Source organism: Salvelinus alpinus, chromosome 14 (genome assembly GCF_045679555.1).
Source record: "Salvelinus alpinus chromosome 14, SLU_Salpinus.1, whole genome shotgun sequence".
NCBI classification, from domain to species: domain Eukaryota; kingdom Metazoa; phylum Chordata; class Actinopteri; order Salmoniformes; family Salmonidae; genus Salvelinus; species Salvelinus alpinus.
In genome coordinates, this window is record NC_092099.1 from 15,132,866 (window position 1) to 15,254,761 (window position 121,896).

At 44.2% G+C, this 121,896-nt stretch overlaps 3 protein-coding genes, 1 long non-coding RNA gene and 1 other non-coding gene across 13 annotated transcripts; 4 read left to right on the plus strand and 1 right to left on the minus strand.

Moving 5' to 3' along the window:
• The first annotated feature begins 9,427 nt into the window (after nucleotides 1-9,427).
• On the plus strand, nucleotides 9,428-73,369 carry LOC139538495 (rap guanine nucleotide exchange factor 4-like). Of its 4 annotated transcripts, XM_071340604.1 has the most exons (31): nucleotides 9,428-9,551; nucleotides 12,613-12,755; nucleotides 12,850-12,938; nucleotides 15,466-15,612; nucleotides 54,377-54,452; nucleotides 54,960-55,024; nucleotides 57,350-57,400; nucleotides 57,493-57,599; nucleotides 59,570-59,691; nucleotides 60,240-60,423; nucleotides 60,637-60,721; nucleotides 61,167-61,227; nucleotides 61,470-61,546; nucleotides 61,745-61,891; nucleotides 63,650-63,771; nucleotides 64,774-64,859; nucleotides 65,297-65,375; nucleotides 65,640-65,790; nucleotides 66,055-66,143; nucleotides 66,238-66,268; nucleotides 66,372-66,450; nucleotides 66,681-66,827; nucleotides 68,431-68,528; nucleotides 68,845-68,970; nucleotides 69,196-69,374; nucleotides 70,851-70,941; nucleotides 71,128-71,178; nucleotides 71,402-71,489; nucleotides 72,018-72,082; nucleotides 72,294-72,348; nucleotides 72,446-73,369. In XM_071340604.1, the coding sequence occupies exons 1-31, from the start codon at nucleotides 9,469-9,471 to the stop codon at nucleotides 72,571-72,573; spliced, it is 3,102 nt and encodes a 1,033-aa protein (XP_071196705.1). In that variant the 5' UTR covers nucleotides 9,428-9,468; the 3' UTR covers nucleotides 72,574-73,369. The 4 variants fall into 4 exon arrangements, with proteins under 4 accessions (XP_071196705.1, XP_071196706.1, XP_071196707.1 ...); XM_071340605.1 differs by lacking the exon at nucleotides 57,350-57,400; XM_071340606.1 differs by lacking the exons at nucleotides 9,428-9,551; nucleotides 12,613-12,755; nucleotides 12,850-12,938; nucleotides 15,466-15,612 and adding exons at nucleotides 27,276-27,529; nucleotides 27,660-27,819.
• Nucleotides 31,641-31,695, plus strand: LOC139539228 (U7 small nuclear RNA). Its single transcript, XR_011667887.1, has one exon. It is a non-coding gene; the product is annotated as a U7 small nuclear RNA (small nuclear RNA).
• LOC139538498 (uncharacterized) lies at nucleotides 56,928-61,816 on the minus strand. Its single transcript, XR_011667745.1, has 2 exons — nucleotides 61,693-61,816; nucleotides 56,928-60,412 (listed from the first exon to the last, which is right to left on the minus strand). It is a non-coding gene; the product is annotated as an uncharacterized lncRNA (long non-coding RNA).
• Nucleotides 73,370-73,473: 104 nt separating the features above from the next.
• Nucleotides 73,474-117,310, plus strand: LOC139538496 (mitogen-activated protein kinase kinase kinase 20-like). 5 transcript variants are annotated; one of them, XM_071340610.1, is made up of 20 exons: nucleotides 73,474-73,864; nucleotides 85,928-86,137; nucleotides 86,661-86,748; nucleotides 90,437-90,538; nucleotides 90,913-90,978; nucleotides 91,148-91,176; nucleotides 91,292-91,429; nucleotides 94,207-94,293; nucleotides 94,701-94,775; nucleotides 95,628-95,734; nucleotides 106,523-106,658; nucleotides 111,543-111,587; nucleotides 111,695-111,725; nucleotides 111,838-111,977; nucleotides 112,112-112,174; nucleotides 112,261-112,353; nucleotides 114,492-114,608; nucleotides 114,870-114,944; nucleotides 115,645-115,798; nucleotides 115,937-117,310. In XM_071340610.1, the coding sequence occupies exons 2-20, from the start codon at nucleotides 85,979-85,981 to the stop codon at nucleotides 116,647-116,649; spliced, it is 2,418 nt and encodes an 805-aa protein (XP_071196711.1). In that variant the 5' UTR covers nucleotides 73,474-73,864; nucleotides 85,928-85,978; the 3' UTR covers nucleotides 116,650-117,310. The 5 variants fall into 5 exon arrangements, with proteins under 5 accessions (XP_071196711.1, XP_071196710.1, XP_071196713.1 ...); XM_071340609.1 differs by lacking the exon at nucleotides 73,474-73,864 and adding an exon at nucleotides 83,487-83,694; XM_071340611.1 differs by lacking the exon at nucleotides 73,474-73,864 and having other exon boundaries at nucleotides 85,652-86,137.
• Nucleotides 117,311-117,434: 124 nt separating this feature from the next.
• Nucleotides 117,435-121,233, plus strand: LOC139538497 (cell division cycle-associated protein 7-like). Of its 2 annotated transcripts, none has more exons than XM_071340614.1 (10): nucleotides 117,435-117,574; nucleotides 118,360-118,503; nucleotides 118,620-118,730; nucleotides 118,850-119,074; nucleotides 119,168-119,242; nucleotides 119,377-119,547; nucleotides 119,708-119,842; nucleotides 119,962-120,111; nucleotides 120,224-120,360; nucleotides 120,463-121,233. In XM_071340614.1, the coding sequence occupies exons 1-10, from the start codon at nucleotides 117,554-117,556 to the stop codon at nucleotides 120,491-120,493; spliced, it is 1,200 nt and encodes a 399-aa protein (XP_071196715.1). In that variant the 5' UTR covers nucleotides 117,435-117,553; the 3' UTR covers nucleotides 120,494-121,233. The 2 variants fall into 2 exon arrangements, with proteins under 2 accessions (XP_071196715.1, XP_071196716.1); XM_071340615.1 differs by having other exon boundaries at nucleotides 119,711-119,842.
• Nucleotides 121,234-121,896: the final 663 nt, after the last annotated feature.

Consider the following 121,896-nt stretch of genomic DNA (forward strand, 5'->3'; position numbering starts at 1 on the left):
GATAGATTTCAAATTTGGTCACCCATAGGAATTGGTTGTGGGTTCAACAAGGTGAAGGTTGAAAGGTCTTGATTATCTAAATTATGAAGCAGATTGATGATGGCGCTGACTTGATTTCCCTTGACGTTTAGCATTTAGCTTTCAGTCATAACTCATGTCTAGATCCACGGTGTGTGGAACCTTGAATTTTTTTTCTGTGTGAAAATAACTATACTATTGCCTTTTTCAGTAGTGGGTAACATGGACACTTATCTACTACATACCAGCTGCAACAAACAGCTTCCTGAATGCTTGTCAGCATTGGAAATGATGCTGTGTGTGCACATGAGGTCTGCATGTGTGTGTTTACTATTACGAGCTCGCTGGATTATCTCCTAGCAACGGTGGGCCATTGGGCCCTGAAAGCTTCCCTCCCAGGGGTAAAATCGCAGCAGGCCATTGTCAAGCCCATGGTCCCCATGACAACATCTCAAACGATGTTTGAACGTACCAGTATCTTCAAATCAAGGGAAAACAGGACATTGTACAGGCAACAAAGCACTCTACATGATATCATGAAGATGTTCAGCCCTCTGAAGGGCCAGAAATCACGTTTTAATAATAGCCATTTTTCATTAGGCCTATATACAGTTGAAGTCGGAAGTTAACATACACTTAGGTTGGAGTCATTAAAACTCGTTTTTCAACCACTCCACAAATTTCTTGTTAACAAACTATAGTTTTGGCAAGTCGGTTAGGACATCTACTTTGTGCATGACACAAGTAATCTTTCCAACAATTGTTTACAGACAGATTATTTCACTTATAATTCACTGTATCACAATTCCAGTGGGTCAGAAGTTTACATACAATAAGTTGACTGTGCCTTTAAACAGCTTGGAAAATTCCAGAAAATGTCATGGCTTTAGAAGCTAATGATAGTCTATTTGACATAATTTGAATCAATTGGAGGTGTACCTGTGGATGTATTTCAAGGCCTACCTTCAAACTCAGTGCCTCTTGCTTGACATCATAGGAAAATCAAAAGAAATATGCCAAGACCTCAGAAAAAAAATTGTAGACCTCGACAAGTCTGGTTCATCTTTGGGAGCAATTTCCAAACGCCTGAAGGTACCACGTTCATCTGTACAAACAATAGTACGCAAGTATGAACACCATGTAACCACGCAGCTGTCATACCGCTTAGGAAGGAGATGCGTTCTGTCTCCTAGAGATGAACGTACTTTGGTGGGAAAAGTGCAAATCAATCCCAGAACAGCAAAGCACCTTGTGAAGATGCTGGAGGAAACAGGTACAAAAATATCTATATCCACAGTAAAACGAGTTCTATATCGACATAACCTGAAAGGCCTCTCAGCAAGGAAGAAGCCACTGCTCCAAAACCGCCATAAAAAAGCCAGACTACGGTTTGCAACTGCACATGGGGACAAAGATTGTACTTTTTGGAGAAATGTCCTCTGGTCTCATGAAACAAAAATAGAACTGTTTGGCCATAATGACCATCGTTATGTTTGGAGGAAAAAGGGGGAGGCTTGCAAGCCGAAGAACACCATCCCAACCGTGAAGCACGGGGGTGGCAGCATCATGTTGTGGGGGTGCTTTTCTGCAAGAGGGACTGGTGCACTTCACAAAATAGATGGCACCATGAGGAGGGGAAATTATGTGGATATATTGAAGCAACATCTCAAGACATCAATCAGGAAGTTAAAGGTTGGTCGCAAATGGGTCTTCCAAATGGACAATGACCCCAAGCATACTTCCAAAGTTGTGGCAAAATGGCTTAAGGACAACAAAGTCAAGGTATTGGAGTGGCCATCACAAAGCCCTGTACTCAATCCCATTGAAAATTTGTGAACAACTGAAAAAGCGTGTGTGAGCAAGGAGGCCTACAAAGCTGACTCAGTTACACCAGCTCTGTCAGGAGGAATGGGCCAAAATTCACCCAACTTATTGTGGGAAGCTTGTGGAAGGCTACCTGAAACGTTTGACCCAAGTTAAACAATTTAAAGGCAAAGCTACCAAACAGTAATTGAGTGTATGTAAACTTCTGACCCACTGGGTATGTGATGAAAGAAGTAAAAGCTGAAATAAATAATTCTCTCTACTATTATTCTGACATTTCACATTCTTAAAATAAAGTGGTGATCCTAACTGACCTAAGACAAGGATTTTTTACCAGGATTAAATGTCAGGAATTGTGAAAACTGAGTTGAAATGTATTTGGCTACGGTGTATGTAAACTTCTGACTTCAACTGTATGTAGATCCTTCTGTCGGTTTTGCTGGCAGCCTCCCCTTTACGGCCAGAGAACTCATGAAATAGAGCCATGAATCCGGAAACAAAGGTTAGTTGTGTTTCCTCTCAGAACACCTTTCACTCTCTGTTGTAAATCTCAGGTGTACTATTAGCTGCATTAGTCCATTGACTTGAGAGGTTACAGTAAAATGGCAAGTGACTAGATCCTAAAGTAATTAAATTAATTCAGATACACAAATCAGATAATTAATGTACAGTCTTTTGGCAAAAAAAAACCTTATGCCTCAACCCTCCACATGTGGACAAAGGCCCTCTGGAGCGAACTACTTTCCATTCCAGCAGCACAGATTATTATTTTTTTCTGTTGGAAACTTCTTAGTCATGTCATACAAATCTACGAGTTCTTCACAGATCAAATCTCTGAAGTGTTTACTGATTATTTTCCTCAATGTTTCAGACTCTGCCAGAAGTTACATTACTAAAATTGCATCAGTAAAACTTCAGACTACGTTCAGATTTCCACTCTTGGCTTCTTGACTGGAAATATGTAGCATATGTTGTATGATCCTTTAATGTTCAATTACATTAAGCAAATCATACTCCATTCTAAACAAAATGCTCTCAACAGTTCCCTGTGGTTAACATTTTCACTGTGTTATCCATGGGTTGTTGATGAGCCTTGGAAGATTATAAACTTCTTAAAGCCCTTTTACATGATGTAGTCTATATCTTAAGCATATTATATAACAATGTGGTTGACTGTTTAATTGAAAATAAAAACTTGGCGACAGTGATCACTAATTCTAGCCTATAGGCAGTGTGGCGTAGCGTTAATTGGCAGGGTGTATGTCATGCGGTTGCATGGTGCAGCTGCCATGCACTGCATGCCCAAGCCTGCACAGAAACTGCTCACATGACCCCATCCCCCTGACCAACTCACAAATTCCACCTTAGATGAGGAGTAACTTTGATGATGGCAGTAAACTTTCCCTTCAGTTGATGGCAATTACCGTTCTGAAACACAAACTGTGGTTTGTCGCCATCACACAACAGATAGACCGAATCTACAACAGTAGATCAGACTTGACAGTTGTATGTGGGTATGTGAGTTGTGGTTTACCATCGAGAAGAAACAGTCAATGCTGCCATCTTCTGAGAGAAAATGAAATTGCTGGGAACAAATCAAATGTTATTTGTCACATGTGCTAAAGACAACAGCAGTAGACCTTACCGTGAAATGCTTACTTACAAGCTCTTTGTCACGGCCGTTGGAAAAAGAGGACCAAGGTGCACCGTGGTTAGCGTACATTTTCTCTTTATTGATAAAAATGACGCCGAACAAAACAACAAACACTACAAAAACTAACCGTGAAGCTACAGGCTATGTGCCCTAAACAAAAGTCAACTTCCCACAAAGACAGGTGGAAAAAAGGGCTACCTAAGTATGGTTCTCAATCAAAGACAACGATAGATAGCTGCCTCTGATTGAGAACCACACCCGGCCAAACACAAAGAAATAGAAAACATAGAAATAAAGAAACTAGAATGCCCACCCTAGTCACACCCTGGCCTAACCAAAATAGAGAATAAAAACCTCTATGGCCAGGGCGTGACAGTACCCCCCCCAAAGGTGCAGACTCCGGCCGCAAAACCTGACTCTAAAGGGGAGGGTCCGGGTGGGCTTCCTTTACGGCGGCGGCTCTGGTGCGGGACGTAGACCCCCCTCCGCCTCTGGCTCCCCCCACTTTGGTGGCGCCTCTGATGCGGGGACCCTCGCCGCCGACCCCGGACTGGGGACCCTCGTAGCGGGCCCCGGACTGGGGACCCTCGGCAGCCCTCGCCGCTGTAGGCTCCGGACTGGTGGCCGTCGCCGCTGGAGGCTCCGGACTGGTGGCCGTCGCCGCTGGAGGCTCCGGACTGGTGGCCGTCGCCGCTGGAGGCTCCGGACTGGTGGCCGTCGCCGCTGGAGGCTCCGGACTGGTGGCCGTCGCCGCTGGAGGCTCCGGACTAGTGGCCGTCGCCGCTGGAGGCTCCGGACTGGTGGCCGTCGCCGCTGGAGGCTCCGGATTGGGGATCGTCGCTGGAGGCTCCGGATTGGGGATCGTCGCTGGAGGCTCCGGATTGGGGATCGTCGCTGGAGACTCCGGACTGGGGACCGTCGCTGGAGACTCCGGACTGGGGACCGTCGCTGGAGACTCCGGACTGGCCCGTGGAGCAGGCACCGGACTCACCAGGCTGGGGAGACCTACTGGAGGCCTGGTCCGTGGAGGAGGCACAGGATGAACCAGGCTGTGGGGGAGCACTGGAGATCTGGTGCATAGCCTTGGCACCACTCTTCCAGGCTGAATGCCCACTCTAGCCCGGCACCTCCAGAGCGCAGGCACAGGTCGAACCGGGCTGTGGGGGAGCACTGGAGCTCTGGTGCTTAGTACTTGCACCGCTCCTCTTGGCTGCATGCCCACTTTAGCCCGGCACGTGCGGGGAGCTGGAACAGGCCGCACTGGGTTCTCCTGGCAAACTGGGGAAACCGTGCGTAGAGCCGGCGCAGGACCCCCCGGGCTGTGGAGGCGCACTGGAGGTCTGGAGCGCCAAGCTGGCACAAGACGTGCAGGGCTGGGGAAGCGCACAGGAGGCTTAGTGCGTGGGGCTGGCACAGTCTTCACCAGACGGCTAGCACGCACCTCAGGACGAGTATGGAGAGCTGACTCAGGTGACATCAACCCGAGGACACGCTCCGTAGGGCTAATGTCGTGCCTCATGCACCAACACAGCAGCTCTCTCCTCCAATCTCCCCATCAACTCCTTCACTGTCTCTGCTTCACTACCTTCACTCCCCTCCAAGTTCACCCCGACTGGCTCTGGTTCCATCCTCGGCTCCGCCGACCGTTCCTTGTGCCACCCCCCAAAGGGCTGCCTCTCCTGGCCACGCTGCTTGGTCCTTTGTTGGTGGGAGGTTCTGTCACGGATGTTGACAGAAGAGGACCAAGGTGCAGCATGGTTAGCGTACATTTTCTCTTTATTGATAAAAATGACGCCGAACAAACAAACACTACAAACACTACAAACACTACAAACACTACAAACACTACAAACACTACAAACACTACAAACACTAACCGTGAAGCTACATGCTATGTGCCCTAAACAAAAGTCAACTTCCCACAAAGACAGGTGGAAAAAAGGGCTACCTAAGTATGGTTCTCAATCAGAGACAACGATAGACAGCTGCCTCTGATTGAGAACCACACCCGGCCAAACACAAAGAAATAGAAAACATAGAAATAAAGAAACTAGAATGCCCACCCTAGTCACACCCTGGCCTAACCAAATTAGAGAATAAAAACCTCTCTACGGCCAGGGCGTGACACTCTTTATTAACCAACAATTCAGTTTAAAAAAAATAGAGACAAGAAAATATTGACTAAATAAACGTAAGTAAAAAATAAAATAAAATAAAAAAAAGTAACACAATAAAGAACAATAACAAGGCTATACAGGGGGTACCGGTACCGAGTTAATGTGCGGGGGTACAAGTTAGTCTAGGTCATTTGTACATGTAGGGGTAAGGTGTGTGTGGGGGGGCGGGTGTCAATACAAATAGTCCGGGTGGCCATTTGATTAATTATTCAGCAGACTTATGGCTTGGGGTTAGAAGCTTTTAAGGAGCCTTTTGTACCTAGACTTGGTGCTCCAGTACTGCTTGCCATGCAGTAGCAGAGAGAACAGTCTATGACTTGGGTGACTGGAGTCTTTGACAATTTTTTGATCCTTCCTCTGACACCGCCTAGTATATAGGTCCTGGATGGCAGTGATGTACTGGGCTGTACGCACTACCCTCTGTAGCGCCTTACGGTTGAATGCCGAGCAGTTGCCATGCCAGGCGGTGATGGTCAGGATGTCTCAATGGTGCAGCTTTATACCTTTTTGAGGATCTGGGGACCCATGCCAAATCTTTTCAATATCCTGAGGGGGAAAAGGTGTCATGCCCTCTTCACGACTGTCTTGGTGTGTTTGGACCATGATAGTTTGTTGGTGATGTGGACACCAAGGAACTTGAAACTCTTTACCCACTGCACTACAGCGCCGTCAATGTGAACGGGGGCGTGTCCTTTGTCTTGCTCACGTTGAGGGAGAGGTTGTTGTCCTGGCACCACACTGCCAGGTCTCTGACCTCCTCCATGGGTGAGATAGATCAGAAATGCTCCTAAATCATATCAGTAGTATGATGATGGCAATGATGATGATGACAGTGATAATGTCATGTCAAAATAATAACTTTAAAAATAATCTATACTGTGTAAGTGCTCTCGTTAATTAATATAATACCACACATAGTTTTTATTCCCAGTTCAGTGAGGACATTTTGGACTAAAAACTGTAATCAGATGGAACTTTCAAAGACAAATTACAGTCTAGCTAACAAACACATAGAGGATTTAAAAAAAAATACTGCCACATCTAATGAGGCAAGATAACAACATAGCCATTACTTTCACATTTCCAAGGCAACGGTTAAGGGAAGGACAAGAAACAACTTAACATTGTAATAATGAATGTTTATGAATTCTATTTTTCTCTTCTCCATAGTCACAGGCACAGCTCCAACGGTGCATAAATGAGATTAGCATACTGTTTTCAGGAGAGAAAATGCTGTGCAATGTGAATAAAAATGCATTCTACAGTCATTATAGCAGCCAAAGTATACTGTAGAGCAGACATAAGCAAATGTTATTCCCTGTCTGTTCTAGCTTCCTGTTACTTGACTTCATCGGACCCTTCCTGTACGATCCTCCAAATATCACACTATACGTCTGCCTGCCTGCATGGCATACTAATACCCTTTAGCACTGAATTCCCCTGGCCATTTAAATCCTGCTGTTTGGCACATCTGTCTTCAGCAGCTGCTGCCACTTGATTCCCTGGGTATAGCACACACACCGTCTGGACATCGGATATTGTATATGGGATACATCTGCAGGATGTGGAACTGTCCCCTCCTGCCAATCCAAAGAGCCCATTGGGCTTGGGTTGCTTTTTTGGTGTTGTGGTGGTCAGTGTGTGTTGCAGTGGAATGAGAGTGGCAGAGCCTGCAGCCAGCTACCTTAGGGCTCCTATGGTTCCTTTTCATCTGAATGTCTGAGCACAGAGTGCAAGAAGTTCTCCAAATCAATCAGAGAGATGGTTGGAAGCCAGAGTGATTTGAGTGAATCAGTGTGATGTTAATTACATATTTTTGCAAAACCACAAAACACAGGAATCTCTCTCAGGTTGCCAAATGTAAAGCAGACATTAGCCTACATGAATGTGAAATTTGCACTTTTATTGTCCCGTTATCCACAGCGGACCAGTGTGTCATTCCAATATTGACTATTCATGACCTGCCATGGGCTGCCTGCAGGTTCCTCCTTACAGTGGAAATAAAAGCATTTAACTGTTTCCCTCTATATCCTCCCACTCATTTTGCTGCAGTGCTGTCACCGTGGTGACTGGCCTTCACAGCTATTGTGTTTTTTATTGCTTGCCTGCTTTGCTTTGTCATCCCATCAACTCAGTAGCATCTCTCTGGTGGCCGTGCCTTTACTGTGTTTGTATAATCTACTGCAATCGAACCACCATAGTCATAATGGCTTTGTATCCACAAAGTCTGAACATAATTATTCCAAGCCACAGTAGCTTCCTTTCCGGAGGAAATAGCTGGCTTGTTTTATTCATCATCACTAAGGTGACAACCCAGCACATTACCTGTTACATTCACCCCTACATTCAAGCTCCTTTGACCACCTCCTCCTCTCCGCAGCAACCCCGGCAGCTAACTAATATCAGCTCTCTGGAGATACGAGTCACGGCACCACTGTAACCGATTTCCATCAAACCTTGGCTGTCAGGCTGCCACTGTTTTAGGTCCCAGGCAAGGTTGTAAACACTGAGCTATTGCAAAGCCTGTCTTTAAAAGGGGCAATCTGCAATGCAAACAACAAAAAAGCAGCCACCCACCACTGTTTTGGTAAACAGCTGAGGGATGGGTATGTAGACATGTAAACACTCTCAAATGCATATACAGAGCTTCGGATTGAAGGACTGAGCATCTATCATCCAAATTGTAGTTTGAACCTGTCACGCCCTGATCTGTTTCACCTGTCCTTGTGCTTGTCTCCACCCCCCAGGTGTCGCTCATCATCCCCGGTGTAAATACCTATGTTTTCTGTCTCTCTGTGCCAGTTCGTCTTGTTTTCAAAGTCAACCAGAGTTTATCTCCTAGCTTCTATTTTTCCCAATCTCTGTTTTTCCTAGTATTCCTGGTTTTGACCCTTGCCTGTCCTGACACCGACCCCGCCTGCCTGACAATTCTTCCTGCCCTGACCTCGAGCCTGCCTAACGCCTTGTACTGTTTGGACTCGAACCTGGTTACTGAACCCCTGCCTGTCCTGACCTCGAGACTGTTTAACGGCTTGTACTGTTAGGACTCTGATCTGGTTTATGAACTCTCGCCTGTATCCGACCTGCCTTTTTGCCTACCCCTTGTGTTATAATAAATATCGGAGCTCAACCATCTGCCTTCTGTGTCTGCATATGGGTCTCGCCTTGTGCCCTTATAGAACCATGTTTTGATGCTATACAATGTTTGTTTACAATTACATTGCTTACAAACAATGAAATAAAACAAGCTCATATTTTGGGTTCTAATGGGGTATGTACGGGGTATGTAAGCTCATTTATAAGTTATATGCTTCAAGAATCAATGGATGTATATCATTCATTTAAAAGTCCAACATTGGACATTGGAAATCACAGATTTCCTCATTAATGACTTTGAACCTTACTTGCTTCACATGTTGTCCCACAGTCTATTGTTTTTGTATTGTAGTAGGTATTTTTTGTGTAAAGTGTAAACTGGTCTGGAGAGCTGAAGTCTGGCAAAAGCTCCCATGTCTGTATTGTTTTTGGAAACTTGCCAACTGTACAGTTGTGACTCGTAGGCTAAAAATGATCCTATAAATATTTTGTTTTCAGAATATAATCCCCCGTCTCCCAACCATCAATTTTTTTCATTTACAAAAAGTATTATTTTTAACGTTCCACTCAAGTAACCTATTGCGTGAAAAGGATCACAAAAAAGGCGTCAAATTCAACGATGCATTTGAAGAGCAGGAGGGATAAGGGAATAGACCAATAAAAAGAGCTGCTGATGCAAGTCTTCCTTTCACCGGGTCTATGATCTCTACGAAAATGGTAGCAGCGCACACCTCTGGCCATTCCTCTGCGTCTGCAGATTGGATTATTTGCCTTGATAAAAGGTAATTCAAATTTTTTTTACATGTATTTTGAAACCAACTTCATACTTTTCACACTACGCTGTGTATTAGTCTGAATATGAGGATGACTACTACGTTTTAGGCATTTCCTTCCAATGGGACCAGTGTAGCCTGTTTACTTGCCTCAGGTTATCCTCCGCAATGCACTCTTTTTAGGCTACCATATGTTGTCTAACGGGCGAATTTGATACAGTGAATATCGCTAGGTTTATGCCTTTATAATATGTCTTCATAAATATGCCATACGAAACACTGCTCTAGCCTACGTATGTTTATATTCTAGATACAGACCATTTCGAAACACGATATGAACTGATTCAGAGCGTGGATGTGCCTTCATTCCTAATGAACATATAATACTACTAACTGACGATTCTGAAAGTAATAGTAGGTTACGCTCTTTAATTAGGAGATCGTTTACGTCAAATGTCACGAGGAGATGGACAAGAACCAGTGATGTATTTACAAACACATACTGCTATGGTCCCCCACTGTGGGTGCACCCCATGCGGTCTATTGAGTGACTAGGGTGTACCACTGTGTAAATTATTAGATGGAAATATCAGTCATTGAGTGTTGAATGTTCATCATCTATTTATGACTGACAGATACATAACTCCCCATGATGGTCACGAGTTGGAAACCAAGGGATGATCCTTCTAGAAATCAATGTTGCTCTATTCCTACTTCTACTGCACTACTCTTCATGCAGAATATAACCTTAGGTCAGAAATACTGTACATTGACTTATTTGATTCTTATTGTCCAGTGAGAATTGTAAACGTAAGTGAATACTCCTTGGATTATATGTGCTTCCGAACAGCATTTCAAATAGAAAGGGCATGTGTTGAATCACCAAAGACATCTATTAGGTGATACAGGTGGGAGGTTGTGGTTGTTTCACTGTTGATTGCTCCAGTCTAGAGCTTTAAACGTGCCATTCTAGCTTTGCCCAGAGTAGCATGACGCAACGTTACCTGTCTGGAAAATGACTTGTAACACAGGGAGGAGATGATACGCGGGGCTGACATGGTTTATTCTTGGGGGTTCTCCGGGCCCTCTGCTCTAAATACTGAGCTGTGGATAAGGCTGCAGGAGAGAGCAAGGAAAGAGGCCCCAACGCTCCAGAAAACCTCCTTTTCTACAGTCTCGCCATTCTGCACCATCACCTCCATGAGAGAGAGAGAGAGAGAGAGAGAGAGAGAGAGAGAGAGAGAGAGAGAGAGAGAGAGAGAGAGAGAGAGAGAGAGAGAGAGAGATACACAACCATTCTGAGAGCAGGTTCAAAGTGCATTAGCGGCTATCACGGCTTGCCAGATGTGTTTACACAATACATGTCCCTTTGTCACTCTAGCGAGTACTAGGCACTTTAGGCAGTGCAGCTTAAATGAGTTGCTTTTGGTGTGGCTCATTATCACCTGCCGGCAAACATGACTCACCATATGATGTAGACATTTGACATTTACAGTACAGACTTTTGATTTGACTTTGGTTGGTTGTGTCACTTTCCCCACCAAATGTAAGTGCAAATACAATGTGAATGGCTAAATATAGAATTTCATATGTGCATTGTTATACTCTGTCTTGCATTAAACACAACAGGTATCAACGGGCCTATACCAACTACCAAGACAGTTGGTAGTCTCTCAAATACGTATGATCCCATAGTCGGCTAGTAAGGTACAGACAAGCAGCTATAAAATGTCATGAGGAAAATGTTTAACTTACATGATGCAATTTGGGGCTTAAAATATTGCCGGTGTGTAGGAAGGGAACGACAGGAAATAGGAATAGCTGAATATGCAGCTGTATCCCTCACATTTAGGAAGTATCTTCTGCATCCAGTCATGTTGTTACACTTTATCAATATTGGGAAGTTATCTCACCGCTAGGGAGTTGCGCACTTTACCCCCAGGCTATAGGTCAGTGAAATATGTTCTATTTTATATATATACATTACCTGTGGCAAGTAATTCCACAGAGTAATGTGAAAGCAAGATAGTGGATCCAACACGGTCTTGTGAGGGGGTGCGAAGAATCAGGTGAAAAATTGTGGTATTTATTTACAAGGGCAGAAGGTGAGCTGGAACCATGAATATTTATAAGATGTTGACAAACACTGACAAATAGACAGAGAATTTAAAAATAACACATAATTTACTGGATTCTAAGGCAGAGCGCCTATAATTTTGACAGTCAATAATTTCTTACACCACTGAGGCTGAGAGCCCTGGGACCACATGTCACTCCAGCCCAAGCTCTCCTGAAATGCCCAACCCCTAACACTGGAAAGTGGTATTCAGAGTCGGGGTCGCAACCCCTAGTGGGGTCGCCAAAATGTAAACAAATTATTTTAAGGAGCAAAATATTAAGACTACAGATTATTGTATGGGACAATATACAAACGTTTTTGAGAAAGATCATTTATAAGATACAATTTTATTGAGTAAATGTATTTATTGGTTTCTTGAAAATGCAATGAGGTTATTTGTTGATGTAAAAATCTAAATTTACCGATTTTAAGGTTGTTAAATTTGGAGTGGGATCGCAAGAAATTCTGGGGGGGAAAAATAGGGTCCTCCGAAATTCTGGGGGGAAAAAATAGGATCCCCAGAAATTATGTCGGAAAAAATGGGGTCCCCGCTGAAAAGGTTTGAATGCCACTGCCATTCTTTCTGGATAACTCTGCGGTCTGGGTCGGCATGTGCTCTCCAAATCAGTACACAAACAATCCGCTGTGGTGAGTAAGCTACAAGTCGTCGATTTTATGTAACTTTAAAGTTTAAATTCGAAAAAACAACGTTAACAACTTTTGTATAAAACTGTTTGACATGTTAAGCGATAGAAGTAAGTTTGAAAACGTAACATAAACAGCCATTTTGCAAACATTTTCAATCAGTTTTTGGCTCTAATCGAGGGGATATGAATGGAGCTGAATGTCTGACGGGTGCTCTCCAGGGAGAATTGTCACACACAATTATTTTCCTAATTCTCTAAAGTTGTGCTGAATGACTGACCAATAGGATATGTCCTCTCCATCTAGACCTGCTGAACGCTCTGGGGAAGATGTGGACATCATCCTGGCCAGGCTGAAATGTGTGAAGGCCTTTGAGCGGTTCCACCCTAGTCTTCTACAGCAGATATGCCTGTGTGGATTCTACGAATGTCTAGAGAAGGGTATCACATGTAAGTTTTGGCTTCATGTTCAAAAGACCTGTATGTTAAAACAAGGCTCTAGAATATGAGAATATGTTCTCACCTCATGTATTTTCCTTTACAGTATACCGTCAAGGAGATATTGGTACCAGCTGGTATGCTGTCATCTCTGGCTCACTTGATGTCAAAGTGTCAGAGACAGCAAATCATCAGGTATATTGGGAGGGGGTTATGGGGGAGTGCAAACCAGATGGTGCATTACCGCCACCTTCTGGATTGGGGTATGGTGGAGACTGGAACTAGGTTCTTGTTGTTTATATTCTAGACTTGAAACCACAGGTGGTTAGGAATAATATTAAAGATGCACTACGCAGAAATCGCTTTGCCAATTCCTTGCAAAAAATTTGAATAGTTCACCTCATTTCTGTTTATTTGACAAAACAAGCATGTGTAGCGTAGATTATCATTGTATCTAAACCGCTGTGAAATACAATAGATTTTACATAACCCCAAATCTTATATTTTCAGCTGTTTGAAGCTGGTGTATAAAACCAAAAATAAAAGACGCAAAAACAAAACTTATGAATGGGACCCATAGAAATAGTGCACATAGAACAGATCTACCGCATCTTAGACTTTCTTTCAATGAGAATGACAGATCTAGAGCTCACATTTTTATGTGCATTTGGTCGGGTCGCCCAAAAAGTTACATATTACTGCTTTAGAGCTTTGAGGATATCCTCGTCAGACTGTTGGGAGGAGGTGTTGATAGAGTAGCACGGTATGAGTCATAACACCCTAGGTGTCAAACAGGGAAATTGTTCCAATCGTTTTCCCACCATACATTTTTCCCATTTCCCTCCCAAAATGAAATGCTAATTGGCTGCTAATGTAGCTATCATAAAGAACTACAAATGTCATGATGATCTGGGTGAGACTGCCGAATCAAGGCAAAGGCACAAATTTTGGATTAACTATCTAATGTTAGCTAAATGTAGTTGCAAATAAATTGGCTACATTTATTTGTGAACTGTCTTGTGCAAGTTTTAAATTGACACAATACCGTGTAGCAAAGGGGTTAGCTAGCGATGACGTGCAGGAGCTTGCAGGGATTTGTAGTTTTGTATGATGTCTACATTGATGCTAATTAGCATTTTCGAATCGGAGAGTAAATAGAGCCAAATATATTGATAAAAGTCAACTTTTCTGAGAGAGATTTACATGGTTATCAAAACTTTATGCCAGGATAAGCCTACACGAAACACAGCCCTTATTTCCTTGTTTGACCTGTATGTTTTATGGGTATTATGACACTTCCAATATGGGGCTCTATTGCTCTTTGCCGAGGGGGTGACCACCGGGTCACTTCTGGTCACTTTTTAAAAAGATATTCTACTCCAAAATGCATGAAACTGTAATTATGTTGACACCATCGGAAATATAACTGATGTGCGCAACAGCACTATAGGTGGCTGTGCACTCGTGTCTCTCATTCGTGCCACTGGTCGCTCTGTTTGCTACAAATATAAGTTTTGATCTTCACTCTGATCTTAAAGGGACAGTGGGAGATTTTGACTTACCCAGAGTCAGTGCAGTTTGAAGGAAGATGAAGGTAGTTTCGCAAGCCATTGACTGGAATTCTACAGGAACAGCTAGCATGCTGCTTCTAAGTTAATAAAGGGGGAAACACTGCCTTTAATGAAAAGCGATATACTTTATTGAGTAGATGCTATAAACAGTAGATTGCATGAAAAATAGCAAATGAACAAGATTGCAAAATGAAACGGCAGATCGAAATTACCTCCCTTACTGTGAATTACTTTTCTGTGTAATATAAATCACTACCCTGTATTGTATTCAATCCATTCCTTGGTTCCAAAATAAATTGTACTATAGCTACAGTTAATATTTATTCATACAATCATTAAATACCAAATGAGATATATCAGAGGTGTGTCCACTTTCCTACAATAAATAAATAATTAATATTCCTTATGGTTTGCCTGTAGTGTTGCAAAATTCCTTGAACTTTCAATAAATTCTCAGGTTTTCCCGAATTCCCGGTTGGAGGATTCCCGGAATCAGAAGTTAAAAAACAGGAAATACGGAATCCTCCAAACAGGATTTCTGGGAAACCAGGGAATTTAATGAAAGTTCCCAGAATTTTGCAACCCTAATTGCCTGACATGGGAGAAAATCTTTTCAACACCTTCGATTCTATTAGTTAGTTGGTCTCCTCTCACGTCATAAAGGATGAACTGCACTGTAACATGTGCATGAGGAGATCAAGATGCACATTAACCCTGGAGCTCATCTGAAGAGCCAACTAGAAAGGGCACTCTACTTCACAGTGATTTGTGTCTTCTGAGATTGGTAACCTTGGGGACACCAGGAGTCTTTTCCTATAATTACCAGCGCCCCATGTGCTCTAGTCTGCCTGGCGGCCCTCTGTTGATTGGAGTGATTTTAGAAACCCTCTGTCTAATGCAAGTGTTCAGATCTGCTAGATTGCGTCCCACCTATGGGAGTGATCTGATCACTGCCAAAGCCAGCATTTTGAGTCCAATTTTTAAGGCAAGGCCCATGTTTAAGGCAAGGCCCATGTTTAAGGCAAGGCCCATGTTTAAGGTGATTCAAAACATTTGATTAGCATAGTCCCCCTACCTCCTCCCTGTCTCTTCCTTTTTTGAAAATGACGAGGAACCATCCAAGCAGAGATCATTTTCAGTGTCTCTTGTAGGATGCTGTCACAATCTGCACTCTGGGTATTGGAACAGCATTTGGGGAGTCGATCCTGGATAACACCCCACGGCACGCCACCATTGTCACCCGGGAATTCAGTGAACTCCTCCGCATCGACCAGAGGGAGTTCAAGTCTCTGTGGGAGGTAAGCACCTCAGCATTACGCCTTACCTTTGTGGATTCAGCTTTCAATACACCATCCAGTATGACTCACCTCAGATAGTGGCTGTAGCAAAGGAGGCTGCTGAGGGGAGGACAGCTCATAATAATGGCCGGAACGGAGCGAATGGAATGGCATCAAACACATGGTACCATTCCACTTATTCCACTACAGCCATTACCACGAGCCTGTCATCCCCAATTATGGTGCCACCAACCTCCTGTGGCCTGTAACTATCTGGTAACTATCTGTATCAGTGGACTGATGATACCCACACTGGAAATAATGAGGCTTTGTGGGAGTTCTTGGATTTTCTTTGATATCTGCAAAATAAGCGTGCAGGCCTGTTGATTTAATGCTGTTAACATTCTTTGAGGTGTGTCACTGAGGCAGTGGATTTAAGTTGTGTTAATACAACGTGTTTACATCACGTGAGGAGGACATGAAAGCGCAAAGCAGGTTATATATGCCACAAGAAATAGCCTTTTTTTATATATTAATTGGGATGGTATTTCTCTTCTTGAAACATCTGTTTGAAGTTCCAATGTGAGGCAGTAGCATTTAGACATTTTGACCACTAGGGGGAAGTGCAGTGCTATAGAGAATCGGTGCACTTCCTGTTGTGTGTGGGCTCACTGATCTCCATGAAACGTTTTACAATTGTGGTTAGACCGCTGGCGTTAATATCATCATTTAAGCGGTCATCTAGAGCCATTCTTCCCTTGAATAATTAGTGTAGGAATAATAGTTTACCGCTGGGTAGATTTTTCTCCCCATATCTATGACAGATGGATCCTTGTGCTCAGGTCACAAGTATTCCGTGGGGATTTGTTTTGGAAGAGCAATATTGATGTTTGTATGTCTGTCAGTGTCACCCATGTTGGTTTAAGACTAAAGGAGTAGAGCTTGTCATTAGCAGGTTAGAGAATTATATCTCTTGCCAAATTGTCCCTTCCTGCTGCCCTGAGGAGCTCCTCTCTCCCCTATCCCTCCACCCCCTCAGCCGTACAGGAAGGCACGAGTGAGCGAGTTGGTCAGGATAGGAGGTGCCACACTGTCCAAAGGCCCCTGTCTGTCCTGTTGGAGCCACTACACTGGCTTCCTGAGTGAGAGAACTGGTTTCCTCTGAGAGCAGAGGGCAGGCAGGGGGGTTGTTAGTTTTAAAGCTATAGACTCTACGTCACTCACTGGTCCTTCACAATGGAACTGGAGTCTGAGCACAGTTTGAATGTATGCTATGATGTGGACAACCACGTGGAAATACTACACGTCTCTATTCAGAGGATAAGCTCTTCTGAGAGGTCGGTCTGAGGTGAGCCGCTCTCGGGGAAAAAAAGGCTTTTAGCTGCCAGACAGGAACACCATCACTGTACATTTGCTCATGCTTCATTGATGGAACATGTGCTTGTCCTGTCTTAAGATAATACTTTCTGCCCACGGTCGTGGTTAGCTTTTTAGAGCGGAGATAAGAGGAGTACTGAGTGATATAATGGCCTTCTATATTGTGGCTTTCAGTTGGATTTGTTGATGGGTTTCAGCTCGGAACTCTGGATGATCGTGTAGTTATGTCCAGCGACTTATTTTCAAACGGTTCAACAGTAACAATTCAACAATAACATACATTAGTGTCTAGAGAAGTGTCTGCATCTCCCTCGCTATGAAGTAAATGTTTAGCGCTTCATTGACTTGTTCCTATTTCATTACTAACACAGCCAAGTCATTGGAGAGACTAGCAATTCACAGCCCATCGCTTAATTGCTGTCAATAGTGCTCAGTGAAAGCAATCTCTTTTGCCCCAGCCGCTCTAGGCAAGGCCCATGACAGCCATTTGGTTCTGCGAAACATCACTCCATTGTGGCGTTGTTGCTTGACGTGCTGAGTTAGCTATGTCACACAAGCTGTGAGTAACTGAACTGCTATCAAAAGTGAACACTGTGAACTTGCCCGTCAACAAGCTTTAAATGAATGATGTCGTTAGCGTGTCTCGATTGTGACTTTGGGTTGTATACTGGGCATGCCGTCACTCAGTGTTTTGCTCATGATCACCGGATTTCGTTGATCCCTTTCAATTCTTTTGAGAATCTCCTCTTTGCTCAGCATCAAGGTGCTAGACACAACGTGCGATAGGAATATTTAGCCATGCTTGTGCTCACCTGTGGAGCCTTGGTTTGAGACGGTCCAGGGGTGCCCATTTATTTCTGTCAGACATGCCGCAATGCAGAAAGTGCTCCTGATATCCTGTTACTAGCAGCACAGGTCTTTGTGCATTTTCTCAAATGTTTATTCCCTGCCTGTTTACGATACATCACTTGTATTGTGCTGTAATTGATTGTAAATGCAGCCTAACTCCCTGCGGCATAGACAACGCGACTTCACCTTGTGTTTTTTCTGATTGAGTCAAACGCAAAGCTAATTAAAGGCAAATGATCTCCCTCAGGCCATGACTACAGTAGTATTCAACCATGTATGAGTTGTATATCATTATTTGTCTGAAGAATCAAAGAGTAGTAGTTGCCGTAGGAGCTCCTTTGGGAGTTGATTGAGTACAGACCGATCTGTGAGAGAGAGGTCACGTTGAGGTGATGCTGACCGGAGTTGTCCGAGCCCCAGGTACATCCCCTGAGGAAGAAGATTTTTAGGTCGAGGGAGACCTTGATACACGTGAGCGCGCACACACACACACACACACACACACACACACACACACACACACACACACACACACACACACACACACACACACACACACACACACACACACACACACACACACACACACACCACATACCTCCACCCACACAGATCTGAGAAGTGGGCAGAAAGCCTTTGGCTCAACACTCCTTCAGAGTGGTGGCAGACTGAGACCAGCTCAACACTCCTTCAGAATGGTGGCAGACTGAGAACAGCTCAACACTCCTTCAGAGTGGTGGCAGACTGAGAACAGCTCAACACTCCTACAGAGTGGTGGCAGACTGAGAACAGCTCAACACTCCTTCAGAATGGTGGCAGACTGAGAACAGCTCAACACTCCTTCAGAGTGGTGGCAGACTGAGAACAGCTCAACACTCCTACAGAGTGGTGGCAGACTGAGAACAGATCAACACTCCTACAGTGGTGGCAGGCTGAGAACAGATCAACACTCCTACAGAGTGGTGGCAGACTGAGAACAGATCAACACTCCTTCAGAATGGTGGCAGGCTGAGAACAGATCAACACTCCTACAGAGTGGTGGCAGGCTGAGAACAGATCAACACTCCTACAGAGTGGTGGCAGGCTGAGAACAGATCAACACTCCTACAGAGTGGTGGCAGACTGAGAACAGCTCAACACTCCTTCAGAATGGTGGCAGACTGAGAACAGCTCAACACTCCTTCAGAGTGGTGGCAGACTGAGAACAGCTCAACACTCCTACAGAGTGGTGGCAGACTGAGAACAGATCAACACTCCTACAGAGTGGTGGCAGGCTGAGAACAGATCAACACTCCTACAGAGTGGTGGCAGACTGAGAACAGATCAACACTCCTACAGAGTGGTGGCAGGCTGAGAACAGCTCAACACTCCTACAGAGTGGTGGCAGACTGAGAACAGCTCAACACTCCTTCAGAGTGGTGGCAGACTGAGAACAGCTCAACACTCCTACAGAGTGGTGGCAGGCTGAGAACAGATCAACACTCCTACAGAGTGGTGGCAGGCTGAGAACAGATCAACACTCCTACAGAGTGGTGGCAGACTGAGAACAGCTCAACACTCCTACAGAGTGGTGGCAGACTGAGAACAGCTCAACACTCCTACAGAGTGGTGGCAGACTGAGAACAGCTCAACACTCCTACAGAGTGGTGGCAGACTGAGAACAGCTCAACACTCCTACAGAATGGTGGCAGGCTGAGAACAGATCAACACTCCTACAGAGTGGTGGCAGGCTGAGAACAGCTCAACACTCCTACAGAGTGGTGGCAGACTGAGAACAGCTCAACACTCCTACAGAATGGTGGCAGGCTGAGAACAGATCAACACTCCTACAGAGTGGTGGCAGACTGAGAACAGCTCAACACTCCTACAGAATGGTGGCAGGCTGAGAACAGATCAACACTCCTACAGAGTGGTGGCAGGCTGAGAACAGCTCAACACTCCTACAGAGTGGTGGCAGACTGAGAACAGCTCAACACTCCTACAGAGTGGTGGCAGACTGAGAACAGCTCAACACTCCTACAGAGTGGTGGCAGACTGAGAACAGCTCAACACTCCTACAGAATGGTGGCAGGCTGAGAACAGATCAACACTCCTACAGAGTGGTGGCAGGCTGAGAACAGCTCAACACTCCTACAGAGTGGTGGCAGACTGAGAACAGCTCAACACTCCTACAGAGTGGTGGCAGACTGAGAACAGCTCAACACTCCTACAGAATGGTGGCAGGCTGAGAACAGATCAACACTCCTACAGAGTGGTGGCAGACTGAGAACAGCTCAACACTCCTACAGAATGGTGGCAGACTGAGAACAGCTCAACACTCCTACAGAGTGGTGGCAGACTGAGAACAGCTCAACACTCCTACAGAGTGGTGGCAGACTGAGAACAGCTCAACACTCCTACAGAGTGGTGGCAGACTGAGAACAGATCAACACTCCTACAGAATGGTGGCAGACTGAGAACAGATCAACACTCCTACAGAGTGGTGGCAGACTGAGAACAGCTCAACACTCCTTCAGAGTGGTGGCAGACTGAGAACAGCTCAACACTCCTACAGGGTGGTGGCAGACTGAGAACAGCACTGCCTGTATGAACTGGGTATTATTCTTTATTAATGGATGCCATGTTAAGTGTTCAGAACATATTCTTCATCCAGTCTCAGCCTTCTCACTTCAAAGCATCATGAAAAAAACAAATGTCCAGACAGTACGTGTATATTCACTGATGGTCTTTGCTCCACGTTTGCTCCCAGTTTTGTGGCTTGCTGAAGTGAATGGGACACAATGTCACGCCCTGACCTTAGAGATCCTTTTTATGTCTCTATTTTGCTTGGTCAGGGCGTGAGTTGGGGTGGGCATTCTCTGTTTTGTTCTGTGTGTTGTATTTCTATGTGTTTGGCCTGGTATGGTTCCCAATCAGAGGCAGCTGTCAATCGTTGTCTCTGATTGAGAACCATGGTGGGTGGTTGTTTTCTGTTTTGTGTATTGCATCTTGCAGAACTGTTCGTTTGTCGTTTTGTTGTTTTTTGTTCAAGTATTCGTATTTATTAAAAGTATTATGAATACTTACCACGCTGCACCTTGGTCTTCTCCTTCTCCCGACGACGTTCGTTACACACAAACTGTTTGTGATTATGGTGTGATATACTGTCGCACTCAGCTTGACATTGACTGTGGTGGAGTCACAGAAATATCTCTGGAACATGCCATGTTCATTGTTCTCTATTCCCCTGACCCCGCCTTCAACAACAATATCAACTGTCACGTCTACACTCTTAGAAAAATGGCTTCCAAAAGGGTTCTTCGGCTGTCCCAATAGGAGAACCCATTTTGGTTCCAGGTAGAACTCTTTTGGGTTCGATGTAGAATCCTCTGTGTAAAAGGTTCTACATGGAACTAAAAAGGGTTCTACCTGGAACCAACATTTTTTTTCAAAGGGTTCTCCTATGGAGACAGGTTCTAGATTGCAATTTTTTTTCTAAGAGTGTATCGGGCATGGCTCCCGCTCTGCACATGTCAGAGTCTGCTTATGTTATTGGGAGAGGCAGGCGTGTGCTTGTTTGTTTAACAGAGAAGACATGGGCTGGGCTCTTCACACACAGGAAAACTGGCTGTGGCTCCAATGACCTGATCATCAATTTCCCATACACTTTTCCTGCCTCCGCCGGCCTCCGAGATTGGAACAACACAATTGTGATTGTGCTTTACTTTTCCCCACTCTTCTTCTTTTCTTGCACGACAGCACAATCTGTATCGGTAGCTTATAGCCAGTCTATCGCTGTCTGTTCCATGTCCTTGATGCACATAGGAATGATTTTCATACCCAGGATTTTATTTGAGCCAACTATTACTCTAATCTTGCAGTGGTCACCCCTCAGTGTAATGATGGGGCGGTGAGTTGGAAGCAGGTGAAACGTTTTAATAAAACAAAACCAAGAACACAACACTAAACAAGGCAGTACGTCGATAAACAAGAACAATATCAACTGGTGAGTGAACATGGGAGAGTGACATATAAAGGGGAGGAACTTGTGAAGGTAATGGAGTCCAGGTGATTCACAGGTTCGCGTAATGATGAATCCCAGGACCGGTGGTTAGTATTCTGGCGACGTCGTACGCCGGAGCGGAGGAGCAGACGTGACAGTATCCCCTCTCTGACGTGCGGCTCCAGTCGCAGGATGACGTCGACCAGGGGGACGACCCCAAGGACGAGGAGCGGGTAAGTCCGTGCGGCGAAGGTGGAAATCACGGATGATGTTGGGGTCTGGAATGTCCTCCACCGGAACCCAACACCGCTCCTCCGGGCAATACCCCTCCCAGTCCACTAGATACTGGAGCCGACCCTCACAACGTCGGAAGTCCAGTAGGGATCTGACAACGTACGACGGGCCCCCCCCTCAATGTCTGGGGGGTGGTGGTGTGTCGTGGGGGACAGCATCAGCTAGGGGACCAAGAATCACCGGCCTGAGAAGGGAGACATGAAGAGGGTGCGATACGGTAGTGACTGGGTAATCGTAATCTGTATGTCACCTCATTGACCCTCCGGAGAACCTTGAACGGCCCCACAAACTGGGGGCTCAGGTTCTTGCAGGGCAGGCGGAGTGGGAGGTTCCTGGTAGAGAGCCAGACGCGATCCCCAGGATGGAACACAGGGGTCTCACTGCGGTGACGGTCTGCCTGCTCCTTCTGACAATGGACGGCGCACTGGAGTCTCACGTGCGCATTGTTCCACACCTCCTCCGCGCGCCGGAACCACTCATCTATCACAGGAGCCACGGTCTGGCCCGGGGTCCACGGGGCCAGGGCCGGCTGGAAACCCAAATCACACTGGAAGGGGTCAACCCAGTGGAGGAGTGACATAGAAAGTTCTGGGCGTACTCTGCCCAAGGAAGAAAACGTGCCCACTCACCCTGCCGGTCCTGACAGTGACTCCTCAGGAACCTCCCCAGCTCCTGATTCATCCTCTCCACCTGCCCGTTAGACTGAGGCCAATACCCGGATGTGAGGCTAACCGTGACACCTAGCTTCTCCAAGAAGGCCCTCCATACTGGGGATATGAATTGGGGGCCACAGTCCGAGACGATGTCCTCTAGAAGGCCATAATACCAGAAGACCTGTTGGAAGAATGCCTCAGCGACCTGGAGAGCAGTGGGAAGACCAGGAAGAGGGATTTATTGACATGTCTTGGATAATCTATCCACTACCACCAGAATGGTGGTCAAACCACCAGAAGGGGAAGATCAGTAACAAAGTCAATGGATAGATGGGACCAAGGTCGCTGAGGAACGGGAAGCGGCAGGAACTTCCCTGCTGGAGCATTCCCGGGGGGACTTGGTTCGAGCACACACAGAACAGGACTTGACATACCACATAACATCCTGCACCAAGGTGGGCTACCAGTATTTCTCAGTGATGGAATGGATGGTGTGAGAAATACCTGGATGGCCTGCGACAACAGCTGTGTGTGTCCAGTTCAGCAGCCGATCCCTTATCCCTGTGGGAACGTAGATGTGCGTGTGAGGACAATTCTGGGGTGCGGGCTCCCTCTCTAGAGCCTGGAGGATGTCCACATCTACGTCCCAAACCACTGGACCCATGACTCGGGAGGATGGGATTATGGGTGCCCTCTGGGCAGGAGCCTCTCCCGAATTGTAGATATGGGACAGGGCATTGGCCTTGATGTTCTTAGAACCTGGGTGATAGTTGAACCTGGTGAAAAAGAGGATTCAGTCTCCTCGCTGTCCATATGTACTCAAAGTTCCGATGGTCGGTGAGGATGACGAATAGTTCCTTGGCGCCATCCAGCCAGTGTCTCCACTCCTCTAATGCCAACTTCACCTCCAAGAGCTCTCGATTGCCGACGTCGCAATTTCTCTCTGCGGTGGATATTTTCTTGGACAAGAAAGCACAAGGATACAATTTTAGCGTGTCCCCCTGTCTTTGTGACAAAACTGCCCCCACATCCACCTCCTGACAGGATGTCATCAATTTACACAATGACCTGACGTCCGAGCATGTCCCTGAACACCTTTTTGACAAATGCCTGGAACACTGACAGAGCATTGGCTAAGCCAAAGGGCATAACCAAATACTCATAGTGACCAGACATCGTGCTGAACACCGCCTTCCACTCATCCCCCTCCCAGAAGCAAATGAGATTGTAGGCACTCTGGGGGCGATGAGGAGGGAGCACGGGTCTTGGAGAATACCTCCCTTAGATCCTGATATTCCTCCGGGATGTTGGGCTGGAGGGCAACCACAGGACTCTCAACCGACGTGGAACCACAGGGGACAGGAAAGCAGGTCTTCCGGCATTCAGGTGACCAGTCGGTGATTCTCAGACCATGAGATGGTAGGGTTATAGCGCTGAAGCCAAGGTAGGCCGAGGGTGATCTTGTGAACTGGTGCACTGCTGATGAAGGCAATGTTTTCCTGGTGATTGGGCTCCACAGTGAGGGTGAGCGGTTGGGTGATGTGTGTGATGGTTCCGGATCCTAGAGGCCGACAGTTGAGACCTTGAACCGTAAATGGAGAGGAGAACAGGTAGATAGTAATTTTGAGAGAGGCGGCAAGGGTCTGATCCATAAAGTTCCATGCGGCGCCGGAATCCACTAAAGCTGTAGTCACAGGGCATGAGGGACAGTCAGCCAGAGTGATGGGTACTAAAAAAAGTCTAACAGGAAGAGCAGTAGATGGAATACTAACTCCTTTTCCAGGGGATGTAACATCATGCGACTGTCCCTCTGCTCTAGTGTATCCCAGATTCTGAAGTAACAGAATGTCTGTCTGCGTCATTCCGCCACGGGAAGGCGTGTGACCCCTACCTCCATGAGTTCAGGCTCTGATCCCGAACACTCGCCGAAGGAGGGAGAGAAGCGATGGAGATGCCGACGCGCCCAGAGGAGGTTATCCAGACGGATGGCCATAGCAATGAGTGAGGTTGTCATCTCGGCAGGGCAGTTCCGTCTGGACCTCCTCGCGCAGACCTCTTCTAAATAACGTGCTCAGCGCCGGCTCATTCCAGCCACTGGAAGCTGCTACTGTCCGGAAGGTAAGCACATACTCAGCAGCCGTCTGATTCCCCTGATGGAGCTGAAGCAGACACTTATCTCCCTCTCTGCCCTCTGCGGGATAGATTGAAAATACATTTAAAACAGAGCCTTGAACCCCTCATAAGACTCAAGCTCCTCCTCTCCTCTCGCCCAGACGGCCCATTCCCATGCCCAGTCAGCAGAGAAATAACCGTGGCAACCTTAGTCCTCTCGGTGGTGGGGGCTCCCATCTGATGTGTGAAATAGAGGGAGCACTGAAGGAGGAAGCCACGGCATTTGGATGGTGTCCCGTCATATTTCTCCAGGAGGGATAGACGGGCATCGCTGACCTGAGTGGGTTGCTGAATGGGCTGGTGTGCTGACTCGTTGGGTAGACTGGCTCTAGAATATCCTCTGCTGTTGAGACGTTGTAGACTGCGGAGAACATCTTCCATGGCCGTCCCCAGTTGAGCCAGCTGATTATGGTGTTGACGAAGAAGGTCACCTTGTTCATTGATTGTCTGGGAGATGTCCGGTTGTCTTCCTACTTCCATATTTTGAGTTGGTATTCTGTAATGATGTGGCGGTGAGTCAGAAGCAGGTGAAACATTTTAATAAAATAACAAAACCCAGAACACGACACTAACATAAGGCAGTACGCCGATAAACAAGAACAATACCAACCTGGTGAGTGAACATGTGGGAGTGACATATAAAGGGGAGTAATTTATAAAGGTAATGGAGTCCAGGTGTGAATCATAATGATTCACAGGTGCACGTAATCATGAGTGCCAGGTGTGCGTAATGATGAATCCCAGGACCTGTGGTTCGTATACTGGCGACGTCGTACGCTGGAGGGGAGGAGCAGGAGCAGACGTGACAGATTGTAAATATGTTACTACCTAACAATATTGTCAAAAACACTTATTGGATGCCGTGTGGCTGTTGGTTAGAAGGTCAGAACATAGATAAAAGCTGCAGACCTGTGTGGCTGTAATCAGTAGGAAGGTCAAAGATAAGATTCCATCTGCCCACTGTCCTTGATGTAATGCAGAGAGGCTAAGTAATAGAACCAGGGGTACTGAATGTACGGAACATTTCGGGGTCAGAACTCGAAATAAAGGAGAAAGGATTCAGGGCCTCAAATAATGCTACTTGTATGCCACCCTGCCACCCCTGGATAATAGGAGAACAAGAGCGATTCCTGAGTCCAAAAAGCTATTACTGCGGTTGGCTTTCTGCTTTGCTCTGGATGTAATGTCACTTAATATCCTGCTGTAGGCCCAGTGTGCCTGGACAATACCATACTGTCAGATCAGTTTAGTTTCAACTGTAGGTTTGAACATGCAATTTGGAATAATTAATTAATTTCATGAATGCCCTGCGTGCGAAATGGCAAGTTGGGTGCTGTAAATGTAATATGCCTTCATTAACCATTGGTACGTTTGAATTTAGAAGTCACTCTCAACAAGAGAGATGTACAGTTGGTGCATACAAAGTGGATGAACCACAGCATATAAAACAACAATTCCAACGTGAATATGAAATAATGAAATCCTCAAGTTTTGATTAGGTGTCAAATTGAAGGATAACTGCATAAAAGGTACTATGATGAGTGTTCTCCCAAATCATTGTTCCAGTCTTATGTATTCACTTTTCAAGACTAGATGGCACTTATGGTACACATCTGTATTTTCTGTGTAAACACGACTTAATCGGTTAAATAATCGAGTAAAGCTCCCGTTGTAACGACATTCTACGTCGTCCTCCTCCTCAGACGAGGAGAGGAGAGAGGGATCAGATGACCAATGTGCAGCGAGGTATGTAGACATGAATGAATTTATTAGACACGACGAACACTGACACGAACTATACTTGAATATTTACAAAATAACAAACAAACAACGTAGACTAACCTGAACATGCAAACTACATATAACGAAGCACGCATGAACAGGAACGAACGAACGAACGAACGAGACGAGACAGTACTGTGTGGTGCAAATAAACACAGACACAGCGACAATCACCCACAAACAAACAGTGAGTACAGCCTACCTTAAATATGGTTCTCAATCAGAGGAACGTCAAACACCTGCCTCTAATTGAGAACCATATCAGGCACATTAAACCCAACATAGAAACACATAACATAGAAATGCCCACCCACACTCACGCCCTGACCGACTAACACATACAAAACAACAGAAAACAGGTCAGGAACGTGACACCCGTTTGTCGCTGCCTTTTGGGACCACGTGAGCAAGTTACAGTACAACAGTGTCTGCGCTGCGTGTGCGTAGTGTACTGTAGCTGTATGGCACTGCGATGGAGTGAGCGTCCACTCATGAGCGCATGATGATTGGAGGAGTAGAGTAATCGCCTAGCAACTGCTGCGTGGGGGAAGTAAGCTGGCGGGCAGGGAGGCAGGGAGGGAGGCACTCTGCTGGGCAAAGGCAGGCTGGGCTCAACTCACTCTGCTCTGAGAGAGGGATGGAGGCTGGAGCACCAGGACTGGACCACACTAACAACCAGGGGATGTGGGGGGGTTTAGACCAGTTACTGACACAGGGACTTTGAAAGGTGGAGTCTACTACTGGGACTGTGGAAGAAGGGAGTCACATCTTATTAAGATAACTAGACAGTAACAGTTGTCTGCACATGGGACAGTGTGAACACTTTTAGGTGAGTCTTGCTTTAACAAGCATCTGTGTAATGCTAATGTGGAGCTATAAAATGGGATGATCTTCTATACATTAACACATTGTAATACATAATTTGACAACATTTTAATTATGTCTTATCATTTGTACAGAAACGTATCACAAGGATAATGTGCATAACTATAATGTTTTGGATACTTGAAATGTCTCTGTTTGGTGAGAACCTAAAGCTGAAGAACTGAACTGAAACTCTTGGGAGGGGCTTCCCCGAATTGTTTTCCAAGCAGCCTGAAGTCTGCCAGTCAGTAGAAGGTATGTACTAGTTCATAAAACGTCTTGAGAGCAGGCAGCAGTTTGTATTATGCATGTTATGTAATCTGAGGTGAATTATTCAACATACAAGTGTGCATCCATGCATAATGATGCGCAGAGTGCCAAATGTACTCATGACCTGAGAATTTAGTAATGTGACATGCTATATTTTTGTGTTTCTAGACTTTGATTTTAAGATCCACTATTGGATCCATAGCGTTCATTTAGAAATGATTCTGTATAATTTGAACAAATACATAGTTATTTTTGAAGCATTTTAGTATTTTAAAGCATGTATTTATAGAAAAATTAACATAGACAATCCATAAGGGTTGGAGAGGTGGAGTGGATCATGTGTGTGTGTGTGTTTGTGAGTGCGCATCAGTGTGTCAGAGTGGATGTGGCAGATCAGATAGTAGTTGCCCAGACCCCCCACTTCTCCCCCCAGAGGGAAAGCGCATGAGAATGGACACATCTGTCATTGCAGACTCCATTGATAAAGCCTTTGTTTGTATGGAGGGTTAAGTGATGGTTATGATGAGTCACAGAGCTATAGTTGCACTCCTCTTATGAGTGTATTATCACATAGATATGGGCCTTTTTGAGTCTGTGTTTATACTTGACATGTCACTATTTAATTGCATAGAATAGTTTTTGCACAATATGATACGGTAGTCATTTATTTTCTGTAATCTGGGTTTGTGGGTTGGATTCACTCCTCCACAGTAATTCGCGTTCCCTTCTCCCGGACTCAAATCCCAGGTAACTACCTGATCTGGTTTGATCATGTCCTCCTATTCAGAGAACAGCTGTGTTATTTCCTGTGTATGCCTTTAATTCCTTTCATTAACTCAAAGTAAATCCACTCGAACAATGTTTCTAATCATAACCTCCTAAGCTTACTGCTATGATGGGATCACAAACTGTTTCATTATTTGGAGGAAGACTAAGATTAGTTTGTCTGAGTTAAATCAGGCAAAGAGCATTTTGACTATTAAACCATGGTTTTGGCTGTTGCCTTGCTGTAAAACGGTCTTTAAGGATTTCTGGACAGGGATTGCATTTACTTTGAATGGTGACCGCCAATCCTGTTGACTGCTTTGCTGGAGGTTAAACCGGATTCTGGATTAGACATCAGTGACTGACCCTTCTATAGTTCGACTACAGGATTATCTGAACGAACAACGGAGACGGAATGCAATATGGAATTTTATTAAATAGTTTGGGGTATGGCCTCGTCTCCAATGAATGCTCCTCAGAGCCAGATGCTGATGACAGGTAGCCCTTTGCTGTGCAGCTGGCATCAAAACCCCACGCTGGGGGAAAGGAGTCCCAATGACTGGGTTTAAGGTTATTATAGCTGGTGGATGGTTGTCAACAACTGCTGCTAACAAACAGCAAGAGAGAGAACAAGGGTATGTTGACATATAAATACATCCCAAGCCCATTGGTTGAGAGGAAGGTGATAATTGCAAGAGTGAGCCCATACAGTAGATTGAACAGCAAGCATGAGGAATGTGCATTATTGTGCCGTGCTTAGAGGTCCATAAGGCAAATAGATGAATGACCTTCCACACATGGCGAATAGGAAAGAAGAGAAGAAGCAAGATGCTATGCTGATGATACGTTGGTATTCATTCCCACTATGCCCATATAATAGGAAACGAAGTGATTGATGCTGTGCTTACTTGATGAAGTTAAACGAGCGTTCAGAGTGGCCTTCCTGATTTGAGCTTTCGTAAACTACATTACCCCAATATGACAGTCCTATTTACATCTGACTAAAGTAATATTTAACGTGAAAACCATTTCGCATCTTGAAATTCTTATCTTCTGAACGATCATCTGCGGAACCTTGCACCTCGTGTCTGACACTGTGGGAGGAGGGATGGATAGGTTTTGCATGAGATTCATGCAAACCTTTGACCCCTATCTCCTTTATCTGATCTAGCCTAAATACAGTACTGCTCCTAATGTACAGCAGAAAGCCTCTTTCGGTGAAGTGATACAGTAGGGCTGGCTAGGTAATCTGACACGGTGATTAGGACACTTCCTTTGATGCCGTGGTAGGTGTGTCAGCCAGGCCGTCAATGAAGCTCTGTTGGCCTGTCATGTCCTGTTGCATCAAATCTTTGATGGTTGGCTTGTTGTGTAGTGGCACACACTTTCATATGAATAATGTGGTTTATCTATCTGGTGTGAATGAGGCTTGCGGTTATGACCGGGATAATGTAATGTTGAAAGGTGCACAACTTTACCAGTAGTTCAGTTGTTTTGAACTGGAAGAGTCTTGTTTAAATGGACCAACCATTATGTGAAACCATTACCCGCAACAGACAGAGCTGATCATAGTGTTTTTCCAACCCTGATCATTCTGCAGTAGTTGGTATGTGAAAAATGAATTGATACTGTACATGTGAGTTGAAATAATGGAGGCTAATTTGAGAGATGATTCTAATGGATATTGCAGTTGTGAAGTGCTCTTTGTAATTACAGAGCTGAATCTCTGCTAATGGGATTTGGGCTAACTAATAAAATGAAGGGGTTAGAGTGTCAAGAAAATAGGGAAATGGGCGAGAGTCAATTGCATTGTTGTGAACAGTCTATTTTTCAGTTGGTCCACAACTCCTACTGTATTACTGTAAGATGAGCTGAGATAGAGTGTCTAAAGGCTTCCGCATGCTTCGGTTCGGCTGGCGCCTAGCCAAACTTGGCTAGGACAACAGATAGAGCGTGCTCGCTGACTCCCTTAAAAGACATTCGCTTGAAAAACGAGAAGAAAAAAAGCGACAATAGTTTTGTTTGTCCACGGTAGCCACTTCCTCACAATAGTCAGAACCAATCTAAGATAACTCAAGAAAGTTAGCATTACTTTTGACTATTTTTGCCGAGGAGATCTTAGCCGCAAAAGTGTACATCTAAGTAAGATGTTGGATGCAGTAATTCTCAAGTGAAAAGATGTGCATGAAAATGAGTCGCTGAATGACAACAAACACTTTATTGAAGAATCACTACTGTTGACCAATGACCGATGTAGAGGTGTAGACTTCGGCTACCGAAATTCGGCCTGCCTCGTAAACAATGTGTGTGCACGAACAGCTGAAAAAACCCTTGCCGAACACCAAAACGATCAAAATGTTGTCATTTTACAGTATATGCTCAAACTGTAACGAACTGTTTCGGATGGGAAGCATGCAGATGCCTTTAGTGAGCTGATGAATACATTTTCTACCCACTGTTTTCACAGATGAAGAACAATCAAATATACCGTACATTATATTTGATGTTGTATCTATATTCCTTTTGTCAGGAGAGCATATTTTAAGGCTAACCTGGCAAAATAAATAATTGATCATGTATTTGATTGTTCCTCATCTGTATAGCTAAACGCTTCCTATAGAAGCAAGTGCAGTAGGTCACAGGGGGAGAGTGTCGCTTTGTGTAAATGTAGTGTTTTCTGACACGCCTCCCACATAACAATTACTACAGTTTACTATAGAATACAACAGTTCTTACTATAGAATTCTGTAGTAAACTGTAGTATACTATACTACACACTGTAGTATCCCTCATTCATGTGTAGTATTTTGTAAATACATTACAGTCCGCAAAACACTTTTTTTAAACTATAGTAAATACTACAGTATTTAATTTGTATATACACCCTGCCCATTGCCCTCCTCCATATGCCAATTTGTGCCACCCGTAAGTGAGAAACCTACATGCGGAGTATAGACCATATATTGTGTTCCCTATGGTTATAGAAAATAGCGGAAGCTCTGAACTCTCTGTTCAGAACCCAGTCCTACCTACAAGTTATGGAAAATTTGCTCTTTTAGTATTTCTCCAGTAGGTTTTCTCACGGAGAAAGCCCCCCACTTCTATGTCAAATACAATAAAACAAAAATACATTAATAAATACTACAGTAATGTCCCAAAAAACACTACAGTAAATACTACATTGTAAATTGGGTGGTTTGAGCCCAGAATGTTGGTTGGCTGAAAGCCGTGGTATATCAGACCGTATACCAAGGGTATGACAAACTATTTATTTTTACTGCTCTAATAAAGTTGGTAACCAGTTTATAATAGCAATAAGGTACTTCTCTGGTTTGTGGTATATGGCCAGTATACCATGGCTAAGGGCTGCATCTGTCGCGCATAAGAACAGCCCTTAGCCATGGTATATTGACCATATACCACAAGCCCTCGTGCCTTATAAGTATACCTCACTACAGTCCGCAAAAACACTATAGTAAATACTACAGTATAATACAGTCTGCAAAAACACTGCAGTAATTACTATAGTATATACTCTTTTTTTTACTACAGTATTTATACTATAGTAAACTGTAAATACTACAGTATACTAAAGTATATTACAGTAAATTATTCAGTATTCACTGTAGTGTTTTTGAGAACTTAGTATCCCTACCATAGTATACACTATAGTATTTTTTTAATGTGGGCGCTAATCCCCATCTAAAATAACACCCCCACCCACCCTCCAACACCCCGCCCTTTCTCCATCAGCCAGTACCTCAGGGGAGAGACTTATTGGTCCAGTAGGGTAATTTAAGTGTTGGAGGCATCTCATGTGCACTGAATGCTTATTTGTTGCTCAGTTTAAGTGCTGCTCTCAAGCCCTAGCCCTTTCATTTTCAACAAAGAAAGATGGGCATGTTTACAGTAACTGATCCTGGAGCCTTTTTTTCTATGCCACTAATACTAATTCATTTACATTGAATAATTTATCGAAAAAGCATGCTGTTATATGCTTTTTCAGACAAATGTGATGATTAGGTCAGTTCTAAGATGGAATACATGCTGATATACAATGTAAGTCTCATGGTTTATGATAACATTTTTGCTCATGTCTTGGTAACTCTCAAAGAGCATAGAGTTTTGGATTACATTAAGGGAAATGCTTTTAAAATCGGAAGTCATTGAGACATTTTCAAAAGGCTTCTTAATTGGGGGGAAAAGCTGTTTGCCTCTGAGGGGGTCTTAAAGTGATTAGCTCTGGGTAGAATTGAATTTAGAATTGGACCTCTGGGAGCAAACTGACATCTGGTAACACATTACTCTGTTGGTTTGGCTTTCATTAGGTCTGTAGTGACCAAAAATATAAAGGATGGCAGGCAGCATTAATATGTTGGTAAATGCTCCTTAACCAGCTTTTACGTTGTCCCACAGTTCATTTAGGCGCTTAGCCCATTGTATTATGCTAGTGTCCATTGACCTGTTGTTGGAAGCCCTTTACCACATGTTGTTATAGGGTATTGATTTGACAGTAATCCATTCCAGGAATACTAATGCCCCACAATAGTATATGCATTGGTTGAAGCTCAATGTGAAATTCAAATCTCTCTACCATCATATCTAAGCCAATATGACACTAATGATGATGAAAATTTGCAAATCAACTTGATTGGAGGTACATAACACACTCCCCTCCTCTCGACACGGGCGTTACTGAGAACCACATACCGCATTTTTAACAGGGTCATTAGCATTAGTAAAAAAAATGCAATTTCTTGCCCGACCTAGCTCAATATTTAGGCGTCAGTTAAGAACGAGACTATAGCGTCTATAAAGTGACCATTTGCCACCTTTCGGGATCAATAAGTTTGTAGGGACAACAGGTTTGATTACATTTTTAATTTGTCACTCATGTGCTCATTTCTGTCCATTAAGAACCAGAGATGTGCTACCTTTTTGTAGCATTTCTGACAATGCTAACATCTTTTCAGCCAAATCCCATTTCTGACAATGCTAACATCTTTTCAGCCAAATCCCATTTCTGACAATGCTAACATCTTTTCAACCGGACCAAAGCAGTTGGGTTGCGCAGCAACAGTGCTAGTTAACTAGTTAACACCAGTCGGATGAGAGGCAAGCTACAAGCAAAGGAAGCTGGCAATATTTAGCTTTGGAAGGTTTTCACATGGCTGAAGTCATCTGTGTAAACTGTTGGCCTTGACAGTTGCGTGTAATCAGAGCACAGACAAATAAGATAGCAAACACCCTTGGCTGCTAAGTTAACCAGCAACGTTAGCTAGCTACAAGCTAACAAGGCTGTAACATGAACGGACAGATCGCAATGCACCAGCACAACTTAATCTTTTTTTCTCTCTTTCTTTTTGAACCTTTATTTAACTAGGCAAGTCAGTTAAGAACAAATTATTATTTACAATGACGGCCTAGGAACAGTGGGTTAACTGCTTTGTTCATGGGCAGAATGACAGATTTTGACCTTGTCAGCTAAGGGATTCGATCTGGCAACCTTTCGGTTACTGGCCCAACGCTCCAACCACTAGCCTACTTGCCACCCCAAATATCAATACAAATACAATATCTCCCACAAAGCACAGCTAGCTAGCTAGTAAGTAAAGTTAGTCAACATCAAACTTTAGGAAACTGCCATACTGCTAATGTATAATAGAAGCAATGGGCATTGCTCATCTAACGCTACTCATTACACTAGTCAATCTGGCTTGCATAGCAATGTAGCGAGCTAACATTACAGCCCTTACTTTATGCATTGATTCAGTACTCTCCCTTTTCTGTCAATGCAATTTTCTTGTTATTATAATCCAAATTTGCGCTGACTGATTGACAAAGTGTCAAGTTGCTTTTCAATGCACTGAATCCAAGATCGCGTAGCAGTCAGACGTCTTTGTCCTGTCGTGTCTCTTGTATATATCTTTTTACATCTTTTTCTTTGCATATCTTTTTTAAATATTTTCCTAACCTCAACTTCTAAATACTCTCCTGCAACCCGCCTCACCCAATGTGGCGTGGATCTGCTTTTTTCTAAAGTATTTCTATTTACTTTGGATCTGAAATCCCTCAACTGAAGCTAGCCAGCTAACTACCTACCAGCTATCAGTTAGCAAACCATTGCTAGCGGTCATCAGCTAACCTTTAGCTCGGAAAGCTCTCGCCAGTTCGAACAACGTGACTCAAACCAGAGCATAACGGACCTATTTCTCTCCATATCCCCGGATTCCTACCGCAAACTCTGAACATTTTCATCTGGATCTTCGCAACTAGCTAACCGCAATCCTGGGTGACCACTCCTGGCTGGAGCGTTTCCATCCCGGAGCAAGCACCAATTAGCCTGAAGCTAGCCCATCCAGGGCTCCTGTGCTACCACCGAAGTCCACTTCTGGGCTACAATATCCGGACCCCTTCTACTGCTGGTACGGGGCACGGAACCCCGCCGATCCTCTACGACTGGAATACCGACATAATCTGCCCGAGGACTCCAACAGGCCCCTCAGGCGCGACGCCAGCTGAAGGCCAATTCTGCTAACCTGCTAGGCCTGCTAGCTACCTAGATCTGTCTCCCAAGGTGGCTTAGCAGTTCAGACGTCTTTTTCTGTTCCGTATTGTCGTGTCCTGTATATATATATATTTACACCTTTCTTCGCATATCTTTTATTTATTTTATTATCCAAGAACTCAACTACAAAAGCTTTCCTGCAAAAGCTTTCCTGCAACCCGCTCCACCAATTACAAAAAAGTATTATTTACCTCAATCTGAAAATCCATCGTGGAAGCTAGCCAGGGGCTAATTCAGAAGCTAGCCTGAAAGCTAACCAGAAGCTACTCCGATAGCTAGCCAGAAGCTAATCTGTAGCTGCCCCGAAATTAGCCGGTTTGCTGGCTAGCGTTGGTGTTTCAGCTGCCCACGTTTTGTGGTCATCAGCTATTCCTTTAGCTCGATAATCTACCGGCACTTTTGTGCAACGCGACTCGGACCGGAGCATTCCGGGACTTTTTTTTCTCTCAGTTTCCCCGGATTCCAGCCGCAGGCTCTGGACACTTGCACCTTGATCTCGCAGCTAGCTAGCTGCAAACCGTGTGACTATTGGCTTACGTCGACCCCGGAGCAAACTCAAATCATTCTGGAGCTAGCCAGCTGAGGAGTTCCATCAGCCATTCCTGGGTACAGTCACCTATCCGGACCCGTTTCTTTTGTTGTTGCTGCAGATACGGAGCCCCTCCGGGCCTTCACGACTGACTGCCGCGACTGACTGCCGACGTTATCTGCCCGAGGGATTTATCCAACTGGCACCTCCGTCCCGACGTTACCTGAACGCTCATCTGGGGCCCGCTAATCGTTAGCTGTCTTATCGGCTGCTATCTGAATAAGTATATCGGACAACTATTATTATTATTATTATTTATTTATTTTATTTTTTTCCTTGGGTCACTATATCTATTTTGCCAATTTGGATTGATCCCCTCTACCACACGGAACCCCACTAACCTACCGACGGAAACGCACGAGGTATCTACAAACAGACCTCCATCCTATGCTGCTACCGATAGCCATATACCCGGCCAGCTGTCTGGATCGCCACGACCCCAACCAACCTCTACTCACTGGACCCTTATTGATCACTCGATTAAGCATGCCTCTCCTTAATGTAAATATGCCTTGTCCATTGCTGTTCTGGCTAGTGTTTATTGGCTTATTTCACTGTAGAGATTCTAGCCCTGCTCACTATACCATATCCAACCTCTCAGTTCCACCACCCACATATGCGATGACATCACCTGGTTTCAATGATGTTTCTAGAGACAATATCTCTCTCATCATCACTCAATACCTAGGTTTACCTCCACTGTATTCACATCCTACCATACCTTTGTCTGTACATTATTCCTTTAAACTATTTTATCGCCCCCAGAAACTTCCTTTTACTCTCTGCTCTAGTAGCTCTAGGCGACCAATTCTCATAGCTTTTAGCCGTACCCTTATCCTACTCCTCCTCTGTTCCTCTGGTGATGTAGAGGTGAATCCAGGCCCTGCAGTACCTAGCTCCACTCCTATTCCCCAGGCGCTCTCTTTTGATGACTTCTGTAACCGTAATAGCCTTGGCTTCATGCATGTTAACATTAGAAGCCTCCTCCCTAAGTTTGTTTTGTTCACTGCTTTAGCACACTCTGCCAACCCGGATGTTTTAGCCGTGTCTGAATCCTGGCTTAGAAAGACCACCAAAAATTCAGACATTTTCATCCCCAATTACAAGATTTTCAGACAAGATAGAACGGCCAAAGGGGGCGGTGTTGCAATCTACTGCAAAGACTGCCTGCAGAGTTCTGTTTTACTATCCAGGTCTGTTCCCAAACAATTTGAACTTCTACTTTTAAAAATCCACCTCTCTAAAAACAAGTCTCTCACCGTTGCCGCCTGCTATAGACCACCCTCTGCCCCCAGCTGTGCTCTGGACACTATATGTGAACTGATTGCCCCCCATCTATCTTCAGAGCTCGTGCTGCTAGGCGACCTAAATTTGAACATGCTCAACACCCCAGCCACCCTACAATCTAAGCTTGATGCCCTCAATCTCACACAAATTATCAATGAACCTACCAGGTACCACCCCAATTCCGTAAACACGGGTACCCTCATAGATATCATCCTAACAAACTTGCCCTCCAAATACACCTCTGCTGTTTTCAACCAAGATCTCAGCGATCACTGCCTCATTGCCTGCATCCGTAATGGGTCAGCGGTCAAACGACCTCCACTCATCACTGTCAAACGCTCCCTGAAACACTTCAGCGAGCAGGCCTTTCTAATCGACCTGGCCGGGGTATCCTGGAAGGATATTGATCTCATCCCGTCAGTAGAGGATGCCTGGTCATTTTTTTAAAATGCCTTCCTCCCCATCTTGAATAAGCATGCCCCATTCAAGAAATTTAGAACCAGGAACAGATATAGCCCTTGGTTCTCTCCTGACCTGACTGCCCTTAACCAACAGAAAAACATCCTATGGCGTTCTGCATTAGCATCGAACAGCCCCCGTGATATGCAACTTTTCAGGGAAGCCAGAAACCATTATACACAGGCAGTTAGAACAGCCAAGGCTAGCTTTTTCAAGCAGAAATTTGCTTCCTGCAACACAAATTCAAAAAAGTTCTGGGACACCGTAAAGTCCATGGAGAATAAGAACACCTCCTCCCAGCTTCCAACCGCTCTGAAGATAGGAAACACTGTCACCACCGACAAATCCACTATAATTGAGAATTTCAATAAGCATTTTTCTACGGCTGGCCATGCTTTCCACCTGGCTACCCCTACCCCGGACAACAGCACTGCCCTCCCCTCTGCTACTCGCCCAAGCCTTCCCCATTTCTCTTTCTCCCAAATACAGTCAGCTGATGTTCTAAATGAGCTGCAAAATCTGGACCCTTACAAATCAGCCGGGCTAGATAATCTGGACCCTTTCTTTCTAAAACTATCTGCTGAAATTGTTGCCACCCCTATTACTAGCCTCTTCAACCTCTCTTTCGTGTCGTCTGAGATCCCCAAAGATTGGAAAGCAGCTGCGGTTATCCCCCTCTTCAAAGGGGGGGACACTCTTGACCCTAACTGCTACAGACCTATATCTATCCTACCCTGCCTTTCTAAGGTCTTCGAAAGCCAAGTCAACAAACAGATTACCGACCATTTCGAATCCCACCACACCTTCTCCGCTATGCAATCTGGTTTCAGAGCTGGTCATGGGTGCACCTCAGCCACGCTCAAGGTCATAAACGATATCGTAACCGCCATCGATAGGAAACAATACTGTGCAGCCGTATTCATTGACCTGGCCAAGGCTTTTGACTCTGTCAATCACCACATCCTCATCGGCAGACTCGACAGCCTTGGTTTCTCTAATGATTGCCTCGCCTGGTTCACCAACTACTTCTCTGATCGAGTTCAGTGTGTCAAATCGGAGGGTCTGTTGTCCGGGCCTCTGGCAGTCTCTATGGGGGTGCCACAGGGTTCAATTCTTGGACCGACTCTCTTCTCTGTATACATCAATGATGTCGCTCTTGCTGCTGGTGATTCTCTGATCCACCTCTACGCAGACGACACTATTCTGTATACTTCTGGCCCTTCTTTTGACACTGTGTTAACAACCCTCCAGGCGAGCTTCAATGCCATACAACTCTCCTTCCGTGGCCTCCAACTGCTCTTAAATACAAGTAAAACTAAATGCATGCTCTTCAACCGATCGCTGCCTGCTCCTGCCCGCCTGTCCAACATCACTACTTTGGACGGCTCTGACTTAGAATATGTGGACAACTACAAATACCTAGGTGTCTGGTTAGACTGTAAACTCTCCTTCCAGACTCACATCAAACATCTCCAATCCAAAGTCAAATCTAGAATTGGCTTCCTATTCCGCAACAAAGCATCCTTTACTCATGCTGCCAAACATACCCTTGTAAAACTGACCATCCTACCAATCCTCGACTTCGGTGATGTCATTTACAAAATAGCCTCCAAAACCCTACTCAATAAATTGGATGCAGTCTATCACAGTGCCATCCGTTTTGTCACCAAAGCCCCATATACTACCCACCACTGCGACCTGTACACTCTCGTTGGCTGGCCCTCGCTTCATACTCGTCGCCAAACCCACTGGTTCCAGGTCATCTACAAGACCCTGCTAGGTAAAGTCCCCCCTTATCTCAGCTCGCTGGTCACCATAGCAGCACCTACCTGTAGCACGCGCTCCAGCAGGTATATCTCTCTAGTCACCCCCAAAACCAATTCTTCCTTTGGACGCCTCTCCTTCCAGTTCTCTGCTGCCAATGACTGGAACGAACTACAAAAATCTCTGAAACTGGAAACACTTATCTCCCTCACTAGCTTTAAGCACCAGCTGTCAGAGCAGCTCATAGATTACTGCACCTGTACATAACCCATCTACAATTTAGCCCAAACAACTACCTCTTTACCTACTGTATTTATTAATTTATTTATTTTGCTCCTTTGCACCCCATCATCTCTGTCTCTACTTTGCACTTTCTTCCACTGCAAACCAACCATTCCAGTGTTTTTTAGTTTTTATTTTACTTGCTGTGTTGTATTCACTTCGCCTCCATGGCCTTTTTATATTTTTATTTATTTATACATATATTTGTTTGCCTTCACCTCCCTTATCTCACCTCACTTGCTCTCATTGTATATAGACTTATTTTTTTCACTGTATTATTGACTATATGTTTGTCTTACTCCATGTGTAACTATGTGTTGTTGTATGTGTCGAACTGCTTTGCTTTATCTTGGCCAGGTCGCAATTGTAAATGAGAACGTGTTCTCAATTTGCCTACCTGGTTAAATAAAGGTTAAATAAATAAAAATAAAATAAAATCTACCTGGAACCCTACTAATTCCACGACTGGTCTATCGACGTCACCGCACGAAGAGGCAAAAACAGACTTACCCCCATCGCGACGTCCCCCAAAGGTTAACTTGCTAGCCCCGGTCTGCTAACTGCTAGCTTGCCTGCCCCGGTCTGCTAACTGCTAGCTTGCCAGCCCCGGTCTGCTAACTGCTAGCTTGTTTAGCCCCGGCCTACTAACTGTTAGCTTGTTAGCATCGGCCTGCTAACTGTCTGAATCGCCGTGTCCCCAGTCAGCCCAACCACTCACTGGACCCATACAGTGAGGGAAAAAAGTATTTGATCCCCTGCTGATTTTGTACGTTTGCCCACTGACAAAGAAATTATCAGTCTATAATTTTAATGGTAGGTTTATTTGAACAGTGAGAGACAGAATAACAACAAAAATATCCAGAAAAATGCATGTCAAAAATGTTATAAATTGATTTGCATTTTAATGAGGGAAATAAGTATTTGACCCCTTCTCAATCAAAAAGATTTCTGGCTCCCAGGTGTCTTTCATACAGGTAACGAACGGAGATTAGGAGCACACTCTTAAAGGGAGTGCTCCTAATCTCAGTTTCTTACCTGTATAAAAGATACCTGTCCACAGAAGCAATCAATCAATCAGATTCCAAACTCTCCACCATGGCCAAGACCAAAGAGCTCTCCAAGGATGTCAGGGACAAGATTGTAGACCTACACAAGGCTGGAATGGGCTACAAGACCATCGCCAAGCAGCTTGGTGAGAAGGTGACAACAGTTTCTGTGATTATTCGCAAATGGGAGAAACACAAAAGAACTGTCAATCTCCCTCAGCCTGGGGCTCCATGCAAGATCTCACCTCGTGGAGTTGCAATGATCATGAGAACGGTGAGGAATCAGCCCAGAACTACACAGGAGGATCTTGTCAATGATCTCAAGGCAGCTGGGACCATAGTCATCAAGAAAACAATTGGTAACACACTATGCCGTGAAGGACTGAAATCCTGCAGCGCCCGCAAGGTCCCCCTGCTCAAGAAAGCACATATACATGCCCGTCTGAAGTTTGCCAATGAACATCTGAATGATTCAGAGGACAACTGGGTGAACGTGTTGTGGTCAGATGAGACCAAAATTGAGTTCTTTGGCATCAACCCAACTTGCCGTGTTTGGAGGAGGAGGAATGCTGCCTATGACCCCAAGAAACCATCCCCACCGTCAAACATGGAGGTGGAAACATTATGCTTTGGGGGTGTTTTTCTGCCAAAGGGACAGGACAACTTCACCGCATCAAAGGGACGATGGACGGGGCCATGTACCGTCAAATCTTGGGTGAAAACCTCCTTCCCTCAGCCAGGGTATTGAAAATGGGTCGTGGATGGGTATTCCAGCATGACAATGACCCAAAACACACAGCCAAGGCAACAAAGGAGTGGCTCAAGAAGAAGCACATTAAGGTCCTGGAGTGGCCTAGCCAGTCTCCAGACCTTAATCCCATAGAAAATCTGTGGAGGGAGCTGAAGGTTCGAGTTGCCAAACGTCAGCCTCGAAACCTTAATGACTTGAAGAAGATCTGCAAAGAGGAGTGGGACAAAATCCCTCCTGAGATGTGTGCAAACCTGGTGGCCAACTACAAGAAACGTCTGACCTCTGTGATTGCCAACAAGGGTTTTGCCACCAAGTACTAAGTCATGTTTTGCAGAGGGGTCAAATACTTATTTCCCTCATTAAAATGCAAATCAATTCATAAAATTTTTGACATGCGTTTTTCTGGATTTTTTTGTTGATATTCTGTCTCTCACTGTTCAAATAAACCTACCATTAAAATTATAGACTGATCATTTCTTTGTCAGTGGGCAAACGTACAAAATCAGCAGGGGATCAAATACTTTTTTCCCTCACTGTATGTTCACTTGGCTACGCATGCCTCTCTCTAATATCAATATGCATTACTGTCCTCGTTAGTGATTACTGTCTTATTTCACTGTAGAGCCTCTTGCCCTGCTCAATATGCCTTAACCAACCATGTTGTTCCACCTCCTACATATGCGATGACATCACCTGGTTTAAACATCTCTAGAGACTATATCTCTCTCATCATTACTCAATGCCTAGGTTTACCTCCAATGTACTCACATACTACCTTACCTTTGTCTGTACACTATGCCTTGAATCTATGCTATCGAGCCCAGAAACCTGCTCCTTTTACTCTCTGTTCCGAACGTGCTAGACTGCCAGTTCGTATAGCCTTTAGCCGTACCCTTATCCTAACTTCTCCTCTGTTCCTCTGGTGATGTAGAGGTTAATCCAGGTCATGCAGTGCCTAGCCCCACTCCTACTCCCCAGGAGCTCTCATTTGTTGACTTCTGTAACCGTAAAAGCCTTGGTTTCATGCATGTTAACATTAGAAGCCTACTCCCTAAGTTTGTTTTACTCACTGCTTTAGCACACTCTGCCAACCCGGATGTCTTAGCCGTGTCTGAATCCTGGCTTAGGAAAACCACCAAAAACCATGAAATCTCCATCGCTAACTATAAAATTTTCCGCCAAAATAGAACTGCCAAAGAGAGCGGTGTTGCGATCTACTGCAAAGATAGCCTGCAGAGTTCTGTATTACTATCCAAGTCTGTACCCAAACAATTTGAGTTTCTACTTCTAAAAATTCACCTTTCCAGAAACAAGTCTCTCACTGTTGCCGCTTGCTATAGACCTCCCTCTGCCCCCAGCTGTGCCCTCGATACCATATGTGAATTGATTGCCCCCCATCTATCTTCTGAGCTCGTGCTACTAGGTGACCTAAACTGGGACATGCATAACACCCCGGCCATCCTACAATCTAAGCTTGATGCCCTCAATCTCACACAAATTATCAATGAACCTACCAGGTACAACTCCAAATCCGTAAACACGGGCACCCTCATAGATGTCATCCTAACTAACTCGCCCTCCAAATACACCTCTGCTGTTTTCAATCAAGATCTCAGCGATCACTGCCTCATTGCCTGCATCCGTAATGGGTCTGCGACCAAACGACCACCCCTCATCACTGTCAAACGCTCCCTAAAACACTTCTGCGAGCAGGCCTTTCTAATCGACCTGGCCGGGGTATCCTGGAATGACATTGACCTCATCCCGTCAGTAGATGATGCCTGGCTATTCTTTAAAAGTGCCTTCCTCACCATCTTAAATAAGCATGCCCCATTCAAAAAATGTAGAACTAGGAATAGACATAATCCTTGGTTCACTCCAGACCTGTCTGCCCTTGACCAGCACAAAAACATCCTGTGGCGTTCTGCATTAGCATCGAATAGCCCCCGTGATATGCAACTTTCCAGGGAAGTTAGGAACAAATATACACAGGCAGTTAGGAAAGCTAAGGCTAGTTTTTTCAAACAGAAATTTGCATCCTGTAGTACTAACTCAAAACAGTTCTGGGACACTGTAAAGTCCATGGAGAATAATAGCACCTCCTCCCAGCTGCCCACTGCTCCGAGGCTAGGAAACACTGTCACCACCGATAAATCCACTATAATTGAGAATTTCAATAAGCATTTCTCTACGGCTGGCCATGCTTTCCACCTGGCTACCCCTACCCCGGTCAACTACCCGGCATCCTCCACAGCAACCCGCCAAAGCCCCCACCATTTCTCCTTCACCCAAATCCAGATAGCTGATGTTCTGAAAGATCTGAAAAATCTGGACCCCCTACCAATCAGCCGGGCTAGACAATCTAGACCCTCTCTTTCTAAAATTATCTGCCGAAATTGTTGCAACCCCTATTACTAGCCTGTTCAACGTCTCTTTCGTATCGTCTGAGATTCCCAAAGATTGGAAAGCTGCTGCGGTCATCCCCCTCTTCAAAGGGGGTGACATTCTAGACCCAAACTGCTACAGACCTATATCTATCCTACCCTGTCTTTCTAAGGTCTTCGAAAGCCAAGTTAACAAACAGATTACCGACCATTTCGAATCCCACCGTACCTTCTCCGCTATGCAATCTGGTTTCAGAGCTGGTCATGGGTGCACCTCAGCCACGCTCAAGGTCCTAAACGACATCATAACCGCCATCGATAAGAGACATTACTGCGCAGCCGTATTCATCGACCTGGCCAAGGCTTTCGACTCTGTCAATCACCACATTCTTATTGGCAGACTCGACAGCCTTGGTTTCTCAAATGATTGCCTCGCCTGGTTCACCAACTACTTCTCTGATAGAGTTCAGTGTGTCAAATCGGAGGGCCTGTTGTCCGGACCTCTGGCAGTCTCTATGGGGGTGCCACAGGGTTCAATTCTCGGGCCGACTCTCTTCTCTGTATACATCAATAATGTTTCTCTTGCTGCTGGTGATTCTCTGATACACCTCTACACAGATGACTCCATTCTGTATACTTCTGGCTCCTCTTTGGACATTGTGTAAACTAACCTCCAGACGAGCTTCAATGCCATACAACTCTCCTTCCGTGGCCTCCAACTGCTCTTAAATGCAAGTAAAACTAAATGCATGCTATTCAACCGATCACTGCCCGAACCTGCTCGCCCGTCCAGCATCACTACTCTGGACGGCTCTGACTTAGAATATGTGGACAACTACAAATACCTAGGTGTCTGGTTAGACTGTAACCTCTCCTTCCAGACTCACATTAAGCATCTCCAATCCAAAATTAAATCTAGAATCAGCTTCCTATATCGCAACAAAGCATCCTTCAATCATGCTGCCAAACATACCCTCGTAAAACTGACCATCCTACCGATCTTCGACTTCGGTGATGTCATCTATAAAATAGCCTCCAACACTCTACTCAATAAATTGGATGGAGTCTAACACAGTGCCGTCTGTTTTGTCACCAAAGCCCCATATACTACCCACCACTGCGACCTGTACGCTCTCGTTGGCTGGCCCTCGCTTCATACTCGTCGCCAAACCCACTGGCTCCAGGTCATCTACAAGACCCTGCTTGGTAAAGTCCCTCCTTATCTCAGCTCGCTGGTCACCATAGCAGCACCCACCTGTTGCACGCGCTCCAGCAGGTATATCTCTCTGGTCACGCCCAAAGCCAATTCCTCCTTTGGCCGCCTTCCAGTTCTCTGCTGCCAATGACTGGAACAAACTACAAAAATCTCTGAAACTGGAAACACTTATCTCCCTCACTAGCTTTAAGCACCAGCTGTCAGAGCAGCTCACAGATTACTGCACCTGTACATAGCCAATCTATAATTTAGCCCAAACAACTACCTCTTCCCCTACTGTATTTAATTATTTAATTATTTATTTAGCTCCTTTGCACCCCATTATTTCTATTTCTACTTTGCACATTCTTCCACTGCAAATCTACCATTCCAGTGTTTTACTTGCTGTATTGTATTTACCTTTACCTTTTTTGCCTTTACCTCCCTTATCTCACCTCATTTGCTCACATTGTATATAGACTTATGACTGTATGTTTGTTTTACTCCATGTGTAACTCTGTGTTGTTGTATGTGTCGAACTGCTTTGCTTTATCTTGGCCAGGTCGCAATTGTAAATGAGAACTTGTTCTCAACTTGCCTACCTGGTTAAATAAAGGTGAAATAAAAATGTATAAAAAAAATAATAATAAGTCACTTATAGCCTTATAGAAATCAAATCAAATGTATTTATATAGCCCTTCTTACATCAGCTGATATCTCAAAGTGCTGTACAGAAACCCAGCCTAAAACCCCAAACGGCAAGCAATGTAGGTGTAGAAGCACGGTGGCTAGGAAAAACTCTTTAGAAAGGCCAAAACCTAGGAAGAAACCTAGAGAGGAACCAGGCTATGAGGGGTGGCCAGTCCTCTTCTGGCTGTGCCGGGTGGAGATTATAACAGAACATAGCCAAGATGTTCAAATGTTCATAAATGACCAGCATGGTCAAATAATAATAATCACAGTAGTTGTCGAGGGTGCAGCAAGTCAGCACCTCAGGAGTAAATGTCAGTTGGCTTTTCATAGCCGATCATTAAGAGTATCTCTACCGCTCCTGCAGTCTCTAGAGAGTTGAAAACAGCAGGTCTGGGACAGGTAGCACGTCCGGTGAACAGGTCAGGGTTCCATAGCCGCAGGCAGAACAGTTGAAACTGGAGCAGCAGCACGGCCAGGTGGACTGGGGACAGCAAGGAGTCATCATGCCAGGTAGTCCTGAGGCATGGTCCTAGGGCTCAGGTCCTCCGAGAGAGAGAAAGAAAGAGAGAAAGAGAGAATTAGAGAGAGCATACTTAAATTCACACAGGACACCGGATAAGACAGGAGAAGTACTCCAGATATAACAAACTGACCCTAGCCCCCGACACATAAACTACTGCAGCATAAATACTGGAAGCTGAGACAGGAGGGGTCAGGAGACACTGTGGCTCCATCCGATGAGGGCCAAACAGAAAGGATATAACCCCACCCACTTTGCCAAAGCACAGCCCCCACACCACTAGAGGGATATCTTCAACCATCCTGAGACAAGGCCGAGTATAGCCCACAAAGATCTCCGCCACGGCACAACCCGAGGGGGGGCGCCAACCCAGACAGGAAGATCACGTCAGTGACTCAACCCACTCAAGTGACGCACCCCTCCTAGGGACGGCATGAAAGAGCACCAGTAAGCCAGTGACTCAGCCCCTGTAATAGGGTTAGAGGCAGAGAATCCCAGTGGAGAGAGTGGAACCGGCCAGGCAGAGACAGCAAGGGCGGTTTGTTGCTCCAGAGCCTTTCCGTTCACCTTCACACTCCTGGGCCAGACTACACTCAATCATATGACACACTGAAGAGATGAGTCTTCAGTAAAGACTTAAAAGTTGAGACCGAGTCTGCGTCTCTCACATTGATAGGCAGACCATTCCATAAAAATTTAGATCTATAGGAGAAAGCCCTGCCTCCAGCTGTTTGCTTAGAAATTCTAGGGACAATTAGGAGGCCTGCGTCTTGTGACCGTAGCGTACGTGTAGGTATGTACGGCAGGACCAAATTGGAAAGATAGGTAGGAGCAAGCCCATGTAATGCTTTGTAGGTTAGCAGTAAAACCTTGAAATCAGCCCTTGCCTTAACAGGATGTAAGGGCTGTCGCTCTCCTCATCCTCGGACGAGGAGAGGAGAGAAGGATCATCAGACCAATATGCAGCATTCGGGAAATAAGCCATCTTTATTTGAACACGATGGCAACACGAAACAAAACACTTACAAATTTACAAAACAAGAAAACGACGTTGACGAAACCTGAACATAAACTTACATAACTAAACGTAAACTCACGGACAGGAAACAGACGACATCAAAAATAAACGAACAGCCAAACAGTCCCGTATGGTACATACATACAACGACACAGGAGACAATCACCCACAAACAAACAGTGAGAACGCCCTACCTAAATATGACTCTTAATTAGAGGAAAACGCAAACCACCTGCCTCTAATCAAGAGCCATACCAGGTCACCCAAAACCAACATAGAAACAGATAACATAGACTGCCCACCCAAAACACATGCCCTGACCTAAACACATACAAAAACAACATAAAACAGGTCAGGACCGTTACAGAACCCCCCCCTCAAGGTGCGAACGCCGGGCGCACCAGCACAAAGTCCAGGGGAGGGTCCGGGTGGGCAGTTGACCACGGTGGTGGCTCCGGCTCTGGATGCTGTCCCCACACCACCATAGTCACTCCCCGCTTCTGTCTTCCCCTCCCAATGACCACCCTAAAACTAACATCCCCTAAATGAACGGCCAGCACCGGGAGAAGGGGCAGCACCGGGACAAGGGGCAGCACCGGGACAAGGGGCAGCACCGGGACAAGGGGCAGCACCGGGACAAGGGGCAGCACCGGGACAAGGGGCAGCACCGGGACAAGGGGCAGCACCGGGACAAGGGGCAGCACCGGGACAAGGGGCAGCACCCGGATAAGGACCAGCACCCGGATAAGGACCAGCACCGGGATAAGGGGCAGCACCGGGACAAGGGGCAGATCCTGGCTGAGGGACTCTGGCAGGTCCTGGCTGAGGGACTCTGGCAGGTCCTGGCTGAGGGACTCTGGCAGGTCCTGGCTGAGGGACTCTGGCAGGTCCTGGCTGAGGGACTCTGGCAGGTCCTGGCTGAGGGACTCTGGCAGGTCCTGGCTGAGGGACTCTGGCAGGTCCTGGCTGAGGGACTCTGGCAGGTCCTGGCTGAGGGACTCTGGCAGGTCCTGGCTGAGGGACTCTGGCAGATCCTGGCTGAGGGACTCTGGCAGGTCCTGGCTGAGGGACTCTGGCAGGTCCTGGCTGAGGGACTCTGGCAGGTCCTGGCTGAGGGACTCTGGCAGGTCCTGGCTGAGGGACTCTGGCAGGTCCTGGCTGAGGGACTCTGGCAGGTCCTGGCTGAGGGACTCTGGCAGGTCCTGGCTGAGGGACTCTGGCAGGTCCTGGCTGGACGGACTCTGGCAGGTCCTGGCTGGACGGACTCTGGCAGGTCCTGGCTGGACGGCTCTGGCAGGTCCTGGCTGGACGGCTCTGGCAGGTCCTGGCTGGACGGCTCTGGCAGGTCCTGGCTGGACGGCTCTGGCAGGTCCTGGCTGGACGGCTCTGGCAGGTCCTGGCTGGACGGCTCTGGCAGGTCCTGGCTGGACGGCTCTGGCAGGTCATGGCAGGACGGCTCTGGCAGGTCATGGCAGGACGGCTCTGGCAGGTCATGGCAGGACGGCTCTGGCAGGTCATGGCAGGACGGCTCTGGCAGGTCATGGCAGGACGGCTCTGGCTGGTCATGGCAGGACGGCTCTGGCTGATCATGGCAGGACGGCTCTGGCTGGTCATGGCAGGACGGCTCTGTAGGGAGGAGAAGGAGAGACAGCCTGGTGCGTGGTCTAGGCACTGGCTGCGCTGGAGAGGAGGAAACAGCTGGAGAGAGAACCCGGAGAGACAGCCTGGTACGGGGGGCTGCCACCGGAGGACTGGTACATGGAGGTGGCACCGGGTATACCGGACCGTGAAGGAGGACACGTGCTCTTGAGCACCGAGCCTCCCCAACCCTACCAGGTTGAATGGTCCCCGTAGCCCTGCCAGTGCGGCGAGGTGGAATAGCCCGCACTGGGCTATGCAGGCGAACCGGGGACACCACCTGTAAGGCTGGTGCCATGTACGCCGGCCCGAGGAGACGTACTGGAGACCAGATACGTTGGGCCGGCTTCATGGCACTCGGCTCGATGCCCAACTTAGCCCTCCCAGTGCGGCAAGGTGGAATAGCCCGCACTGGGCTAAGCACGCGTACTGGGGACACCGTGCGCTTTACCGCATAACACGGTGTCTTACCAGTACGACGCCTTCTACCTCCACGGTAAGCACGGGGAGTTGGCTCGGGTATCCTACCCGGCTTTGCCACACTCCTCGTGTGCCCCCCCCCAAGAAATTTTTGGGTCTGACTCACGGGCTCCCAACCGCGTCGACGCGCTGCCTCCTCATACCAGCGCCTCTCAGCCTTCGCTGCTTCCAACTCCTCCTTGGGACGGCGATATTCCCCTGGCTGAGCCCAAGGTCCTCTACCATCCAGGATCTCCTCCCAAGTCCAGGAGTCCTTGTTGCTCTGTTGAGCATTCCCTTGCCGCTTGGTCTTAGCGTGGTGGGTGATTCTGTAAGGGCTGTCGCTCTCCTCATCCTCGGACGAGGAGAGGAGAGAAGGATCATCAGACCAATATGCAGCATTCGGGAAATAAGCCATCTTTATTTGAACACGATGGCAACACGAAACAAAACACTTACAAATTTACAAAACAAGAAAACGACGTTGACGAAACCTGAACATAAACTTACATAACTAAACGTAAACTCACGGACAGGAAACAGACGACATCAAAAATAAACGAACAGCCAAACAGTCCCGTATGGTACATACATACAACGACACAGGAGACAATCACCCACAAACAAACAGTGAGAACGCCCTACCTAAATATGACTCTTAATTAGAGGAAAACGCAAACCACCTGCCTCTAATCAAGAGCCATACCAGGTCACCCAAAACCAACATAGAAACAGATAACATAGACTGCCCACCCAAAACACATGCCCTGACCTAAACACATACAAAAACAACATAAAACAGGTCAGGACCGTTACACAGGAAGCCAGTGTAGGGAGGCTAGCACTGGAGTAATATGATCACATTTTTTGGTTCTAGTCAGGATTCTAGCAGCCGTATTTAGCACTAACTGAAGTTTATTTAGTGCTTTATCCGGGTAGCCGGAAAGTAGAGCATTGCAGTAGTCTAACCTAGAAGTAACAAAAGCATGGATTAATTTTTCTGCATCATTTTTGGACAGAAAGTTTCTGATTTTTGCAATGTTACGTAGATGGAAAAAAGCTGTCCTTGAAACAGTCTTGATATGTTCGTCAAAAGAGAGATCAGGGTCCAGAGTAATGCCGAGGTCCTTCACAGTATTATTTGAGACGACTTTACAACCATCAAGATTAATTGAGAAACAAAACATGCCAATTTGGAAAATAAGCCACAGGAGTTTTTTGAGCGAGAATTAAGACAACTTTTGAGACAACTTTTGAGTAGTAAGACATGTATAAAAGCAACAGATACCATTAAGAAGAATGGGCAAGAAGCGTCTTATATGGTGAGCTACCGGGTGGCTAGGACAGGCAAGCCCCATACTATTGTGGAGGACTTAATTCTTCCTGCTGCCGCGGATATGGCTGGGACAATGCTGGGGGAAAAGGCCAAAAAAACTATACAGACAATGCCTTCATCAACCAACACTGTTTCACAACACATCAGTGACATGGCAGGAGATGTTTTGAAACAATTACTGCTTTGCATACAAGTCAGTGAATTCTATGTGTTACAGCTGGATGAGTAAACAGACATGGCGGGCCTGGCACAGCTCCTGGTATATGTCTGTTACATTTATGGGGGGTCAATTAAGGAAGACACCCTCTTATGCAAACCACTGGAAACCAGAACAACAGGAGAAGATATTTTTAAAGTACTGGACAGCTTTGTGATATCAAATGGACTTTGTTAGTCAAGATGTGTTGGTATCTGTACTGATGGCGCAAAAGCGAAAGACCAGCTTAAAGTTTTCTTTACTGACCATCATTTTCACTTGTCTGACCGCTTGCATGATGACTAGTTTCTCACACGACTGGCCTATCTGGGTGATGTTTTTTCTCGCCTGAATGATCTGAATCTAGGATTACAGGGAATCTCCGCAACTATATTCAATGTGCGGGACAAAATCGAGGCTATGATTAAGAAGTTGGAGCTCTTCTCTGTCTGCATTAACAAGGACAACACACAGGTCTTTCCATCATTGCATGATTTTTTTGTGTGCAAATGAACTCAAGCTTACGGACAATGTCAAATGGGATATAGCGAAGCACCTGAGTGAGTTGGGTGTGCAATTACGCAGGTACTTTCCCGAAACGGATGACACAAACAACTGGATTTGTTATCCCTATCATGCCCTGCCTCCAATCCACTTACCTATATTTGAACAAGAGAGCCTCATCGAAATTGCAACAAGCGGTTCCGTGAAAATCGAATTTAATCAGAAGCCACTAACAGATTTCTGGATTGGGCTGTGCTCAGAGTATCCTGCCTTGGCAAATCGGGCTGTTAAGACACTGATGCCCTTTGCAACCACGTACCTATGTGAGAGTGGATTCTCGGCCCTCACTAGCATGAAAACTAAATACAGAGTGTGGAAAATAATTTAAGACTGAGACTCTCCAATACAACCCAACATTGCAGAGTTATGTGCATCCTTTCAAGCACACCCTTCTAATAAACCTGTGGTGAGTTATTCACAATTTTCGATGAACAAATAAGGTTTTATATGTAAGATGGTTAAATAAAGAGCAACATTATTGATTATTATTATATTATTATTTGTGGCCTGTGCCATAAAAGCTCTTTGTCACTTCCCACACCCCGGTTTGTGACAAAAACTCACACTCATTCTTATGTTTAATAAATATATCATTTAGTGTGTGTGTGGCAGGCTTACAATGATATCAAAAAACAAAATTTGAGAGTGTGCTGACCCTGGTGCTAGAAGATTACAGCAGCTTGAAGGTTGAATGTTTGAAGAGGTACGGGACTATAAAAAGTTTGGGACCACTGAGGATCTCTCTACATGTAGAATGAATGCAGTAATGCTTACAGACTGATATGGGTTGAGGCTAAAGCCAAGTAGTAGGAGTCTGTGGAGCATACATAGATAGGCCTAATCTACAGTACACCAGAAACCGCTGGATCCTAGCTGTGTGTGCCTGTGCTCTGGCGGGAGGGACTACACACTAGAATATCAATGCAGTATAAAGAGATCCAGAATTATTTTCAGAAGTTTGGACACTTCCCTCTTGTGTGTGTGCATGTGTGAGTGTCTGTGTATGCGTTTGTGTGTGTCTTGTTAAATCTCGGTGTAATCTGTCGTAATGCCTTCTTATCTGTAAAGACTACAGATTGAAGCGATTTGATCAACTCGTAAGTAACTCTGCCACAATCTGTTCATCCCCCAGTAATGCCATCATTAGTCAAATATGGCATGGAAAGCAAGCATAGATAGTTGAACATTTGCCCATTTCTCACCATTGATTCCTTACTGTGGTTTTGTAGCCTGTTGTCCTGTATACACGTCGGCTATTGTGGCCTACAGCAATAGGCTTTTACTTCAAATGAAGCTACATGAAACGTTTATTTTGTTCTGTCCTTTGAAATGCAGTGGGACACTGTGGAGCTTTTTGTGAGATGAAGGCTCATTTAAATGAGACTGCAGCAGTTGTAAAGCTTCTGAATGCTCATAACTGCCAGCTGGAGGTCTCAGCTGTGTATTTACATAGTCCTCAATGGCCACATTGATAAAGAGAGTACAGGGGGAGTAGGAGCGGTGCGTGGGTAAAATCACCAGGGAAGCCGTTGTTTTCTCTGTAACCTGTTAGTTCATTATGCCTTGCCACCGTGATATATAGGCCTGAGGCAGAGACAATAAGAAGACACAGTGGCAGAATAAATTCAACCACACCTTTGTTTCATCACAGCAACCTCTGTCAGGTGAAGTCCACTAAGCGTATTGCATGTAACAAACAGTTACATGACCTACAGCACTGTCAAGCAAGTTAATGTTTCCGACATTTTCGGACTACTAAACAACTATTGATTTAGAACCACAGAGAGTTACCGCAAGTCGAAAGAATATGAGCTGCCTCCACTACTCCAGCACAATTTCAACTTCAACATTTCAACATCATCTAATCACCTATGCTTAGTCTAATACAGTGACAACTAAAATATACCAAAAACAATTTAGTCCAATCAATGTCAGCTAAATATGATGTGGCTGTCCATGGTTCTGATTTCTCTGTGTGTTTGTGTATGTGCGTGCGTGCAAGTAGAAAAAACATGTTTATTCACCCTACATGTAGAGAAACGCCAATGTCATCCACCTATTTTTCATGTTTACGAAACGGTCTTTGACTCTGTCATACAGTACACACTTTGAGTTTTTGTTAGGCCTTTTTGTTTTCCTAGGTTACCTGGCTAAAATGCTTGCTCGCTAGCCTAAATACATTTTGTCTGCAACGATTAGCCAGCTGGTAAACATTAGCCTACGACATCTAGCTACATATGAATTTATAGTTGGATCAGAATCTCAGTTTATAATCATTGGCCAGTACAGAGAATTAAGTACAATCACAAGTCCAAATACCTATCTCCATCCATGGCTAATTTAGGAAAGGGATCATTTTAGCTAGCTAGCCACCAGAGAACAACAACACAACGAGATGCAACAATTCAAGTTTTGTCTGACAATTATGTTTTGCCTTTGATGTGATGTGATTTGGTGTGAAGCCAAATCCAGCCTGGTATCCCTTGACACTTTTTTTTGTGTGCGCCAGGACCATTCACAGATTTCACTCAGGCCAAATGCTCGATGGCTTCCCTTGCAACAATGTCATACTCTTTTTGACCATACAGCATCAGATAGATGGGCTACACATACAGAGACAGAGGGACGCTGTTTCGCTCGTTCGGATGCTTTCTCCAGTGAAATACATTCAGCCTCTTGCGAATTGAATGAAAATGATGAAACAGAGAGAGAGGAAAGATAGAATTGTTTTTTAAAATTATTATTATTTTTTTTTTTTGTAAAAAAAAATCTGGGGAAGACTGGCTTCCTTTGGCAGCCATGAATGCACACCAAGAGGGGGAGGGGGTCAAACACAGACACATAACACTACAATCCAAATAATTCTATTGACATAAACAGGTGACAGTAGTTGACAATGAACTGCATCTTGAATTGGATTGCATCGACACACTAAAATAAACCTTGTGGTGTTTAGGATTTGGCTTTTGTGGCTGGTTCCACCATGTCTAATTAAAAGACCGTTCTTCTGTCTTCTGTGTCTCTGTAGAAATATCGTCAGTGCATGGCTGGACTGCTTGCCCCACCCTATGGAGTTATGGAAAGTGGTGGACGTAGCACTGACAGTGAGTACGAGAACTACAGTGACATCAATAATGTTCACATACCGTAAAATGCTCCGTACTGGCCTACCTCTCGCCTTTAATATGAAATAAGCAATATCAGCAGTCTTAAAGTCAAGTCTAAGAATAGCCAGGTATCTTCCCCTCAGATAAGGTTTTGAAGTGAAATGACTAATGATGTTTTTCCTGAAGGCTAAAACACACACACACACTTCTTACTGTACAAATCTCCCTTGGGAACTGTCCGATGATATTATGTAACTCACTCCTCAAGGAGATTCTAGTCGACACATACGGTATCTACATTCAACATAGCATCGAGATTATGTATTGACATCTGTCTAAGTATATTTGTGAACATGAAGTATATTTGTGAACATGCACCAATTGTTGCAGATAAACAATTGCTGATGTACGGTATGGGATTTATTTTGTGTTGCTTTGGCTTTAAACTCAGGTTTCATTTTTTAGGAATGACAACAAGTGTCATTTTTCTATTTTCTTATTCAGGAATGTCTGACAAAGAGAACATAAGCAACAACTCTTTTGGATCCATCTCTAAACATCTGAATAAGGTACGGTAGTGTCTCCTGAACACAAAACTGAGACTTCATCATTATATATCATAATGATTTAGTTTCACCATCAAACATTGTCCACTATCATCATCATCCAAAAAGCACTGTATGATGTGGCAGTAACCATGTAATCTTGGCAGCCCAGAGACAGAATCTAGCGTAAACAACCAGCTACTCATCTGTGTACGAGAGATTAGTGACCACTTTATGTGAAGTGAGTATCATCCAGATTGAACACTGTTGTGAATGGCAGAGTGACAGTGGGTGGTAAAGTGATGGTTATTTACTCATATGTGCTTGCTGCTTACGTGGATCCTGATCTAACAACATCCTCTGCAGTTGCCAGAAGCTCGAAATAAGTCTGGAATGTGGAGTTTGTTTAAACTTTGACTAAATATAAACAAGGCTGCTGCTAAGACCTCGCTTCCGTTGGTGTGCATCATGTCCTTAATAGTTCCCGTTCCACCTTAACCCCGTTGGGACTTCCTTACCTCCATACATGTAACATGGTGCTACTCTGGAGGGGATTTCACTATTTATTGCGGCTTGGACTTTGTTCTTTTCAGACCAGCCAAAACATGTGCACTATAAATAACTACAAGGACAGTATAATTGAGTGTCTTCTTTTTTTTTTTGCAAACTCCCCTGCGGTTGTATTGTCTGCAAATTGTTGGCAAATATTGGCCTAACTCTCAGGCTCTACATATTCCAGTCACAGAAAAAAAACAAATGCGGTGACGTTGTTTTTGTTATGTAATTCATACCTTCAGTTAAAGCTGAGTGCATCCATCTATATGAATCGTAGACCAGTGAACCCAAACCCTATAGGCACAGAATGCATACATTCCCACAGTAATACATGAATTAAAGGAATCCAGAGTCCTCACTGAAGTGTACGGTACGTGTACATGCTGTAGCTTATGTATTCTTCATGAGTCCAAATGATCAGTGATGCATGTAGAAAGATCTTGAAACGTCACCTACAGTATATGGCCCCCTTTGAACTACATCCTTGTGTTCGTCCTCGCTTGTGTCATTTTATGACCGTCATAAGACGCTGCAGTGAGAAAAGAGCAGCGCTTAGCAACATTTTAATCAAGATGTTAAAGGGGGATGTGGCGTTAGTCCATTTCACCCTCATCGTAGGGTGAAAGAGTTGATGATGAATTTGTATGGTGGTTAAGCGTCTATGTAACTGTTGGTCATGGCTGTGAGAGTAATGATGTTCGAAAAGAGGTTATGTAGAGGTTGAACAGCAGTCATTATGTCCGCTCTGTGGTGCATAGTATGCTGGTTTAGTGCCTAGTCTCTGTTTGATTGTTCTCTGCTCTTGATGTTTTTACCTCATGAATACCACATCCATATAGTTCAAGGTGGTTTCTGTGCTGTGGGTTCAAGGGTTTGGGATGTAAGCACCAACACCTGCTTGTGAATCTCGTAAATAACTGCCCATTTAAACTTCTTCAGGATCGGTGGGTCCCCTGCGGGACGTTGAGCTAACGTAGGCTAATGCGATTAGCATGAGGTTGTAAGTAACACGAACATTTCCCAGGACATAGACATATCTGATATTGGCAGACAGCTTAAATTCTTGTTAATCTAACTGCACTGTCCAATTTACAGTAGCTATTACAGTGAAAGAATACCATGCTATTGTTTGAGGAGAGTGCACAGTTTTGAACATGAAAAGTTATTAATAAACGAATTAGGCACATTTGGGCAGTCTTGATACAAACTTTTGAACATAAATGTTATGGTTCATTGGATCAGTCTAAACCTTTGCACATACACTGCTGCCATCTAGTGGCCATAATCTAAATTGCAGCTGGGCTGGAATAATACATGATGGCCTTTCTCTTGCATTTCAAAGATGATGGTACAAAACAAATACAAAAGAACGGTAGTTTTTTCCTTTGTATTATCTTTTACCACATTCCTTTCACATTTACATAAACTTCAAAGTGTTTCCTTTCAAATGGTACCAATAATATGCATATCCTTGCTTCAGGGCCTGAGTTACAGGTAGTTAGATTTGGGTATGTCATTTTAGGTGAGAAATTGGGAAAAAAGTGTCCAATCCTGAAAGGTCCTGTTGATAGTGGAGGTTGTTAGTGGTAAAGAATACCTCTACAAAACACCTAATATCTGTCATCATTGAAAAACATAGGGAGGGAACTGTGACCATTCACTACAGTCTGTATCATGTCATAACATTGCTCATTTCCATGTCATGCCTGTACTTTATTTTGTGTTTTGTTTTCCAATCCATGATGTTTCCTTGTGTGTTTTTTTCAGTCATTGTCATGTCATTTTATTTTTCAGAAGTCATTAATTGAAAGCCCAGCCAAACTCCGTCCTAAATCCATTTCTCAGGTAGTAAAGACCATCACATCAGTAAAGGCCAACTCCTCTGTTTCTATTGTAAAGCTCTGCCTCTACTCCATCCTTCTATTCTCTCCCAACAGGTCCCATCTGAGAAGATCCTGCGAGCAGGGAAGGTTCTCCGTGATGCCATCCTCTCCAGAGCTCCCCACATGATCCGAGACAGGAAGTACCACCTGAAGACATACAGGTGGGTTGTATTATCTTGTGTACAGTACCGTGTACACCTGCTACTCTCATGTCAAAGAATTTGTACATCTGTGTGTGCATGTATTTTTTATGTCTGTTTTTTGCTGTATCAAATCAAATGTTATTTGTCACATGCGCCGAATACAACAGGTGTAGTAGACCTTACAGGGAAATGCTTACTTACAAGCCCTTAACCAACAATGCAGTTTTGTAACGAAAGTCGTCGGGAGAAGGAGAGGAGGACCAAAGTGCAGCGTGGTACGTATCCATAATACTTTTAATCAAGATGAATACACGAACAAAAACAACAAAACGACCAACGAACAGTTCTGACAGGTGCAACAAACACTAACCAGAAAATAACCACCCACAAAAAAAGCAGGAAAACAGGCTACCTAAGTATGGCTCTCAATCAGAGACAACGATAGACAGCTGCCTCTGATTGAGAACCATACCAGGCCAAACACATAGAAATAGAAATAGAAAACCTAGACCTACAACATAGAATTCACACCCACATCACACCCTGACCAAACTAAAAATAGAAACATACAAAGCAATCTACAGTCAGGGCGTGACAAGTTTTAAGAAAAATAAGTGTTAAAGTATTTACTAAAATAAAAGTTACAAAAAAAGAGAAAAAAAAGGAGAAATTAGAAAAATAACAAATAATTAAATAGCAACAATAAAATAACAGTAATGAGGCAATATACAGGGGTACTGGTACAGAGTCAATCTGTGGGGGCACAGGTTAGTCGAGGCAATTGAGGTAATATGTACATGTAGGTAAAGGGACTATGTATAGATAATAAACAGAGAGTAGCGTAAAATGGGGGTGGGGGGGGTCAATGCAAATAGTCCGGGTAGCCATTTGATTAGCTATTCAGGAGTCTTATGGCTTGGGGGTAGAAGCTGTTAAGAAGCCTTTTGGACCTAGACTTGGCGCTCTGGTACTGCTTGCCGTGCGGTAGCAGAGACAACAGTCTATGACTAGGGTGGCTGGAGTCTTGTCAATTTCTAGGGCCTTCTGCTGACACCGCCTGGTATAGAGGTCTTGGATGGCAGGAAGCTTGGCCCCAGTGATGTACTGGGCTGTATGTACTACCCTCTGTAGTGCCTTGCGGTCGGAGGCCGAGCAGTTGCCATACCAGGCGGTGATGCAACCAGTCAGGGTGCTCTCGATGGTGCAGCTGTAGAACTTTTTGATGGTCTGAAGATCCATTCCAAATCTTTTCAGTCTCCCGAGGTGGAATAGGCATTGTCGTGCCCTCTTCACGACTGTCTTGGTGTGTTTGGACCATGATAGTTCGATGGTGATGTGGACACCAAGGAACTTGAAGCTCTCAACTGGCTCCAATACAGCCCCATCAATAAGAATGGGGGCATGCTCGGCCCTCCTTTTCCTGTAGTCCACGATCATCTTCGTGGTCTTGATCACGTTGAGGGAGAGGTTGTTATCCTGGCACTACACTGCCAGGTCTCTGACCTCCTACCTATAGGCTGTCTCATCGTTGTCGGTGATTGTTGTGTCGTCGGCAAACTTAATGATGGTGTTGGAGTCATTCTAGGGACTATGGTGGTCTGCTTGAAAAAGGAACAGGTTGAAAATGTTAGTGAAGACACTTGCCAGTTGGACAGCGCATGCTCGGAGTACACATCCTGGTAATCTGTCTGGCACTACGTTCTTATGAATGTTGACCTGTTTAAAGGTCACACTCACATCGGCTACGGAGAGCATAATCACATAGTCGTCCGGAACAGCTGGTGCTCTCATGCATGCTTCAGTTTTTCTTGCCTCAAATCTCGCATAGAAGTAATTTAGCTCATCTGGTGTCACTGAGCAGCTCGCGGCTGTGCTTCCCTTTGTAGTCCGTAATAGTTTGCAAGCCCTGCCACATCCGACGAGCATCGCAGACAGTGTAGTAGGATTCATGTATTTATTTCCTGATGTGATATGTGTATCTCCTGCAGGCAATGCTGTGTGGGAACAGAGCTGGTGGACTGGCAGATGCAGCAGAGCTCCTCTGTTTACTCTCGTATTCAAGCAGTGGGCATGTGGCAGGTGCTGTTAGAGGAAGGTGTTCTCAACCACGGTGAGCCACAACAGTACAGTAGACAGTAGCTAAGGATACCCACCATCATTGTTAAGCCCTAGTTATTCTGTTGCTTTGACAAAGACAAAGTTTCTGAAGATGATCATTGATATCATGTGATTAGTGATTCATTTATGTCTTTCCCCCATTTTAAGGTCAACAATTAAAAATGTTTTGTGAAGCTTGCATTCAATTGCCACTCTCTGTTACACACGACAAGCTTCCATTCCTTCTGTCTCAAGGGGATTTATGGCTGATTTAAGAAGACATCGTCAAACCTGTTTAAACTTTATTTGGCACTTAATAGGCACTTACTATAGTATTTTTTAAATTTCACCTCTTGAGAAAACAACATGTTTTTTATGAAGTTGACAGAATGTTAAAATTAGATGAAAACAAACGTTTTTTCCTCCCACCAAGTTATACTTCTCAAAAGGCACCGAATTGGTGGAACGACCTGTGTGTGTGCCTGTGTGTGCGTGCATGTAAAAGAGGCTCCATTTCTACACCTCTAAATCTGTGTGATCTGTGTTGATATTGTGCTGCAGTGGACCAGGAGCTGACCTTCCAGGACAAGTATCTTTTCTACCGTTTCCTGGAGGATGAACAGGAAGACGCTCCCCTGCCCACCGAGGAGGAGACCAGGGAGAGCGATGAGGAGCTGCAGGATACCCTCCTCCTCCTCTCCCAGGTCGGCCCTGATGCCCACATGCGCATGATCCTGAGGAAACAGTAAGGACCAATCACAGAGATCGCCACCTGCTGGTATGATAGATATACAGTATCTGCAGGTTTGGCAGATATGTAAGATATGTAAAGATATGTAAGCTAAGTGCAAAGCTGATGCTAGCAAAGCTGATGCTAAAATCCTGTTCAAAGTGAATCAATTAGATTGTTGTCAAGGTCAAATTATTTTTTAATTGGTGCATATTTCCCCTTCCCCAGTCCAGAACAGAGGGCAGCTGATGATTTGGAGATCATTTATGAGGAGCTGCTTCATATAAAGGCTTTATCGCACCTATCCACCACTGTGAGTACAGATTTGGTTACAATAATAACCCATTGTAGGCCTATATCAGGTGTCAGCAACAGGTTTTGGATGTTTTTTGTGTGTTTTTTTTGGTCCCCAATGGTTTTAGTAAAAAAAATTGTGGGGGTAAAAAATGACAAAAAAATCACCAGGAATTCAGCAAAAATAACATGTGTTCAGTAAATCTGTTCCCAAGGATTCCTACTAATAAAAAGAGAGAAATATGTGATCGTGTCTCAATGTAATGAGGTGTGAAATTATTGTTATTTTAAAATATTTGTTTTGTTTTGTTTACTTGTGGTCAATTTGCAGTGTACAAATTATTATAATTATGCTCCAGCCCCCCGACCATCGGCATAAATCGGACCACGGCTGAATCTAGTTGCCTACCCGTGGCCTATATGACGTCACCTCTAACCTATCTGTTTTTCCTCTGCTTCTACAGGTAAAGAAAGAACTAGCCGGTGTCCTGATCTTTGAGTCCCATGCCAAAGCAGGAACAGTGTGTAAGTAGTATAACACTGTCTCCATGACCGGAGCTCAATCGATTTAACTTAATCAACGTGGCACGCAAGACATCATTTTATAAATGCATTATCTACATGGAGGCAGAAAGAAAATCCCAGATTATATACTAAATCCTTTGTTTTGTCTATTTCAGTGGAATTCTTTTAAATGTTTTGGTGGAAAACCTCTTTATAACCTCTTTACATTTCATTTTTGTTGTTGTAATCTTTCACTTGTTCAGTGTTCAATCAAGGGGAGGAAGGCACATCGTGGTACATCATTCTAAAGGGCTCTGTAAACGTTGTCATTTATGGAAAGGTACATTTTTTATATGATTTGAATTTTTCATCTCATACAATTGATCCCCATTTGACCAGTACAGCTCATCCCCATAGCTTATTATAGAATATATGAGTGTGTAAGAGTTATATAATATAAAATATGCCGTACATGCTCTCACTCACCTCTTTTTCCCTGCTGCACACATACATTCCTTGTTTCGCTTGTTTCACAAAGGGGGTTGTTTGCACGCTGCATGAGGGTGACGACTTTGGGAAGCTTGCTCTGGTCAACGATGCCCCCCGTGCCGCCTCCATTGTTCTACGAGAGGATAACTGCCATTTCCTACGTGTGGACAAGGAGGACTTCAACCGGATTCTCAGAGTGAGTTATCTGGGGAAGTTAGCATGGCCCTCCTCCACCTCTGCTCAGTGAAGTCCCACTATCCTTTTTCAATGGTATAGTCTCCCTCTATTGGTTGAGGTTCAGCATTGCAGAATGATGCCTACGTTAAAGGATATTCTACTTTCAACTTTGTGGTTCAATGTCGACAGATGTCTGTAGAAAAGGTACAGTATAAACCCTAAGGCCAAACTATCAGCTGTTAGCCTCTTGTCTCTCTACGTTCTCCCTCCACTGCCTATTGTTAGCCTGGTCCACGTACAGCCTGCATCAGACTTTGATAGGACATCAGGGTCTTGATTGTGTCTATTGAAAAGCGGATGGATGATGGTTATCTGTGTGATCCACAGAGGCAGGCTCTCTGTATTAGGCTCACTCAATCCTCTGTAAATCTCCTGTTGGCTCTGGCCTGATGGGCTGCTAGGCCAGACACGGGCTGCGTCCCAAATGGCACCCTATTCCCTATATAGTGCCGAACTTTTGAATAGAGCCCTATGGGCCTTGGTCAAAAGTATCGCACTACATAGGAAATTGGGTGCCATTTGGGATGATACCTCAGTCAAACTGCTGACCTCCGTCTCTCTGTCAGTACTAGCATACTAATCCACCAGGCGTACAGTACCATAGTCCTGATGAGATGATGTAGTCTGGCCTCAGGCCAGGGCTCATATTTAAGTCAGATAAATATACCAACTACTCCCCCCATATTATTTTGGCTGCTTGATGCGTGTACTGTAGGCCTATTCTGCAGGATTTGCTTGTACTATATTACCGATATATATTATTATAATATACAGTATATATAAACACTGTATATACACACCAGTTTATTAGGTACACCCATCTAGTACCAGGTCGGACCCCTTCTTTGCCTCCAGAATAGCGTTCCGAGATGCCGTTCTGCACACCACTGTTGTAGTCCACAGTTATTTGCCTGTTTGTGGCCCGCCTGTTAGCTTGACATTCTCCTTCGACCACTCAACAATGAGCTGTTTTCGCCGCCGCCTGGATTTATTTGGTTTGTCACACCATTCTCGGTAAACCCTGTAGTGCGGAGGCTGGCCGTTTCTGAGATACTGGAACCGGCGCGCATGGCACTGACGATCACACCACGATCAAAGTCGCTTAGGTCACTCGTTTTGCCCATTATAACGTTTAATCGAACAATAACTGAATGCCTCGATGACTGTCTGGGTGGTGTCCCTAATAAACAGGGTGGTGTACCTAATAAACTGTCCAATGTGTCTATATACATACATACATACATACATACATACATACATACATACATACATACATACATACATACATACATACATACATACATACATACATACATACATACATACATACATACATACATACATACATACATACATACATATATACATCTACAAAAATATATGGACGCCCCTTCAAATTAGTGGATTAAGCTATTTTAGCCACACCTGTTGCTGACAGGTGTTAAAAATCAAGCACACAGCCATGCAATCCCCATAGACAAACATTGGCAGTAGAATGGCCTTACTGAAGAACTCAGTGACTTTCAACATAGCACCGTCATAGGATGCCACCTTTCCAACAAGTCAATTTGTCAAATTTCTGCCCTGCTAGAGCTGCCCCGGTAAGTGCTGTTATTGTGAAGTGGAATCGTCTAGGAGCAACAAGCTTCTTGAAACGGGTCATATTTCTGATGATGTAATGAAGAATTTGTGCCTGTGTGTGTGTGTGTGTGTCCAGGACGTGGAGGCCAACACGGTGCGTCTGAAGGAACATGATCAGGATGTTCTGGTCCTGGAGAAGAGCCCCAGCAGCATCCAGACCTCCACCCACGGCACCACCACCACCCCCTCCCACTACAAGTAGCCTACTGAGCTAACTCTATCTGAATCACCTTTTCACCTAAACCACTTACTCTAGCAGCCCTGTTCAATAGAGGTAGATTCATATAGGAAGTTAAAGGGGACTGTAGGTGTGTAAGATACACTAACCTCACTCCCTTCAGAAAAGAGGAGGAGAAACTCTCCTGCAGGCACAGTTAGGGGAGTGTGGTTAGTGTGTGAGATACTCTCTTGAAAAGGATTTGTGAGTGGAAGAAGTGGGTGAGTTTGTGAGTTACTCTCTGCTAAAGGGTGTGGAGGTAGAGACTGGGCATCAGTTCTAGGGTAAGCCAAGGCTGTGACTGCGAGGCTGCAGACGTGTGTTATCTAGTAGCTAGACTTAATGGAGGTTGCTGCCAGTGACCGCGGCTGCAGTAATGGAGAGAGACACATTAATGGTAATGACTGAGAGATGTGCTCCCGGGGAGAAGGCAGGCCGCGCGGGTTACAATCACTCTGCCAGGGTTGGCCTCTAATCAACTACAGTGCCAGTCACATATGAAGAGTGTGAGGGTGTCAAGCACCTCTCCTTCCCCCATGGAGTGCCTGGCACACATTCTGTCCCAAATTCCACCCTATTCCCTATATAGTGCACTATTTTGTTTTCTACAAGGGCCCTATGGAGGAATAGGGTGCCATTTGGGGAACACACACCTTGTTTTCTGTCTCCCCTTAACTAACCAATCACAACAAGCCTGGCTGTGTACTGTGTTGATTCTTAAGGTCAAGTGGTGGTCTCTCCTTCTGTTTACCTATGGAGAGGCTTCCACACCCTCTCTCACACAGCCAGCCCCTTATAATCTTAAGCAAGGGTCTGGACCTCTTTTGACTGTAGTTTGGATTATTATCTAATGTAGTAATCACAGGCAGGTATTCAGATCACACAGTTCAGTGAAGTGTGGATGGAATAGGAACAGTAGTGAGAACTAGCAAGAACCTGTCTTGTTTAATTTATTAGGTGATTGATTGACACTGCCATTCCAGATACACTGTGATGTCAGGGGCACCAGAGAAGATTCTGGAGCACTTCCTGGAAATGATGCGACTGGACTCTCACCTCAACGAATCAGGTACGGGTAGTGCACTTTGCCCCTCCAATAACATCTCTGGCCACTGTGTACCGTTGTATTTCAGTGTAGGGACCAAATTACCATTATTTCAACCCTATGTGATATTGACTAATGTAGATGGATGTGTTGTGTTCGTTGTGGCTGTCGTGTTTAGATTGTCTCCTCTGTACCCTCAGAGAGAGAGCATTCATCCTATGTGCTGCTGCTGCTGACCTGTTTGTTCATGTCTATAATTAGCAGCGCATCACAGTGCTTATCTAATTACGCTTGGTTGTGTGGACTCTCCTGGCTGCTTTCATGCCCCAGCCGTCCACGGTGACAGAGCCATGTGTGATCAGGCCTATAATACTGTCAGCATGCTGGCCTGGCATCGTTTCATCTGACATCACAGGTGCCTCATTCTCTCTCGCTCTGGCTCTCTCTCTCTCTCTGCACAGACCCAGCTCTGGACGACTTTGTGCTCATGCACTGCGTCTTCATCCCTAACAGCCAGCTGTGCCCGGTGCTCATGGCCCAATATCCTTTCAGTCACTGGAAATAGCAAGTGAGCGTATATGTTTTTGTGGATTTCTACTAATGTGTATCAATATCCCTTATGTATCTTGTATGTATTAGGCATCCAAGAGTAGGATCCAAATCAGGATCTAGGATCAGGTCCCCCATGTCCAAATAGTCATATTAAATGTGACTTAAATGGCAAAACTGATCCTGAATCAACCCTGGACTAAATGGGAGTCAAGCTGTAGCTCCTATGTGTTTCTGTCCTTAACGTCACTGCACCTACCACGCTGAGGCGTCCCAGGGCTCAGAGCAGGAGCGTCTGGACTACACCTTGAACAACAAGAGGAGGGTGATCAGGCTGGTGCTGCAGTGGGCCTCAGTACATGGAGATCACCTTCAGGAGGAGGACGCCTCACTAGCCTTCCTAGAGGTCAGTGTATGCATCTAAAATGGCACTCTATTCCCTATGTCGTGAACTACTTTTGACCAGAGCCCTAGCCCAAAGGGAATAGGGTGCCATTTGGGGCTTGTCTTCCTCACTCTCTTTTCTCATATACTGAATTCAGCTTGTTTTTTAAAAAAAAGATACGACTTGCTGTGAATTGTAGAGTATTAGTGATCGTCATCTGATAATCCAAATGAGTTTGGGCTCATTTTGAACCTCTCCTCATTGTGAGTGTGTCATGTGTTGCAGGAGTTCTTTGTGTCTGTATCTGATGATGCCAGTAAGATTCCTGCTCTGAAAGATCAACTCCCAGAGTTAGAGAAGCTGGTTAAAAACAGGTAAGTGTGTGTAAATATATTGTTACTGCGTTCACTTGTCTTTAGTGTCCCGGGCTTAAGCATGGTGTAATCTCACTTTCTTTACCCTTTTCAGCTCTGACGATGCCAGATCCTCTCCACAAAAGGTATGTGACCCAGCTGTGACCCCGAGCACTCTAGTTGTATTCTGTGCTTTTGTTTTCATTGTCAACCCGTGCTATATGTAAATTTCTGTCTGTACTGTTTCAGCACAAAGTCCTGTTGCGGCAGTTCAGCATGGGGGATGAGAAGCTGCAGAAACGACAGGCCATCAAGAGTAATGATGAGAGTAAGTGTGGCGTAGTGTATGTGTGAAATCATGCAGGATATGAGGTAGAAGAGAGCTATAAATCTATAGAAAAGCACAGTGTAGTAGTATGAGCCTTTTGGCCTTGCAGCCAGCAGTGACACACAGTGTTTTGAAGATCTACAATGGCCTGGACTCTAGTTTGTCTTCCCATCCCCCATTCCTTCATGTTAATGACCCTGCATTGTGCTCTGTGCTCTGTCCCCATGCAGTCCTGTTCAAAGTGTACTGCAGCGACCACACCTACACCACCATCCGGGTCACCGTGGCTGCCTCAGTCAGAGAGGTCATCAGCGCAGTGGCCGACAAGCTGGGGTCAGCAGAGGACCTCCTCCTGGTCAACCTCAGTTCGGCCGGAGGTGAGAAGGGCCACAGCCACATGCTAATCAAACGACGGTGGACGCCACACAGTTTTTCCACGCATAGATATTTGCAGATGCTGTGATGCTCATTAATCAGGGGCTGATTTACTGGGAAATGATTGGCTTTTGATGCTGGATTACTCTGTTTCAATTACCCGGTATATGCTCAAGATGGTACCGTGGCCTGCAGGAGAGCTGCATAGAGAAAAGCTTTGGGCAATATTGCTGTTCTTGCTTCAACTCATAAGATTCTACACCCGCTTGTTGCTGCCATTGGCTGGTACTTGCTGTATGGATGTTCCAGTGTCTCTGCCAGGGCGTACTTATCCACCTCTCTCTCTGGCCCATGTTTGATCTGCTCTTTCCCCGTACCAAGTAGTAAATCAAGCCAGAAGCCCAGCTGCTCCATGGTCTCTGAGACCCTAATCACATTTCCCATTAATCTAGTTATTTACTGGCATTTGTTTCGCTGCTAAGAATCTGGGCACAATTCTCTGCTGAGGATTCAGAGGACTATGGATGCCCCATTCTGTCATATTCAATGCATGATTGCCAGTTCTAATGCAAACATAATGCAGCCTCTTCAGAGTCTTCTTGACCACTTTCTTTGATGATGAAGTTCAAGGTCGACTGGGGGTTATATCAGATGAAACAGCAGAGCTCCATGGCAACCGTAGCCAGTTAAACTCTGTAGCAGTGTAACCGTATCTACTCCTGGGATTAGGGATAAGTCAAAAACTGAGGGGCATCTTTAGCACCTTACCCTTGTTATGTGACTTTTGAACACAGCATAATAATATGCTTATGTTTTGATATGATGATAATAATAATACTAATTTATTAAACTTCTATGGCGCTTTTCATAACAGAAAGCAATCTCAAAGCACTTCAAAAGTAAAAAACAAACAAACAAGCAATACATCATCATGAGTAGCCTAGACAAATCTAGCTAGGTCGACCAATAGAGGCCATAGATGGAGCGGGACAGTTCATGGCGTGATCAGAGGAAGTTGGTCCAAGTGATGGTTGATGAAGAGTCTGGTGACGATCTTGTTGAGGGCTACTCTGGGAACAAGCTTGAGTTGTGAAGCCACTGGACCTTTCCTCCTTCACTCTGTGTAGCCTCAGTAGCTCTGGGCACCAGGAAGCTCACCACACACAGTTCAAAGTAGTAGCCAGTCGTCCTCCCTACGAACCCTCAGCACTGCATTCCTCTACTGCATCTCTCATTCTTCTCAAGCTTAGACGACTCCTCAAATGATGTTTTCAAAAGATCAGGAATCAGCAGCCAGGTGAAACAAAAAAGCTGGTAGCTGTGTCCAGATGAATCATTCAACAACAAAAATCAACAAAAACATTAGCCAGCTAGCTTGCTAGCTACAGTAGCAAAGCCAAAAAGAGATGACCTGCCTGTCAATCTGCACATTTGTGGTTTAAAACTACCAGATATATGTGACAAAGACTCAATGTTATCAAAAACAAAACAGCTGATAAAAAATAAATAATAATTCAGTCACTTAAAAATAATTAAATATGTACACATTTACAGGAGCTCTTGGTCTCATGTCTTAGCCATCTCTTGTTTGTTGTTTTCCTTCAGATAAAGTGGTGCTGAAGCCCAACGATATTTCAGTCTTCTCCACACTCAGCGTCAACGGCCGTCTGTTTGTCTGCCCCAGGGATCAACTGGATTCATTGGTGTGTAAATGCCCCTCAGAACAAAAACGCATTCAGACTGACCCGACTGATTCCCAGAGGTTCCCCTACAAGCTGGACATCTCTTGCAGCTGTTACTTGTCATGTATTTCGCTCATGTAATATTTTGTTTTAAATCAACAGACATATGTTCACTGGCCCGAGGCTACTGTTGCATTTCGACTTGTTATAGTTGTAAAACTGCCGTTGTACCCATCAAAACGGTCCTGTATTTCACATGAGTGTTAATTGTATGATGAAGGATGATATACAGACAAATGTAAATGATACTGTATATTAAGTGTGCGCTATATTTCAGACACCCTTGCCAGAGCAGGAAGGGCCCTCCACTGGCTCCATGGGCAGCTTTGAGTTAATGAGCTCAAAAGACCTGGCCTACCAGATGACTGTCTACGACTGGGAACTCTTCCACTGTGTACATGAGGTGTGTCAGACCACTGAGGGAATGAGGAATTACTTGATTCTACGACTGCGTCTTAAATGGCACCCTATTCCCTATATAGTGCACTACTTTCAACCAGAGCCCTATGGGGAATAGGGAGCCATTTGGGGCTCCTAGCGATGAACTCTTCGACCAATATATTGATACATTATTATAGAAACTATCAGGGACACAGTAATTGACCTTCTCTCTTGCCCTGTTCTACAGCATGAGCTGATCTACCATACGTTTGGGAGGCAGAACTTCAAGAAGACCACGGCCAACATGGACCTGTTCCTCAGGAGGTTCAATGAGATCCAGCTGTGGGTGATCACAGAGATCTGTCTGTGTGCTCAGCTCAGCAAGCGCGTTCAGATGCTCAAGAAGTTCATCAAGATCGCTGCCCAGTAAGTGGCCCTTGCCTTGTCCCAGTCGTCCTGTCGCCCTCTCTCTCATGCACGCGCGCACGCATGCACGTTTGCACACACACATACACACACGTGGCCCTGCTATTCTACAGCCATCGGGGGCGTCAGCCATTGAAGAAATTATTCATTTGAAAAGAAATGAAAGCTGCTCTACTGCCCTTGTTGTGCTTGCGTTGCGTCACGTCCAATGGCAGCGTCCAAGCTCAAGAATGGCTGAGTTTCAATTCTTGATAGCTGACGCGCACGGTCATTATATCTTGTGAATTGAAATAATGAGAATTAAAGTTGATTTTGTTTGCATATGGCCTTGACTATACATCACTGGTCATTTTACTAAGAAGCTACTAGCTAGCATAAACTCTTAGCTAGCTTTCTAGCTAGCTACACTGAGTACAGTTACATGCACACAATAATATGTTTATTGTGAATAGTCAGTTAAATATAATAGTTTGATTTAAATGTTTACATGCTTTGCAAGAAGAACGATGTCCCTAATAATCCTGTTTACATGGACATATCTGAAATCAGGCTACCTGATGGGACTTTGATAAATGCAGAAAATTGCAAATCAAAATAAATGTTCTATTACGCGTTCTACCACAGCCACCGTGTTATTTTGGGGATTTCGAACACATAAAAGTTGTATGGGATTTTTTTTAAAGATGCATACTTTTCGTTTTTCCCGGACTCACTTCACTCTCGCAGCAGAAGGAAACATGTGCTGCTAGTGTTACGACAGTCGCAGATCTAATACACCGCTGTAACTCGGATTAAGGCCTTCGTACTGTATGTCCTAATAATTCAAAAGATTTCTCAGAAAACCAGTTGTTTTAATCGGCATATGCTTACTTTGATTATCACCGTACGCCGATTAAGATAAGCAGAGTAAGGTGTTTACATGACTAATGCCATACTCGCCATATTGCCATAATCAGTTTAATATTGACTTATTAGTGTGCATGTAAATGTACTCACTGACTATGTTCACAATGTAAACAAAAGCAACTTGTGCAATTAGAGGGTAATTTAGTGCAACCACTAGAGACAATTTAAGGAGTACTTGCGAAAAACTGGACCAAAGCTATTCTACTTCCGCATAATGGATGAATATGGTACAGTACAGTTGGGGAACATAGAATAAAGATGCTCTTCCCTCTGCCCCTCTCCACTCTCAAAACAACACGCTTTGTGTAGCAGGTAGAATTTCACATTGACCCAACGCTGATGGGAAAGCAACCAAACGTGTACAGTGGACCTGAAATAACACACTCACACACACACACTTAGCTGTAAGGGTACAGTCCGGCAACCCTCCCAATCCATCCCTAAAAGGAAGGTCTATATGTCAAGATGAACAAATGTGTAAGTGGCTGAATGTACATGTGTACACAATGTACACATGTAACATGTGACCTGATCCTGATTAATCATTGGACAATTTTCTCTCTGTGACAGCTGTAAGGAGTATAAGAACCTCAACTCCTTCTTTGCTATCATTATGGGCATGAGCAACCCAGCCGTGAGCAGACTGAGTCAGACCTGGGAGGTGGGTGTCTGTCTGTCTGTGTGTCTGTTTGTCTGTCTGTCTGTCACTGTGTCGGTCGGTCTGTCCGTCCGTCTGTCCCTCACTGTCTATCTGTCTGTCCAACAACACTCGCCTGTGTTTAGCACCTGCCCAAGAATATGGGGATTTCAACTGTCTGTTAACCTTCCCTGTTATTTGTGTTGACAGAAACTACCCAGCAAATTCAAGAAATTTTACAGCGAATTTGAAAGCTTAATGGTGAGTAGCATGAACCATATTAGCCCCATACCAACTATTCATCCACTCACATAGTCTCTAGCCTTGCTTTCTATAGCTTCTCTTTATTCAAATATTGAATTGAAACTTGCATGGTCATTTGTCATCGAGCAATGTATGGATTGAGCAGCACCACCCTTGGCTGTGACTGGGCCCACTTAACATGGTTATGGCAGATCTCAGAACAGTGTGAGTGTTTCCACAGGACCCGTCCAGGAACCATCGGGCGTACCGGCTCACTGTGGCCAAGCTGGACCCACCCATCATTCCCTTCATGCCGCTGCTGATCAAAGGTCAGTGCAACACAACACAGCTCTCTCTCCACTGCCTTCATGACCCTCCATGTTGTTTACCCATTATCTCACCCATTGATTGACTATTGAGAGGCTTATCCTCACTGCCTCTTGTGTGAAGAAGTTATTATCGTCGACTTTTGACCTCTTGTTTTGGAGTGTCGACCTGCGACACAGTGTAACTACAGTAGCTTCTATATTGTTTGCTCTGGTCAATTCCACTCCTGGGAATTGGGAAAGGGGGATATCTAGTCAGTTGTACAACTGAATACATTCAACTGAAATGTGTCTTCTACATTTAACCCAACCCCTCTGAATCAGAGAGTTGCGGAGGGCTGCCTTAATCGACATCCACGGCACCCAGGGAACAGTGGGTTAACTGCCTTGCTCAGGGGCAGAACAACAGATTTTTACCTTGTCCGCTCTGGGATTCGATCCAGCAACCTTTCGGTTACTGGCCCAATGCTCCTACCTGCCAGGCTAAATATGCTCTCTCTGTGTGTAATCATATTGCAATTATCTTTTCAGACATGACATTCACTCATGATGGAAACAAGACGTTCATTGACAGTTTGGTCAATTTTGAGAAAATGGTAAGGCCCTCCAAGATGATATAGATTTGTACATGATATTATTTTATATTGGAAGTCTACAGTCTTAATGGTACCCTGAAGAAGGCACAGTGATGCCGAAACGTTGGTGTTTTACCCGATAAATTACTGGTTGCTTACATATAGTGTGTGACTCTCTATTTCTGTAAATTCACAATGATAACATCTAGTTGTGCTGTTTTTATTCTTCCAGCGAATGATCGCTAATACAGTGAGGATTGTGAGATACTGCAGAAGTCTACCATTCAGTAAGTCAACATACGGTTCTTCTGTGTAGTCTTCACTTGACTGGCTTCCAACAGGACGTTGTTTTAATAAACGTGGGTTTTCCTCGTCCTTTCTCAGGTGCAGAGCCGTCTCAGACCAGTAAGAACCACCCGGACGTGCGGAGCTACGTGCGCCAGCTGACTGTTATTGACAACCAGAGAACACTATCTCATCTCTCCCATAGACTGGAGCCTCGCAGAACCTGAATCCTCCCTGGACACTGGATGGACACTGGACAGACACATGTCACATGCTGCTGCTCTACTGCCAAAAAGAAGCTTGCTTTATACAGTATGTTATACCAGTACACACACATACCCACTCTGCTACATGGAACCTCACATTATTACATGTATAGTCAAGTATCATTTTAGATGCTACAGAGTTCATCAGCTCCACCTTCAACTGTATTTCAAATGTCAGTATAATTTCAGCTTCTTTGTTTCCTTAGGTGTATTGTTACATTTTTTGTAAACAATGGGCAACATCCTGGTTTAAATTTCACAGCATTTTCAAATTCATCTCATTCTTATGTCCCTGAAGGTCTATTTGATACTTTGAGGTCACCTGCCCCATGAAAAGGACACAATGTATAAAGCGAAGGATCTTTTGGAGATAATCATCCATTAGATTGTTGCACAAATCTATGTCGGGTTGATGTTAGTTAGGACACTTTTCAGAATGGAAACATTGGCTCTTATTTCACTCCCTGACCTCATAAATTGCAAATCCTAATATTCAGTTGTGGTTTCATATCTTTTTTGTAAATCAGATTATATTTATACATATTTTAGTTTGTGGCTTTTTATTACACGTTGTACAATGTATTCCTCTATTTATTATGACCTCAGCATGAAATGATTTGAGATGTTGGGCTGGATATATGTGAGCACATTCCTCTATAAAAATCTGTGAGGTAACTATTGTCTGCAAGATTTTTTTCCATGTTTATTCTGTAAATATTAAAAACGAATTAGATGTATCTGCTGACGATGCTGTCCATTTGATTGTCCATTGATTCTTTTTTATAACAACTAATTATGAGCTGATGATATATTTAGAGTAGCCTGAATAATATTTCAAATGCCGTTTCATGCTGTCATAGTAGTCTTTTGATGATAGGAAAACTAATTAAACTCCCTAAGACTGCAGGTTTTGGTTGTTATAACATAGCTGCTACGACTGTGTAGTGCTAATATCGTTTGGGGTGTACAGATTTTGTCCATGGAGTGGAGCTGTTGTCATCAGAATTTGTGTGAAAGTACTCGAAATATGTTGGGATCTTCTTTCTGTGTTACAGCGTTTGGTAGCCCGGGTCAAGGAAGTTGGGAAACTCTATAATTCACAGTATGGGGAAATCATAGACGTCACGCTCGGGTTCCGAAAGTGGGGTCTTTACAGTACTGTCTTTGGTTATATGTTTACCTACAGAAGTTACGCTACCCATTGGATCTGTGAGACTGTGATTGCCGGTTTTATTTGTTGGAAAAGTCAAAGGTATGTAATATCGCATTATGTTTCAGTGTAGCCTAGCATGTCTCATGGCGCATGAGATGTTTTCAATCACATATTTTTTTGAAAGCTGTGATAATCATTAATGAGTGATGTAAACATCATGTACCAGACCAATAACCTAAATCCTATGATTTGTATCTTTATTTTACAGTTGTCTGTTTTTGGCAAACGCTTGGTCTCGTGCGTAAAAGTGCTTAGTTATGCGCAACATGGGTGTCATCGAGGAAATGGGCTGTCTTGCCTCAAAAACCTTATGTTAATCCTTAGCTGCTGAAGTGTCTTTATCTTGCTAAATTATATTTGACTCAATTAAGGGCTCAATTCAATCAAACCCAGATTTGACTAGTCACACATTAGGGATGGTTCTAAATGTACATAATGGGGACCTGACAGAAAATGGGGGAGGGTCATGCTTTTTCAATTTCAGTCAGGGGAACCTTTTAGTATTTTTTAACTCTAGTCCATGGTAGGGTCATTTAATTTGTAATTGATTACATTTCTATATTTATCAGTGTTCTAGAATTAGTTGCTTATTAGGCTATATCGATGTGTGTCTGATACCACCCCTCATCTCTGATTCTCCGCTGGGTACACAATATCAAGCGCCTATAGGCTATTTAGTGTGGTCTCAATCAAATGATCCATAGCCTATAGGCTATACGAAATGCTTGGAGGAGCTCAGAGCCAAGTCATATTTCTAAGAAAATGTACTTGCTTCCTGAGTCTTATGCGCTGCAGAACACTTGCCCATTATGTATTTATTAGAGTTATTGACCTCACAATAAGCCAGATTCAATTAACTTGGTGCTGAAACTTGAAGTGGCAGCCGCTGCCCAATCAATCTGAAATGGACAGCTCATGGTGCTGAAATTAGGCAAATTCGAGTAGGCATCATTTATTTAAACCATCTTCGTTTTAATTTTACTTTACTAACAACAAGAGGGGTTTATGTTGGAGCATATTTCTTCCTATTTAAGATAAGAGATTAGCCTACCTGCTTGACAGACAGAATATGGCTATAGGCTGCTATCCATCGATTGTTCGTCCAATTCCTCCACCCACAATGCACTCTTTAAATAGCCTATCTTCGTGTCAGTGAAGGGACTCGAATTGAGAGGAATGAGAAGGTATGCCATAGGCCTTCCTTATATTAAAGAAAATGGCAAAAAGCATAGGTGTAACGTCTGCATCCAACTCACACTCTCAAACACATAGATCCCCTGAACGCAGCTCACTTTCCAGCCCACTTTCCAGCTCACACTCAAACACATAGATCCCCTAAATGCAGCTCACTCCAGATCCCAATCACCTGAATTCTGATCACCAGTTCACACACCTGTATGTCATTTACACACACTATTTAGTTCAGTTCATTGCACCCCATCATTGTGAGGTATTGTTTGTTTTTGTACACATTCTATTCAGAGCTCTGTTTATTTCCATTTTAGTCCTCCCGTGTATCGTAGTTTTTGGCCATCCTCACTTCCTTGCCTGTACTTTTGCCTATCAGATTTCCTGTTATCTTCCTCTTGCCTGATCTCCCGGACTACGTTATTAGCCTTTTTCCCTGCCTGTACTGTTACCTTTTTCGATTCCCTGTGTATGACCTTCTGCCTGCCCCTGGACCCTGCCTCCTCCTATGGTCATTTACTAAATAAACACCTGCTGCACCCTGTGCTTGAAACCAGCAGTCTGTTTCTGATCATACTCATTACAATAGGCCTACCCCTTGTTAGCTTAATTTACTGCAGTAGGCTAAATCAAGGTCACACTTTTGGTAGTCTTAAACAAATATACTTTGAAACAAAAGTATACACCTTACACACATGCTTATGGGCTTAAAAAAACACATCTGTACCATGTCAGATATAAAGTTGAAATGTATTACATTTTTGAGTTTGCATCCCAATATTACACATTATACAGTGAGGGAAAAAAGTATTTGATCCCCTGCTGATTTTGTACGTTTGCCCACTGACAAAGAAATTATCAGTCTATAATTTTAATGGTAGGTTTATTTGAACAGTGAGAGACAGAATAACAACAAAAATATCCAGAAAAATGCATGTCAAACATTTTATAAATTGATTTGCATTTTAATGAGGGAAATAAGTATTTGACCCCTTCTCAATCAAAAAAGATTTCTGGCTCCCAGGTGTCTTTCATACAGGTAACGAACGGAGATTAGGAGCACACTCTTAAAGGGAGTGCTCCTAATCTCAGTTTCTTACCTGTATAAAAGATACCTGTCCACAGAAGCAATCAATCAATCAGATTCCAAACTCTCCACCATGGCCAAGACCAAAGAGCTCTCCAAGGATGTCAGGGACAAGATTGTAGACCTACACAAGGCTGGAATTGGCTACAAGACCATCGCCAAGCAGCTTGGTGAGAAGGTGACAACAGTTTCTATGATTATTCGCAAATGGAAGAAACACAAAAGAACTGTCAATCTCCCTCAGCCTGGGGCTCCATGCAAGATCTCACCTCGTGGAGTTGCAATGATCATGAGAACGGTGAGGAATCAGCCCAGAACTACACAGGAGGATCTTGTCAATGATCTCAAGGCAGCTGGGACCATAGTCATCAAGAAAACAATTGGTAACACACTATGCCGTGAAGGACTGAAATCCTGCAGCGCCCGCAAGGTCCCCCTGCTCAAGAAAGCACATATACATGCCCGTCTGAAGTTTGCCAATGAACATCTGAATGATTCAGAGGACAACTGGGTGAACGTGTTGTGGTCAGATGAGACCAAAATGGAGTTCTTTGGCATCAACCCAACTTGCCGTGTTTGGAGGAGGAGGAATGCTGCCTATGACCCCAAGAAACCATCCCCACCGTCAAACATGGAGGTGGAAACATTATGCTTTGGGGGTGTTTTTCTGCTAAAGGGACAGGACAACTTCACCGCATCAAAGGGACGATGGACGGAGCCATGTACCGTCAAATCTTGGGTGAAAACCTCCTTCCCTCAGCCAGGGTATTGAAAATGGGTCGTGGATAGGTATTCCAGCATGACAATGACCCAAAACACACGGCCAAGGCAACAAAGGAGTGGCTCAAGAAGAAGCACATTAAGGTCCTGGAGTGGCCTAGCCAGTCTCCAGACCTTAATCCCATAGAAAATCTGTGGAGGGAGCTGAAGGTTCGAGTTGCCAAACGTCAGCCTCGAAACCTTAATGACTTGAAGAAGATCTGCAAAGAGGAGTGGGACAAAATCCCTCCTGAGATGTGTGCAAACCTGGTGGCCAACTACAAGAAACGTCTGACCTCTGTGATTGCCAACAAGGGTTTTGCCACCAAGTACTAAGTCATGTTTTGCAGAGGGGTCAAATACTTATTTCCCTCATTAAAATGCAAATCAATTCATAACATTTTTGACATGCGTTTTTCTGGATTTTTTTGTTGATATTCTGTCTCTCACTGTTCAAATAAACCTACCATTAAAATTATAGACTGATAATTTCTTTGTCAGTGGGCAAACGTACAAAATCAGCAGGGGATCAAATACTTTTTTCCCTCACTGTATACACTACCGTTCAAAAGGTTGGGGTCACTTAGAAATGTCCTTGTTTTTGGAAGAAAAGCAAATTTCTTGTCCGTTAATGTCACGCCCTGATCCGTTTCACCTGTACACCATCCGGCATACACGGTAAAACGCCTCCTGGGTGTTCGACCACGGGGCAGGGGTTTCCAGTACCTGGTTGACTGGGAAGGTTACGGCCCGGAGGAGAGGTGCTGGGTTCCCGCTACAGACATCCTGGATCCAGCCCTCATCACCGCCGACACCCCAGTCAACCAGGTATGCGCCCAGGGGGTGGAGACAATCACCTGTCCTTGTGATTGTCTCCACCCCCTGCAGGTGTCGCTTATTTTCCCCGGTGTAGTTATCCCAGTGTTTCCTGTCTCTCTATGACAATTTGTCTTGTTTGTCAAGTCAACCAGCGGTTTTGTTTCTCAGCTCCTGCTTTCCCTGTCTCTCATTTCTCGCCCTCCTGGTTTTGACCCTTGCCTGTCCTGACTCTGAGCCCGCCTGCCTGACCACTGCCTGCCCCTGACCTTGAGCCTGCCTATCGTCTTGTACCGTTTGGACTCTGACCTGGTTTATGAACTCTCGCCTGAACACGACCTGCCTTTTGCCTACCCATTTTGACATAATAAATATCGGAGCTCAACCAGTCTTCTGTGTCTGCATTTGGGTCTCGCCTTGTGCCCTTATAATTAAAGTAACATCAAATTGATCAGAAATACAGTGTAGACATTGTTAATGTTGTAAATGACTTTTGTAGCTGGAAACAGCAGATTTTTAATGGAATATCTAAATAGGCATACAGAGGCCCATTATCAGCAACCATCACTCCTGTGTTCCAATGGCACGTTGTGTTAGCTAATCCGTGTTGATCATTTTAAAAGGCTAATTGATCATTAGAAAACCCTTTTGCAATTATGTTAGCACAGCTGAAAATGGTTGTTCTGATTAAAGAAGCAATAAAACTGGCCTTCTTTAGACTAGTTGAGTATCTGGAGCATCCGCATTTGTGGGTTCGATTACAGGCTCAAAATGGCCAGAAACAAATAACTTTCTTCTGAAATTTGTCAGTCTATTCTTGTTCTGAGAAATGAAGGCGAGAAATTGCCAAGAAATTGAAGATCCCATACAACGCTGTGTACTACTCCCTTCACAGAACAGCGCAAACTGTCTCTAACCAGAATAGAAAGAGGAGTGGGAGGCCCCGGTGCACAACTGAGCAAGAGGACAAGTACATTACAATGTCTAGTTTGAGAAACAGACGCCTCACAAGTCCTCAACTGGCAGCTTCATTAAATGGTACCCGCAAAAGACCAGTCTCAACATCAACAGCAAAGAGGCGACTCCGAGATGAGACTGGTGTTTTGCGGGTACTATTTAATGAAGCTGCCAGTTGAGGACATGTGAGGTGTCTGTTTCTCTACATCAGTGTCACGGCCGATGCTGGAAGAAGACCAAGGTGCAGCGTTGTGAGCGTACATATTCCTTTTTATTTGAATGTCGCCAACAAAACAATAAACAATACAAAACGACCGTGAAGCTTAACAGGGCTAAGAAGCCTCTAACAAAGTTAACTTCCCACACTGAAAGGATGGAAAAGGGCTACCTAAGTATGGTTCCCAATCAGAGACAACGATAGACAGCTGTCCCTGATTGAGAACCATACCCGGCCAAAACATAGAAATAAAGAAACATAGAAAACAAAACATAGAATGCCCACCCCAAATCACACCCTGACCAAACCAAATAGAGACATAAAAAGGCTCTCTAAGGTCAGGGCGTGACAGTACCCCCCCCAAAAGCAAAACCTGAACCTATAGGGGAGGGTCTGGGTGGGCATCCATCCGCGGTGGCGGCTCAGGTGCGGGACGCAGACCCCGCTCCACCTCTGGCTCACCCCACTTTGGTGGCACCTCTGGTGTGGGGACCCTCGTCGCCGACCCTGAACTGGGGACCCTCGTTGCAGGCCCCGGACTGGGGACCCTCGTAGTTGGCCCCGGACTGGCCACCCTCGCTGCGGGCCCCGGATTGGGCACCCTCGCTGCGGGCCCCGGACTGGGCACCCTCGTTGCGGGCCCTGGACTGAGCACCCTTGTTGCGGGCCCCGGACTGGGCACCGTCGCTGGAGACTCCGGACTGGAGACCGTTGCTGGAGACTCCAGGCTGGGCAACCTCGTTGCGGGCCCCGGACTGGGCACCCTCGTTGCGGGCCCCGGACTGGGGACCCTCGCAGCTGGCCCTGGACTGGGCACCCTCGTTGCGGGCCCCGGACTGGGCACCCTCATTGCGGGCCCCGGACTGGGGACCGTCGCTGGAGGCTCCGGACTGGAGACTGTCGCTGGAGGCTCCGGACTGGAGACCGTCGCTGGAGACTCTGGACTCGGCACCCTCGTTGCGGGCCCCGGACTGGGCACCCTCGTTGCGGGCCCCGGACTGGGGACCGTCGCTGGAGGCTCCGGACTGGGCACCCTTGTTGCGGGCCCCGGACTGGGGACCGTCGCTGGAGGCTCCGGACTGGAGACCATCGCTGGAGGCTCCGGACTGGAGAACGTCGCTGGAGACTCCGGGCTGGAGAACGTCGCTGGAGACTCCGGGCTGGAGAACGTCGCTGGAGACTCCGGACTGGAGAACGTCGCTGGAGACTCCGGACTGGAGAACGTCGCTGGAGACTCCGGACTGGAGACCGTCGCTGGAGACTCCGGACTGGGCACCCTCGTTGCGGGCCCCGGACTGGGCACCCTCGTTGCGGGCTCCGGACTGGAGACCGGCACTGCGGGCCCCGGACTGAAATATAACAAAACCGTTTGATATAGAAACACCGGATTTTCAGCGTTGATTTTTTTATTATTTGTATCATGAAATTATTAAACATATTAATAACATTCCACCCATTCAGCCACTAGAGGGTGCTTTGGTCATTCGACTGCAGGAAAGGGTTAGATTTTGAAGAAAATAAAGTGGATCTGAATATAGAAAGTGAACCATAACAGCGCTTTGGTCCACGATGCTTTATGCTAGAAAGAAGTTGTGAAATACCTGGGTACCATACTCATATTCATAATGTTGCCTCAGATTTAATTATTTGCAAACAGGGACAGTTTCCTTGCAAACAAAACACACTGATTTGACATTAGATAAATATGATAAGATGAACACAGCCTATTTCTCTGTCCATTCTCAGGCTGTAATGTATGTGGTAATAAAAAATATTATACTAAGGTCTCCATGTAAAATGATATAGAATTGTAGGAAATGTTTATAAAAGACACTTTTTTCATGGACACGTAAATACGATGATAGATTCAGCAATGTTTTTACTATAAAGGTGATCTTTCCACCCCTACTCTTGTCCATGGTGGTCTGCGATCCAACAACCTTCTATCTCGCAGCCCTGTGCGCTATCAAAATGGTGTACTGCTTGCAGGACGAAGAACAATTTCCAAAACTGCATATCTAAGTCTCTGGTAAACGGTAGGCATGTTATCTGCTATTCACTTTATCTTTTCATTTTTATTTTGGGCATAGGGGAGAGTCACTTTTTCCCCCAAGCATTTAGGGAGTATTTAGTTCAAATATGCTGAAGGGAGGGTCATCCATTTTCATTTCAGAGAGGTCCGATTTTCTCCAGGTAACCCTTATAAACTTAGCAAAAAAAGAAACGTCCTCTCACTGTCAACTGCGTTTATTTTCAGCAAACTTAACATGTGTAAATATTTGTATGAACATAACAAGATTCAACAACTGAGACATAAACTGAACAAGTTCCACAGACATGTGACTAACAGAAATGGAATAATGTGTCCATGAACAAAGGGGGCGTCAAAATCAAAAGTAACAGTCAGTATCTGGTGTGGCCACCAGCTGCATTAAGTACTACAGTGCATCTCCTCCTCATGGACTGCACCAGATTTTCCAGTTCTTGCTGTGAGATGTTACCCCACTCTTCCACCAAGGCACTTGCAAGTTCCCAGACATTTCTTGGGGGAATGGCCCTAGCCCTCACCCTCCGATCCAACAGGTCCCAGATGTGCTCAATGGGATTGAGATCCGGGCTCTTCGCTGGCCATGGCAGAACACTGACATTCCTATCTTGCAGGAAATCACGCACAGAACGAGCAGTATGGCTGGTGGCATTGTCATGCTGGAGGGTCATGTTAGGATGAGCCTGCAGGAAGGGTACCACATGAGGGAGGAGAATGTCTTCCCTGTAACGCACAGCGTTGAGTTTGCCTGCAATGACAACAAGCTCAGTCCGGTGATGCTGTGACACACCGCCCCAGACCATGACTGACCCTGTCTCTATTTTGGTTTGGTCAGGGCGTGAGTTGGGGTGGGCATTCTATGTTTTGTGTTTCTATGATTTTCTATTTCTATGTTTTGTCCAGGTATGGTTCTCAATCAGGGACAGCTGTCTGTCGTTGTATCTGATTGGGAACTAAACTTAGGTAGCCTTTTTTCCCACCTGTCTTTGTGGGAAGTTAACTTTGTTTGATGGCACATTGCCTTAAGCTTCACAGTTTGTTTTGCTATTGTTTATTGTTTTGTGGGCGACATCTACTATTAAAAGAAAAGGTACGCTCACCACGCTGCACCTTGGTCCTCTTTTGTCGACAGCCGTGACAGAACTTCCCACCACCACCAAAGGACCAAGCAGCGTGGTAGAGAGGACTCCTGGACATGGGAAGAGATCCTGGATGGTAAGGGACCCTGGAGGCAGGCTGGGGAGTATCGCTGTCCAAGGGAGGAACTGGAGGCAGCTAAGGCGGAGCGGCAGCGTTATGAAGGAACAAAGCTGGCAAGGAAGCCCGAGAGGCAACCCCCCAAAAAACATTTTTGGGGGGCACACGGGGAGTGTGGCTGAGTCAGGTTGGAGACCTGAGCCAACTCCCCGTGCTTACCATGGCGAGCATGTGACTGGTCAGGCCCGTGCTATGGGGTGATGCGCACTGTGTCTCAGTTGAGCATTCACAGGCCAGTGTGCTCGGTGCGAGCGTCCCGCATTTGCCGGGTGGAAGTGGGCATCCAGCCAGAACGGGTTGTGCCAGCTCTGCGCTCGAGACCGCCAGTACGCCTCCATGGCCCAGTGTATCCGGTGCCTCGGCCAAGGAAGAAGCCTCCTGTATGTCTCCCCAGCCTGGTGAGTCCTGTGCCTGCTCCCAGAGCCAGGCCTCCTGTGTGTCTCTCCACTCCAGAGACGGTCTCTGGCCCGGAGCCTCCAGAGACGGTCTCCGGACCGGAGCCTCCAGAGACGGCCTCCGGCCCTGAGCCTCCAGCGACGGCCTCCAGCCCGGAGCCTCCAGAGACGTTCTCCAGCCCGGAGCCTCCAGAGACGTTCTCCAGTCCGGAGCCTCCAGCGACGGCCTTCAGTCCGGAGCCTCCTGCGATCTTCTCCAGTCCGGAACCTCCAGCGACCTTCTCCAGCCCGGAGCCTCCAGCGATCTTCTCCAGCCCGGAGCCTCCAGCGACCTTCTCCAGTCCGGAGCCTCCAGCGACCTTCTCCAGTCCGGAGCCTCCAGCGACTTTCTCCAGTCCGTAGCCTCCAGCGACGGCCTCCAGTCCGGAGCCTCCAGCGACGTTCTCCAGTCCGGAGTCTTCAGCGAGGGTGCCCAGTCCGGGGCCCGCAACGAGGGTGCCCAGTCCGGGGCCCGCAACGAGGGTGCCCAGTCCGGGGTCGGCGGCGAGGGTCCCCGCACCAGTAGTGCCACCAAAGTGGGGTGAGCCAGCGGTGGAGCAGGGTCTGCGTCCCGCACCTGAGCCGCCGCCGCGGATAGATGCCCACCCAGACCCTCCCCTATAGGTTTAGGTTTTGCGGCCGGAGTCCGCACCTTTGGGGTGGGGTACTGTCATGCCCTGACCTTAGAGATTATTTTTATGTCTCTATTTTGGTTTGGTCAGGGCGTGAGTTGGGGTGGGCATTCTATGTTTTGTGTTTCTATGATTTTCTATTTCTATGTTTTGGCCGGGTATGGTTCTCAATCAGGGACAGCTGTCTGTCGTTGTCTCTGATTGGAAACTAAACTTAGGTAGCCTTTTTTCCCACCTGTCTTTGTGGGAAGTTAACTTTGTTTGATGGCACATTGCCTTAAGCTTCACAGTTTGTTTTGCTATTGTTTATTGTTTTGTTGGTGACATCTACTATTAAAAGAAGATGTACAATTACCACGCTGCACCTTGGTCCTCTTTTGTCGACAGCCATGACACCCATGGTCAAATTTACTCAGACTGGTCTTGGGTACTGTATAAAAACCTACAGCTACTACCAGAGCGACTCCCCTCACAGGTATGCTTTAGCTTTCAGAATTAGAAGTGTGTGGGGACAGGATGAGTATTGTAAAGACACTGCGTAAACATTGCTATGGCAGGTTGGAATGAATCCCAGCCTTGCACTACGCACTGGGCACAGACTTCATTTCAACGACTAGTTTTGATTTACATTTGGTTGAGTCGTCAACTAACGTGAATTCAACATGAAATCAATAAAACATGTTGCCATGTCATTGAAAAAAGTTACAATTCCCTGACGTTGATGACTTTTTGCAAATCCAATAAATGTTCCACGTTGTTTCAACATCATCACATGACATTTTCTTCTTGAAACAACGTTTCAACCAGTTTTTGCTCAGTGGGTAGCTTATACATATTTTGGGTGTGGTGCATGCAGCAGCATAAACACCAATGAGCAATGGTCCCTTCCCATACACTAGCTCACCCATTGTTTTCCTTGATATGGTGATATGGTGATCTCTCTCCAAACACAGTAGTTGTAACAAGCTCTGTCCTCTTGGGTGCACCAGTATCTATACTAGTATGAGCTAGTAATATTAGTACTTATAGCGGTTTATGCCACAAATTGCATATTACATTTTTCTTGAATCAAATGCATTATCTTAGGTTTGAGGAGAGTAAAGAGGACAATCTTGACCATCCAACATTTTGTCCACAATACAATGTAGTTGATACACGGTAGCCTATTCAGTGTAGTATCACTGTCCTGAACATCAGCTGATCAAGTTTTGTTTCATCCTTAGTGCTGTTTTTCCCTGGCTGAATTATTGACTGTACATCCCTGGAGTCATTTTGATTTTGTACGTAATCAAAATGGTAGAGTTTAAACACTGCAGCTTCTCTGGAGCTGAAGTTAGGAATTCCTGATGGGACACTTACAGTGTTTGTTGATATAGCTGAGTTAAACCTATATCAATATTTACAGTAATGACATCCATCACAGGGACGATATAGATGGGTAAAGCAGATGAGGTAATTCAATACATTTGATTATTTAAAATACATTTTTACTATCTGCAGAGTATATTTCCACATGGGTATTGGTCCATTATTTCAATGTCTGCAGTGGAGTGTTTACTTTCCAGTGAGGACAGGCAGAAACGAGCCCTAAAGTAGAGTGTGTGCTCCAATAACATCCAGCAACCCTGGCGTCTTGAGTGGCAACAGACAATGTCAGAGCTGCTCATGTACTGGGAAGATTGGTGTGAGGCTAAGTATAGCATGAATAGCCATACATTAACAGAGAGCATTGACTCCCCTCTGTGACAATGGAGGCATTTTCTGCTGGGTTGGATAGCAATCCTGATTCAGGTCCAAGTAAGAGCCTCTTAAAAGCCATAATTGCTGAGCAGTAAATGGGTAACTTATGAACAATAGCCGAGCTACAATTTCCTGTAATGTAGGGATTATTTCTTTACAGGATGCATTTAGGTTATGTGAAAACAAAAGGTGCTCATTGTCTGTGGGCACAAGTTTGATGCTTTGGTCAGGTGTTCCCTCTCCCTAAACATTGCAATTGATATACATTAGGAAAACATAGTCACTGTTCTTTGAAAATAGAATTAGAGGTGTAGCACCTTCTTTGAGTTTGTTTTTTAAAACAAGTGTGTAGTGATAGTGTGCCGTTCCAAGTTTGCAGTGATTCATGGGAAACTAGAGGGTGCGATCCCTTTATGAGCTCTGCTGTGTCTAACTCACTAGCCTTACATGTACAGACCACTCTAGACTGTTCTGGAATAGTCTGTGGCTTTGGCCGCGTGTATTTTGTGCAAAGTGATCACAGCAGAGGGAGAATGCATGCCAGGGATGCCATAGTCCTTATTCAAGCTGACAGAGGATCCTGGGCCACTCATTCAGTGCTTACTGGTAGTGGTGACTGTGTGACGTCGGTCTGGGGCAGGCAGGCACGTTGAATGTCCCGTAAATCACTGGCTGAGATGAGAGATATCACGGTGCCACTCCGGGCAGGCATAGCCAATGGCACAGAGGCCTCCCTGGGGTACTGTTAGCAGCACATCCAGTCACACACTCTCTAATGGTGTGCTCTAGTGTACAGCTGTTCTTTTAGTGTACCACCGGTGCAGGACTTTTACTTGAGGAATCAGGGGTCTTTTTTGGGGAACAAACCTGAGACAGATTTGAGCATTGGTTCTCGAAGAAAAAGCGTTTTAGTGAACTGTGCTTCTTCTTCTTCCTCCTCCACTGTCTCCTTCCCTGTGGTCCTCCAGACAGGCAGACAGACAGACACACGTCGAGTTGGGTCTGAGTGTCATTATGAGATGTCGTCTCTTAGTGCCTCCTTCGTGCAAATCAAGTTTGATGACATCCACTTCCACGAGAACTGCGGCGGCGGCAGCTTCGGGAGCGTGTACCGAGCCAGGTGGATCTCTCAGGACAAAGAAGTGGCGGTGAAAAAGCTACTCAAGATCGAAAATGAGGTAGGAGTCGTAATTGCAGAGGCTTTTCATATACTTTTTAATTGTCGGTGTAGCAATCATTTTAATTGCTCCCATTTAGTGGGTTGTGGTGACTTTTGGGACCCATCAGTCATAGTCATTATGCTCCTCCTCGCTTTGTGCACAGAATTGGCACATACTGTATGCTTTAAAGAAAGATTATTGCCAAATGAGAGATCATATTAAGACCAATTAAAGCAAGTGTTTCTTAGTCTGGAGATTTCGTGTAAGTGATGGCCTCATTGTCTTAAGACAAAAAACACATCTGATATACCTATTCATGCATATTCTATTTGATCTCCAGGCCTATAGCGGGGTGTGCATAACTTCGAGTCTTTATTTCAAGAAATAGTTCACTGATATCCATTGATCTTCAGCAGCTTAACATAATGCATAGTCAAGCCAATTCATTTTGGATGGAAATGCAACACAGTCCCGTTTTGCAACAACATTTGCCACGCTGTTATTCCGTCTGTATCTTTTGTTTTCCGTGTTTTTTGTTCAGGCTGAAATCCTCAGTGTACTCAGCCATCGCAACATCATTCAGTTCTATGGGGCGATCCTTGAAGCACCCAACTATGGAATCGTCACTGGTAAGTCCATGCAACCCTTATCGTGTTAGTTTGTCATCCAATAGTAACCACAGCTATTATCTCCACAGCAGCTTCAGACCACATTTACATCCGTCGTGTTAATGGAAAACCAGGAATCACCATCTGTTCATGCTTGTTTCACAGCTATTTTGTTTGCTTAGAACTGAATGGTGCTGTGGTCTATATTAACAGTATTGGTAGATGACTTTAGGGTTCAGTAAGATAACATGTTGCTGGCTTTTTGTTCATGTTGAATGTTTCTAAAGTTCATGCCATGTGACAGTCCTCTCCCTGCTCATGTTCTGAATATCTTATCACATGGCAGTCATTGGCAGACTGAACGCTCCCATGATTAGGATGTTAGCTATGAACTTCTCTCAGCCAGTGAGTGGTGAATAACACTGCTGTTGATAGGAATAGGACAGTGCTCACTGCTCACTGCTCACTGCTCACTCTAGATATTTATTTACTATTGACTTTAATTTTCTACCTTCTTTTACTACTAGGAGTTTACCTACTCTATTTCCTCCCTAATCTCTTCCTTAGGGGGTTTTAAGCATGCTCTACACTCATTTTATGGTACATTCTGGTATGCTTCAGACTTGATTCTATCTTTGTTCCCTATAACTCCTTGTTTGGGCAAGCTTAAGTCTTTGTCCTTTTGCTTGTGATCTCCTCTCACGGTCTGGCTTAACAGTGACCTAAGCAATCAGGTCATTTTGGAAGTGTTCAACCACTGCTTTTAGGATGATTTAGACAAATGACATTTAACTATGACATGTATTCCTTCCCATTCTACCCACCCACACTCCCACGCTTACTCTGCCGGCTCCTTCTCTACTTTCATAGATCATGGAAGGCTGTTGTATGGAAACTTCCTGTCCTAGTTGGGAAAAACCTAAATCCCATTGCATAAATGTTGTGTGCTACTTCATGGATTGAGGAATTGGAAAATACCCTCATATCTTTGTAATCAGGAAACGTTGCTAGATGGAAAAAGATGCTCCTTTGATGTTTCTGCTTGCTTCCCTCTGTTTATGTCTTAAAATACAGTCATATATTAGCCCGGTACTGTTATAGTCGGTTACAAGGCAGTAATGTTGAAATCTTTCACAGAGTTCTCAGACTTGACATTTCCCTCCTCCGGCCAGTGTTATGTGAGTGCGAGAGAAGGGGTTGGCTGGTTGTCAAGGAGCTGCTGTCTATATTTATCAAAGCAGAATCTAATTAGCAAGAGATAAAGGAAACAATGTTAATGACCATTCTGACCATGTCATTTCCACATTCATCAGCTCTGTTATAAATGTCCCCTGGCTGCTCATATATCAGGGACGGTTGTCTCAGCTATCTAACAAACATTATAAACTGGGTGGTTTGAACCCTGAATTCTGATTGGCTGAAGGCCATTGTATATCAGACCGTATACCACGGGTATGACAAAACATTTGTTTTTCCTGCTCTAATTATGTTGGTCACCAGTTTGTAATAGCAATAAGGCACCTTGAGGGTTTGTGGTATATGGCCGCTTTGCGTCGTGCATAACAACAGCCCTTAGCCTTGGTATATTGGCCATATACCACACCCCCTTGGGCCTTATTGCTTAAATATCTATCAGGTGAAGACATTTGTCTCTGCTGACCCACGTGGCAAAGAGTTTGTCAATAACTACCTACATTTACTAGAGAAAAGCTCACTTTTTAATGTCATAGCAGGTTATATCATTCCTTTCAGTTAACTCATGCTTCATACTCACTTTGAGAGGCTAAACTGTGACTGATAGTAAAACGTTGTATGATGAAAGCAGTTCAGGAAGATGCATTATCTATGGAATTTGCCAGTCTTGTAAAAAAGTACAAAGTACAGAGCCAAATGATTAAAAAGTGAGCCTATCTAAGAGATATTATATTGAGATAGCTCAGTATTTGTTTTCCAGTAGGCGGACCTAATCATGCAATACCATTACAATTAACCATTTTCACAGAACTGGTTTTTGTAGTTACAGCCTTCATCGGACATTACCATTTAAAAAAAAATATCCGTAGGAAGTCCTGGTGCTCGCTTCTAAAACACACACACTGTAAATGACTAGTTCAATAACCTACATCCTTCCTGGATTTATAATAGGGCATAATATGGTCAGGTCAATTAATATTATTAATGACAAGTATAGGCCTGGTTCCTTCCCTCAAGGTTGATTCTTGTTTGCACTATTTTATGAGGTGACGTAGACGTTTTGATCGCGCGACCATCCGACTCCCTCTAGTCTAGCTGATATCAGATAACATCAGTTTTAGCCATCTGTCTTTGTCAGGCCACTTTATAGTTCGTGGAGCGACTGGAACGCTGTGTGTCTGTCTCTCTGTCTCCCCGGTACTGAAGTGTCTCAGTGATTTAACAATGTTTATTGGCAGGCTTTTTTTGAAGGAGGTGTTGCATTGAGTAGCAAAGCATTCAAGTCCACATAATGCTTCTATTGTTAGTGTGTTTCCCTTCACTACTGGTCTGGGGAAACTATTTCATTTGAGTAATATGATTTGCCATGATCCTTCTTGAACATTATATCAACATTGTTTTACAGGGATGGTATTAACAGTGCCATGTACCTGTCTGTAATAATTTACGGTATATGGGGACTTTGTGTGGCCATACACCTTGACTTCATTTGGATATGGAGAGTTACAGCTGGAATCACAATGACAGGAGAACTGTGCACAAGAGCGTAGGCCGCAGGTGTTTGAACAGTGAGTTTGAGTGAGGTTGATAGAGTAGTACCCCTTTCCAGCAGTCGAATGTCCAAAGTGTGACCGGAATTTTAGTCATATTTTTCAGAATTTCAGAATTAATCAACATTATTTATTTTTTTAAGCTGAATGGTTTTGTTATATTTTAGTCTTCTGTGATGTATGTAAAGTGTAATATTGGGATTTAAACTCAAAATGGAATACGTTTTAAGTCTATATCTGACATGGTACAGGTGTCTTCTTGTTTTTAAGCCCATAACCATGTGTGTGAGGTGTATACTTTTGTTTCAAAGTAGATTTGTTTAAGACTACCAAGAATCACTCTGTGTGACGCTGATTTAGCCCACCGCAGTTAAATGTTAAAGAGTATGTGGTGAAGGAACAGAGGAACAGGGACACTCAGGGTGCTAAGCTGGGTTAGTAGTGTTTCCTCAATGCATTGTGATTAATGAGCTCATCTCTTCTGACAGGTCAATGACAGAACAGAGGACAGGACTGTAAACGGGACTTCAACTGCTCTCTCTTAACTACTGTATAAACCAAACGGTCTATTCACAAATAGAGGACATATAGTCTTACATATTTTATTAACTCATGATTTCTGAACGAGATACGGTTTAAATTATACAGATATATTTGATATTGCACATTGAAAAAAAGGTGCTATCTAGAACCTTGAAGGATTCTTTGGCTGTCCCCATAGGATAACCCTTTTAAGAACCCTTTTTGGTTGGAGGTAGAACCCTTTTGGTTTCAGGTAGAACTCTTTTGGGTTCCACCCTTTCTACAGAGGGTTCTACATGTAACCCAAAATGGTTCTACCTGGAACCAAACAGGGTTCTCCTATGGGGACAGCCGAAGAACCCTTTTGGAACCCTTTTCTCTAAGGGTGCAGTGCAATGTAAGTGTAGATTTGGGAGTCTTAGTACTGTATGTGTTTCCCACAGAATATGCCGGTGGAGGGTCCCTGTATGACTATCTGTCCAGTGCGGAGAGTGAGGAGATGGACCTGGGACAGGTCATGACTTGGGCCATGGAGATTGCCAAAGGTACAGTCACGATTCATTGTAGGATCTACTTTAAACCAGGCAATGCTACTTAACTAAACCACCCACTGAGATTCCACATTTGTTTTAGCTCATTACCAACTTAGCAATAGAATATATTTCAGATTTGTCCGCTTATGGTCTATTCCAACTCATTGTTATTCTAGGCATATTTGTTATAGAATTCAGTCTCACTGAGAACAAGTGAAGTCAAAACATGTAGGCCTAAATGTGATTAATCTATGTCCTTAGTTTGCATAAGAAATGAGCATTGAAAGGGAGGCATGGAGGAGAGCACAGACGAACACAGCCTTGTTTACCTCTGCTGGTTGCACATTGATCTCAGTCAGATGAAATGTGCTTTATTTCTCCATTAGGCATGCACTATTTACACTCAGAGGCCCCGGTCAAGGTTATCCACAGGGATCTGAAGTCCAGGAATGGTAAGGTTTCAGATCCATCTGCATGATCTCTGTGTCTGTTTCAGTCTGTACAAAAGATATCTGGTCAAATTGATTATGTCTATAGCTAGAGGCAAATATTACATAAGCTGAATTAGAAGAACTAAAAATACACATTCTCCTGACCTGAAAAATATGTTTTCTATTGCAGTGGTTGTGACGGCAGACAAAGTTCTTAAGGTACATTTGTTTGCACATGCAAGGGATCTGACGTTTGCATACTGGCTTCACCCAAAATGGTTTGATCCCCAACCCTTGCTAAATCCCAGGACCACCTGTTTCCCCCCCTGTTTAGATCTGTGATTTTGGGGCATCCCGGTTCCACTCCCACACCACACACATGTCCCTGGTAGGCACGTTCCCCTGGATGGCCCCGGAAGTCATCCAGAGCCTGCCCGTGTCTGAGACCTGTGACACCTACTCCTACGGTGTGGTAAGTGACCAACACATAGGACACACACTGACCACAGATCAGCTGTTGGATAGTCAGTACAATAGTTGTGTAACCTTTATTTAACTAGGCAAGTCAGTTAAGAACAAATTCTTATTTACGATGACAGCCTACCCCAGCAAAACCCGGATGACGCTGGGCTAATTGTGCGCCGCTCAATGGGACTCCCAATCATGGCCAGATGTGATACACCCTGGATTCGAACCAGGGACTGTAGTGTCGCACCGAGATGCAGTGCCTTAGATGGCTACACCACTCGGGAGTCCATAGTTACTTAGACTGGGCTATTTTTATTCTCAAACTGATTCTGCAAGACAATCTGCATGTGATGTCCATATGTATCGACTTATAGGTGGAATTTTATTTACAGTAGTATACTGTAATTTAACTACAGAAACCATCAGAGGAGATTTAGGGACTGAACCAGCTTGGGAAAGAAATAGCTGTAATGTCACTGTTGCAACTTCATGGTCGGTCGAGAGTGTAAACTGTCAATCAAACAGTACCTAGCACTTGAAAGAACAGACTTTTCAGAGATGACATTTTCATGCCTGCATTACATCCACTTGAAAAGTAGACGTGAGTGGCATTATTGACCTTTGTAGAAGTACTAACAGCGATTCCATATGTTTTCTGCCTCATTCTTATCATCATCAGAAAATGTAATCTGTCACCCCTGAGTAGAGAGAGAATATGAAGCCTTGGCATATGTTAGTGTGTGTGTGGGTGTTTGTGTGTGTGTCACTACGCATGGCTGTGCGCGTGTGTGTGTACAGAAAGTATTCATATCCCTTGACTTATCATTGTTTTCTCGACCATCTACACACAATACCCCATAATGACAAAGTGAAGGCATGTTTTTAGAAATGTTGGCATGTGAAATACAGAAATATCTCATTTACACCTCTGAGTCAATACTTTGTAGAAGCACATTTGGCGGTGATTACAGCTGTGAGTCTTTTGGGGTAAGTATCTAAGAGATTTGCACACCTGGATGGCACAATATTTGCCCATTATTCTTTTAAAAATTCTTCAGGTTCTGTCAAGTTGATTGTGGATCATTGCTAGACAGCCATTTTGAAGTCTTGCCATAGATTTTCAAGACGATTTAAGTCAAAACTGTAACTAGGCCGCTCAAGACCAATCAATGTCATCTTGGTAAGCAACTCCAGTTTAGATTTTGCTGAAAGGTGAATTCGTGTCCCAGTGTCTGGTAGAAAGCAGACTGAACCAGTTTTTCCTCTAGGATTTTGCCTGTTCTTTTAGCTGTATTACGTTTCTTTTTATCACAAAAAAAATGCAGTAGTCCTTGTCGATGACAAGCATACCCATAACATGACGCGGGCACCACTATGCTTGAAAATATGGGGAGTGGTACTCAGTGATATAGTGTAGACATTGTTAATGTTGTAAATGACTATTGTTGTATTGGATTTACCCCAAACATAACACTTAGTGTTCAAGACAAAAAGTTAATTTCTTTGCAACATTTTAAGTGGATTGTTGCAAACAGGATGCATGTTTTGGAATATTTTTATTCTGTACAGGCTTCCTTCTTTTCACTCTGTCATTTAGGTCAGTATTGTGGAGTAACTACAATGTTGTTGATCCATCCTCAGTTTTCTCATATCACAACCATTGGATGCTGTAACTGTCTTAATATCACCATTGGCCTCATGGTGCAATCCCTGAACAGTGTCCTTCCTCTCCGGCAACTGAGTTAGGAAGGACGCCTGTAACTTTGTAGTGACTGGGTGTACTGATACACCATCCAAAGCCTAATGAATAATTTCACCATGCTCAAAGGGATATTCAGCGTCTGATGTCGGTATATCGATATTGAAAAACCTCCCTGGTCTTAGTGGTGGAATCTGTGCTTGAAATTCACTACTCGATTAAGTGACCTTACAGATAGTTGTATGTGTGGGGTACAGAGATGACGTAGTCATTCAAAAATCATGTTAAACACTTTTATTTAACATGGAATGAGTCCATGAACTTATAAGATTTGTTAAGCACATTTTTACCCCTGAACTTATTTAGGCGTGCCACAACAAAGGGGTTGAATACTTAGTGGCTCAAGATATTTCAGCTTTAAATTTTATATAAATTATAAACAAAATTCCATCTTGATATTATGGGGTGTTGTGTGTAGATCAATGACACAAAATCTCAATTTAATACATTCTAAATTCAGGCTGTAACACAGCAAAATGTGGAAAAAGTCTGCTTTGTGAAGGCACCGTATCTGCCAGCCTGTGTGTATGACTGCTTGGCCACATTCCTGCGTGGTGACGGAGAAGGTGTGAAGTGTGGAGTGACAGAGCATATGAGGCGCGTTCTGTGTCACCCAGCCAGCCAAGGGCTTGACTCTTGAGTGTCATAAACAGTCAGTGTACAAACAGAGCAGGACCTGGGTTCAGGCCAGGAAAGCGTCTGGGTCAACACACTGCTCTATCACAATCACCTGGCTTTCACTTACACAAGGATTTACTTACATAGTGAACAATGATATTTACTCGTCTTATAAATGATGTGATGGGTATAATAAAATGAGTGATGGGTATAATTAGCATTTTCAAACAAGCCCTCCATTTTATATCATGCAAGGTTTCCGTTCTCCTAATATGGTATCGAAAATGTAAAGAGTTAGTCTGTATTGTGTCTCAGTTCAGTGGAAGACCCTGAGCAGACCATGCAGTCTGTGGGCTAGAAGCGTTATGCTCATTGACTGACCACGACGTCTCTCCCTGTGTCAGGTTCTGTGGGAGATGCTCACCCGGGAGATTCCCTTTAAAGGCCTGGAGGGCTTACAAGTCGCCTGGCTGGTGGTGGAGAAGAGTGAGGTACGGTACAGCTACGCTTGTTTTGTCCCTTTTACTCGTTATGCAGTCTTCTAGGAACAGCTGCAGCTTCCTTTATCTATGCTAATAGATTTTGTGAAGAGACACATACCTGACAGTCTTTCGTAATGAGCCAGTGCATCTGTACAGGAATCATTTCAGTCATCACACACCAGCATAGCTAGTAGGGAGATCGTCATATGGGCCGAAGCCAATTGATCCCACTCGTGCAATGTCTGCATTCACAGTCTCCAGTCACATGAGTCATCAGTGTATTTGACCGGCCTCCTGACATGAATACTCTACCAATATCCCGACCTCAGAACTGAAAGCTGAAACTACTGCAATCCTTTCAGGGAAACGGGAACAGTGAGTGTGTGTGTGACTGTGATCCTGTCTGTCTGTTCCAGAGATTAACCATTCCCAGTAGCTGCCCAACTAGTTTCGCTGAGCTGATGAGGAAGTGTTGGGTGACTGAGCCAAAGGTACGACATCCTCACACACACAGATCCTTTTAAATGACACACACTACCGTTCAAAGGTTTGGGGTCACTTAGAAATGTCCTTGTTTTTTAAAGAATAGCACATTTATTTTTTGTACACAGCGTTGTACGAGATCTTCAGTTTCTTAGCAATTTCTCGCATGGAATAGCCTTAATTTCTCCAAATAAGAATAGACTGAGTTTCAGAATAAAGTTCTTTGTTTCTGGCCATTTTGAACCTGTAATCGAACCCACAAATGCTGATGCTCCAGATACTCAACTAGTCTAAAGAAGGCCAGTTTTATTGCTTCATTAATCAGAACAACAGTTTTCAGCTGTGCTAGCATAATTGCAAAAGGGTTTTCTAATGATCAATTAGTCTTTTAAAATGATAAACTTGGATTAGCTAACACAACGTGCCATTGGAACACAGGAGTGATGGTTGCTGATAATGGGCCTCTGTACACCTATGTTGATATTCCATAAAAAATCGGTTGTTTCCAGCTACAATAGTCCTTTACAACATTAACAATGTCTACACTATATTTCTGATCTATTTGATTATATTTTAATGGACAAAAAATGTGCTTTTCTTTCAAAAGCAATGACATTTCTAAGTGACCCCAAACTTTTGAACGGTAGTGTAGGTAATTCTATGCTCACGCATACCTACACACCCACACATATCCACTGTGCACAACAGACTCGGCACACAAGTCCGTACTACAATGGATAATACTAACGATTCATTTTATGTCACATACGGTCAAGAGACCAGTCGAATTGTCATGAATAGATATCCTACATGTCTGCTTATGAATATCACACTATGTTTTTGCTTTTGTTTCCATGCAGGAAAGACCAATGTTCAAACATATCCTTACAACCCTGGAGTCCATGTCCAATGACAGCAAGCTTCCTGAACAGTGCAACTCCTTCCTACACAACAAGGCTGAATGGAGGTACTGAGATCATACTGTATCAGACTGCGTCCTCCTATCTCTTCTAGACCAACACACTGCTAGAGCCTAAGGAGATGCCAGACGTGTTTCAAATACGCCTATCTACACTGAGTGAACAAAACATTAGGAACACCTTCCTAATAATGAGTTACACTGACTTTTGCCCTCAGAACAGCCTCAATTCGTCTGGGCATGGACTCTACAAGTTGTCGAAAGCGTTCCAAAGGGATGCTGGCCCATGTTGACTTCAATGCTTCCCACAGTTGTGTCATGTTGGCTGGATGTCCTTTGAGTGGTGGACCGTTCTTGATACACATGGGAAACTGTTGAGCGTGAAAAACCCAGCAGCGTTGCAGTTCTTGACACACTCAAACTGGTGCGCCTGGCACCTACTACCATACCCCGTTCAAAAACACTTAAATCTTTTGACTTGCCCATTCACCCTCTGAATGGCACACATACACGATCCATGTCTCAAGGTTTAAAAATCCTTCTTTAACCTGCCCCTTCCCTTCATCTACACTGATTGAAGTGGATTTAACAAGCGACATCAATAAGGGATCAACACTTTCACCTGAATTCACCTGGTCAGTCTATGTAATGGAAAGAGCAGGTGTTCCTACTGTTTTATACACTCAGTGTATGCGCAAGTGCTGCTTTTGTGGGCCGCTAAATGCCTGAAGGGACATTGCAGTGTGCATATACAGTAGATATTTATAATTGCACCGATAACATAAAGGCATCAAATATCTAAAGAATCCCCCATCTGTATATTCTTCCTCTCTATACCCATAAGGTCTATAAAATAATCAAGGTCTTTTTCAAGTCCAAGTGTTTAATTGGCCTGCACGAGCAGCTGGAGGATTAGTCGTGTTCAGCACAGCCTGGGTGTCAGCTGCTACTGCTTACTCTCTCTTTGGGCTTTTCTACACTGACAACGCTTCATAAAGTCATGTCCAAGCATGCACCTGCAGGTGAGCCGCTCAAGACCAAGAGTTGATAAGAACATGTGTGATAGAAAGAGGGATGTGTTGCACATCAAGCACGGTGGTAGCTAGCTTCCAAGGCTGTCTATCATCATTGTGAAGAAACAGGAGAAGAGTGGAGTAGTGCTTCAGAGGCAAACAGGTGTTGCAGGTGCATTGCGCTATGGTTTCTCATCACCCTGGTCAGGAGGGAGTCCCTGTGCAGACAGATGCTATGTGCTGGTTGGGTTGGACCACCACAGTTTGGGTTACACACAGACAGATCTCCTGGCTACTGTGTAATAGTCTGCCAGGGCCAGCAGCTGTGTATTTATCCATGCTTCTACTACGAGGTAATATGCCACTGTCCCACTGAAGGCTCAATGGCTTTGTGAGAACGTTTGACATTAATGTGGATGCTACCATGATTACGGATAGTCCTGAATGAATCGTAAATAATGATGAGTGAGAAAGTTACAGACACACAAATATCATACCCCCAAGACATACTAACCTCTCACCATTACAGGGGAGCTTATCATTTGGGGGGGTGTATGATATCTGTGCGTCTGTAACTTTCTCACTCATCATTATTCACGATTCATTCAGGACTATCCATAATCATGGTAGCATCCACATTAATGTAGCAGTGTTTAGAAACATATTCTATGCTTATTTAGAATAAAAGTGACTCCAAAATGACACGATACATTATTTACCATTCATTTCTATTGGGCAAAAACATTATCTAAAACACAACCAAAACAAACAGAAATGCATCCAACAAGTTTGTAGAGTCACAAGCTTGATGTAATCATTGCATGCTAGGCATATGGGACCAAATACTAAACTTTTGACAACTTTAATACACATATACAGTGGCAAAAAAAGTATGTGAACCCAGTGGGACAGAAGTTTACATACACTCAATTAGTATTTGGTAGCATTGCCGTTAAATTGTTTAACTTGGGTCAAACGTTTCAGGTAGCCTTCCACAAGCTTCCCACAATAAGTTGGGTGAATTTTTGCCCATTCCTCCTGACAGAGCTGGTGTAACTGAGTCAGGTTTGTAGGCCTCCTTGCTCGCACATGCTTTTTCAGTTCTGCCCACAAGTTTTCTATAGGATTGAGGTCAGGCTTTGTGATGGCCACTCCAATAGCTTGACTTTGTTGTCCTTAAGCCATTTTGCCACAACTTTGGCAGTATGCTTGGGGTCATTGTCCATTTGGAAGACCCATTTGCGACCAAGCTTTAACTTCCGCACTGATGTCTTGAGATGTTGCTTCAATATATCCACATAATTTTCATACCTCATGATGCTATCTATTTTGTGAAGTGCACCAGTCCCTCCTGCAGCAAAGCACCCCCACAACATGATGCTGCCAGCCCCGTGCTTCACGGTTGGGATGGTGTTCTTCGGGTTGCAAGCCTCCCCTTTTTCCTCCAAACATAACGATGGTCATTATGGCTGAACAGTTTTGTTTCATCAGACCAGAGGACATTTCTCCAAAAAGTACAATCTTTGTCCCCATGTGCAGTTGCAAACCGTAGTCTGGCTTTTTTATGGCGGTTTTGGAGCAGTGGATTCTTCCTTGCTGAGTGGCCTTTCAAGTTATGTCGATATAGGACTCGTTTTACTGTGGATATAGATACTTTTGTACCTGTTTTCTCCAGCATCTTCACAAGGTCCTTTGCTGTTGTTCTGGGATTGATTTACACTTTTCGCACCAAAGTACGTTCATCTCTAGGAGACAGAACACGTCTCCTTCCTGAGCGGTATGACTGCTGTGTGGTCCCATGGTGTTTCTACTTGCATACTATTGTTTGTACAGATGAACGTGGTACCTTCAGGCGTTTGTAAATTGCTCCCAAGGACGAACCAGACTTGTGGAGGTCTACAATATTTTTTCTGAGGTCTTGGCTGATTTCTTTTGATTTTCCCATGATGTCAAACAAAGAGGCACTGAGTTTGAAGGTAGGCCTTGAAATACATCCTCAGGTACACCTCCAATTGACAAAAATTATGTCAATTAGCCTATCAGAAGCTTCTAAAGCCATGACATCATTTTCTGGAATTTTCCAAGCTGTTTAAAGAAACAATCAACTTAGTGTATGTAAACTTCTGACCCACTGGAATTGTGATACAGTGAATGATAAGTGAAATAATCTGTCTGTAAACAATTGTTGGAAAAATTACTTGTGCCATGCACAAAGTAGATGTCCTAACCAACTTGCCAAAACTATAGTTTGTTAACAAGAAATGTGTGGAGTGGTTGAAAAACGAGTTTTAGTGACGCCAACCTAAGTGTATGTAAACTTCCGACTTCAACTGAAAGTCACAGCAACAGACAAACACAGTCTGCTTAAACTAATAACACTCAAACAATTATACGTTTTTATGTCTTTATTGAACACACAGTGTAAACGTTCACAGTGTAGGGTGGAAAAAGTATGTGAACCCTTGGATTTAATAACTGGTTGACCCTCCTTTGGCAGCAATAACTTCAACCAAATGTTTTCTGTAGTTGCGGATCAGACCTGCACAACGGTCAGGAGGAATTTTGGACCATTCCTCTTCACAAAACTGTTTCAGTTCAGCAATATTCTTAGGATGTCTGGTATGAACCATTCTCTTGAGCTCATGCCACAGCATTTTAAATCGGGTTGAGGTCAGGACTGACTGGTCCACTCCAGAAGGTGTATTTTCTTCTGTTGAAGCCATTCTGTTGTTGATTTACTTCTGTGTTTTGGGTCGTTGTCCTGTTGCATCATCCAACTTCTGTTGAGCTTCAATTGGCGGACAGATAGCCTTACATTCTCCTTCGAAATGTCTTGATAAACTTGGGGATTCATTTTTCCGTCGATGATAGCAAGCTGTCCAGGCCCCGAGGCAGCAAAGCAGCCCCAAACCATGATGCTACCTCCACCATACTTTACAGTTGGGATGAAGTTTTGATGTTGGTGTGCTGTGCCTTTTTTTCTCCACACAGTGTGTGTTCCTTCCAAACAACTCAACTTTAGTTTAATCTGTCCACAAAATATTTTGCCAGAAGCGCTGTGGAACATCCAGGTGCTCTTTTGCAAACTTCAGATGTGCAGCAATGTTTTTTTTGGACAGCAGTGGCTTCTTCCGTGGTGTCCTCCCATGAACACCATACTTGTTCAGTGTTTTACGTATTGTAGACTCGTCAACAGAGACGTTAGCATGTTTCAGATTTTTCTGTAAGTCTTTGGCTGACACTAGGATTCTGCTTAACCTCATTGAGCATTCTGCACTGTGCTGTTGCAGTCATTGCAGGACGGCCACTCCTAGGGAGAGTAGCAACAGTGCTGAACCTTCTCCATTTATAGACAATTTGTCTTACCGTGGACTGATGAACATCTAGGCTTTTAGAGATACTTTTGTAACCCTTTCCAGCTTTATGCAAGTCAACAATTCTTAATCTTAGGTCTTCTGAGATCTCTTTTGTTAAAGGCATGGTTCACATCAGGCAATGCTTCTTGTGAATAGCAAACTCAAATTTTGTGAGTGTTTTTTATAGGGCAGGGCAGCTCTAACCAACATCTCCAATCTCGTCACATTGATTGGACTCCACACTGTGAATGTTTAAATGATGTATTCAATATAGACAAGATAAATATAATAATTTCTGTGTTATTAGTTTAAGCACACTGTTTTTGTCTATTGTTGTGACTAAGATGAAGATCAGATCAAATTTGATGACTAATGTATGCAGAAATCCAGGTAATTACAAAGGGTTCACATACTTTTTCTTGCCACTATAACTGAATTTGTCCCTATACGTTTGGTCCCCTAAAATAGGGGGACTATGTACATAGTCAGTGGTGTAAAGTACTTAAGTAAAAATACTTGAAAGTCTTATGTAAGTAGTTTCTTGGGGTATCCGTATTTTACTGTTTATGTTTTTGACTACTTTTACTTCACTACATTCCTAAATAAAATAATGTACGTTTTACTCCATACATTTTCCCTGACACCCAAAGTACTCGTTACATTTTGAATACTTAGCAGGGCAGGAAAATTATCCAATTCACACACTTATCAAGAGAACATCCCTGGTCATCCTTACTGCCCCTGATCTGGCAGACTCACTAAACACATACTTCGTTTGTTAATTGGAGAATGCCCCTGGCTATCCATAAATGTAAAAAAAAAGAAAAGAAAATGATGCCGTCTGGTTTGCTTAATATAAGGAATTTGAAAGGATTTATATTTTTTATTTTCTTACTTAAGTATATTTTAGCAATTACATTTACTTTTGATACTTAAGTATATTTCAAACCATATACTTTTAGACTTTTACTCAAGTAGTATTTTACTGGGTGACTGTCGCTTTTTTTTGTCATTTTCTATTAAGATATCTTTACTTTTACTCAAGTATGACAATTGGCAACTTTTTCCACCACTGCAAAAAGTGCTGTGATTTCTAAACGGTTCACCCGATATGGATGAAAATACCCTCAAATTAAAGCTGACAGACACCTCATAGCCATTGTATTATTTCAAGTACACAGCCAAAATTGTTTTAAAAATGCTTCTCCGTGATATATAGACCTGAGGCCGAGACAATAAGAAGACAGTGGTAGAGAATAAATTCAACTGGAATAGTGGAGGCAGCATTTGTTTCATCAGAAACCGGAGAGAGCAACATCTGTCCGGTGAAGTCCACAAAGCGTATTGCATGTAACAAACAGATACATGACCTACAGCATGGTCAAGCAAGTTAATGTTTCTGACATTTTCGGACGACTAAACAACTACTGATTACGGCAAGTCGCAACGAAAACAGGAGCTGCCTCCAGTATTCCAGCAGAATTTCAACTTCAAAAATGTAACATCAAATCACATATGCTTAGTCTAATACAGTGACAACTAAAAGATACCAAAAATGATTTTGTCCAATCAACTTAAGCCAATGACATCCTCCTCTTTTTCATATTGATGTAACGGCCTGAATAGTCTGTAAAGTTCATGATTAAAAGTTTTTAGGAGTGATCCATGCTCAATCAAGCACAATCATTAGGTGAGACAAAAATGTTCAGCTGCCCCTTTAAGGGACGGGCTGTTACCGTGGTACCTTGGGCACTCGCTTGTCTGTGATGACAAAAATCCCAGACTGTGATGTCTTCATAGCAGCAGACAGGTGCAACAAACTCAAACTAACATTGAAAAACAACCTAGAGTGTATACAAAACGATATAACTGGCCAAGAAACACGAGGACAAAGTCACACTTTAGTAGCCTTTCTTGTCAATTCATCCAACTTCTACAGGTGGCGTTTGGATAAAAAAAAATACTTTTCCCAAATGCTCTGTGTGACAGCCTGTGTGTGTGACCAACTGCCAACGTGGCTGGTGAAACAGACATTCTTACCCGCCAATTACAAAATATACCTGCATTTGGCGGGTGGCGGGTGTTATTTTCCAACCCTGTTTGCATAACCGCTGTTGTCGGCTATATTAGATCTGGCATGGTGGCACAGTATGTTTCCTCTCTCTTAACAGACTGTTAGTCCAGTGAACAGTGTCTTTCTGTCTCATTAGGCTATCAATGCACTCATTTGTGTAAATATGACAGTCAAAAGCTGCTCACAGTTCTGTAATGATGGCTCAGAGGGCAGTCTTGTTGCAGTCTACTCAGGCAGTTTGGACATAGTCCAGGGCAGCATGAAAATACTATTTTCCCTGTTTCTCTGGCAGCTGTCTGGCTCAGAGAGGAAGAGCAGACAGGGGGAATTAGTTGGGGAGGGAAAGAAAGGGCAAGTTAGATTGCTGGGGTAGGAAATGTGAGAGGTATTTAAAAGATAGTATAACCCTTACCGAAAAACACATGATTTCACGTTTTGCACAATTTTTGGAGCACTTCACATGTGATGATACACTATATATACAAAAATGTGTGGGCATCCCTTCAAATTAGTGGATTTGGCTATTTCAGCCACACCCATTGCTGACAGGTGTATAAAATTGAGCACACAGCCATGCAATCTCCATAGACAAATATTGGCAGTAAAATGTCATTACTGAAGAGCTCAGTGACTTTCAACGTGGCACCTTCATTGGATGGCAACTGACGAAGTCAGTTCGTCAAATTTCTCCCCTGCTAGAGCTGCTTTGGTCAACTGAAAGTGCTGTTATTGTGAAGTGGAAATGCCTAGGAGCAGCCAATGGCTCAGCCATGAAGTGGTAGGCCACAAGCTCACAGAATGGGACCACCGAGTGCTGAACCGTGTAGCACGTAAACATTTTCTGTCCTCGGTTGCAACACTCACGACCGAGTTCCAAACTGCCCCTGGAAGCAACTTCAGCACAAGAACTGTTTAGTCGGGAGCTTCATGAAATGGGTTTCCATGTCCGAGCATCCGCACCCAAGCCTAAGATGACCATGCGCAATGCCAAGCGTTGGCTGGAGTGGTGTGAACCTCGCCGCCATTGGACTCTGGAGCAGTGGAAACACGTTCTCTGGAGTGATGAATCACGCTTCACCATCTGGATGTCCGACGGACAAATCTGTGTTTGACGGATGCCAAGAGAACGCTACCTGCCCAAATGCATAGTGCCAACTGTAAAGTTTGGTGGAGGAGGAATAATGGTCTGGGGCTGTTTTTCATAGTTCGGACTAGGTCTCTTAGTTCCAGTGAAGGGAAATCTTAACGTTACAGCATACAATGACATTCTAGATGATTCTGTGCTTCCGACTTTGTGGCAACAGTTTGGGGAAGGCCCTTTCCTGTTTCAGCATGACAATGCCCCCATGCACAAAGCAAGGTTGATACAGAAATGGTTTGTCGAGATCAGTGTGGAAGAACTTGACAGGCCTGCACAGAGCCCTGACCTCAACTCCATCGGAAACCCTTGGGATGAATTGGAACGCCGACTGCGAGCAAGGCCTAATCGCCAACATCAGTGTCCGACCTCACTAATACTCTTGTGGATGAATGGAAGCAAGTCCCCGCAGCAATGTTCCAACATCTAGTGGAAAGCCTTCCCAGAAGAGTGGAGAGCATTTGGAGCAGCAAAGGGGGGACCAACTCCATATTAATGCCCATGATTTTGGAATGAGATGTTTGACGAGCAGGTGTCCACATACTTTTGGTCATGTAGTGTATTTCACATGGAGTTTCACATGTGGATTTTCATAAGTGATCACATAACCTTTCACAGTTGAAGTCACATGAACCCATGTGGTTCTGGAACACTTCACATGTGAGGATATCTCACATTAAGTTTCACATGTGGATTTTCACGTGATCACATAACCTTTCACATATGAAATCATGTGAAACCATATGGTTTTGGGACACTTCACATGTGGATTCACATTTTCACATGATGCCCTGCAAACAAAAGTGAGTTGTTAGGATGTCCCCGGAATACCCACAGTGTTTTCAACGTACAAATTTGACATTGACATACAGTGCATTCGGAAAGTATTCAGACCCCTTGACATTTTCCACATTTTGTTTCTCTAAATTGATTCAATTATTTTTTCTCATGAATCTACACACAATAACCCATAATGACAAAGCAAAACAGGTTTTTAGAAATAAAACAAAAAACAAAACAAAAAAAATGGAAATATCACCTTTATATAAATATTCAGACCCTTTACTCAGTACTTTGTTGAAGTACCTTTGACAGCGATTACAGCCTCGACTCTACTCGGGTATGACGCTACAAGCTTGGCACACCTGTATTTGGGGTGTTTCTCCCATTCTTCTCTGCAGATCCTCTCAAGCTCTGTCAGGTTGGATGGGGAGCGTCGCTGCACAGCTATTTTCAGGTCTCTCCAGAGATGTTCGATTGGGTTCAAGTCCAGGCTCTGGCTGGGCCACTCAAGGACATTCACTTAAGGACAGAAGCCACTCCTGCGTTGTCTTGACTGTGTGCTTAGGGTCGTTGTCCTGTGGGAAGGTGAACCTTCGCCCCCCAGTCTGTGGTCCTGAGCGCTCTGGAGCAGGTTTTCATCAAGAATCTCTCTGTACTTTGCTCCGTTCATCTTTCCCTCGATCCTGACTAGTCTCCCAGTCCCTGCCGCTGTTAAACATCCTCACACCACCATGCTTCACCGTAGAGATGGTGCCAGATTTCCTCCAGACGTGACGCTTGGCATTCAGGCCAAATAGTTCAATCTTGATTTCATCAGACCAGAGAATCTTGTTTTTCATGATCTGAGGCCTTTAGGTGCCTTTTGGCAAACTCTAAGCAGGCTGTCATGTGCCTTTTACTGAGGAGGGGCTTCTGTCTGGCCACTCTACCATAAAGGCCTGATTGGTGGTGTGCTGCAGAGATCGTTGTCCTTCTGGATGATTCTCCCATCTCCACAGAGGAACGCTGGAGCTCTGTCAGAGTGACCAAGGCCCTTCAATGCTGCAGAAATGTTTTGGTACCCTTCCCCAGATCTGTGCCTCAACACAATCCTGTCTCTGAGATCTACGGACATTTCCTTTGACCTCATGGCTCCTTTTGGTCTGACATGCACTGTCAACTGTGAGACTTTATAAAGACAGGTGTGTGCCTTTCCATATCATGTCCAATCAATTGAATTTACCACAGGTGGACTCCAATCAAGTTGTAGAAACATCTCAAGGATGATCAATGGAAACAGGATGCAACTGAGCTCAATTTCGAGTCTCATAGCAAAAGGTCTGAATACTTATATAATTAAGTTATTTCTGTTTTTCTAAAAACCTTTTTTTTTTGTGTCCATTTTCGAATAAGGCTGTAAGTCAAGAGGTCTGAATACTTTCCGAATGCACTGTCGATGATGTCTGTATATTTATACAGTAATTCATTATTCAACATGCCCCCACAACCTCTTGGTTAACAGCATTCCAATCTTTCTGCTACACTACCATATCTGTGTCAATGACTGATTTCACCTCCATTTCTACACTTTGGACTTCAAAGTACATCTCAGCTTTGTTTAATACACTCAAGAAAAACTATTATGGTTATCATAGTGATTCAGGTGTAAACAGAAAACCTTAAAATTTGGAATTTGGACTTTCACATGTAATAAAACTTGTAGTTTCATGGTGTCACATTTCATTTCACGAGATTATGTTTTTACATGCGTAGTTTGTTATCCCATGTTGGTTTTACATGTTGTCACATGTTATTACATTCAATTCACAAAAGATCACTTGTGATCACATGAGATCTCATTCTATTACATGTGAAATTCATGGGGGTTTTCCATCAGGGAAGAGCAGGGTAGGAGGATGAGAAATACCAAGAGTGTTGGTCAGGAAAGCGACAAGCAAGAGAATCAATCACGAGGAAAGTTTCGAGCATGAGTGGAAAGTCTTTGAGGTAGAGACGGGAGGAGGGACAGGAGGAGTGGGAGGGTGCAGGGAGGGGCGGCAGTTCCTGTCTGCTTCACATGCCTGACATTGCCTGTTTATAAATAGTTACTGTGGGAGCAGATGGTCTTGGCTCCTGACAGCATGGCTACCCGTTGGTGCGCCACACAGCCCCACCTGCTGGGCAAAGCAGACCTGACCACTCTCAGTGGCTGAACCCCATTAGCAAAGACACTGGACTATAAGTGTTCCTCTACCGTCTGAGGCCGTGGGCTATCTCTAAAAAGGCAGAATCCAAACTTGAGAAATACATTCATAACTCCAAACTTTTGTGTATAATGCATTGATGTCAATGAGAGATATGAGTTGTAATTTGAGTTTAGCACAAGTGTCTCAAGTCAATGGTTTGACACCGGTATTGTAAGTTGCGGAGTTGGATGTGATGAGGTGGATAATGCTTGATTCTAAACACATCTCTATGCTGTCTGTACTGTAGCTGTGAGATTGAGGCCACACTGGAGAGACTGAAGAAGTTGGAGCGGGATCTGAGCAGCAAAGAGCAGGAACTGAAGGAGAGAGAACGTCGCCTGAAGATGTGGGAGCGCAAGCTCATTGAGCAGTCCAACACCCCGGTAAGTTCCTCAGTAGCCTATACCCACTGCACACCACGCCACCAACACCCTCAGCACAACCACAACCACCACACACTGTGTCTAGCCACTGAACATGAACAGCACCCCAGCTTAGCACCACCTTCACCGTGTTGGTCACTTAGCACCATCTTCACCATGTGTCACGGTCCACGTCCTGTCCACATTGTCACAAGGAGAAGCAAATAATTCACGTTGCTTAAGACCCGGTGTCTGTCTGGAATGAAGGGGAACGGAATTAAATGGAATGGAGGGGAAATCTAAGGCTCTGGTTCACTGAGTCTCACTGATGGGCGTTTGAGTTGAGTAGAGGTATTAGCTCATCGTGCTACTCTGTGTGTGACTGTTACTGAGCTCCTATTGGCGATCAGTCATAATTAGAGGTCAGTGTAATTGCAACGCTGGTAATGCCAATGTTGTCACGCTGATATGGGATGAAATGGGAGTCTTTGCTGCTTGTGTGTATGTACTACCCTTTCCTTCTGCTGCTTCCAAAGCGACGCCCCGCTAGGCCTTGGCCACATGTTTCTGTAATTGCTTTTGCCTGATTTGATTGAATTTGATTTAACACATCTAACCTGAAAATTACCTTTCTAGTTTTTGGTTGCATTTGGTTTCCAAACGTCCGTTGTGCTGTGTAATTGCATGCTACAGCCATGCATTGGTATTGTCTTAACAGTTCTTTGCCTGGGTATCAATTTGACATGACTTGAAATTGATACACGCACTGTAGTGTGTAAGAATCAGTACCGTCATCCTGAGAGATAACCATGCTAGCTCTCCAATTGTCAGGAAGGTCAATACCTCTTTATTCTTTGTTTTCTCCCTTTCTTCTACCTTAATCTGTCCTGTAGACCAATCATTTCAGTCCAACCTTCTCTGATAACCCAATTGACTGTATCGCTGAACTCTACTCTTCTAGTTTTTGACAATCACCTTTTATATTGGGTAAAAAAGGATTTCACATTTCATCATTCCTCTTGGTGTATGTGGTCTAATTTCCTTCCCTCCTTTTCTTTCCCGTCCTCTTTTCCTCCCTCTTCTGCCCTTCCTATCCTCCCCCATCTTTCCCTCTCAGCTGTTCCTACCTGTGGCGGCTCAGATTAGCGCTGAGTCGTTCTATGAGTCTAAGACGGAGGAGTCGAACAGTTCGGAGATGACGTGTCAGATCACATCCTCCAGTAACGGGGAGGTGGAGGGGATGAGTCTGCAGGCCATGATGAAGGGCTTTGGGGACATGTTTGCCTTGGACATGGGGGGCCCCGTCCTGCACTCTGGCATGCAGGTCAACATGCAGGCCAAGCAGAACTCTTCCAAGTCCAGCAGTGTCAGAGAGGGCCGCAAAATCAACATGGCCTTGGGGATGTCAAACTTCAACTGGTCAGACGACAGTGACTAGAGCGAACTGATTGGTCCAGCTATGTATGGGCCACTCAGTAGCATCTGTCGATCAATCCTTTTGACCTGTGTCAAAACTGTGGTCATGCGGCAAGCTCCCATGCATATTCCTTCTCACATCACTGGTGTTATGGACACAAGCTACATTAGATAATTCATTACTAATAGTTTTTGTAACGATCCATTTTCTTTTGCATACATTCTTTTTCAAACGCTGTATGAACATAATGTATTAGAAACCTTTCGCCTACGTGGCCCTTACGGATGTCATTTATGCCTAATGTACTGGATGTATAGTGCCATGCTGTGAAGAAAGAGCCATGTGAGCAAGTTGCAAGGAGGAGGCAAAGCTTTTATGATGAAGTGACATTTTGCTGACATTAAGAGTGGCCAATTTGTTCTGTATGTGGTGGAGCGTAGTTTCTGTGATTAAGTATCTCACCAGGATGAGAAAGAACATGTTTCCCTCAGCTGACCCAGACTGGTGTCAGCAGGAGAGAGAGAGAAAGTTTCCTGTGCCTTTCTCTGCATACACTGTCAGGAATCTTTGGATTTCAGGCCCCCATACTATGGCTTAGTGGTGTAAAGTGCACTGTAGGTGTTTGTGTCTATCTATGAGGGCCCCAGTAAAGTCTTGGTTCATGTGCTTTGTTGAAAGAAGCATGTTACAGATACATATAATCAAGATGTTTATGAGGTGTGCCATAGACCTTAGACTTCCACACCTTGACAGGACTAAGTTCTCACAGACAAGGGCAACCGTATACGACCTTCATTCACTTAATTCAGTGGTAAAAGCGCTACCGTGTGCTGGAATCATTTAATTAAATCAAATGATATATTAAGTAAAAAACAGTATTTCATTGGAGAGAGGATGTGAAATACTGTTTAGAGGGCTTCTCTAAGCTAAAGATGATCTACCAGCTAAATATGTTTGCATCTGCACCAACAGTTTTGACCACAGGCCAACGTGTGTTTAACAACCCCCAAAGTGAGCCTATCAAAGCTCACCTAACGAGTGTCATCACTAAATGCCCTGTAAATTCTGCTAGGAGCTCTTCTCTTCTAAACATAGCCAATATGAAGGATCTTTCTGTTTGACTCCCAAGAGCTTGCGCCTAGGCCCTGCAGCTTGGACTTCTTTCTACGTAGTTGATGTATGTTTTTTATATACTGTTGTGTAGTTATTAAACCTAGTCTGAAACACATCCATTAACAGACTATAACCAACCGATACACTACCTTGTGTGAAAGTCAACCACTTTGTAAGGTTTTTTCTAGACATCTAATGCCCAGAGTTGCAATATGATCTATGCAAACTACATCACCTTGGATTAGTCAAATTCCTTGGATTAGTCAAATTCCTTGGATTAGTCAAATCACTTGGATTAGTCCAATAGTGTCTCTTTAATGGCGTGCCATAACTTTATCAGACCGATCACTTTTTGATGTGAACCCATTTTGCTGCAAAATTTCTCTACTGTTCCTTGTTTCTCAATAAACATTTTCTCATTAAACATTGAACTTCCTGCTTTGGTTCTTCACTCTTCCTGTTTTCTCAAATGTCCTCTTGGTTTTCCCAGTTTTGTTTACCTTGAATTCGGAAAGAGCCATGTGAGCAAGTTGCATTGAGGAGGCGAAGCTTTGATGACGTGACATTTCGCTGACACAAGAGTGGCCAAAATCGAACAACTAATTCAATAATGTTACAATAATGTCACAAATCAAAGGTTTGTCAACCACAAAATTCCAAAAGTGGCCAAAAAAATAAGAGTGAAAAGATTTATGCCAGGAGAAGATTAAGAAAATGTGACTGGTATTAGAAATATAACTTCAGATGAAAAGTTTTTTTTAAATTATTTTTTTACATGTAAGACCTGAAATCATTCTCGTATTACATTAATTGATTTGCATTAGACCCATGTTCACTGTAATCCTCAAGGATTCAAACACACATATAATCAATGGCAGAATTTCTATCATTAGCTAATTAACAAGAAGTACAGGGCAATACTCATACTTGGTGCAGCACACCCATTTGTATTGTATATGTTACACTTGCTGACAATGCCTGCTTACAAAGTGAACATAAACTGTAATAGAAAAAAATAAACGGTCTAATTGCACCAGGTAGCCTATGACTGAAGAAAAATGCATATAGTTCATGTAAAGTAAACGTTGTCAGTCAAAACAGAAAATGTGTGTCAGTCTGTTTTTGTGAAAACTTGTGAACATTTCTGAATTATAATATATACTGTTTCAAATTTGTTACGGGGAACGTATATATTTCCCAAATTGACCTTCTCCTGTAACATACAGTATATATATATATGTAACACATGTAAGCCCTTTACTATTGCAGTTAAGTGAACAAGTGGATTGAAAATCGTATTGTATTTGAATTTGTGGTGTAGCCACTAGCGTACTAGCCAATAGGTTTCCAATGCTTGTCCACCTCTATAGGACAATCAACTTGCTACAGTATACTCCCATTCCACATGGGGGCAGAGTGGTGTGAACTACTGAACTCCTCTTCCCTGTCAAAGGAATTCCAATGGCTGAGCAATTTCTGCTGACTTCCCTGCTTTCCCCTCCTCTCATCAATTAAGATCTGTTTCCCTTTGTCAACAATATGCTTTGGATTTTAATAAACGATGCAAGTCATTTGTGAAATACAATATGGCTGCACGAAATGTGATATTATGTCACTTTAATTAGGCAATATCTGTAATGGAACTTTGGCAGTAGGGCAAGGGAGGGTTTTTGAATGTGTTTACTTCCGAACCATACCACTGGAGTAGACGGAAAATGCAGCTGGGGGTGAGGGAGTTTAGGAGGCTGCAAAGAAATGTATCGCGCTGATTCTGAAATGGCCCTCTTTGAATGTGATCTGTTGAGATTGCCATTCAGCTCAGTCTCTGGGCTGTTATCAGATGCCGTGGGAAGCAAATATTGAATGCTCAGATTAGTCATTCATTTTGTCATCTATCCCCCGGTGCATTGTTTTTATCCCCACACAGCAGCCTCATGATCATAATGATGAAATCTTTATTTTAGCTGGCTACTTTCTGCTCGATTACACTTAATGAACAGTAAATGATTTATCATTGAAATGCATCATGAAAGACGAGTCAGATGGACATTGGACACATTTTGGTTTGAGTTAGACCATTAGGACGCAATCATCTTGATTGCAAACCACAATAGCTACAGAAATCATTGTTATAATGCATGGTAAACTTGTCTTGGAATGATCTATTTTGTATTTTGTATTTTGTCATGTATACTGTATGTAAATGCACTGATTTTGTACTTGCACACATGAATGCTAAATGCAAGATTTGTGTTAGACTCCAAACATCAAGAATAGGCAGCACATGTCTTTCTTTGAGCTGTACACATTTGTATTATATGACCACTAGAGCAGTATTCCCTGGTACTATTTCAGTTTTGTCTTTTTCCACGCAGCTCCTTTCCAACCTTCATATTCATTCCTGGACAGAGGAACATGTGGTCAGTATCAACAAATATAAATGTCTAATTAGCCATTAATAACCATCATGGCTCCATATGAGCGGCTCCATTTCAATATTAATGCTTTTCCAATTCCATCCCCACAGTACTTTTGGATGCAGCAGATATTTGGGGCAGGTATGTTCACCTTATAGATTTATCAAACTGTAGGTATGGTCAAATGAATGAACCCTTCAGTTTGGCGTGTATGTGATGTGCTTTCGTTTGCATTTGTTTTCCACGTTCTCAGGGGAGGGTGCAAGTGGCATGCAGCTGTATGGTGACCTGTTTAAGGAAAACCACATTACAGGCAAGAGGCTGCTGCTGCTCACGGAAACGGACATGCGAGACCTGGGGATCAAGTCCAAAGGTCACATCATGCACCTCAAGGTACCATACTACCTTTCAAACTAACGTGAACTAGCCAGTCATTTAACAATGTGTCCAAATGGTATACTTCTTTAAATTGAGCTATATGCTCATACACATGTTTAAGTCTATGTATAACTTGCTTTCTCCAACAGAGTGAAATTGAGAAGCTAACCAATGATTACATGGTGCTCTTCCACTTCCCTCCACTAATGAAGGTACTGCATGTCCTTTCTCTTTGTTATATAATGGTTGGCATTGTTTACTGTTGCAATATGTTAGCCTGAAAACCTCTGTTCCACAGGATGAGTGGGCAGAGGAGGAGGAGGAGAGGAGGAAGATCGTTAATCTGGAGCTGGTGTTTGGGTACCACTGGAAAGCAGGAACAGGTCACTCGGTAGGTTTTCAATGGACACTGAAAACATTCTATGACAAATAACCAAGATGTCTTGGAGGGAATCGGGATGTATTCTCATCCAAATACAGTCATTTTGTAAAATATTTTCAAATGTATTTGTAAACTAAACTTTTGTCAACTTTAGTCTCAGCTCTGGTCTGGTTCAAATGCATATAGGAATAGCTAACTAGCAGTATTTAAAAAAAAATCTATCTTACTCTTTTAAATTTCGGCAGGGTTAATACCTGCCTGGCACCCAAACAAAATCTTTATCTTTACCCCTCTCTAACAATACCGCTACAACTGGTGTTGTCAGATAAGATTTAAAACTGGTATGTCAAGATGGAAATGCTCCTTCAAGATGCTATTTCTCTAGGTAAAGATGCATATTATGGTCCCCATCAAACTCAAGCAAACACTGACCACTGTTACACTGAGCATGCTTTGCCTTCAAGACATATCCTTGCAAGAGAAACAGATGAATAAATATTTCATCTAAAGCCATACATCCCATCCACCCCCACTTGCTCACCGTCCTTTGTTAGGGTCTCCAACAGTGGAGAAAGGCTGCTTCTCCACTTGCTGTTTGAATTTAATCAAAAATAGCCAATTTAGTCAGAAGTCGTTTTCTTTTTAGAAAGGCAAATGTTATTTAATCTTTCAGCTGTTCATTGTCCCATCATAAATAGTCCCCTTTCAGTGCGTTCGGCGGGGCTGAAACGAGCCTGCTAATTGCCTCCCATTTCTTCTGACATGTGGTGGTTTAGTGTGTAGAAAACACAGCAGGGAGAAGGAAACAGGAGGCTGAGAAAATGAGAGCTAATTATTTTCCCCCTGCCTGGTGTCAGGTTCCATGTCAGCCTTGTTTTTACAAACTGGAAGGTTTTTTGCACTAAATAAAACAAACCCGCACTGCGTTTTTTTCGCCCCTCTTTGCTGGCGGTGTCATGGAAGCAGCTGCACTTCTCAAAGACAAAATGAGGGCCTGCGATTGTGCGGCCACCATCTGACAACCACTGAGGGTCCCCCACTAATGAGGATATCACGGCGCAGCCAAGAGAAAGGTGCTGAATTATGTATGAGTTGCCATTAGACCAGACGTACTCCGGTCTTGGGCATCATTACCAGACATTGTTTCTGCTGGAGTGATTAGACCAACAAGTGGACCTGGGGGCCCTGGTGCGACTGGCCAGGGCCGACACGGGGCCGCTGCCTGGTGTGTCTTGGAGCCTGAGCCTTCCTCACGCTAGCTCCCCCTTTGAGCCCCGGTCCAGCCCCTGGGGACAGTGTAGGAGTGGGCTGAGACTCCTCAGATGAGTGTGTTAGTGGCACTTCTTTGATGTCTTCTTCTGTGATCCTCCACACAATAGATTGGCTCACACCGTGAACCGTGTGTGGTTAAGCAGTGACCTGTGGCTTCATGGCTGGCTTTTGGGGATGGCAAAATCATTACTGCTTTGTCAGCATGCAATATTCAGCAGGAGTATGGGGTTTGTTCAGATTTGTATTGCCTAGTGAGGATTTGATCCCTATGTGCCTTGTGCAACATTGATCGAAATACCAAGTTTATTTTCACCTAACTGGAATAACATTAGCATTACTCAAATGTGTATTTCACCAACAATAGCACCAGGTGTTAAGATACTGCAAACCATATCCCCTACAGGAAATAATACAAGCTATCCACCATAGCAACTTATATTTACCCCTGAAGTAAAACAAATGTCTCTGCAAAGATTGATATGTTGTTCACATTCTCATTTACCACTTATGTCATCCTTCATGCTATGATCATTCAAGAGACATGCTATCCTTTCTGTGATTCTGAGAGCACATCAAAAAGAGTGCGGGGAAAGTAATCAATCGCCAAACAAAATTATACATTTGTCTCAATTGAAGGCAACTCACAGTGGATACTAAGTGAAAGCAGGATTCAAATCTAAATGTACAACATAAGGTGTGCTTCTGTCACGTTTGATCATGATTTATTCATAGAAATTCATGTTACGTTCCGGAAATGTTCAATTCCATGGAACTACCTCTAGGCTGTGCTGTTGGTTTAGGAAAAAATGCAGTTAGGTTCTCAACTGACAGCAGTTATTTCATGTTTTTTAAGACCTACAATCTGTCATTTTTAGGACTGCAAATGGAAAATGTACATTGAACTTGACGGAGATGAAGTTGCAATAACGTACATCAAGGATGTGACCTTTAATGCCAACAGACAGGATGTGGATGTCCTGAAGATGACCAAGGTGTGATCATAAGCATTACTCCAGGCAATGCACTGAAAGGGCATCAGGACTTAAAAACAGTCCCTTGTCCATTACATTTATTTGTTAAAGGTTTTTTAGGATCATTGAAAGAGTGTACCTTTTTGCTAAATGTTATGACACAAAAACCCCTTTCTGTATCTTCAGATAAGTTTAATAATTCCTTAAATGGATGTCATTGCCGTATTGAAGTAGCTAACGTGTATGACGATTAATAACCAACATCAAACTATTTCCTTGCAGCCTCCATTTGTGATGGACAAATGGGTAGTTGGACTATGGAAGAACGAGGTTGTTGACTGCATTGTAAATTATGAGGTGAGTCAGTCAAAACACTGCTATAGGAACAGGGCCCCAGGGAACCTACCTCCAGGGGGTCCACAAAAGGGGAAGAGGGAACTCTCTGGGAACTGTGGGGGGATCTTGGAGGGTTGGTGGCCTGGTGGTTGGGAGCTTGGGCCGGTGGCCGATAGGTTGCTGGTTCGGGTACCCGTTGTGAGACCTGTCGACGTGCCCTTGGGCAGGGCGTTGACCATGGTTGTTCCTGTGTGTCACTCTGGATGGGAGTCTGTTACATGACTGAATGTAATGTAAATGTTGAGTGGCTTCACTGCAGGTAGATTGTATGTTTTAATATTCCAAAAACATTTAAATAAATAATAGAAATACATAAAACTTTTGCAGTTTTAAAGCTTCTCTCATGCTATTTTACACGTTTTGCAATGAGGTTGAGAGAAAAGTTTGACGTTTTAAAGCTAATTTCCTGCAATTCTACACATTTTGCCATGGGGCAGAGAGACAAATGTGCAGCTTTATAGCTAATCTCATACTATTCTACGCATTTGCCATGAGGCTGAGAGAACATTTTCCAGTTTTAAAACAACATTTCTGCAATTCTACACATTTTGTCATGGCTTCATATGTACTGTGTGGTGTGCCTTTAAAAATGTAATACACTGTAGCTAGATGTGTTCAATGTTTAAAATCCCCTACAGTGATTGTTGTGTCCCTATACTAGAACGATGTGAGATCACCCAGGTGTACGAGACATAGCCATGCAGTGAGGTGGAACCCCACCGGTGGACAAGATAAGATCAAGACTGTGGAGTTGCTGATAGAAACAGCTCAGTTAAACATTGAAGGAAACCCCAGAAGCAGATCGAACTCAAAAGGTCACTTTTTATGGTGTTTTGGATGCAGATTTTATTGACAAATGATCCATTTAGAGCTGTCTTAAATACAGAATGCACTAAATGTATGCACACATCTATGTAGCCAACCCTACCAGTGGATGTTCTTTCTGCTTCCAGATGTGGATCCCAGATGGTTGTACAACCTGAGACAGAGGCAGCTGAAGAGCCAGTCAGCAGCACAGCAGCATGGTGCCCAGACCCCCACCGGAGGCTCAGAAACCCGCACCCTGTCTCAGTTCCTGTCTGCATATGGAGATCAGGCCTCTTCCTACGCTGCAGCAGTGCGGAGGTCTCCCAACAGCCCCCTCTCTCCCTGGTGCTCCCGCAGCTCGTCCCCCACCGCCGGCCTGTCCACCATGCTCTCCCCCCTCTACCTGGGGTCAAAGGGCAGCAGCCCCTCCAGCACCACCTCAGAGAGTGCCTTGGAGCGCGAACGCCTGCTCAGTGCCGGGGAAGTGCAAGGTCACCACAGGCACAGAAGCTACATTGACAACTCATTGAGTGCAACAAGGGGCCACAACAGAGACACATGGTCCCATACAAGGGGCAACTTCACACAGAATAAGTCAAGCAGAACCTCACAGCAAATGGGGAGGCCTCGGACCAATAATTACAGTGTAGCTGGTCAGAACCGGGCCAGGGTGATACCGGGCATATCGGCGGTGGTGGAAAACCCCAGTACAGAGCAAGAGGGGGCTAAAGTCAGTGAGGGGGGATGGATCAAAGTGGAGCGCCAGAAAAGGTTACCTCGACAGGACAATAAACAGGCCAGAGGAAGACAGAGGAGAGGGTGTAGAGGTGGACGAAGCAGAGAATCATTTGCTGTTTGAAGTGTTAACATCTCTTAACAGACTGGACATCAGGTTTCCTTTGAACATTAACCTTCACACTACTTCTATATATACATTTTCTCTCTGGGGGGGATCTTTCTAGGTGTTATTTGAGCTAGGGAGAATTGTGTTTAAGGGAATGCACACAATTCAGTCTTTTAGGGCTGATTTCTGAATTGTACTGTATGCACTGAAATATTTTTGGGATTTAGCATTTAAGCCTACATATCATTTGTAGTTGTATATTGTGAACTATTGTACATAAGCCTATTGTAAATTGTATAGCCTACATTGTCCTAATCTTTTTATATATGAGATATACTGTATAGCTAGATAATTATTTTACTACAATATTAAAAAGTTAATCTACCTATGGATACATAAATGGAATAGATTTTTTTAATAGTCTATAACAATATGTTTGGTAAAAAAAACATAAACATACATGAAAGTTCAAAGTATTATTTCATTAAACAAGGACGCGACGACAACACCTGATGGAAAGGACGCGGGAGTTTTTCTATAAACCCGCCCCTTTAGGCAAATGTAGACCTTGTGATTTCGCGCCACGGCTTAGTACTTGAAAGGTTAGATGTTGGTGGATCCGTATATGACATAATGTTTTAAGAAATGTGCACAAAAATAAAAGTGTCCACCAGCAGTATTTTCTAAAGATCTTTTCAATTTTTATGTGGTGTATATTTGTGGGTTCTATTTTTCTTTTAGACCGTCTTTTGAAACAAAAGTTTATACAGCTTTCAGGACACTTTCCTGGCGCGGGAAATTTCTCAGCCAGCATCTGCTAGTCCGAATTGGTGGGGTTTCTCTCTATTCGTAAAAGGACTGCAGCAACTTGTACTCGGGTTTTCGGAATTTCTTTGCAGAAAACTTTAAAGAAAACAAAATGCGTCCATCTGGCTCTAAGGTAATGAATGTTTCTTAGAGTATAATATAATATATATATTTATCTTAATATATCGAACAATAACAGGGTAATTTACTTATATGATTTTATAGATGCAGGGAATGTAATGCTAAGTAGCTAACTTTAGATGGCAAAAATTCTGCTGTGGTAAACTTAACGTTAGGCTCTTTTCTTTCTCACATTTGAGTAAACCTGTTGCCTTAGCTACTTTATGCAAAAGCTGCTACAGACTACCTAGGTCTTATTGGAGTTGCAATGCAATCATTGCTTTGCTTCAAATCCAGTATCCTAAGGTTTAACGTTACCTAGTTACCGTGTAGTTGTTATTTGAATCTAGCCAGTTTGGATGTTTATAACAATTTCAATTTCTACTATCTAACAGTAGTTACACCAAATAGTTTTGGCTACACAGATTTAGATTTTATCCTGGCAAAAGTTTTGCCATTTAAAATGTCGGTTTTGGCCACCAAAGTAAATCTTACTTCGCTTATCACACTCCTTTGTATAGCCACATAACGTTAACTAGCTAGCTTCAATGACCTTGTAAAAGATACATTTGTGTCAATGTAGCCTTGATATGGCTTAACTATGCTAGCTTCCATTGTTGAATCTTGCAGTCACATCTCTATCACCATAGATATTGCTGCTTCTCTCCTTGTCCAGAAGGGCGGCAGTGTGCAGGCAGTTTCTAAAACTACTAGTACTCACATTGTTCACGTATCTATAGTCTGAGCTTCCAGTCGATCCATTCAATTTTTCCTGACTCATTCATCTTGTCTCTACAGCGTCAGCAGGCCCCCCAGCCTCCCTCCACCAGGATGGGTTTGCGGAGTTTCCGTAATGTACCTCTGGTGCCCATGGAGACATCCTCTTCTTCATCAGATGACAGTTGTGACAGCTTTGGCTCTGACGGTGGCTTTGCTAACACGGTAAGGCAAATTGCCACATTTCACCCCGTTTACATTCAGTGTTTGACCATATTCACTCATCGAATGAGTTATTTGTTGATGAAACTAACTGAAGGTTGTGCTTTCACTTTCCACAGAAAAGTGGCTTCAGGGAAGCCAAGAAGGTGGCGGAGAGAGCCAAGGTGTTTGAGGCCAGCTCGGAGGAGGAGTCTCTCAGTGGGTTTGAGAATGCCTTCAGCAGTGAAATGGTGTGTTTTTTGTATTGATATTACGAGCTTAATGTTACTACGCAATGGTGGCTACTATACACAACAACAACAAAAACATTTCAGAATGTGTGCTCAGACAAATGTACTGTGTACTTCAGAGAGTGGACTCTGACTCTGAGGAGTCAGTGACGCCGCGGAAGAGGGGCCGCCGGTCCCAGACTCTGAAAGTGGCCATGAAATTCCCCAACAGGAGGGCCAGCCAGAAGAAGACGATTGCAGCAGAGCCCCCTAAACAGCCCAAAGTCGCTCCCAAACAGACCACTGAGGAGGGAGACAACTTCATGGACAAGAGAGCGCTTAACATCAGGGAGAACAAAGCCATGGTACGACAGACTCATTCAGAGAAGACGTTGTGGCTGTAGCTTGCCGAGGGACATTTGAGTGCTAATTATGTTATTTCCGTTTATTTTGTTTAGCTTGCAAAGCTGATGGCAGAACTCAACAAAATACCTGGCTTCCCTAGAAGAACATCCCTGCCCATGATGAATGCGGTGAGTGAGACTAGATGGAGGATATGGCTGTCCTATAAAACATGTATTCAGGAAAGATTTTAGTAGTGATGAAATATGCTGCCACCTTTTACATTTTTTGGACTGTAGTTAATGCGTTTTTGTTTCCTCTGTAGCCCTGTCGCACCCCACGCCGGTCTCTGGGAGCCCCTGGACCCCGCAGGAGGAACCCTGAGCGTACCTCTAGGCCCCACACTCGCTCCTGCTCCCTGGTGGACGGCCCCCCATCAGAGGAGCAAGAGGAGGACAAGTTCAGCCTGGTGCGCAGGAGCTGCTACTACGAGGAGGTGAGTGACGCACACACCTCAGCGTTCGTTTGGTAACGTCAAGTAAAGCGAAACATTTTCCCCTTCTTCCTCCCACCGTTTCCTGATCTGTCCTTTCAGAAATGGTGAATACCGAACTCCGGGAATTGTCCGTTTGGTTGATATATCTGTGTGTTTACAGAAGGAGACCCGTCGGCGCAGCTTCACCGGGGTGCTGGCCTTTCCTCATGTGGTGCGGCCTGTGGAGGACATCTCCCAGGCGGAGCTGGATCTGATCGCAGACACCGTCCGGGAGAAGGTCTACGACAGATCCACTGTAAGTTCCCGTTCTCCTACAGTGGTTCTCAAACGCCCGTCTTCAAAGTTTGATTTCTGTTAAGTCACGTTCATACAGCCACGTTCACCAAATTCACCCCTCTAATGTTCTCGCTGTAGGGGTCCACTTGCCATCAGTGCCGCCAGAAAACGGTCGACACCAAGACCAACTGCCGTAACCCAGAGTGTGTGGGGGTGAGGGGTCAATTCTGTGGCCCGTGTCTCCGTAACCGCTATGGAGAGGAGGTCCGAGATGCCCTGCTGGATCCTGTAAGTGCTGCACTCTTCTTATCCCAGCTATCAACAGACAGTCCATCTGATTATTTGAGTGTTTTTGTCAAGAGAATGCAGCCTGGGTTGACATCGCCCTGATCTCTTGCAGGAGTGGAAGTGTCCGTCGTGCAGAGGGATCTGCAACTGCAGCTTCTGTAGAGCCAGAGAGGGTCGCTGTGCCACTGGAGTCCTGGTCTACCTGGCTAAATACCACGGCTACGACAACGTCCATTCTTATCTCAAGAGGTAAGTCTCTTTCTACTTATGAACTAAAACCTTTGTCTTGCAGTCGTATTAGTACTTTGACTGCTACTGTGTTGGGAATTAAAAATGTCTGTCTCTCTGCAGTCTGAAGAAGGAAATGGAAGAGAGCCAGTAAACCGTGGAGAATGTAACCGGATTCTGAACCTGACTGACGATGTTGTCATGTGATGTGGCTTTTATATTCCATAATGCAAAACAGTAGATTTTTCTATTGCTCCTGATTCTGAAAATGTTTACATTGTTTTAAATGTGTACAGTTTTACTGTCAACTACGTGAGTGATATGTTTATACTGTGATGTTTGCCTGTGACATTCACACTTTTAACCTGCAAGTTTGGAGAAAAACTATATGTAGAAATTGGTTGTCCTCTGTTAATTGTACTTGAATCGTCCATTTTTTTTGTATAAGAAAATTAGCTTTAAACTTCAATAAGGTTCATTTTCTGTTTTTAATAAGTCTGAGCTAGCCTGGGACTATCCGTCTGTTTGTGCTAACATTCCACAATGTTTGGCATATGACACGGAGTACAAGGAGTGGAATGTTAGCGCAAAAGCGGTCTGGATTTCAGGCTAACTTAGCTGTTAGAGTATGTTCTCTCTTCCCAATGTCACGTGGTTACTTTTGACTCTGCTCAGTAGCCTACCATTGTACCCCTGAGGTGGTGAGGGTGGAAAAAGGGCCCAGCTAGTGGGGGCTATTTCCTCCTGAGCAGAGACAAACTGATGTACTACAGCGCCTGGTTAAATCCTTCATTAGATAACTGTCACTAATGGTGTGGAAACAATTAGCAGTCCGTAATGGGAATCTCATACCTGTAAATCATTTGTCCTATTATAGCACTTTGTTGCTCTGGTCTTTTTCTCTCCTTTCATTTCCCAACGATGTTTTACAGTACAAATGGTAATGTTCTCAGGTGTCACTCGAGTGGCAATGAAGTTATTGCTGGTACTTTCTGTTCAGTGTGTGGTACTACACAGGAAATGTCGTGAGGTAAATCTTGGGTGGTTCGTTGCTATTAAGCCTTTGAGAATGTACTTCATTTGACCTGCACCATTTCCTGTGAACATGCTCTCATTAACACTGACACCTTTTGAAATTGCAGTCCACACTTGAGCGTTTTTGCTAGTTTGGTAGGAGACTTTCTCTCTTATTACAAGAGTTACTACTCTAATTCAGAGTGCACTGCTTTGTTCTCTTTAAACCCAGCCGGGTTTAAAGAAAGATACATGTTTGGTCACAACAGTTTGTAGTAGGTAGTCCATTGCGTTCTGTCATATTGCTAGTCCTATGCAGTAGAAAATGGCTTTGGCGTGCAGTGAGGCTGTAGAAAACGTTTGGAGACCTTTTCAAACAAGCTGATCAAGCCCCCGATCAAGCCCCCAATTTTGTCTGAATGGCATATAAGAAAAGTGGCTGTTTTTTATCTGAAGATGAGCAAAGAAAAGAACAGAGTGCTCTAATTCTTCACTATTCTCCACAAAGCCATCCAGTATACAGTGACACTGTTCTTAGGTCCA

Bases quoted from the DNA above. Each gene is read 5' to 3' on its own strand.
- LOC139538497 (XM_071340614.1), top strand. From the start codon at position 117,554: ATGCGTCCATCTGGCTCTAAG. The intron at 118,504-118,619 runs GTAAGGCAAATT...CACTTTCCACAG, and splicing joins ACGGTGGCTTTGCTAACACG to AAAAGTGGCTTCAGGGAAGC. The intron at 119,243-119,376 runs GTGAGTGAGACT...TTTCCTCTGTAG, and splicing joins CCCTGCCCATGATGAATGCG to CCCTGTCGCACCCCACGCCG.
- LOC139538495 (XM_071340604.1), top strand. From the start codon at position 9,469: ATGATCTCTACGAAAATGGTAGCAGCGCACACCTCTGGCCATTCCTCT. The intron at 57,600-59,569 runs GTGGGTTGTATT...TATCTCCTGCAG, and splicing joins TACCACCTGAAGACATACAG to GCAATGCTGTGTGGGAACAG. The intron at 72,349-72,445 runs GTAAGTCAACAT...GTCCTTTCTCAG, and splicing joins CTGCAGAAGTCTACCATTCA to GTGCAGAGCCGTCTCAGACC.
- LOC139538496 (XM_071340609.1), top strand. From the start codon at position 83,563: ATGTACAATTACCACGCTGCACCTTGGTCCTCTTTTGTCGACAGCCAT. The intron at 91,430-94,206 runs GTAAGTGACCAA...TCCCTGTGTCAG, and splicing joins ACACCTACTCCTACGGTGTG to GTTCTGTGGGAGATGCTCAC. The intron at 115,799-115,936 runs GTCACTTTTTAT...TTCTGCTTCCAG, and splicing joins AAGCAGATCGAACTCAAAAG to ATGTGGATCCCAGATGGTTG.